The sequence below is a fragment of the Pistacia vera genome, unplaced genomic scaffold (assembly GCF_008641045.1).
Source record: "Pistacia vera cultivar Batoury unplaced genomic scaffold, PisVer_v2 Contig114, whole genome shotgun sequence".
NCBI lineage: Eukaryota > Viridiplantae > Streptophyta > Magnoliopsida > Sapindales > Anacardiaceae > Pistacia > Pistacia vera.
In genome coordinates this window covers 136,825-279,507 of record NW_022195182.1, presented here as the reverse complement: position 1 = coordinate 279,507, position 142,683 = coordinate 136,825, and the positions used below count along the sequence as shown (strand labels likewise).

General features: G+C 37.4%; 11 protein-coding genes and 3 pseudogenes across 13 annotated transcripts; 6 read left to right on the top strand and 8 right to left on the bottom strand.

Moving 5' to 3' along the window:
* Positions 1-19,098: 19,098 nt before the first annotated feature.
* LOC116144478 (F-box/LRR-repeat protein 4-like) lies at positions 19,099-24,894 on the top strand. Its single transcript, XM_031429919.1, has 7 exons — positions 19,099-19,575; positions 20,907-21,313; positions 21,740-21,925; positions 22,735-22,927; positions 23,672-23,748; positions 24,163-24,313; positions 24,407-24,894. Exons 1-7 carry the CDS (start codon positions 19,171-19,173, stop codon positions 24,716-24,718), a joined length of 1,731 nt encoding a protein of 576 aa, XP_031285779.1. The 5' UTR covers positions 19,099-19,170; the 3' UTR covers positions 24,719-24,894.
* Positions 24,895-49,060: 24,166 nt separating this feature from the next.
* Positions 49,061-56,236, top strand: LOC116144370 (F-box/LRR-repeat protein 4-like). The gene is made up of 9 exons (XM_031429820.1): positions 49,061-49,442; positions 49,621-49,866; positions 50,933-51,339; positions 51,672-51,857; positions 52,132-52,324; positions 52,690-52,766; positions 53,114-53,264; positions 53,346-53,706; positions 55,997-56,236. Exons 1-8 carry the CDS (start codon positions 49,176-49,178, stop codon positions 53,640-53,642), a joined length of 1,824 nt encoding a protein of 607 aa, XP_031285680.1. The 5' UTR covers positions 49,061-49,175; the 3' UTR covers positions 53,643-53,706; positions 55,997-56,236.
* LOC116144331 (F-box/LRR-repeat protein 4-like) lies at positions 53,748-56,010 on the top strand. The gene is made up of 7 exons (XM_031429794.1): positions 53,748-53,787; positions 53,834-53,847; positions 53,935-54,140; positions 54,415-54,607; positions 54,973-55,049; positions 55,397-55,547; positions 55,629-56,010. The coding sequence occupies exons 1-7, from the start codon at positions 53,748-53,750 to the stop codon at positions 55,923-55,925; spliced, it is 978 nt and encodes a 325-aa protein (XP_031285654.1). The 3' UTR covers positions 55,926-56,010.
* Positions 56,237-56,811: 575 nt separating the features above from the next.
* Positions 56,812-63,191, top strand: LOC116144429 (AP-5 complex subunit mu). The gene is made up of 8 exons (XM_031429885.1): positions 56,812-57,102; positions 57,487-57,633; positions 57,928-58,239; positions 59,094-59,386; positions 59,497-60,392; positions 61,727-61,783; positions 61,927-61,974; positions 62,612-63,191. Exons 1-8 carry the CDS (start codon positions 57,035-57,037, stop codon positions 62,681-62,683), a joined length of 1,893 nt encoding a protein of 630 aa, XP_031285745.1. The 5' UTR covers positions 56,812-57,034; the 3' UTR covers positions 62,684-63,191.
* Positions 63,192-63,948: 757 nt separating this feature from the next.
* LOC116144456 lies at positions 63,949-78,334 on the bottom strand (annotated as a pseudogene).
* Positions 78,335-79,118: 784 nt separating this feature from the next.
* On the top strand, positions 79,119-79,796 carry LOC116144468. The gene has a single exon (XM_031429909.1). It carries the CDS (start codon positions 79,171-79,173, stop codon positions 79,699-79,701), a length of 531 nt encoding a protein of 176 aa, XP_031285769.1. The 5' UTR covers positions 79,119-79,170; the 3' UTR covers positions 79,702-79,796.
* A 19,368-nt stretch (positions 79,797-99,164) lies between these two features.
* On the bottom strand, positions 99,165-99,815 carry LOC116144487 (oleosin 1-like). The gene has a single exon (XM_031429930.1). It carries the CDS (start codon positions 99,677-99,679, stop codon positions 99,194-99,196), a length of 486 nt encoding a protein of 161 aa, XP_031285790.1. The 5' UTR covers positions 99,680-99,815; the 3' UTR covers positions 99,165-99,193.
* Positions 99,816-102,161: 2,346 nt separating this feature from the next.
* On the top strand, positions 102,162-105,834 carry LOC116144412 (SUN domain-containing protein 3-like). Of its 3 annotated transcripts, XM_031429868.1 has the most exons (6): positions 102,233-102,251; positions 102,333-102,366; positions 102,448-102,577; positions 102,771-104,026; positions 104,116-104,201; positions 105,293-105,834. In XM_031429868.1, the coding sequence occupies exons 3-6, from the start codon at positions 102,457-102,459 to the stop codon at positions 105,519-105,521; spliced, it is 1,692 nt and encodes a 563-aa protein (XP_031285728.1). In that variant the 5' UTR covers positions 102,233-102,251; positions 102,333-102,366; positions 102,448-102,456; the 3' UTR covers positions 105,522-105,834. The 3 variants fall into 3 exon arrangements, with proteins under 3 accessions (XP_031285720.1, XP_031285728.1, XP_031285734.1); XM_031429860.1 differs by having other exon boundaries at positions 102,162-102,366; XM_031429874.1 differs by lacking the exons at positions 102,233-102,251; positions 102,333-102,366 and having other exon boundaries at positions 102,445-102,577; positions 102,775-104,026.
* A 355-nt stretch (positions 105,835-106,189) lies between these two features.
* Positions 106,190-111,005, bottom strand: LOC116144382 (chloride channel protein CLC-c-like). Its single transcript, XM_031429831.1, has 8 exons — positions 110,983-111,005; positions 110,553-110,778; positions 110,274-110,474; positions 109,799-109,976; positions 109,051-109,313; positions 108,497-108,766; positions 107,066-108,194; positions 106,190-106,874 (listed from the first exon to the last, which is right to left on the bottom strand). Exons 2-8 carry the CDS (start codon positions 110,747-110,749, stop codon positions 106,785-106,787), a joined length of 2,328 nt encoding a protein of 775 aa, XP_031285691.1. The 5' UTR covers positions 110,750-110,778; positions 110,983-111,005; the 3' UTR covers positions 106,190-106,784.
* A 3,437-nt stretch (positions 111,006-114,442) lies between these two features.
* Positions 114,443-119,018, bottom strand: LOC116144393 (T-complex protein 1 subunit gamma). The gene is made up of 13 exons (XM_031429839.1): positions 118,971-119,018; positions 118,822-118,883; positions 118,668-118,740; positions 118,480-118,547; positions 118,262-118,331; positions 117,724-117,792; positions 117,546-117,617; positions 117,357-117,430; positions 115,945-116,607; positions 115,727-115,852; positions 115,403-115,507; positions 115,013-115,087; positions 114,443-114,788 (listed from the first exon to the last, which is right to left on the bottom strand). The coding sequence occupies exons 1-13, from the start codon at positions 118,993-118,995 to the stop codon at positions 114,597-114,599; spliced, it is 1,674 nt and encodes a 557-aa protein (XP_031285699.1). The 5' UTR covers positions 118,996-119,018; the 3' UTR covers positions 114,443-114,596.
* Positions 119,019-119,363: 345 nt separating this feature from the next.
* On the bottom strand, positions 119,364-121,404 carry LOC116144320 (annotated as a pseudogene).
* A 749-nt stretch (positions 121,405-122,153) lies between these two features.
* Positions 122,154-124,456, bottom strand: LOC116144308 (rust resistance kinase Lr10-like). The gene is made up of 3 exons (XM_031429777.1): positions 124,164-124,456; positions 123,670-123,995; positions 122,154-123,283 (listed from the first exon to the last, which is right to left on the bottom strand). Exons 1-3 carry the CDS (start codon positions 124,454-124,456, stop codon positions 122,154-122,156), a joined length of 1,749 nt encoding a protein of 582 aa, XP_031285637.1.
* A 3,058-nt stretch (positions 124,457-127,514) lies between these two features.
* On the bottom strand, positions 127,515-129,753 carry LOC116144403 (rust resistance kinase Lr10-like). Its single transcript, XM_031429848.1, has 2 exons — positions 128,916-129,753; positions 127,515-128,742 (listed from the first exon to the last, which is right to left on the bottom strand). The coding sequence occupies exons 1-2, from the start codon at positions 129,652-129,654 to the stop codon at positions 127,637-127,639; spliced, it is 1,845 nt and encodes a 614-aa protein (XP_031285708.1). The 5' UTR covers positions 129,655-129,753; the 3' UTR covers positions 127,515-127,636.
* Positions 129,754-130,070: 317 nt separating this feature from the next.
* Positions 130,071-138,272, bottom strand: LOC116144287 (annotated as a pseudogene).
* Between the last annotated feature and the right edge of the window lie 4,411 nt (positions 138,273-142,683).

Below are 142,683 nucleotides of genomic sequence, written 5' to 3'. Positions count from 1 at the left end.
CTTGGGGATGTGTCCCCCGAGATATCTAAAGAATCCGTCGCTAGACGTTTGAACCCTAACATCGCGGGCTTGTCCGATCATGCTTCGATCCAACTGGCTCATTCCCTACCATCTCCAACCCACAGGCTGCTAAGAGAACCACAATAGTTGATCACCATCGGCAATGTTGAACGCATAAGAGTGGTCTACGAGCCACAACTTAACTTAATGGTTCTCGGGGAATATTCTTAAAAGAACCATCTACCCGGATAGGTAGCAATTTCCAAGACTCTCTTTAGGTATGAGGTATCCATTCCCTTGCACTACTTCATCGATAATGTGTTGAGGTGATTCGACATCGTTCCTCTCCAAGTGACAGCCAACTCTCACGTGATCATCGTCGCGATGTACATCGCGTACATGATCGCTGAATTGGGCGAGCCATCCGTCGAAGAGCTCGTCCACTTGAACAGGCTCAAAAAAGGGTAAGACCGGCCGTACTACCTTTCCAAAGTAAGGAGAGTATGTTTTAACAGGCTGACCGACGTCCCGAAGAAAGTTCCACACTAGGACTCATAGTTCTTCTTCTACGAAGCTCGGGAGACCGTCGTCTTTGCTGCGGAAGAGAGTAAAGCTCAGGCTTCCCATGTACGCACGAGGATTATTCTCGAGCTGTACATTCTAACTAATCATCTTGTTTTGTTTTTGCAGTTAACGTCGAGTAGAATTATCTTCTAGCCGCTAGTTTATAGAGGCTGTAGCATTTTAGCTATCTTTTGGACAATCAGCGCAACGTTAACAAGCTTCTTATGCTTTCTCACCTGAAAGCGTACGGCTTCTGTTAGGACAAGGCCAATTTCTTAGCACTTTAGGAGAAAGGTTAAGTTGTTGCTTGCTTGCACTTACTGTCCAGCGCAAAATAGATTGCTAATTCTCTTGCCTTTTTTCTTGCAGAAATGTGGGCTGAAAAACCGAAAAAGAAAAAAATAGTTGTCTCCATGGCCGCTACGAAGGCTCTGACTGCCTCGGGGATGAAGCAGCCCACGAAAATTATTCGCTTGAAATGTGGTGGTGGCGAGCTTGGGGAAGGCCCAAGTGTGAAAAAGCTCACAACTACTACTAAGGCAGTTGGCGGGAAAAGCATTATGGAGCCCCAAAAGGAGCCAATGAAGAATGCGTCTGAACCAATTGGAGGTTTAGGAAAAAATAAAGCACCTAAGCAGCATATTGGCTCGGGCAAAAAGGTTGCCATGTAAGTCGACGACCTTCGAAAGGAAACAGCCAAAGGCTTAGCCAAAAAGAAATTCATCCCTACTAGTGAGGCGGGTGCTTCTATAGGGAGTAAGCTTGGCTCATCCAAGCCAAAGAACAAGGAAACAAAGGAAGCAGCCCAAGCTGTGGTCGATGGGCTGATCTACCAACTCCCCAACCATATAGGTGTTGGGGCCGTACTGGCCAGGGATTGTGTCGCCTTGCAAACATTCGTGGCCGTCAGGGACTCGTCTCCTTCTTAGATGTTGGCCTTAACCTATAGCTACATAGCAAAGGTATCGGTAGTCCACGCCCTCTTTGCTTTTGCAGGTTTTTCTTGATTCTTGCTGACTCCTCGTCTCCTCTTTTCAGGTTGCCATGGCGATCAGACTTCTATACGATGAATGCAACGACACTTTATAGGCGAACCATCGTAAATGGCAGGCTACAGAGACGGTGAATGAAGACGCTATAGCTTGGGCCAAGCTTGCAGAGAAGGAGAAAGAGGCCAGGCTTTTTGAGCTTCAGTGACTCAAGGGGGAAGTCACGACCTTCCAGGTCAAGGAAAGGGAATTCTTTGACAAGCTTAAAGTGAGCGAGGCTGCTCGGGCCAAAGTGGAGGCTAAAGCAACAAAGATCGTGGAGACTTTGGCGCAGCAGCGGAGTGACAACAACAAACTGAACTTTGAGCTATCCTCGGCTTAGAAAGCTATCGCGAACTAGGAAGCCAAATCTAAATAGTCTTCGCTTGACCTTGGTTAGGAGGTGGCAGGTCACCAGGAGGCCGAAGCTAAGGCTAGATAGCTCAGGCTTCGGATTGATGAGCTGAACAAGGCCATTATTACTCGAGCCTGGGAAACATCCGTTTTCTTTGTCCGAAAATTGTGGGAAGCCTATCCTTCAATCGACTTCTCTTTCCTTCCCTGAGTTTATCAGAAGGAAGTTGAAAGGATGAGGGCCGAAACCCGGGGGGAGACTTATGTTTACTTGGAGGAGTCCAAGGAAGAGGGCGAGGACCAAGGGGAGGTTAAAGGATGAAGCTCCTGCTGCTCTATTAGCTTGAAGAATTCCCTTTTTTTTTTCTTTTTTTTTTTTTGTAATTGACCAGTTGTAATCGAGCCTTAATTAATGAAAGAAATTTTTTCATCATTTCTTTTTCGAGCAATGGCTGTTATATTTCTGCAGAGTCATTTAATTTGTCCTAGTTGGACTTTGAGATCTAAATTTCTCTAAGTCGCGCGTAGCTCGCTTTTTTAAGAGCTTTTCGGATTTTTGTGAGAAAATCTTTATGCAACTTTTAGCATCGATTTAGGATTTTTCGTCCTTTTTAGGCTTTCATCACCGGCTTAGGGCTGATTTTCCCCAACGTGCTTTTTCTTGGATTTTTCCAAGTTTAACTTTGTCGATTTGGGATTATCAATCTCGATTTTTTAGAGGAAATCTAATGCTACGATAAACTTAATTTTAGACTTATTGTCCTTTTAGAGTTCTTTGGTCGCCGGCTTAGGGCCGATTTCCTTCGACGTGTTTTTTCCTTGATTTTAAAGCTCAAGTTTATCTTCGTCGATTTGAGGTTGTTTCGCCCTTAAAGAGTTTGATTTTGGCTTGGCTTGTTCAAGACAAGCTACCTTTCCTGGACCCTTGACTCCAAGTTTTCTTTTTGGAACGTCATCACTTAGGTTACGATTTAGTAAAGCGCTAATGATCTTTAAGATGTTAACAATGAATTACAAAAAATAATGAATAGTACCTCATTTATTAATCAAGTGTTTTGGTCGTGAATGGCCTTACAATGGATTTTGAACATAAGAACAAGTGAAACCCGAGTTGCTTATTGGTAATATCTTCGCAAGTGCTCGATGTTCCAAGCTCGCATTATTGCTTTGCCATTAAGGCATCCCAAGTGAAAAGATCCTGGTGCAAGCTTTTCCGATATCTTGAAGAGACTCTCCTATTAAGGCCCAAATGCCCCTAGGTTTGGGTTTTGAGTACCTTAGACAACTTTTCTGAGGACCAGATCACCCACTTTAAAGTCTTTGTTTTTGAACTTGGTATTGAAGTATCGCTTGGCTCGCTATTGATACGAGGCGAGCCTTAACTGAGATTTGGCCTGATGTTCTTCGATTAGGTCTAGCCTTAGGTGGAGAAGATCTTCATTTGCTTCTTCGTCAGAGATTTCTCTTTGGAACGAACTGATTCCTACTTCAACCAGGATCATTGCCTCACATCCATAAGATAAAGAAAACAAGGTCTCGCCCGTCGAGCTCCTGGCAGTCGTTCTATAAGACCATAAAGCTTCTGGCAGCTCGTCGGCCCACCTCTCTTTAAGGTCATCGAACTTCTTCTTTAGGGTGTGCTTGATTACTTTGTTCACAACCTCTACTTGTCCATTGGCTTGAGGCTGATAGAAGGCTGCGAAACTCTTTTTGATATCGAGCCACTCGTAAAAAGTCTTGAAATCTTCGCTGTCGAATTGCTTCCCATAGTTGGTTATTATTGTATGGGGAATTCCAAACCGACAAATTATTTTCTTATAAACAAAATCTTTCAACTTGCTTCACGTTATCGTCGCCAATGTTTCGACTTTCGTTTACTTGGTGAAGTAATCCACGACAACAACTACGAATTTAACACCCTTATTTCCCGGAGGCAAGGGGCCGAAAAGGTCGATGCCCCAGATTGCGAATGGCCAAGGACTTGTCAGAGCGGTCAATTCTTGCGGAGGAGCTCGCAAAATATCTGTAAATCTCTAGCATCGTCACGTCTGCAAATATAGTCTGCCATATCATCATAAACTGTTGGCTAGTAATATCCCTGGCGAAGCACCTTGTAAGTTAGAGATCTACCCCTTGCGTGGTTTTTACAAATTCCCTCGTGTATCTCTTTTAGGACGTAATTTGCATCTTCGTGGTCAATACATCATAGCAATGGTACATTGAATCCACGCTTGTACAATCTATCGTTGATGAGCGTGTACCAAGCTGCTTTTTTGTGGAGTGCTTTAGCTTTGGTTTTGTCCCCTAGTAATGTGTCGTTCTTCAAGTAGGCAGTGATTGCATCCATCCAGCTATACCTTTGACTTGTGGTTAACACTAGAGCTTATAGAGCGGAGATACTTGGTTTTGCGAGGAATTTAACTGGGATTGAATCGGCCTTTTCAATGTTTATTGTAGAGGCTAAGCGAGCTAGTGCATCTGCCTGCGAGTTTCTCTCCCTTGGGATCTGGTGAATGGAAAAGGATTTAAACTGTCTGAGCTCAGTCTTTACTCGCTGGAGGTAATATGTCATCTTATCTTCTTTTGCCTGGTATTCCCTAGTAACTTGGTGGACCACGAGCTGTGAGTCACTATAGATCTTGATGGACTCTACCCCCATTTCCCTGGCAAGACGGATACCTGCGAACAATGCCTCATACTCAGCTTTGTTATTGAAGGCATTGAACCCGAACCTTACTGCGGCTCTGATTGGGTCTCCTTCTGGACTTTCAAGCAAAAGGCCCGATCTTGCTCCATGTTCATTTGAGGAGCCATCTATGTACAGAGTCTATAGCTATAAGTCGTCACTTTTTGGTTTTTGTTGTTCGACCTCTTTCGAGGTATTTGCCTTTGGCTGGCTTGATTCGGCCTCTGGCTGATAGGACAACTCAGATATAAAATCTGCCACGGCCTGGCCTTTGATCGATGTCCTCAAGATATATTTGATGTTGTGCTGACTCATTTCCATTGTTCACTGGATAGACTATGCCTCAGGCTTCCACATTATCTTCTTGAAGGGAAAATTTGTCAACATATGGATGGAGTGTGCCTGAAAATAGGGTCGTAGCTTTCTAGCAGAAACAACGAGGGCGTAGGCGAGTAGTCTCTCGCTCACATAATACACTGGCCATTGTATTCCTTCCTTTTCACGTACCAACGTTGACAACAGACTTTGATACCGATAAGTACAGTAGTAGCGGTTCGCCCTGGATGGGCTTTGACAATAAGGGAGGTTGTCTGAGGTGTTTCTTCAGCTTCTAGAAGGCTCTTTCACACTCTTTTGTCCACTTGAAACATTTCTTCCCCTTCAAGGTCTCAAAGAATGGTAAACACCTATCTGTGGCTCAGGAAACAAACCTGCTTAGTGCAGCCACATGTCCAGTCAGGCTCTATACCTGTTTTATGCCAGTCGGGCTTTTCATGCCGAGCAGAGCCTGAATCTTCTCCGAGTTAGCTTCTATACCCTGTGGGTTCATGAGGAAGCCTAGGGATTTCCTAGAGCTCACCCCAAAAGCACATTTCAATGGATTGAGCTTCATTTGATACTTTCTAAGGATGTCGAACATTTCCCTTAGGTTCTCAATATGGCTTTCAAAGACCTCTGATTTGACGAGCATGTCGCCGATGTATACTTCTATGGAATAGCTGATTTGGTTAGCAAACATCTTGTTCACCAAGCGCTGATAGGTCGCCCATGCGTTCTTGAGGCCAAACGGGCATTACCTGTAACAATAAATTCCACAGTCAGTAATAAATGAAGTATGCTCTTCATCGGGTTGGTACATTGGGATCTGGCTATATCCCAAGTACATATTCATAAAGCTAAGTAGTGCGTTTCTCGCTGTCACATTTACTAGCTAGTCGATCCGCGGTAGCGAAAAGTTGTCTTTCGAACAGACTTTGTTCAAATCTGTGAAGTCGACATAAGTCCGCCACTTGCTATTCGGCTTCTTGACTAGAACTGGGTTGGCGAGCCAGTCCGTGTACGTGACTTCCCTGATGAAGTTGATTTCCAAGAGTTTGTCAACTTCATCCTTGAGCACTTGAGAGTGCTCTGCATCCATGGCCCTTCTTTTCTGTCTTATGGGCTGAGCTTGTGGGTTGAGGTTCAACCTGTGGCACATCACCTTGGGGCTGATCCCAACCATGTCTGTGTGCACCCATGCAAATACGTTAAGGTTCTTCTTCATGAACCTGACCAGATTATCGGCCATCTCTCTGGTCAAGTTGCTACCGATCTTCAACACGTGAGTTAGATCCCCCTCGTTAACACTTATTTACTGTCGCGGGCTCTTCTTTATGGATGTGAGTATCTATAATGTCCTGCAGCGGTCCAGGGTTCAGCTTGGACTCTGCGATGATCATTGTCTTTCGGTGAGGCCATTTCTGTACTACATTTATAGCCCGATTATAACATTCTCAAGATTCTTTTATGCAGCTCTTAATCGTCGCGACTCCCCTGGAAGTCGAAAATCTCATTGCTTGGTAGCGCACCGATGTGGCCACGCTTAAATCATCTGGGATTGGCCTTCCAAGGATGATGTTATACGTGGTTGGGCTAGGGGTAGGATAAATAATCTGAAAACCAAACCGAAAATTAGGTTTTTTTACAAACCGGTTCGGTTTTTGGTTTGTAGAATTCAAAAAACCGAAAAACCGGTTCGGTGTGAAAATTATTTCAAACTGGTTTTTAAACCAATTTTACTTTTACCCTAACTATAAAAGCAAAAAAAAATTTGGCCCCTCTCTATTTCTCTTCACACACAGTTCAGACTTTTCTCCCTCCACGACTCAGACTCCAAATCTTAGTTAAATCTCCCTATTCCACACCATGAGCTATAGAGCTACTCCATAGTCCATCCACACCGTGACTCCATCCACACCGTGAGCTACTGCTGCTGCATCCACTCTCCAGCGATCTTCACAGTCTAGTCTTCCACACTGTGAGCTACAGAGCTACTCCATCCACACCGTGAGCTACTGCATTCCGTCTCCAGCGATCTTCACAGTCCACCGTGAGCAAACCCACCGTGAGCAGACGCATCGTGAGAAGACTCCACCGTGAGCAGACCCACCCTGAAGAGACTCCACCATGAGCAGACCCACCGTGAGCAGACTCTTGATTTTTATGTATTCTTTGTTTGTTATTTTGTTAATCTTGTTTTGCTTTCTGGGTTTGTTTTAGTGAAGGAAGGTAATGTTGTGGCTGCTGTTTGTGTTGTTTTGGCCTTTGGGATACTTTGCACTTGTTAGAAGGAATTGTGGTGATGGTGGTGTGGCGTGAAGGAAATTGGGCGTTTTTGTTTGTTGATTTTGGGATTTTGTGAGATGGTTTTCTGGAAATTTTGTTGTTAGATTAGGTTTTGGTAAAGTTAACCCTACACTACATTTGAAGAGATCAAGGTTGTTAAATATGGATTAGAGATGTAAAGCTCATAGTTAAGGAGCTTATGTAACAAATATTATTAATAATCCTTTAATTTTACATTTTCGGCGTATTTTCTTACTAATTTTACTTGTTTCTGATTTCTGAAACCGATGGATGGTCCTCACTATGTAGCAATCCAATGGTCTCTAATTTTCACAAGCTTGGTAACATTATGAAGATTGTCTCTACCTTTCTCGACACTTCAAGTCAAAGCCAAGTTTCTCCTTGAGAGAACGTTAATGTTGTCCACCAAATAATCAAATACAAAGCTTTTGTATAATGTTGATTTTATGAAATTATATATAAAATAATAAATATTTGAATTTAGGGACTTAAATGAAAAATTGAAGAATTTTAAGGATTAAAGGATAATTTGAAAACCGGTTGAAATTATATATAAAATAATAAATATTTGAATTTAGGGACTTAAATGAAAAATTGAAGAATTTTAAGGATTAAAGGATAATTTGAAAACCGGTTAACCGGTAACTGAACCGAATTCGGTTCGGTTCGGTTTATATTCGGTTTTTAACCGAAACCGGTCTGGTTTTCGGTTTGGATTTTCTCCAAACCGAAAAATCGATTCGGTTAACCGGTTTTCGGTTTTGATAATCCGGTTCGGTTAACTGGATTATCCCAACCCTAGGTTGGGCGGTCCGCCACCAAGAATTCGGTCATCACAATTCTGACCTTCGGCTCTACACCCAGAGTTACGGGAAGATCGATAGTACCTTTGGGAACCAGGCTGTCCCGGGTGAATCCATAGAGCGGCGAAGGGCACGCTCACAAGTTCCTTTCTATGAATCTCATTCCTCGGAAGGCTCCCAAGAAAATGATGTTTGTCGTGCTCATGTTGTCGACCATAACCCTTAATACCCTTGCATTATCAATCCTGGCCGCGAAAACAATCGCGTCATGATTATGACAAGGGGATGTTTCACACTCATCAACTGTGAACCCCATTACTTTGCTTTCCTGTTTAGGTTGCTTGGGCGGCTTCTATTCGCAACTCATTATTCGGGGAATCGAGTCTGTTTTGGCTTCTCGAGCGTATTGCTCGTGAGCTCATCTCGAGCTTCCCGCTATATCTGGTCCTTCATAGATTATATTCATGAAGACCTCGTTGGGGTTTGTCGGAGCCTCTAGAGTTGGGGGCTGTACCTGACTCGGGACTTAATTACTTTGCTCGCCAGGATTCTTTTGAGCTGGTTCTGCCTTAACAAATTCTTTCAATTGACCTCTTTTTATCAGATCCTCGATGACATCCTTCAGAGATCGGCAGTCATTCGTGTTGTGCCCGACATCCTTGTGATATCGATAATATTTCTACCGATCTCTTCTGTCTAGTGCCCCCTCATCCTTTCTAGAGCGGGCAACCTCTTTGCCTCTTAGGACACTTCATAGATGTGGGCGATGTCTTGAGTGAAGGGAGTGTACTCTGCATACCGCGGGAAAGGCTGCCTGTCTTCGCGGTTATCTAGTCTCTATGTCTTTTGAAATCTGTTGCGATCCCTGTTGTTGGGGTCTTAGCCCCTACACTTATCCTAGGATCGATCTTGTCTTCTGTCTGGGGACCCCCGCGTCGAGCTTCTGGCTAGTGCCGTTAACGAGCTCTCTACTCACTGGTATTTCGCGGCCATCTGGTAGAATTTAGCCAAGCTCACATGATCTTCACTCAGGAGCTCTTTCCACAGCTCCGTGTTAAGTCTGATCCTTGCGATTTGCAGAGTCCTGATGGATTTTTTGGAGCTAATCAGGCTTGTAATAATAAACCTGGCCACCAGGAGGTTGATCAAAGGGCCATGCAGACTCACCCACTAGTTGTTCCACCAGTGACCCAGTAAGGGGCAAGAACGTCCAACCTAAAGACTGCCCAGATGATGGATATGCTGAGGTCACTCACTGGTGCATTCCAAACCTTGTAGCAAGAAGTGGCTGGAATGAAGGAAGTCCAGCAAGGAAACCAGGCTCACGGCCAATAGAACGTCGTCATGAGAACGCAAAGCTGGGAGCTTAGAATTGCTAACGATGGCTCTAGTTCTTCCAATGAGCACCACCATCGAAGGCAAAGAGCTGGTAGAGCGCAAAGGCGCAAGGTTTAGGACCAAAATAACCTAGGCATGCACTTAGGAAAGCAACCAATGGGTGAGAAAAAAGGGCGCTAGGAAGTTGCTTGCTTTAAGCGAGCAAACAATCAAGTCCAGCGTGTTGGTGTGAACCCACACCCAGGGCGTACCTCGCATCAGTTAGACGCCCAAAACCAACGTGCCGGTTTGCACCCACATCGGCAAAACCTCGGATAATATTTTATTATCTGAGCAATTATAGCTCGTCCTCGCATGCCAGCGTGCCTGAGAAAATGGACAAAGAGGACAAGTATCAGATCTCTGCACTTATTTAGATTCGCAAAGGATGACCGACCTTATGACCTATCTTGGTGCACTATAAATGAAATTGTTTTACTAGAAAGTAGTTTAAGATTATTACCTTGTTCTTCTTGCTTCCACCAGTGCAACTCCTAACAATTGAGCATCAAAAACTCCTATAAACTAAAAGATGAGGAGAGTGATCTTCTTTTCCATAACTTGTAGCATCTCAGGATGAAAATGTGCTAGTTCTTTCCTTGTGTTGGTTCATCATTAAACTCTACCCATGGCAAGAGACCCCCCTCCAAGAAAAGGGAAAAAAAATGAAAATGATCAGTTCAATATACAATTTTTATTTCAACAATTATTAGCACACTAAAACACCAACAAGTTTTAATCTAACCATACTGATATTCCACGAATGAAATTGTTTAAGACTCCTACCTTGTTCTTCTTGCGTCCACTTGTGCATTTGCTAATAACTCTAGAATTCTAGTAGTTGGTTAAAAACTCTTCTCTTCCCTGTCTTGTAGGAGCTCAACATGAAACCATTAGATAGATGGATCACTGGATCAAACTAATCAAGAAAGATTACGTAAAATCTCATCGGGAAAAAATTTAAAGAGCCAGATATGCTTATAGGAATATGAAAAAAATAAATAAAAATAATCTGAGAGGATTAAAGAAAATTACAAAAGATGACAATACAAGTGTAACATCTATCAAGATATTACATAGAAAAAGGAGCCACACATTGTTAATCCAAAAGAAAGAAACAAGGTTACATAGCATAGGCCAAAAAAAATATATATATATATATATATGCTCACAAAAGAAAATTGTGAAAGAAAATAGAAGAACACTAGAAACCCAGAAATGTAAATAGAAAGAAAGATTGGAAATATTAAAAAAAAAAAAAACAATTGAAAAAAATTACAGAACCCAAAAAATGCAAATAGAAAGAGAGACTAAAAAATTGTAATAAAAATTTAACTACCATAACTATCAAGATTACAATAACTTTTTTCAGTATGTAAATTAAAAGACAAAAAGAAACAAACAAACAATAACATATCTGAGATTAAAACAAAATTTTCAGTATCAAATGAAAAACAATAAAAAATAGTCTAGATTGGAATCAGAGAAATCAATTACGTACAAAAAATATTGCTTACAGTATGAGACTCCCCAAAGATAATTGAGCAAATCTCCTGGCAATTACCAAGGATAAAAGACTATCAATTGTTTCTCTTCCCTTGAAAATTTGGGATTTGAAAGAGAAAATGGAATCTGCACAGAATGTCTAGGCTCCAAAAATCAAACGAGTTGCGTGGTGTAAAAAAAGGGGAGCATATTGGCCAGAGCGTGATAGATCAGTGTATCCAACAGTCAAGGCATCTTTGAATCTGAAAAAGAGAAGTTTAACAACATGAGGAAGAAGGACAGATCAATTTGAGTTACACCATAAGCACAGGTCAATCTTTAGAGAAAAGAGGGATCAACCTCAAGTAGTAATAGTTCTACAAATGAGAAGGAAAAGGGCCAGATATTCAAACGACAACACATAAACGAACTTCTACAAGCAGGACTAACAATGTTCTTATCTAGAAGCAGAATTATACACTCAGTAGTTATTAATAGCCAGTTGCTCAATAGCCAGCCAGGTACTTCTACAAACAGGATTAACAATGTGCTTAGGCATAATATCTAGAAGCAGAATTATATATCCAAGTAAACAATTCAACTTCAAAAACTTATTGTGAAAAAGGAAAGTAAGAGAGGAAACCAGAAGAGATTATCGATAAAAGAAAAAAAGAAACAAACAATAGTATTACCTGATTACGACAAAATTGCAACTCCCACTAAAACTTCAACATCAAATAATTAAAAAACCACAAAGAATATTATAAAAAGGAAACAGAGAAATTAATAACCTCAAATGTGAGAAGATCAATCATCCCACAAACAAGACAGATAATTCATAACAACAGAATCATGTTTACAGTCGGCAAAATAAGCTACATTTCTGAACCTGCATGACCCAACAAAAAAAAAAAAAATTCCAGTAAGGAGGACTCTACTCAAATGACCAAAAAGATCAAACAAAAGCATATTAGAAAAGTATACAAAGCAAGAAATCGTTACGTAAAATCAACAAAAATAGTCAATACAAAAAAAATTCCGGGGACCCGTCCCGCCCCGCCCCATATGGGGCGGGGAAGGCCCGGTTTTTTTGGGGATAGGGGCGAGGGTGGGAGGTGTTGTAATCCCCGTTCCCGGGGATGGGGCGGGGGTGGGTGATGCCTTTCTCCCGCCCCGCCCCGCCCCGTATACAAAGAAAAGTAAATAAAAACCAGTAAGATAAAAGCTTCAGCATTTGGCAATGGATTTGTGTAATTCGGGGGTGTTAATATAATGGCAATTAGCTGTTAATTATATTAATTAAAAAAAAAAGATGCTCTTAATTTAGCCCCACACTACTTAAACCCTATACATAATATGAAATATGCCTCCTAATATAGGTACCAGCTGTCTATGTGATTGAAGTTTACCTTACATGTGCTCAACCATGAACATCACTACTTGAAATGCCCATTTCAAATAAAATTTTTATTTAAAAAAAAATAAAACAATTTGTGCATAAAATAATACATGGTACCAAATAGGCGTTTGATTAATTGAATTAAACGTTGTTCAAGATCTCAACAACTCAATCATTCTCGTATTAATAAATTTCCAAACCCTAAGAAAGAGTAATATTATATAAATATAAACTAAATTTTTGCCAATGTCGTCAGTGGCCATCCACATTTGTTAATCAGTCGATTGCATCTTGGATGATACAATGGGTTACATGAGAATTAAAATTATGATATATATATATATATATTTATTTATTTATTTACTTTTCACTAATTACTAATACCCCCATATATTTCATCTAATTATACAATTATTCCACCTATATAAACCCAACCTAAACAATTAAACAAGAACAAACCCTAACCCATATTGTCGCCATTGTCGTTCGNGCTAAAAGAAAATAAATTATGAAAGAAATTTGAAAAAAAAAAATGCGCAGAGAAAGACAGAGTCGAAAATTCATAAAAACAAAACCAAATATTAAAGAAAGGCTACATAAATCATGTTAATATGTATAAAAAGCAAGAAATTCTTTTATAAAGACAAATACAAAAACCAAGAAGAAGAAAGAAAATTATAAAACGTAATAGAAATTTCGTATCAATCAAACAGTAGTAAATTATAGAAGAAAGTCAAATACAAAGATGTGAAACCTAGAAAATCATCTACCAAAGTGAAATCCCACAGTAATAAACCAATAAGAGAAACCACAAATTCACTAATTAAGAAGAAATGAGACGAAAATATATAGGAAAATGAACAATCAATCATGATTCATGAATTTCTAATAAACAAATATAAAAAGTACAGAGAGAAGAGAATGAAGAGAAAGGAAACCTTTGTTTGTGCTTTAATACAAAGAGACTTCCACCTTCCCCTTATAACAAATGGCTATTTTAAATACATCACCAAGGATTTTTATAATGACCAAGTTAAACCAAACGGTTATGATTGTTATTCAAATTATCATATACACCTATAACGGTCTAATTATATTTCAAAAATCAGTTTAAAATTTAAATTTTTGAATGGCTTGGATGGTGACTTGATATACTAACGAACAATAGGTTGTATATTTATTTAGAAAATCATGGGGTATTTGGTTATCACAAAAACATTATGGGTGTACTGAATTTTCTCCCTGTTTTTGGTAAACACTTATAGGTCCCTTAATATTTAGAATGATAAAATAACACCCACGTAGGTACAAAAATATCACGGGGTTAAAAAAATATAGGGTACCGTATATCTATAATTATTCTGATATTTTTTAAATTAAGATTTAAGAATGTAAAATTTTAGAGTTTAACAAATAAATAAAGGTTTAGCTATATTATAATGAATTTTAGGGACTAATTTCACCTTTCTTTGTTGAGTGTATATGTAAAATTAACTAATTCCTTTTTTAATAAAATCAAACTTATTGAAATTAGCATTTTCAGGGATTTGTAGAATTTTAAAGATAATATATTGTTGTATTATGGAGTGTACTTAAAATTGCTTAATTGGTGATCATATATAATACCCTTGAATCTTAATGATCATAAATGTATTGTTTCGATTTCAAAAAATCATTTGAAGTCTCTTGCTCATAATTAATTCATTTACATTTGAAGTCTCTTGCTCATAATTAATTCATTTAGGCACGTTTATTTCACTAGATTAGACAATACTATCCAACGGAATGATACTAAGTTTTTAAACGAACCAATATTTGTCAAATATTACAGGTCATAATATGGGATTAGAAGTGCAACGGTCAGGTTTAGCTTCAGCAATATTAATGTTAATATGTGCAGCAAAAGTGATTACAGAAAACCTCCAGGCTCCAAGGCTTTTAGAGTTGCCCTAAGACTGTCTACGAGGCCAATGGCTATAGAGACTCCAGGTACAAAGTTCATAGGATGAGGATGAAAAAGGGTAAAAGGGTCATTTTATATGTTAATAGACTTTTGTTGCTAATTTTTAAAAGAAATTGGGGTATCACTAACATTCTTCAAACTAGCGGGGCTCACAATATTTCTTAAAACATGCCCTAAGTTTACTGTAAAGATAAACTAGAATGCAAAAGGTTTGGAAACGGCAAATAGATATTTTCTGCCATGTGATGTTAGGCTCCGTTTGGTTCACAATTTTGTGTTTTTAGGAAAAGGTTTTTAGAAAAAAGTTAAAAAACAAAGTTGAATTGAGCGGGTATTACGATGTAGGATTTACAAATTAATAAAATATCTCCTATGTTTGTTTATTTATAAAACACCCCCTATAATAAAATATTAAAAGTTAACAAAAACACCCCTAACCCACCCTCAAATACGGACAGCTGACCACCACCACCGGAGGATGGCCGGATTCGCCGTATCGGCTCATGACCGGCTGGATCTTGCCGGCAAAGGCCAGATCTGCGGCTAGATCTAGCCATTGACTATCAGATTTGACCGTATTTTCTCGTCAACGACGGCTACCAAACGGTCGTCGTTGATGGTCAACGACGACCATTTGTTGGCCATCGTTACCGACTGGTTATGGCCAAAGATCTGACCATCAACGGCCAAATCTTTGGCCTTAGATCTGGTCTTTTTCGGTCAAATCCGTTGTGGATTTGGCTGAAAAATGCTAAATCGATGCACTACCAGCCAGATTCAACCGGTAGTTCGCCATCCTACCAGATTCCGGTCATTTTCCGATGGTGGTGGCTGAAATCTAGTAAATATGGATTGTTAGGGTGTTCTTGTAATTTTTAAAAAATTATTTAAGAGTATTTAATTAAATTAATAAATTTAGAGGGTTTAAAAAAATTGAATAATATTGAGAAGTTTTTTGGTATTTTATTGTTTAACTTTTTGGTGGGAGTACTAAAATAGTATTTTGCAACCAAATCCAAGCCTGATTTTCGTCTGATCCAAACTGGGTCAAAAAAACAAAAAAATTAAAAAAACCTAAACCTAATTTTGCATCTTCATTTCACTTCCTCATCTTCGTTCTCGGTCTCTATCGCTCCTCTTTTGCGTTCATCTTCATCAGTTCATCGTTGTTGATTGATTCTTGGTCTCTGTCACGTTCATCTTCATCGTGGTTCCTAGTCTTCGACTCTCTGTTGCCCTTTTGCCTTCATCGTCGATCGACTGAACATAGCTATTGCAGTTTGCTACNTGTATCATGTGGATGAGAATTATTTGTCTTTGGTAATGCTCAAATTTATGTTTATGTAAAATTAACGGGACGGGGACGGGCCTCCAACAGTCCCCATGGGGTGGAGAAGGGGAATTCTTGTCATCCCCGTAATGGGGATGGGGCGGGGGTGGGGAGTGATTTTGAGGGTGGGGATGGGTACGGTGAATGAGATCCCCGTCCCACCCCGCCCCATTGCCATGCCTAAGTATAATGTTTATGTTAATAAACTTTTGTTTCTAATTTCTAAAAGAAATTGGGGTATCACTAACGTTCTTCAAACTAGCGGGGCCTACAGTATTTGTTAAAACATGGACCAACGTAATGATAAATTAATACCCAAAAGGTTTTGAAACGACAAATAAGTATTTTTCGTCATGTGCTGTTAACATAAAGTTTACTGTAATGACAAACTAATACCCAAAAGGTTTTGAAACGACAAATAAGTATTTTCCGTCATGTGTTATTAGTGATTTCCGTTTCTTGTAATTTCATGCCAGCTGGGTCAAAAGACCAAAAATTAAAAGGACCTAAAATAAAACCTAAATCTAATTTTGCATCTTCATTTCACTTTCTCATCTGCGTTCTCGTTCTCTATCGCTCCTCTTTTGCGTTCATCTTCATCAGTTCATCGTCGTTGATTGATTCTTGGTCTCTTTCGTGTTCATCTTCATCGTGGTTCCTGGTCTTCGACTCTCTGTTTCTCTTTTGCCTTCATCGTCGATCGACTGAACATAGCTATTGCAGTTTGCTACCGGTTTGTGTTGAATTCTGTTATTGCTTGTGTTGAATTTGTCTTAATTTAAGGAGTGATTTTATAGTATAATGATTAGTTGAGATAACATAATGGAAATGGGTTTATTTTCAAATATTTGACATCAATTTCTATCTATGCTTCTAAATTCATATGCTCAACCAATTGTGTTGATGTATATATATATCCAGCCAAATGGTGGGGCTGGTTTGCTTGAATTGATTATTGGGAGTGTTTGTGTGAATTTAATGGGAAGATTTATATTGGGTAAGCAAGGAGGAAGTTTAATTGAATTTGTTAAATCGGTGTGATAAATTTTTATTGTGGTTATTATTGGCTAAAGTTGAATTATAATTTGGACTTTCTTGATTATTAAAATTTGGTGTGAGGGTGTGTTTAGGGAATGATGGAAGTGTTTTATAAATCAGGAATTTTGTGTATATATAATTATATTTATATTTTGGGTATTATTGTTTCTATATGCATGTAATAATGTTGAATTATTTTGGTTGCTGGAGTGTCATTAGAAGTTGATAATGGCGCCTCTTCAAAATTCATTTGCTCTCTCTAGACATTGTTTGCTTAGTAGGAATCAATTGTCATCAGCATCATCAATATCTTCATGGGCTCACTTATATGAAGTAAAATACTGCAACTATCAACTCAGGACGATACAGACATTCCCTCCTGTTTGTATGTGCAGGCGTTCCTGCAAAATTGCTGGCCGAAAGGTCTCCCTTTCACTCTACACTCTCTATTTGAGTATTTGTTTTTGTTTATTGACTAGCTTTTATGTTCACTGTTATTCTAAGTTCACTCAAACACCACTTATTTGATAAAATACCTCAGTCAGATTCTTGTGATCAAATTACTCTTGTATGCTAGAGTTTAGAAGTTCGTGTGGTTTATAGCGCCACTAATTGTATATATAATGTAACTTGTTGGATATTGATTATGTTAGATATCATTTAGCAATAGTATAGGGACTCCTCTGCATTTAAGTTGTAATAAGAAAGTGAAAAATTATTTTGGAATGGTTCTGAATTGAATAATAATTTCTTTGACTTTGAAGCGTGCTGAAATATATGCAAGTATATATTGATTATGGTAATTTTAAGATCAATATGATTGCTGGTTTGTGCTTGTGCATATCTAGATTCTTGACTACATTTTTTCTCTGGTCTTCTACATAGTTTTCTGAATATGCCTTTAATGCAGGGGGCTCAAGATGCAAAAAAGGAAAAATTGTACTCAAGGATGGGAAAGGAAGTCATATCTGCATAAGTTAGTTGCTTAGCTGAAAATAAATCTAGAGTATACAACATTGCTCTTATTAGTTTATTGGTGTGAAGCTCTTGCAAAGGGATTATTCTTTTAAATGTTATAGTTTCAAATCAACTCCCTTGTTTTGGGATTTTAACATTGTAAATTTTATAGCTACCTTTTTATTTCCTGTTGGTTTTATGACAACTTGTCTGCTTATAATAACCTTGGAGTTCCAATGATTGAAAGAACTTACTAAATCATTGTCTTTGTATCTGATGATGCAGTCTTAAGAAAGGTGGTCCAAGTCCTATTTCAGATATGGTTCTGGCTGCTGTACTTGAGAAAGCCAAGGAGCTGTACTCTAGATTTATTTTCAGCTTTGAAACATGTAAAAGAATAATCCCTGGTACATACTGATTTATTCATAAATGTTTAAGTAATGCATGGTGTAATTGTTTGATTGTTTGCTTATGTTTTAATTTTGGCATGATTTGGATTAATTTGAGCTACTTGTTTTTTGTGGTTGAATTTTGGCCGTATTTGTTTAGGTAGGCAGCAGTCGTGCATGGTAGATTTGTTTGTGTTTTTATTTATTTTTGTTCTCTATCTTAATTTTTATCCGTTATATTTATATTTCTAATTTCTGATCATCTTTTTGTTTTGTTATTGAAAACCATGATGTATCTCTTTGTCTGTTTACACTTTTCCGGAGATCAGAATGGTGAAGCATGGAAAAAGAAATTGTCAAAGATGTAACTTAATAAATACAATTGAAGATTTACGCAACATTTAGGAGCTGTAATAGAAGCATCTTGGAAATTACTTCTGCTTGTTTTGTATATCTTCCCTGTAAACACATTTCGTCGTACTAAATTCATAGTTTCTGTTTATTTGTAGCTCAAGAAAAATTTCATTACAAATTATGTTCTTTTGTATGAATGATTTCTTTTAAATCACGAAGAATTTCAATTACAAATGATTAATTTTATTCTGCTACTTTCTTTGTATATAATCACTTAAAGATTTGCTACCAAAACAGGGACAAACTAGTCATTTCACTAACCTATAATAACTTGATGGCATAATCGTAATTCATCATAATGATGTGGGTATTTACGTAATTGAATGAGTTGACTAAAATTAATAAAAAACTAAGATATAAACTTCTAAGGGCATTCCTGTCTTTGTTACCATTGTTGTCCTTTAATAAATAGAAATTAGTAACAGCGCATATGATGAAAAGTATATGTTTGTTATTTTCAAATCTTTTGCGTACTAATATGTTCTTACAGCAAACTTTGGGTAGGTGTATGTCGTTCCCTGAAAACATTTGAGGTTTTCTGTCATTATCCCAAAAAGCATACCAAGTTTATTTTGTTGCTAGAAAAAGAAAAACACACGTCAATGTCAAAGTGTTCCATCAAATCAAGATAGTTATGATAGAAACCAAAAGAAAGGGGTATTTCCGGTAAACCAATATCAAGGTTTCGGATAAAATCATAATAAGAACTCAATCACGCGCACACTCACTCACTCTCACACAACAATCTCTTCATCATCATGAACAGGCACGATGTCATCAACACGTGTCTGCCGGACGAGTCAATTATGGAAATCTTCCGGCACCTCGACTCGGAAACGAGCCGCGACGCGTGCTCGCTCGTCTGCAAGCGGTGGCGCGAGCTGGAGCGCCTCAGTCGCACCTTCCTTCACCTCAGCACCCTCGATAGCTCCAACCACTTCTCTGAGCTGGCTCGCTGCTTCGTCAACGTCAAAAGCATTTACATCGACGGGAAACCTTCTAGAAATTCGCCGCGTTCTCTATCGGATGATGTATTGGCTTTGCTTGCCGACAGCTTTTCAAAGCTTGAGAATTTGACCTTAGCTTTTTGCCCCGGTATTGATGATTCGGGTTTGATTTCCGTTGCTCACAAGTGCATGCACTTGAAATCTCTGGTTTTGGAGGTAATTTTTTATTACGGACTTTTCAATTTGTTTGTTATTATACTATTACCGGCTTAACGGATGTTATTGTTTGCTTGGTTGTTGATTGTAGTTATTGTAGTACTGTGTAATTACGTTTGTGTAGTAAATAGGTTATGAAAAGTTTGAGATGATTTTGTGAAATGTGAGGGTTTTTGAACCATATATATGTATTTGTAATTAAAATCAAGGAAAATACTTCAAAATTTGCTAAATTTAAGCCTCTGTTTGGCACAATTTTTTTTTTTCGAGTTCTTCTGAGTATTAACTTGGAGAGGGTTTGTTCTTAGAGAAGTTTTAGGATTAGGCCGCACTGGTGTCTCAAGTGGTAATGAAATGCTCATAAACTGAAATGAAATGGTAATCTGATGAAGGCGGTTGGGAAGCTTGTCAAGATGGTGAGTGCAGGAGGTGAATACTACGCGAAAACCCACAACATATAAAGAGCATGTAGTGCATCAGGAGCCCAATGTACCTTGTTTCCGAACGCTTGCTTCTTGGGTTTTAAGCCCTGTAGGTAGCAAAATACTTTCCATGCATAGAGTTCAATGCTTTTGCCAGCTATTTAGCCCTACCTATTGCTAGAATGAGGTGAACGTTGCTTGATTGTTCAATATGATAGGTCATCAGGAAGATCTGTGAGAAGTTCAGCAAAAAGAATCATGTACATGGATGTGACAAAACTGGCTTTACTGCTGTTGTCATTACCTCACAGGGCCACACATAACTTCAACTCTCTAGAGTTTGAAAATTGGTTCAGTGGATTCGGTTTCTCAATCTGTTAACATGTTGGATGTCATGCATCAGGACTTTTGCCTGGTTTTTTATTCGTTAGAAGGTGTTTGATCCGGAGGAAATAATAACTCATATCATTTAACACAGATGATTTGAAACTGCCCTCAATTAGACTTCACTTCTGAAAAAAAAAAATAATAATAATAAAAAAAATTAAAAAACCTAAACTAAACTAAACTAAACTCTCTCCCTATCTGCATTACACTTTGAATGCTAATACTCTATTGATTAGGTAATATTTTTCAAGAAAACTTTATGGCTAGTAATTCCCCTATAAGTTTTAGTACTGTATAGCTGAAAATAATTCTATTGTTTCCCCTACATCCTAACCCCCTTACCCTTATGTGTGTTTGTTGTTTTTATTGACACATAAATTGCATTTAGTTTCTTTTAAAAAGGAAGAGTTACAAATATTTCATTGTTACCACCCGCCTCCCCCAATCTTTTTTCTTCTCAGTATTACTTTCCATTCTAAACTCTTTTTTTTTTTTGTTGTTGTTGTCGTTGTTTTCTTCTAGGGTTGCAGTGTTGGAGATTATGCTGTAGCTGCTGTAGGAAAGTGTTGTAAGCAACTTGAAGATCTGACTTTGCGTTCCTGTAAAGAGTTGACTGATGTGGGTCTAGCTGATTTGACTCTTGGTTGCGGGAAATCTCTAAAATCTCTTAGTGTTGCCCTTTGTGTGAAGATAACTGATTTATCATTAGAAGCTGTGGGGTCTCATTGTAAATCTCTTGAAACCCTGTCATTGGATTCTGATTCTATCCACGATAAAGGAGTGCTTGCTGTGGCCCGAGGCTGTCCTCTTTTGAAAGTTCTGAAGCTACAATGTGTTAATGTTACAGATGAGGCTTTGATAGCTGTGGGAACTCATTGTTTGTCTCTGGAGTTGCTGGAATTAAACACTTTCCGAAGATTTACTGACAAGTCAGTTACTCTTCTTGGAGATCTTACGCTATATTACAATATTGTCTCTCCACAATTGAACTTAACCAGTAAAAGTTTCTGAATGACAGTCATTGTTTTCTAGTTGTTTTCTTATTGAATGGAACATTGGCACTTACTGCCATGTTGAACTGCACTACTAACTACTAAAAATCTCAACATTATCAATCATTATTTCTTGTAGATTCTTTATTATGTTGAAAATTGGATCTTTGCTTCCATTCTTTTACTTCAGTTATTCACATATGGCCCATATGGAGGCAGAATAAGCTTGGGAAAAGACCATGCAATTTTAGCAGTTGATTTTCATATGAGATTCAATGGGATACTCCTGGTTTTGCTTTTAGACATTAGCTTTCTCCATTGGGTCAAAAGATGAAGTTTGAGCTGATCTATCTTACATTACAGGAGTTTGTGTGCTATTGGGAATGGGTGTAAGAGGTTAAAAAATCTCAGTCTAAGTGATTGCCCTTTCTTGACTGACTTGGGTTTGGAAGCGATTGCCGCAGGTTGCAAAGAACTCACAAATCTTGAAATTTACTGTTGCCAAGATATTGGAACTGTAGGACTAGAGTCAATTGGACAATCATGTCGGTATGTTCCCTTCTCTCTCCTTTAATTTAATTAGGCATGAATGTGGTAATGATGTTGCCTGGAGCAGTTGTTTTGGGTGCAGAAGCTTGTTCATTCCCTTGTGTTGCAGCTCTTCTGGAATTCTTTTCCGCATGCTTAAACTGCTGTTCTGCTACTATTACATATCAATCCAATTTTTTATGGGCACCAAACTGTACAAATTCATAAACTTGCAGATATTACATTCTCCTTTTTTCTAGAAGAGTCTTCTATATCTCAGAGTTTTTAATTTTTTTATTAGATGGATCACTAAAATATGTGTTTGAGCTTTTCAGTAACTACTATATGTAAAAGCTGTTTTGATTTTTGAATCGTACTTTACTTGGTTTTGTTCCGGACAAAATGTGTTGTCCCTTTGGGTGAAATATTTCATATTGTTACATTAGGAGTCTGATTATTGTCTAAATGTCCGCTATGAGGTAAAGATTGTATCCATCATCTATTTTCTCTGGCTGTAGACTTGATGAAGTGTTTTAATTTACTTTTATGCTAATTGATGAGTGATACATCTGTAGAATGGTGCAATATAGCTACCATTAGTTCTCTTTTGTTGATGTCTCTTGTATTGCATTGTTTCAGAGGTCCGTGTTCTTCTACTTGTTTCACACTGTGAATGGAGGGTGTTGCTTGCATTCTGCTTGAATTGTAATTCATTTTGCATTGAACTGATTTCATAACTCACCTTCTCATTTGTTTTTGTCTACAAATAGTTGACTTTCTCTTTTAGTACTTCTGCTATGATGTCAATTCCAAATTCTTACTATCTGCAGGTGCCTCACAAACTTAGCTGTGTTTCAATGCCCTCTAATTGGTAATCGTGCTTTTCTTGAAGTTGGAAGGGGTTGTGAGTTCTTGCAAGCTCTTCTCTTAGTAGAATGTTCTGTTATCAATGATGATGCCATCTGTGGCATAGCTAGAGGCTGTCAGAATTTGAAGAAACTTCAGATTTGTCGATGCGATGAGGTTCTCTTCCTCTCTCTCATGCTCTTTCTCTTCAGTCTCTTTACACTTTCATGTTTGCCTACAGTGCTCAATTCAAGCATATCAGGTCTTTTGACTATTGTGATATTTTTCTCAAAATTTCAATGTTATTAGAATGATCCCTTGTATTAATATTACAGTTAAAAGGTTATTCTTGGAAGTTGCTACTATTTCACAATTTGACTGATTATATTTTTTTTCTGTGATTCTATTTTGTACCATGCAACTATAATTCTGTACAAAATGGTGCACTGCCCCTTGTGACACTAAAATCAGCTTGATGACCTTGAACCTCCTTCTGAAGATAATTTTTTTGGTTTGGAACATTAAATGTCTTGGGTTATCGTTATTCAGAAACGACCAAAAGGATTTGGGGAAATCAAAGAAACAAATTTTAATAATATAATGGTTGTTCTTCTTTATCTTGGAGTCTCCTATGGTTAAATAGGAGGTCTCGAGATTGAACATCATTGACACTAGTGTTGAGGGGATATATGTTGGGGTTTAGGGATGCTTGGGAAGGGGTAATTAAGAAAATGTGTCCCATGGTTATTATTAGTTATCCATCTCTAATTTATTCATTTTTATTAGTTATCCATCTGTATCTTACTCATTTTACTGAAAACTAATACATTCTCAAGTTTTTTGTCTACCGATATTCTTAAGTTGTTTGCTTAGAGGATGATTTGCTGGGAAGATTCATTTTCTTTTTTGGTTTGTTGATAGATTGGTAACAAAGGACTTACAGCAGTTGGTGAGTACTGCAAATCTCTGACTGACCTTAGAGTTGAACTTTGTGATAGGTAAAGTCTTATTCTCTGATTTATAACTGTCGTCATTTGTCCCAAGAATATGATTATTTTTTACGAGAGAGATTAAATTGGGAAATACTTTTTATTGGTTTAGATTTGAGTTTCATTTGGATTTACTCTTAGCTTTCTTCCTTGTATGCAATAGTTAAAAGATATGGCACATTTTTTCATGTAATATGGACAAAATAATCCATGGTTGCTAGTATTCTTTATTTTTAATTAGCTCCTTCACCATTCAGGGAAATGCAGTGAACTGCTAATGTTGGCTTGCGTAATAGTAATTATGTGTTTTCTCAGAAGTGTGGATTAAATTATAGATCATAGATGATAGTTTATTTCCTGATGCCTCCACTATATATACTGTCCGGTTGTCCATCTTATATTGTTTATTCTTTAATTTACTAGAGTGGGGGATGAGGGCTTGATTGCTGTTGGTGAGGGTTGCTCCTTAAGATTTCTCAGTGTCAGTGGCTGCCATGAAGTTGGTGATGCCGGAATAATAGCCATTGCAAGGGGATCATCTCAACTCCAACAGCTCAGCATAACTGGACTCGCGGCAAGTTCACTCTATATTTTGTCCCCTTGTACCATTTTTCTTGAATTTATTTTTTACTGGGCATTTTCTAACTGTACTGCTCTCAATTGACAGAATATGGGAGATGTGTCAATGGCTGAGATTGGGGAAGGTTGCCCATTACTCAAGAATTTAGTTCTGAGGCGGTGCGCACAAATAACAGATGCTGGTTTAGGCCAACTTGTTAGGAATTGCACAGGGCTGGAGTCATGTTACCTGGTTCGATGCCCTCGCATTACTGCAGTTGGAGTTGCCTCTGTCGTCACCTGTTGTGCTAACATAAGAAAGATCATGGTTGAGAGTGGTAAGGTAAGCGAGAGGACCAAACGCCGGGCAGCTTCTAGCAACAGTTCAAGGAAGATTGAATGGATATACTGCCCTTACTAGCTGCAGAAGTGTTTAGTCGAAGTTTGTGTAATGTACCCTTAATTGAGTTTAGAACTTTGAGATGAAAGAGGATTTTTCTATGTGACATGTACTGATGTAAACATCTAATAAAAGTGGACCTCAAATAGCAAAGACCAAATAAAACACAAGTTCTAAACCCAATAGAGTAGAAATCTTACTAGCCATATCATCCGCATAAATGTTCATTTCCTACGTTTATGCTAGTAGAGTTTAGAGTTCGTTTGGTACAATTTGAAAAAAAAAGTTGTTAGTTATTTGATTAAAAACATTAAAAAAAAAGTTCGTAGTCATATATTACTAATTTTTTTAATATATATAATAAATAAATAATAATAATTAAGGGTATTTTGATATTTTAATACTTTAAAATAAAAGAGATAAAAAATGTTTATAGAAATGTGAAATAATTTATTTAAGATTTTATGGGCATTTTTCTTAGATAACTAACAACTATAAAAAATTCAAAAATGTTTATAGTTTTAAAGGAATGGGGATAAATCAAATTAAACAGTCTTATAAGTTTTTGTAGCCGCCAACTCCACGGGACATTTTATTAAAAGACCAAATGAAGTTCAAATTTAATTAAAAGGTTATATAGTTTTAAAGTGTTAAGTAAATAGTCTTATTATTGATTAAGGTTAATTAAACATGATTAGTGGTTAATTAGGATTAATGAAGTACTATGTAATCTTTTAAAAATTATAATATGTCGCCCAAAAGTTGAAATTCTTGCAAACAAACCCAAACACCTTCTTCTTCTTCCTCCCGCCACATTAACGCACCTCCCATGGTTGTTGTTTCTTCTAAGCTTCATCTACATCTTCTCCTTCCTCTCCATCTTCTTCTTCCTCCGCCATTAAGACTTTCTTCTTCCTCTGCCATTAATATTTTCTCCGTCAAAGATCCATCTCCTCCTGACATTTCGTGCAGGTATGTGTATCTCCTTTTTGCATTTTAAATTTCAATTTACAAAGATTTAATGATGGATTGGGTTTGAGTTATCATTTTAATTTAGTTGTTTAGGTTGTTGGGTTGTGTTTGATGTAATGCAAGTTAAATGGAGTGAAATTTGTTGAATATTTTCTTGCATTGAGGGTATCTGGAGGTGGTAGCACCGATTGTTGGAGATGACTGCAAATGTATTATGGATCTGATGGATCACTTAAGCGATCTGGTATGTCTGGTATAATGCAGCAGATGACAGATCGCTTAAGCGAGTAGGTATATGGCAGTAGATCGTTTAAGCTATTAGCTATAAGTCTAGTATATGGTAGCAGATTACTTAAGTGATCATGTATTGGTAGAAGATCGCTTAAGCGATAAACCACATCACTTAAGCGACTCTGCAGATGCTTTTTAAAATCTATCAACCCTTAATATATTGGTTAATAATTTTTGTTTTCTTGCATTATAGGTACTTGGTTATTATTAGACATGGGACAAGTGGTTTTGGGTGTTGAATATTTTGGTGAGAGTGTGAAGGAAAAAAAGTTGCTAGAAGTGGATTGGGAAGAGCAAACAAGTTAAAACAATTGCTTTGAGTACATAAGTTAGTTTTGATGAGTTGATTGATGAAATCATTAAAAGAGATGGGTTGAGTTGCTCACATAGTGATATAGTTATGAAGTATGTTTTAAGCAGAGCTCTTGCAAATTTTAAGGTACCCCTGTTGTATTAATGTCTGATGAAGATATGAAGTTATTTATGCTTGATGTGGGCGATAATGGTTCGAGGTCGATTTTAACGGTTTCGGTTGTGGATAAAGCATTGGAAGTTGGTTCAATAGTAAGCGGTGATTTGGGTAGGGAGAATGCTAGTTTTAATTTTAACTACGAGGGCATTGATTTTTTTGTTGAAAAATCAAGAGTAGGCGGTGATTTGGGTGGTGAGAAGGACACTATAGAAGAGGTTGGTCATGTGGGGCAGAATGAAAATGTGGACGAGTAGGACCCCGTATATGTTTCTGCAGATGTAAAGATTCCTATAAATACAGATTATGCAGAAGGTGTAGTTTATGAGGAAGAAAACACTATGGTCGTTTATGCAGGCTCAAAGGCGGCAATTGCGAGTACTAATGAATCATCTCAGATTATTACTGATGGATTGGACTTGCACGTAGGTTATTTATTTGAAAGAAAGGAGGAAGTGCTGAGGAAGCTAAAATTTGTTATCGTGAGAGGTAATTTTGAGTTCATAACCAAAAATTCTAATTCATCAGTAGTGACGATTGCATGTCGTGACCGAAAATGCAAGTGGCAGGTTTATTGTAGAAGGTTGGCGGAGTTCAAAAAATTTATTGTTAGCACATATAACTGAGCACACATGTGGGTTGGGACATATTTCAGGCGAGCATCGACAAGCCTCTGCTGATGTTATTGGACAATTTGTCAAAAGTTAGTTTGTTGAAAGGAAAAGTCCATCTCTTAAGGACATTCAGAGACTTGTTCGCACAGAGTTGGGGTGCGATGTTAGTTATTGGAAATGTTGAAAAGGGAGACAACATGCATAAGATTTTGTGAGGGGCACGCTAGAGCATGGATACGCAGTATTAGAAGAGTACCGTTATATGCTTGAGTTGACAAACCAAGGTAGCAAGATGGCTTTGAAGTGGGACAAGAATATGAGGTTTAAATATTTTTTTGTTGCTTATGGTTTTGTTATAAGGGGTTTTGTAAACATGAGAAAGGTGTTGGTTGTTGATGGTTGCTTTTTAACGGGAAAGTATGGAGGTACATTGTTGGTGGCCATTGCACAGGACATCGAGAATCACACATATCCCATTGCACGGTGTGTGGTTGACTCTAAGAACGACAAGTCGTGGACTTGATTTTTTTAGCAATTACTTACGATAGTGCATGACAGTGACGAGTTGTGCATAATATCTGATAGGCACATCACAGATTATGTATGAGACACCTTGGCGAGAACATAAAACAAAATTTTAAGTGTGATGGCCTCCTTCAAACATACTACATGGCAACAAAAGATTATCAAGATGATGAGTTCGAGGAGCACTTCTGCAAATGCGGATCAAGGATGATAGAATTGCTAAGTATCTTGAGCATGATGTTGGCTTCAACAGATGGAGTACAACTTACTTTCCTGGAAGAAGGTTCAATGTCATGATCACAAACATAGTCGAGTCCATAAATTAGAAGTTGTTAATAGAAAAAGAATTTCCAATTGTTGCCCTTTTTTATGCAATCCAGAGGACATTGTCACAATGGTTCCATGAGCGTCGTACGGAGTCAGATAATTTTACCACAACCCTTATTCCCTCAGCTAAAAAAATTATTGCGAGAACGTATGGAACTGTCAAATGCACTGTTTGCCTATCCTCTCAATGCTCAAGAGTTCACTGTGCGCGGCTATGGTCCAGATGCCCTAGTTAACCTTCTTAGTAAAACTTGCAGCTATAAAGTGATTGACATTCAACGTTTACCTTGTCCTCATGCACTAGCAACACTGAAATACCAACGAAAGCCGGATTTTAGTTCAAGAATTTACATGAAACTTTGCTCCCCTCTCTATATGGCAAACCACTACATGTTGGCTTATGTAGAAATAATATATCAAGTTCCTCCAGAAGAGCGGTGGGTGGTGCTGCCAGAGTTGGTTGACATTATCATCCATCCACCATTCAAGAAGACAAAAAGGGAGAAAAAGAGTTAAGTGTATTCCATCAGCCTATGAGGTTCCCCGGAGGATGAATAAGTGCTCAATTTGCAAGCAACCTAGCCATAAGAGAAGCAGTTGCCAGAATCGTTCACATGCAAATACATAAAATTAGGTTTGAATGGATCAGAAGCAAGAAAGCAAGCAACCTGCCGTAAGATCTGTAGATAAGAGCAGATCGCTTAAGTGACAGAATATCGCTTAAGCGATCGGCTGTTATTTGCAAATTTGAACAACAGATCGTTTAAGCGATCTTAGGTCGCTAACGTAATCAGCTACTCGTCAGATCTGGTTAACACCAGCTTGCTTAAGCGATTTGCTCTTATCTGCAGATCTGACAAGCAAATCGCTTAAGCGACCAAAGATCGCTTAAGCGATTTGATAAAGTTATTATGTTTCTCTTTTATGGTGCATTAAATTGATTTTATGTCCTTGTATTTCCAGCTATGTCATCAAGAAGAAGGATGAAATCGAGAGAGTTGCCAAGGCCAACAGTTGAAGACTTGTTCTTTTCTATTTTTTATGTTTTCAATTTAATTGTTACCTTGAATAAATCATCATTTATATCATATTAAATAAAATTAATTATTTTTCATTTTCATCCATTTTAAAAAGGGTTTAAGCAAGTAAAATTTCTCATATTACCTCTGTAAGGCACTAACTACTGCCCAAAGAAGAAAGACAGGCAAAATAAATATTATCAACATAATTGTTGTGTCAAGTCAATCAATCAATCAATTTATTGAATTAGTCACGTGTGACACATTAGTAGAAACATACTTCATTTCACAAATATGGATGGTTATGATTGAATATAGAGCTGACCCACAATACAGAATATAATTTCTCACTCAAACGTGCACAATATCAAAAGATTGAGGAGATAAGAAGCAAAATGGCCTTGGTTGCTTATGTGATCATGCATCGCTTAAGCAACCAAGGTTAAAAGTGAAGAATCGCTTAAGTGATCTTGATTCTACCTTATACTTGATCGCTTAAGCGACTAAGGGTAAAAGTAAAGAATCGCTTTAGCGAGACTTAAAATCGCTTAAACGATCGTGCGCTTGGGGTGATCTTGATTCTGCCTTGGACTTGATCACTTAAGCGATCCTACATCGCTTAAGCGACCGAGGCTAAAAGTGAAGAATCGCTTAAGTATCTTGATTCTGCCTTGTACGTGATCGCTTAAGTGACTGTCCATTGCTTAAGCGACTAAGGCTAAATATACTGGATCGTGTAAGTGAGACCTGAAATCGCTTAAACGATCCAATATATTTGGATGATCTTTATTCTACCTTTGACAAGATAGCTTAAGCGATAACATACATCGTTTAAGCGACCAAGGCTAAATATACAGGATCGCTTAAGCGAGATCTTACATCGCTTAAGCGATCAAGGCTAATTTACTTTAGTACTTTAAAAATATTAAAATTTGTATTATATAGATTTATTTCATACTTTAATATTTCTTTTCCATGTTTATCAACACACGTAAAAAAATTAGTTTAATTAAAATATAATTATAAAAAAAATCGATTAAGTGATATAAATAGTCAAATCAATTGACACAAGACACATGTACAATAGTATATAAATTGGTTTTTTTTACACGTTTCAAAAAATGAAAAAAAAGAAGAAGTGTGGTTATCAAGTTTGGGGTCGGTGACAAATCATGGTCCACTGAACTAATCGTGCAGTCAAAATTTAAGCTTATTTCAATCTAGTCCCCCCACCTCGTACAAGATTTGACTGCATTTTGATCAGTAACAAGAGCACAATTATCATTCTCAAATACGCCATCCATATTTGTGAAATGAGGTACGTTTTTACTAACGTGTCGCACTAGTGTGCTATGACATTCATCCATATATCATTCGGTTGTATGCCACATATCTAGTTGTTATATTTTGATGTTGTGAATGCTCGAGGTGTAATTTAACATTAATAATCTTCTTACATGGCCTTAATATGTCTTGATGGAATTAGGTTGCAAATAATCCTTCTTAATTGGCCTTAATATGTGTTAATAACCGATGTTGCTTAACATTAACGTTAATAATCTTATGATGTTGTGAACGTCCAAAGTTCACATTAACGTCACTTAGTATGGGGTTGACAACCTATTCCAAAAAAAAAAAAAAGGGATCGCGTAAGTGACTGAGTTATCGCTTAAGCGATCCAGTGTTTATAAGCCTTCGTTGCTTAAGCGATAAAATAAATCGCTTAAGCGACCAAGGCCAATTATTGTTAAAAACATCCTTAGTGCACGATCGCTTAGAGATTCCACATATCGCTTAAGCGATCTTGTATATTTAGCCGTGGTCGCTTAAGCGATGTATATTATTGCTTAAGCGATCTTGTCAAAGGCAGAATAAAGATCATCTGAATATACTGAATCACTTAAGCGATCCTGTATATTTAGCCTTAGTTACTTAAACGATGTACGATCACTTAAGCGATCACGTACAAGGCATAATCAAGATCACTTAAGCAATTATTCACTTATAGCCTTGGTCTCTTAAGCGATCACGTACAAGGCAGAATCAAATCACTTAAGGGGCGTTTGGTTCAGGAATGTTAGATTACTGGGAATATTGAATTACTGGAAAGATAGATTACCTTGAAAGATTACTGGGAATCTTTAAAAAAATATGTTTGGTTAGTTGGTGGGTATGTTATATTAATATGTTTGGTTATGGGGAATAAATTGGTGGGTATGCTATTTAAATTACTAAATTGTCCCCCTTTTAAATATTAATATAAAATTATTTTTATTATTAATTTTTGAATAATTCTTTTAACCCCCAATATTTCAGATTTAGCTAAAACACCCCCGCTTATATAAAACTTTAATTTATGACGAAATCACCCCCACCTCCAGCTGCCACCGCGAACCACCGCCGGATGTGCCCGTGAGTACGTCACCGTGACCAAGAGGCTCCGCTATGGCCAGATCTGGCTGGCCATTATCGGCTAGGTCTGGACCAGACCTGGCCGATAACGGCCAGGGGTCTGGCCAAAAATGGCCAGATCTATTCTGGCCATTTCCGGCCAGATCTGGCCCGATATGGCCGTTAACGGCCAGATCCCTGGCCGTTATCTGCCAGGTCTGGTCCGATATGGCCGTTTTCGGCCATCAATATGGCCAAAAACGGCCATAGCGAAGCCTCCCGGAGCCTCCCACAGAATTTCCAGTGTTTTTAGGGACTACGGCAATTTTCCGGCGGTGGTCCGTGGTGGTTGACCCGCTGTCGACGGTGGGGCTGGGTGGCTGTGTTGGTGGCTGCTTGGTGGCAGTGGTGGTCTGTAAATTATTTTAAATATAAGGGCATTATTGTCCAAAATTTTAATTAAACAAGGGTAAAATTGAAATAGGATATTAATGTAAATTTGTTTTAAAATAGGGGTATTATTGTCCAAAATTTTTATTAATAAGGGATAAAATTGTAACAAAAAAAGATAATCCTGGTAATCTCAGAAAACCTAAGAAAATGGAGGTAATCAGATTACCTCTTATATTACCAATAGTAACCACTATTGGTATTTGAAGATTACTGGTATCTTATATTACTTGACAACCAAACGTGGTAATCAAGTAATATAAGATGACATTACCCCAGTAATGCTACTTAACCCCGAACCAAACTGACCCTTAAGTGATTCTTTACTTTTAGCCTTGGTCGTTTAAGCGATGCATGATCTTTTAAGCAATCACGTACAAGATAGAATCAAGATCACTTAAGCGATTCTTCACTTTTTAGCCTTGGTCGCCTAAGCGATGTAGGATTGCTTAAGCGATCAAGTCTAAGGCAGAATTAAGATCATCCCAAGTGCAAGATCGCTTAAACGATAAAGGTGTCACTTAAGTGATTCTTCACTTTTAGCCTTGATCGCTTAAGCGATGTGGAATCGCTTAAGCGATCAAGTCCAAGGCAGAATTAAGATCATCCCAGATGCACGATCGATTAGGCGATTTAAGGTCTCGCTTAAGCAATTTTGGCCTTTTAGCCTTGGTCGCTTAAGCGATATAGGATCACTTAAGCGATCAAGTCCAAGGCAGAATCAAGATCATCCTAAGTGCATGATCACTTAAACGATGAAGGTGTCGCTTAAGCGATTCTTCACTTTTAGCCTTGATCGCTTAAGTGATGTTGGATCGCTTAAGTGATCAAGTCTAAGGTAGAATCAAGATCATCCTAAGTGCACGATCGCTTAAGCGATTTTGGCCTTTTAGCCTTGGTCGCTTAAGCAATCCAACATCGCTTAAGCGATCAAGTTCAAAGCAAAATCAAGATCATCACAGGTGCATGATCGCTTAAGCAATTTAAGGACTCGCTTAAGCGATTTTGGCCTTTTAACCTTGGTCGCTTAAGTGATGTTGGATCGCTTAACCAATCAAGTCCAAGGCAGAACCAAGATCACCCCAAGTGCATGATTACTTAAGCGATTTAAGGTTTCGCTTAAGCAATTCTTCATTTTTAGCCGTGGCCACTTAAGCAATGTCAGATTACTTAAACGATCAAGTCCAAGACAGAATCAAGATCATTCCAAGTGCACGATCGCTTAAGTGATTTCAAGTGTCGTTTAAGCGATTCTGGCCTTTTAGCCTTGGTCGCTTAAGCGATCAAGTCCAAGGTAGAATCAAGATCACCCCAAGTGCATGATTGCTTAAGCGATTTAAGGTCTTGCTTAAGCAATCCTATATAGGAAACCTTGGATCGCTTAAGCGATATATGTAATCGTTTAAGCAATCGTGGGCAACACATATTATTTCTAGCTTTTCTCCTCAATTTGACAACCTAAAATCACCAACACATATTAATTCCATCTTTTCTCTTGCATTTGAGAACCTAATTGCATCAACACATTAATTCCATATTTTCTCCTCAATTTGACAACCTATTTGCATCAACACATACAAATTCCATTTAACAAGAATACTAAATAAACTCATAGTCAAAACAGGGAAAGAAATATTGAATTGCTTTTGTACAAATCTGAAATGTGTCAATTACATTAAATTACAACATTATAGACAACAAATAAATTTCCTATATACATCCAAAATAAAAGCAACGTCGGCAGCCTCCATCCCCCCTTTTCATCATTGTCTTCAGCCACTTCCCCATCCTCCAAAATTATCTAGCACACCTTCAACATCAGCAGTAGCCTCTTCGTCTTCTTCTACAGCACCCCTTCCAACATTATCTAGCCTTGGCCTTGGTCACCAAGCATACATAACACCTATCGAAAGCTTGAGCCCTAACAACACCAGCTAATCCAATTCAAGACAATTCAATTATTCAAGACAACCCAATAAGAAATGCATTTCACATAAACTACAAAATTCTAAATCCAACGTCCATACCTTTTGATGACAGCATCAACAATGACTTGGATTAGGTTCTGGTAAGTGAAAAGGGATCCATATGCCCATGAAAGCACTCAACAACCAAGCGCTCCCGAAAGCTACTCATTTTATCGTCATTCAACCTGTCCATTGGGGTGTTGGTCATGTCGAACTCAATAAATTTTAGTACATATACCCCACAATCAGCATTACAATAGGAGGAAGACATTAGCATTAAAATCGGCTTATAGAACAATTGTATTATATAAGTTTTATACAAAATTTACCTCGAGTCATTTATCAGGACAAGAAGGCACTTGAAGGGCCACTTTCTCATCAGTAATTCATCACCCAAGTGCTGAAACATCCCGCTATTGCGCAATAACCACAGGAACAATGTACACAACGGCTGCAACTCCGTCTCCAACTGCCTCTCTTTAAAAATACTTGAGTTGCAATCAAGGATTTGCAGCAAGCCCTCCTCCAGTAGCCAAACGACGGTTATCCAATGCATATCCTTGATGTTCATGATGTTAGAGTTGGTGCCTTAGAGCCAATCAATTATTGTAAAATTGAATCTGTAATAAATGTTTATTTATCAATAAAAGGCATATTCTTCTATATCGTGTATGTAATTATATATGTACTTAGGATGGTAGAACCGTGACGAGGGTATCAAGTGTTTCAAATCTTGATAGTGAGAACCCTATGATCACATATGGTGGCCATTCTAGAAACATCTGTAGCCCAAGTATTATTCTGACCAAGGACACAGATAATACGGTAAGGCTATCATAGTGTTGAACGACTCTGTCAAAAGGCAGTGACTAATCTCACTTGTCAAGGTTGTTTGCCGACAACCTGGTGTAACGCATGGGTGCTTGCTAGAGGCAAGTTCACTGGACAGACCCACTAGAGGATTCCATATGGATGGTAACCCAGTATCTATGGAATAAATCCTCTAACAGATGGTAGTGCATGTGATCCTTAGACTTGCGATCATCGGAGCGCCTTGTACACCAATTGTTGTAGTTTGATACTAGCCCAACATAGTTCTATTCAGAGCTTTCAATACGGTAGTGATTGGCTACATTGAGAAGTATATTGAGACTATGGTGGATTGACAAAGGATTCATCACTCTTGGGTACGAGAGAAGTTATCTCACTGGGTAATACAGTAAATGGCAATGACACTAAATCTATGGCCACAGTGGGATTGAGTTGTTGCTCAATTCAATTTATTATTCTGGTCATTGGTCCAGTAATTGAATACAAAGATATCGAGGAAAACTGAGGTTGACACTATTTGTGTACCTCAGTCTCGATGAGATAACTGATGATGAAAGGATTGGATTGCACAGTAACCTTACCATTGACAGGCTGCGATTTCGCTAAATCCGAATCTATCGAGTGGCCATGATGCCTTGCTATGGGCTAATCTTGGTCTGTGTATAGTGAGACGATTAATTGGTATTAATCGCAATCCTACACACTGCCAATATGATGAGAAGCTTACGGGTCACACACTTAGAAGATAATTTAAGAATCAATTTGTGAAAAAGATATTTTCGTCTTTAAGGATGAAAGGGTATTTTGGTAATCTCACAGTACAATTAAATTTGCTGAGGTTATTGCCTATATTTAATTTTAATATTAAAATTAAATTAATGAGATTATATTTAAATATATCTATGTATATATATATTTAAATGAATTATTATTATTAATTAAATGTTAATATATTATTATTATATATATTAATTGATTTTAATTATAATAATTAATTAATTAATTAAAATACCATAAAGGGTGTGTTCGGTTGCAAGGGTGAACTAGGGTTGGAGCCCATGACTATTTCTAAGTGGAATAGGGTTTTAATTGTTGCACTATATAAGTGCAACTTAAAATTAAAACAAATAGAATTATTCATTCAATTAAAACCCTAGCCACCCAAAAGGTTCTCTTTCTCTCACGTTTTCTTCTTCAAGTGAAGAAGAAAATTTTTCAATTTTGATTGTTCCTGATTCTTGATGCCAGCAATTGTTCTAGCAAAACAATTGTCGGTTCTTCGAATTATCTTTGTGTGGACTTCCATGAGTGCGATCCTACATTGTATCGATTAGTGAAGAATCATGTGAACAGTAGACAGTGAACAGTAGGTGGTGAACAGTAATTGATGAATAGTAATCGGTGTACAATGCTTATACATTTGATTCGATTTGGATCCATATCATTATGTGAAGAATTGCAAAAAGGGTTACTGTGCGATTCACTATTTCGAGGGGTTAGCTGCAGCGAAATAACACTTCGCCGCAGCAAAATGCAAAAAGTGAATCTGGCCGCTGCGGCGAAATAAACCTTCTCTGCGGTGACCTACCGGAAAAGTAGATTTGGCCGTGAAAAAATAAAACTTCGCCATTCTCTGGAACGTTTTGTGTTTTCTGAAAGTTTATGGTGTTTGCCGCGACGAAATAAAACTTCGCCGCAGCAACCATGTGTGTATGAACTTTGCCGCGACGAATAAATTTCTTTGCCTCGGCAAGAAAGCTATTGTTCTGTTTTGCTTTTCTGTCTTTCGCACAAGGGCCAAATTACAGTTTTTGAACCTATAAAGCCAATAATAATTCTGCACATGTAAAAAGGGTAATTTAATAATTCCACCCACCCAAATTCAAAATGTTAATTTTGGATGTATGCAATGTTTTTGTTTTAAATTGCATGGTGCCTGGTACATGAGCCTTAGACCTTTGGTATGTTTTTGTAATTTTGAGCTTGCTTGTAATTTTATAAAGAAATAGGACCTGTGTGTCCTGCCTCTCTCTCTTATATCTCCATGTATTTCTTCTTCTCATCTTACTCCCCTTGTATGTAACGTGAGGTTTCTATTTTATCGATGTAAATTAGAATAGGGTTTTTATTATAAAATACTTTGTAATGATCATGAAGAAGAAACGAATAAGTTATGAAGAGGAATAGCTTGAAGACCCAAGATTTACTTTTAAACCCCTAGGTTGACCCATTGATTCCTTTAGGCTCGAGGAAATTGGTTTTAGTGGGCCATGTACCAGCACATTTTATTTTGTTTAGAATGCATGCTAAGGTTGAATGTTCAATAACATGCCAAACAATGACATTCTAACAAAGATAATAATCTGGTGAAACATTAAATAAAACCCTCAACTTAAGTATATTAAGTCACGTATGTCTTCCATCACCATAGTTTTAATCAAACCACTATTTGTTGGAACCTTGTTCGCCAAAGCGAAAGGTACACTTCAACCAGTGGGAGGTTAAAATTCATTGAAGTTTTCCTTAATGGTGATGGGTCGACTTAAAATGATAGTTTTTCTTGTTCGCCAAAGCGAAGGTTAATAAACAAGTCATAGGCATAGTAGAGAAGTACACTCGTTATGTGTACATGGCGACATGTAGTGTCCACTCTACTGATACTGAGAATCACACTTGAGGACAATGGTTTCGGTCATCGTATTGTGTGATTGGCTTATTAGCTTGCTTCACATTTGAGGTTGGTAGCGGGAGCTATCAACTAGTGTGGATTAAGTTTGTTAGCCTACCTAACCAACCCATTTTGGCTTGTTCGCCAAAGCGAAGGTTTGAAATGGGCTAGATGGGATCTCAGTCCACTGGGAAAGCCAACGGGCTCTCCCAAGTTAATAGTGAGGGCTATTGGCTTAAGGAAAATAGTGGGAGCGATTATTTAATAAAAGGCCTCATTAAATAAAAATAAACATGATAATAATTTTGCTTTATTATGCACTTATAGTTTCACTTAATTGAGCAAAATGATCCCAACATCACTACGACAAATCATTGAACTGGGAGAGAAATGGAATGGTGAGAATTTCATTGACTGGTATAGAAGTATAAATGATATACTCCAATCAAGCGATAGATTATACACCATTGAGCAGGCTTTGTTACCAGAGCCTGCTGATAGTTCTATCCATGAGACTGGGTATGTATATGTGAAGCATACACATGATGCGAAAGCAGAAATGGCTAGATACATTGTGCTTGCATCAATGACACCATTACTGCGACAATTGTGCCAAAAAATGGACTTGGCTTCTATTCTTCATTTTCTTCAAAGAAATGAGAAACATATGGTGTCTCAGTAATTATTCAGATGTAGGATGGAAGAGGGTACCAAATTTTGGGATGCAGACTTAATGAAGGTTTAGCAATAGACCTAATATTACAGTCTTTGTCAGATTCTTACTCTCAATTTGTCTATGACTTCATTGAGGATGATAAGAAGAATACCCTTTCTGAGCTTTTGGATATGTTGAATGCTACTGAGTCAGGCATGAGAATGTAAAAAACATTGACGTTGTTGAAGCCAACTCAAGTGAGAAGGTAAGGGCTCAGAAGTTGTTGGAAGGAACTGCTATAGATAGAAAAGGCATTTGTCCTCACTGTGGGAATCCCAACCACTAGAGGAAACATTGCAAGGCCTTTCTAGCAAAAAGGAAGAAGAATGTTACTTCTTCGTCAGGTATGTTCTTGATTGAGATTAACTTTTCCTGTCAACATCTTGGGTCATTGACACAGGATGTGGTACTCATATTTGTTCTAATATGCACGGATTACAACAGAGTAGATTGCTAACCGAGGGAAAGGTGGACCTATCAGTTGAAGATGGAGCACATGATGCTGCATTAGCTGTAGGATCTTATTGTCTGATTTTGTCTATGTGCTTGTTACTTGAAACTTGTGGATTGTATGATATTCATTCAGTTTCTAAAAATAATTTTTCTGTGTCTACTTTGGACAAGTAAGAATATTGCTTTACTAATGGATTGTTGTCTTTTAGTATAAATAATATTCTATGGAACTATTTCATAATAATATGTTTTCAAAATAGACAATAAGAATATTCTCAAAGTCACAACTATGCCGAATGTGGCAAGTTGAGTTAAACATACCTGAAGGAATGTGGGAGTTAGGTCCATGATGAGGTTTTTGTGATCTAGCCACATAATTCTGGGGTTATGCCCTAGAGACTACAACTCATGCACTAGACCGTGTACCGCCAAGGTCTGTAGATAAGACTCCATATGAATAATGACGTGGGGGAAAGCCTAACTTGTCTTATCTACGGATTTGGGGTTGCGAAGCTTATGTTAAGAAATTGACTTCGAACAAGCTAGGCTCGAAATCTTGCGAAAGTGTATTTGTGGGGTACCCTGAGGAGACCAAATGATCTTATTTCTACCATCCAGAAGAGCACACAACCTTTTTTTGCTCATATTGGTGTCTTCCTAGAAAATGAATTTTTTTCCTAAAAAGTACTAGTGGGAGAAAAAGTAGAACTCGATGAAGTTCTAGCACCACAAAATATATTAGATGAAGGACGGGATGATGTGCCATAGGAAATGGTTGAACATCAGGAGGAGGTTACTCCATAACTTGTGGATCAAAGTGAACCACCTCAGGTAGCACAGCTGCTACGTAGATCTGGGAGAGTACATCATGAGCCCGAGAGATATGGTTTTCTCATGACTCAACATGGTGACGTCTAGTCTGCCAAGATAATGAACCCAGAACCTATGAAGATGCTATATCGAATCCAGATTCCGTTAAATGACTTGAAGCCATGAAATCTAAGATGGACTCCATGTACCAGAACCAAGTATGGTCTCTGGTGGAACCACCTGAAGGGTTAAAACCCATAGGGTGCAAATAGGTCTTCAAGAAGAAGACTGACATGGATGGCAAGGTGCATACTTATAAGGTACAACTGGTTGCCAAAGGTTTTAAACAAATTCATGGTATTGACTATGAAGAAACCTTTTCGCCGGTTGCCATGATTAAATCCATCCGCATTATGCTTGCGATTGTAGCACATCATGATTATGAGATTTGGCAAATGAATGTCAAAACGGCTTTCCTGAACTGAAACCTTGAACAGGATGTGTATATGACACAACTCAATGCTTTTGTTCTTGATGGTCAAGCTAATAAGGTATGCAAGTTGCAAAGATCAATTTATGGACTCAAGCAAGCTTCAAGGAGTTGGAACATTTGTTTCAATGAAGCTGTAAAAGAATTCGGTTTTATCAAGAACGAAGATGAGCCATGTGTTTACAAGAAAGTGAGTGGGAGCATAGTGGCATTCCTAGTGTTGTATGTCGATGCCATACTTTTGATCAGGAATGATATACCGAACTTGCAGTCGGTAAAGATTTGGTTATCCAAGTGCTTCTCCATGAAAGACTTAGGAGAAACAGCCTATATCCTCGAAATAAAGATCTACCGAGATAGATCACATAGGTTGCTTGGCCTAAGTTAGAGTACATACATTAACAAGGTACTGAAGAGATTCAGTATGGAAGAATCCAAGAAGGGATTTCTTCCGATGTCACATGGAGTCTATCTCTCTAAGGATATGTGTCCTGAAACACACGATGAGAGAGATAGAATGAAGAGGATCCCATATGCGTCAGCAATTGGATCCATCATGTATGTCATGTTATGTACTCGAATTGATGTTTTATGTGCGTTAAGCACTTGTAGTAGATATCAATCGTATCCAGGTGAGCGTCACTAGATAGCTGTTAAGAACATCTTCAAGCACCTGAAGAGGACTAAGGACATGTTCTTGGTTTATGGAGGGGAAGATGAGCTCACTGTAAGAGGATACAGTGATGCTAGTCTCCAAACGGATAAAGATGATTATCAATCGCAATCAAGGTTTGTATTTTGTCTCAATGGGGGTACAGTGAGCTGGAAGAGCTCCAAGCAAAGCATTGTAGTGGACTCTACAATGAAGGCTGAGTATATTGCATTATCCGATGCGGCCAAGGAGGTAGTCTGGATTAAGAAGTCTGTCACCGAACTTGGTGTGGTTTCCACGATTGTTGATCCAATATATGTCTATTGTGACAACAATGGAGCAATAGCTCAAGCAAAGGAATCACGGTCCCACCAGAAGTCTAGACACATACTCAGACATTTTCATCTCATTAGAGAAATGGTTGAGAGGAAAGATATACAGATCAATAAAGTGCATACTGATGACAATCTCGCCGATCCACTGATGAAGCCTTTGTCGCAGCAGAAGCATGAAAAACACTTAGGGGGTGTTTGGATTAATGAGAATGTTGGATTACTGGAATCTTATATTACCACTAAGATTACTGAGAATCTTTAGAAAAATGTGTTTGGTTAGTTGGTAGGTATGTTATATTAATATGTTTGGTTAGGGGGAATAAATTGGTGGGTATGTTATTTAAATTACTAAATTGCCCTTTTTTAAATATTAATATAATATTTTTTTTATTATTAATTTTTGAGTAATTTATTTAACCCCAATATTTTAGATTTAGCTAAAACACCCCCGCTTATATAAAACTTTAATTTATTCAAAATCACCCCACCCCCTGCCGCCACCACAAACCACCTTCGAAAGTCTCTGAAAGTCGTCGTGAGTAGCTCACCATGACAACGAGGCTCCGATACGGCCGTTTCTGGCCATATTGATGGTCGAAAAAGGCCATATCAAGCCAAATCTAGCCGGAATTGGCTAGATCTATTCTGGCCATTATCAACCAGATCTGGCCGAGATCTGGCCATTAACGGCTAGACCCATCAATCTGGCCGAAAATATTTCTGGCCAAACCTGGCCTGATATGGTCATTTTCAACCATATTGGGGCCTCCTAGTCACGGTGAGCTGCTCACGACGACTCTAGTAACTTTCAACGACTTCCCACAGTGGCTGACGGTGGTTTAGCTGGCGACAGAAGGTGGGTGAGGGTCGTGGTTTGGGTAAGCTAAAATTTTTCAGGGGTAATTTTGTCAAAAAAAAAAATTAATTAAATGGGGTGAAATGGTAAAAACAAGATTTATGTAAATAAATTTAAAAATAAGGGCATTATTTTCCTAAAAATTTATTAATAAGGGATAAAATTGTAAAAAAAAAAAAAGATTACACAAGTAATCTTATAATACCTAAGAAAATAGAGGTAATCAGATTACCTCCAATATTACCAACAGTAGCCATTATTGGTATTTGAAGATTACCAGAATCTTATATTACTTGACAAACCAAACATGGTAATCAAATAATATAAGATGACTTAACCCCAATAATCTCATATAATCCCTAACCAAACGCCCCCTTAAGGTCATTTGGTATTAAATACATGAATGATTGACTATAGTGCAAGTGGGAGATTGTTAGAGTAGGTGTCTTAGAGCCAATCAATTATTGTAAAATTGACTCTATAATAAATGTTTATTTATCAATAAAAGGCATATTCTTCTATATCGTGTATGTAATGATATATGTCATTAGGATGGTAGAATCGTGACGAGGGTATCAAGTGTTTCAAATCTTGATAGTGAGAACCCTATGATCACATATGGTGGTCATTCTAGAAACGTTCGTAGCCCCAGTATTATTCTGACCAAGGACACAGATAATACGGTAAGGCTATCATAGTGTTGAACGACCCTGTCAAAAGGCACTGACTAATCTCACTTGTCAAGGTTGTTTGCTGACAACCTGGCACAATGCATAGGTGCTTGCTAGAGGCGAGTTCATTGGACAGACCCACTAGAGGATTCCATATGGGTGGTAACCCCAGTGTCTATAGAATAAATCCTCTAATGGATGGTGGTGCATGTGATCCTTAGACTTGAGATTACCGGAGCGCCTTGTGCACCAATTGGTGTAGTTTGACACTAGCTCAACATAATTATATTCAGAGCTATCAATACAGTAGTGATTGGCTACATTGAGAAGTGTATAGAGACTATGATGGATCGGCAAAGGATTCATCACTCTTAGGTAATTCAGTAAATGGCAATGACACTAAATATGTGGCCACAGTGGGGTTGAGTTGTTGCTTAATCTAATTTATTATTCTAGTTATCGGTCCAGTAATTGAATACAAAGATATCGAGGATAACTGAGGTTGACACTATTTTTGTACTTCAGTCTCGATGAGATAACTGATGATGAAATGATTGGATTGCACGGTAACCTTACCGTTGACAGGCTGCGATTTCACTGAATCCGAATCTATCGAAGGGCCATGATGCCTTGCTAGGGGTCAATCTTAGTCTGTGTGTAGTGAGACGATTAATTGGTGTTAATCACAATACTATACACTGTTGATATGATGAGGAGCCTACGGATCACACACTTAGAAGATAATTTAAGAATCAATTTGTGAGAAGGGTATTTTCATCTTTAAAGATGAAAGGGTATTTTAGTAATCTCACAGTACAATTAAATTTGCTAAGACTGTTGCATGTATTTAATTTTAATATTAAAATTAAATTAGTAAGATTATATTTAAATATATCTATGTATATATATATTATTATTATTATTATTAATTGAATGTTAATATATTATTATATATTAACTGATGATTTTAATTATAATAATTAATTAATTAAAATACCATAAATGGTGTGTTTGGTTGCAAGGGTGAACTAGGGTTGAAGCCCATGGCTATTCCTAAGTGGAATAAGGTTTTAAATGTTGCATTATATAAGTGCAACTTAAAATTAAAGCAAATAGAATTATTCATTTAATTAAAACCCTAGCCACCCAAAAGGTTCTCTCTCTCTCACGTTTTCTTCTTTAAGTGAAGAAGAAAATTTTTCAATTTTGATTGTTCTTGATTCTTGATACTGGCAATTGTTCTAGCAAAACAATTGTCGGTTCTTTGGATTATCTTCATGTGGACTTTCGTGAGTGCGATCCTATATTGGATCGATTAGCAAAGAATCACGTGAACAGTAGGCAGTGAACAATAGACAGTGAACAGTAACCAGTGAACAGTGTTCGTGTCCGAAATCAAAAATATTCGGAGGAGCCTCCAAACATCGGTATGAACTAAATCAGTTTTATTTACGTTTTAGTTTATGCATGAAAACGTTATAATTTGTACTCGGATCTTAGTTTGTGTAATTGATCGATTCGTTTTAAATATTACGTTTTTCTGCTACGCGAATCCGGTCAATTACTAACACACGATGCAGTATACTCTTTTAACATTTGCCCAACTATTGCCATATTTGGGCATTTCCCCCCGTACATACTGCATTATCCTCTCATTAAACCAAAAATCATCAAAGACACCATCGAAGTCCTTTGTGGCCATTCTTTTCTGCTTGCCTCCCCTTGTTGCACCTCTACCATTGGCCTTTTTCATTAACGTGTCATATGTAGTTACTAGGTTTTGGCCAAAGGGCACATCAGTGATGGCACAATGTGGATACAAAATATCACCATTACTGCTTTGTCGCAATCTCATAAATGCCAATACCTCATTAATGTGCTGCATCAAATAAAAACAATATGATAAGTGTCTATTTAAATACCTCATCAACGGTTTTTCCTTAAGTGATCTCTTAAAACAAAACAGATTGCTTAAGTGACCTCCTCAAAAAAAAAAAAAAAAAAGATAAAATAAATAAATAAACAAATTGCTTAAGCGATTATACAATACCTCATGGAAAACATAAACAAAAATAAGGAAAAGTACGGAAAAAAAACTCATCGAGTTGTCAAGCCATTTGCCCATTGTCAACATCTTTTCAAACCACTCCTGGGGATAATTCTCAGTCTTGCACTTCACACGCCTATCACTTCCAGAATCATTGTAATAGGCATAGAATATTTTTTTTCTTTTCCTCATCTATTAGCCTATGCAAATTGACCTTTAACTCCTCTGTTTTTATTTGCCCACTTCCTCTGCCTTCTTCCACACCCTCCTCCATTTTCACTTCCCCACTTCCGCTGCATCCCTCCTCACCCTCCATTTTCACTTCCCCACTTCCTTCGCCTTCCTCCTTACCCTCCTTCGTTTTTGCTTCTCCACTTTCATGGACTTCCTCATTTTTTTTTTCGTTTTCCTCTTTTTTCCATACGTTACTGCCATGTAAGGAGATTTTACGTGCTTACTCTTTCGGTTCTTTCTTTTATGCTCATGTTGCACTTTAACCACTTTCAATACCCCCACCAACTTCCTCCTCCACCCTACCAACTTTCTCCGCCACCCTATCAACTTTCTCCTCCACCATTTTCATCCACTCTTCCATCTTCTCAAACCTCTCATAAAATACTGTTGTAAAACTTTCAAAGAGACCATTTATGAGGTCAACTACCTTATTCTCTCGACCCCGATGCCTCGGCAAATAAGTACTTGTTGTCCCCGTTTGCCAATTGGGTGGAGGCATACGAACCTCTTCATCCTCCTCTTCCCTCTCGCCGACTGGAGCTTCATCCTCCTCAGCCTCAAACACATTCCCAAGCAGTGGCCTTGTAGCTGCACTCACATGCGTGACCCGTTCTAGGTCTTGCATTAGGCGGTCTATCCCCTCACCTGCTACATCGTCTGGTGCTATGAACGATGTAACATACTCCTCTCCCACTTCACCCATAGTTGGGGTAAGGAAGGGACGGACGACTCCTTACAATAAGATAAAAAATCAATCAAATTTAAGCCACATTTAAAAGCAAGTGCATATTCAAAAGATTAATCCTTTAATCTTACTTGAGTCGCTTGAATTTCCATTTCTATTTTGTCATAGTCCCATTAGGAAATTGTGATTGCTCATCCGAAGTCTTCTTCCGCCCCCCGCCTTAGCCAAGACAGGGACGGCCTCATACATCCAAGCCTACATTGTAAAAAAACAGTCTATATCATAATTAAAACACATATAATACAAAAAATATAACAAAAAACTATTAATATCTACCTGCATTGCCCATGGGAAGCCAAACAAATTGTACATGCTCGGTCTATCCTTCTTGACAGCTTGGTGTTGCTTTATCGCCGTTTCTTTTCCGCGCAAGGACTCAATGGTTAGCTGAAATGAAAACCGTCCCCATGAATAAGCATTAAAGAACTCCATGTTGCTTCCAAACTTCACCAAATCCATATTAATGGCTTTTGTTGAGAAGTCATTAGGATCGAATGCACGAACCATACTAGGCACATCATGAACTTCTCTGAAGAGGTATACCCATCTTCTCCTAAACTCTCCTCTAAATCACGTCCCATAATAGACGCCTTCCCACCCAAAACCTTTTTAGCCAAGTTATCGGTTGCCCTACTCTTCGTTATTCTCTCTTACTCTTCCGCATCTGGAAATGCCCCACATCTTAAGTCTGTCATCAGGGCAAATTCCATCATCCCAAAATGTAGTGGCTTTCCATCCACCGTGAACCACATTTCATTTTTTTTGTCTTGGCTTTTAACTGAGTGTAGCAACATATAGTGCACTTCTTGCCCCTAGAACGCTTTCTTCCAATTTTCTCCTATGTCCGCAAAATGACCAAAACAACTATCTTTGAATCGGTCTATACCCTTCCTTTGTTCCTCTAAAATATCCTTTATTCTCTTCAAAAAATTTTGACTCGACCTAACTATCACCCTTACGGGGAAGTACGGTATCTTATCGGTTACAACCTCCAACCCATAGTCTTTATAATTTACGCTTCGGAAAATTTGCACAGTTGATATAAACTAAATATTAGCAAAAAAAAGAAACCAAAACAGCCAATAGGCTGCCAATTTGGGGGATATGGGCTTCAAGGGCATCGATGAGTGGGTGTTTTTGGCTTCTAGAGGACCGGGGAAGCCAATGTAGGCCCTATGGAGGCTATTGTGGTAGGTTCCATGACTGGAGATGGCTAAGGATGGTAGGAGGGGGTGGAATAGGGGGCTGCGGGCTGCCCTACATATTGCAGGGCTAGCCACATGCAGCATGCGAACGCAGTTGTGCGTGTGTAGCTACACGCACGTAGCTATGCGTGGCCAGTGATGCGTGCAAATGTAACACCTAATTTTACCTCACTAACTTCTAATGCAAAGTCATGTAGTAACAAAGAGTGGTCTTTCCCGCAGAGGATTTATAAACTTAATTAATTATCTACTTCTAATGAAGTTTGTCACGAATTATAAAAACTCAACAAAAACTAGCAAACTAAAATTAAACAAAGTAAAACACAAACAATCATGAAAGAGATGAATAAGAGAGAAGCGAGATTGAAGGTTTATTCGCCACCACTAGATACGAATTACATATAATAAAAGCACTCTTTAACTTTCTACCATCTTGATCACATCAGCTCAGAAAATACCAAACGTTGGTAAGTTCCATCTCTCCTTACTGAGTCGTTGGACTAGACACGGTCATAACTCAATTCCCTATTTATTAGATAACCTATGATACGATCTCTAGATTCAAAGTAATAAAAGCATTAAGTTGCGAGAGACCTACTGAATCAAGGCTAAACTCATATGATCGGTTTAGTTATCTTGAGTGATTACCCCCAATGCATGCAAGCATACACTTTACCGATGGTTATTTAGGTTAATAAAGTGATTCCGTACTAAACAACCTAAATTGGCATTAACAGATTAATCCTAACAATTTAATTGGGCACTTAAACAATTAAGACAATCTATCTAAACCCTATTCACAGAGAAATAATCACATAACCAAGAGGGATCAAAAGATAAATAGATGTAGATTTTATTAATTTCAAGAGATGTTTAGGGCTTTGAAATCACCCTCAATCACAAAAGAATTAGTTACCCATGAATAAAAATAAAAACATCATTGTATTCATGATAACAAATAATACAAAGGAAAAATAAAAACTTAGGAAAGCTTGAGTAGATTATGGAGTTGATGATGATCTTCTTCAATTCTTCTCTCTAAGCCTCTTTTAATCTCTCTTAATCTCTACATTATTGAGTATTTTTTTGTTCTCTATCCTCTCTTCTCTCCCTTCTAAAAAATACCTAAAGACATCCTTTTATAGTGCTAAGGTTGTGGGAAAAATAATGGGAAAGTCCTTAAAATATAGGAGAACAAAATTCGGATTAAGTTTTAAAAGACTCCTTATTTTTCTAAAATTCCCGTTCTATGCCGCGGCACCAATTTTTTATGCCTCGACGCCAAACTCGTTCATCATGCCTGCCTCGACATGAAATTTTCATGCCTCGGCACACTTCTTCTAGAAATCCTCCCTTCAAACCTGAGAGCAGATGCCGCGGCACTATAAATTTTATGTCGTGGCATCGAAAGATCTTCATCTCTACTCAAAACTGGAGCATTTTCCAAATTTTGCATATGACGGTAAATCCACCATAACTTCCTCGTCTCAAGTCTGATTTTCGAATTGTTTGTTTTCTGTCATAAAAAATTCTCTTGCCAACATCATCTCCCATCCAAATATTATTTTTAAACAATTATTTCCTGCAAACACTACAAAAGCACCCATGATCCCAAAAAGTGTATTTATGAAACAATTAAGTTAATGTATGCAAATTAACCCTACTTTCCCACAAACAATACCTATAAAACACTAAGTATAAGTGCATTTTCAAGCACTTATTAGCCAGCCCTGCAATATGCAGGGTAGCCCTCCAACCCCCCTATTCCGCCCCCTCCTACCATCCCTAGCCCTTCAACTTCCCACAAACAACCTCCCTACGACCTCCCTTACCTTCCTTCATCCTTTGAAACCCAAACAAAACGACTCCCCCGATGCCCGCCAACTGTTCGACAAAACGCCACAACCACCGTAATAATCAAAACCAACTATATATCCCCCAAATTCGCACAAACCAATCAATTTTTTCATCAAATTCAAAACCACCAGTAAAAAACGTACCTTTTCTTCACCGGTGTCCTCTTTCTTGCTTGAATTCTCGCTGGTGTCCTCCTATTTAGAACCATTTTCTGATTTTCCTCTCTGTTCTTGTGCCGTCGTTGTCTCCTCTACCGTTGGACCACCTTCACTCATCAGATGATCCATCGGAGCGTCTTCTTCGACAACCTTTAAACAGTCGCTATTGTCGGACTTTAGGATTTGGAGTGGGGTTGGGTTTTCCTCCTCTTTGTAAATACCAGCATTGATTTTTGTGTAACAAAGCTTTAGGATCGAATATTGGCCAGAAATATGGAACTTTTATCACTGAAAATCGTGGAGAAATGGAAGGCGTTTCATTGGTTATTTTTTGGGTATACTGCTTGATTAAGCGATTTTGAAGGGAGGGCGTCGTTTTTTAATTTTCAAAATTTAAACAAATTTTTATTAATTAGACTATTACCTATATACATTTTAATCTTTTCACTCTAGCCTTTTTTTTTTTTTTTCTTTGCATGTTTAGGTACAATTAAGTGTGCCACGTCAGATTTTTAAATTTTAAAAATTTTCAGGTTATTTTTTAAAATCCAAACTTAGGATGTTCGGGCAGTTAAATTTCCTCCCGACTCCACCGATTGCTAGTCCCAAGAGAAAAAAAAACATAATAAGAAGACAGACGCGCGCAAGCAAAGCACAAAATAAAACAATCTCTTAGATTCAACACATCATCATCATCATCGTTATCATTATCATTGGATTCGTGATATGCGAGGGCATGATCGGATCAACGCCTGTCTGCCGGATGAGGTGATTCTCGAGATCTTCCGGCACTTCGACTCCAAGGTTAGCCGAGACGCCTGCTCCCTCGTCTGCAAGCGTTGGCTCACTCTCGAGCGCCTCAGCCGCACCACTCTCCGCATCGGCGCCTCCGGTAGCCCCGACCTCTTCGTCAAGTTGCTTGCGCGCCGCTTCGTCAACGTTAAGAACATTCACATCGATGAACGCCTTTCCATTTCTCTTCCTGTGCAACTCGTAAGAAGCCTCTGATGATTTTATATATCCTTTCTTATTTTATTTTCTTTTTCTATTTTTTTTTAATTTCGGTAATGACTTTAAAATTATCTGGTTTTAATCGTTAATTATTCATAATATGATAGGATTTTGTTTTATTTTGTTTAAGGTTGATGTAAAGATGAAATTTCTTCTGCAGGGAAAAAGACGTGGCAGTGATCAGTTGGCTCTTTCATCGCCTAAGCTGCAATATGTTAGTGAAATAAGTGGATCCGAGGAAGGTCAAGTTGAATCATATTGTTTATCAGATGCTGGGTTGACCGCACTTGCTGAAGGTTTTTCGAAGCTTGAAAAATTGAGCTTAATCTGGTGCTCTAACATATCCAGCGTGGGTTTAATGTCCCTTGCTTACAAGTGTATATACTTGAAATCTTTGGATTTACAGGTATTTGTTAAACTTTTATCTTAATATTTATTACTGTTTTAGGTATCAATTCTTGGATATTGTTTTATATATTATCTTTTCCGACCATATGAGGAAGTGAGTTTATTGTAGCCAGCATAATCTTTGTGAAATCTAGTTCCAGTGTTGGTGTCATTCAAGCCTGTACATAGTTCACAGAGGCCTCCATATTAAGAACTAAGTTTTTATATATTTAGGAGGAAATTTTGGGACTAAACCTGCATACATGTATCCTATTTGAGATTTTTAAAAATGTTGTTGTTGTAAAAGGAATGGCTTAGCCTATGGAGGCTGTTAGAAAGCTTATGAAGCCTAGTCTTTGTAAGACTTGTGAAATTTTCAAAAACATATAATACAGAGAGCATATAGTATGCCAAGAACCCAATCCATCTAGTTCAAGGCCCTTTCTTCGTGTGTATTGACCCTTGTATGTGGTGTGTTCATATACAACTATCAATTATTTTGCCTGACCTATTTCGGGACAAGGTTAGAGTTCCTTGATTGCTCAATGTGATCCACTGTGAAGAGCTGTCAGGAATCCCTGCTAACAGACATATGTATGTATATGTTCCAATAACAGGGCTTGTAGGTTAGATTTCTTAATCTGCTGAGTTAGCCTGTAAGCTGTCCACATCAGAGCTTTTTCCTGCGTGTTTAATGGGTTAGCTTGATGGTTGATCAGATGGAAACAGTAGCCCTTTTCATGCAGACAAAACATTTTGATGCTGGTTTCTACTAAGCTTTATTCGGAAAGTAAAAAGAGAGAAATAGAACATGGAAAATGAAAAACTCTCTCTCCCGAGTTTCTAATCTCTATTAATTAGTTAAATTATTGAGAATACTATATGAGGTATGCTTCATTGATTTAAGTTCGGAGCCTGTGAGAACTCCAAGCAATGTTATTACTTCCTTACATCGTTAATTCTTCTGTTCGTTCTGAGTGTTGGTTATGCTTTTTATTGCATAAGTTGCTTTGCCTATTTTCCCTAAATTTCACTTGCCATTTGAGTACTTAATGTACTATCATTGCTTATGTTGTTTTATCAAGGGTTGTTACGTTGGAGATCAAGGGCTATCTGCTGTCGGGAAATGTTGCAAGCAACTTGAAGATCTGAATTTGCGTTTTTGTGAAGGTTTGACTGATACGGGTCTAGTTGACTTGGCTCTCGGCTGTGGGAAATCTTTAAAATCTATTGGTGTTGCGGCTTGTGTAAAAATTACTGATGTATCATTAGAAGCTGTGGGTTCTCACTGTAAATCTCTTGAAACATTGTCATTGGATTCAGAATTCATCCACAACAAAGGGGTGCTTGCTGTGGCCCAAGGATGTCCTCATCTAAAAGTTTTGAAGCTTCAATGTGTTAACGTTACAGATGAGGCTTTGATAGCTGTGGGAACTCGTTGTTTGTCTTTGGAGTTATTGGCTCTAAACAGTTTCCAGCAATTTACGGACATGTTAGTTAATCTTCGTGGATATTTAATGCAACATCATGATGTTGTTTTTTACTCAGTTGAACTTATCTACTTAAAACTTCTGCATGATAAGTCATTATTTTTTCTTATATTAGTTCCTTTATTGAATGCAAAATCTGGAGATATTGCTTCAATGTCTTTACCTGAGTATTTTTCATGCTATGGATAAGATGGGGCTGAATTAGAATTAGAGGTGACAAAATTCTGGCAATTATAATTTTTATAAGGTTCCTTGAATATCTGAATTTCTCCTTGTGCGTCATCATTCTATTGGGATGATGCGCAAATTTTGAGATGGTTATCTTACGTTTCAGGGGTTTGAGTGCTATAGGAAATGGGTGTAAGAAGTTAAAAAATCTCACTCTAAGTGATTGCTATTTCCTGAGTGACAAGGGTTTGGAAGCAATAGCTGCAGGCTGCAAAGAACTTGCACATCTTGAAGTCAATGGCTGCCACAATATTGGGACTCTGGGACTGGAGTCCATTGGACAATCTTGCCAGTATGCTTCTCTCTTATTAGCCTAATTTAATTTGTTGTATATATGTGGTAATCAGGGAACTCTTGTTTTGGTCACAAAAGCGTTTTTGCTATATTTCATTGCAACTCTATCAGAAGTCACTTCTACATGTCCTCAACATAGTTTCAGCTAGTATTGCATATCTGTCCCACTTTTTTAGTGCATCAAATTGCAAAATTTCTTTGACTTGATGTTATTTACCATCTTTAAGTACCTTTCTGATGATTTCAATTTGAAACTTTCTGATGACTTGCAGGAGCCTCACTGAGTTAGCTTTATTATACTGCCAAAGAATTGGTAATTCGGCTCTTCTTTTAGTTGGAAGGGGCTGTAAGTTCTTGCAAGCTCTTCACTTGGTAGATTGCTCTAATATTGGAGATGAGGGCATTGGCAGTATAGCTAGAGGCTGCCAGAATTTAAAGAAACTTCACATTCGTCGATGCTATAAGGTTCTCTCTTGCTTAAAGAGGTTTTGTTATTATTATTTCTTATTTTTGTTAAATTTTTGGAGATTGTTGTCACTAGAATTATTGATGGCATAAATATGACAGTTAAAAAGATTATGTTTGGAAGTTGCTAACGTTAACAATCTTTGAGTTTGAGTTTGGAACCTTTTAGAAATGAGAATGGGGATCTTTGGAAATGTTATAAATGATGGAATTTTAGATAACCAATGTTTCTTTTTTCTTGTGTCTTATAGTTTTTGTTTAGCTGTTCATCTGTAATATAATAATTTCACTAAAACTTTATGATGTTTAAATGATGTAATAGATATATCTGCTGTAAGAAATTTATATATTATGGTTGTTAATAGATTGGGAACAAGGGAATCGTAGCTGTTGGTGAGAATTGCAAGTCTCTGACTGAGCTCAGCCTTCGATTTTGTGACAGGTGAAATCTTCTTCTAGCTTTATGTTGGTTCAATTTCCATGTAGACTTACCTTGGTTGTTCTTGTATGTAATATCTATGTTTTTTTTGTTAAAATAAATTAATAATCAACAGGCTGCTGTCACTCCGTTCTTTGTTTATTTGCTTGTTCATCATTTGGGGAAATGCTGTAAACTGTTTGTGTTGGCTTGTCTGATTTTTCATAGAATTTTAGACATTAGATAGTCTTTATATATATAGGTAAGTTTTGTGAACTAAATTGTATAACATTAAACAATAAATCATTTCTTACATCTCTAAATATTTTTACCTTTCTGATTCTCCATCTTATCTTATCTGCTATAATTAGAGTGGGGGATGAAGCTCTCATTGCCATAGGTCAGGGCTGCTCCTTGAAACATCTAAATGTCAGTGGTTGCCACCAAATTGGTGATGCCGGAATTATAGCCATTGCAAGAGGGTGCCCTCAACTCAATTACCTAGATGTAAGCGTTCTCCAGGTAAGTCCTCTCTCCCCGCCCCTCATTACATGTTCTTATTTATTTACGCAGTATTTACCAAATTTGGTTCATGATTGACAGAATTTGGGAGATATGGCAATGGCAGAGTTAGGAGAAGGTTGTCCATTACTCAAGGACATAGTGTTATCCCACTGCCGTCAAATCACAGACATTGGTTTAGCCCATCTTGTTAAAAACTGCACAATGCTTGAGTCATGTCACATGGTGTATTGCCCGGGGATTACTGCAGTTGGAGTTGCCACTGTGGTTTCCAGTTGCATCAATATAAAAAAGGTGATGGTTGAGAAGTGGAAGGTGAGTCAGAGGACCCGAAGGAGGGCCGGTTCTGTTATCTCATACCTCTGTATAGACCTTTAGATCAAACAACCTAGTTATTTATATGCAGAGCTTGTTAATACCCAAAAAGAAAAAAAANTCTGCATGATAAGTCATTATTTTTTCTTATATTAGTTCCTTTATTGAATGCAAAATCTGGAGATATTGCTTCAATGTCTTTACCTGAGTATTTTTCATGCTATGGATAAGATGAGGCTGAATTAGAATTATAGGTGACAAAATTCTGGCAATTATAATTTTTATAAGGTTCCTTGAATATCTGAATTTCTCCTTGTGCGTCATCATTAAATTGGGATGATGCGCAAATTTTGAGACGGTTATCTTACGTTTCAGGGGTTTGAGTGCTATAGGAAATGGGTGTAAGAAGTTAAAAAATCTCACTCTAAGTGATTGCTATTTCCTGAGTGACAAGGGTTTGGAAGCAATAGCTGCAGGCTGCAAAGAACTTGCACATCTTGAAGTCAATGGCTGCCACAATATTGGGACTCTGGGACTGGAGTCCATTGGACAATCTTGCCAGTATGCTTCTCTCTTATTAGCCTAATTTAATTTGTTGTATATATGTGGTAATCAGGGAACTCTTGTTTTGGTCACAAAAGCGTTTTTGCTATATTTCATTGCAACTCTATCAGAAGTCACTTCTACATGTCCTCAACATAGTTTCAGCTAGTATTGCATATCTGTCCCACTTTTTTAGTGCATCAAATTGCAAAATTTCTTTGACTTGATGTTATTTACCATCTTTAAGTACCTTTCTGATGATTTCAATTTGAAACTTTCTGATGACTTGCAGGAGCCTCACTGAGTTAGCTTTATTATACTGCCAAAGAATTGGTAATTCGGCTCTTCTTTTAGTTGGAAGGGGCTGTAAGTTCTTGCAAGCTCTTCACTTGGTAGATTGCTCTAATATTGGAGATGAGGGCATTGGCAGTATAGCTAGAGGCTGCCAGAATTTAAAGAAACTTCACATTCGTCGATGCTATAAGGTTCTCTCTTGCTTAAAGAGGTTTTGTTATTATTATTTCTTATTTTTGTTAAATTTTTGGAGATTGTTGTCACTAGAATTATTGATGGCATAAATATGACAGTTAAAAAGATTATGTTTGGAAGTTGCTAACGTTAACAATCTTTGAGTTTGAGTTTGGAACCTTTTAGAAATGAGAATGGGGATCTTTGGAAATGTTATAAATGATGGAATTTTAGATAACCAATGTTTCTTTTTTCTTGTGTCTTATAGTTTTTGTTTAGCTGTTCATCTGTAATATAATAATTTCACTAAAACTTTATGATGTTTAAATGATGTAATAGATATATCTGCTGTAAGAAATTTATATATTATGGTTGTTAATAGATTGGGAACAAGGGAATCGTAGCTGTTGGTGAGAATTGCAAGTCTCTGACTGAGCTCAGCCTTCGATTTTGTGACAGGTGAAATCTTCTTCTAGCTTTATGTTGGTTCAATTTCCATGTAGACTTACCTTGGTTGTTCTTGTATGTAATATCTATGTTTTTTTTGTTAAAATAAATTAATAATCAACAGGCTGCTGTCACTCCGTTCTTTGTTTATTTGCTTGTTCATCATTTGGGGAAATGCTGTAAACTGTTTGTGTTGGCTTGTCTGATTTTTCATAGAATTTTAGACATTAGATAGTCTTTATATATATAGGTAAGTTTTGTGAACTAAATTGTATAACATTAAACAATAAATCATTTCTTACATCTCTAAATATTTTTACCTTTCTGATTCTCCATCTTATCTTATCTGCTATAATTAGAGTGGGGGATGAAGCTCTCATTGCCATAGGTCAGGGCTGCTCCTTGAAACATCTAAATGTCAGTGGTTGCCACCAAATTGGTGATGCCGGAATTATAGCCATTGCAAGAGGGTGCCCTCAACTCAATTACCTAGATGTAAGCGTTCTCCAGGTAAGTCCTCTCTCCCCGCCCCTCATTACATGTTCTTATTTATTTACGCAGTATTTACCAAATTTGGTTCATGATTGACAGAATTTGGGAGATATGGCAATGGCAGAGTTAGGAGAAGGTTGTCCATTACTCAAGGACATAGTGTTATCCCACTGCCGTCAAATCACAGACATTGGTTTAGCCCATCTTGTTAAAAACTGCACAATGCTTGAGTCATGTCACATGGTGTATTGCCCGGGGATTACTGCAGTTGGAGTTGCCACTGTGGTTTCCAGTTGCATCAATATAAAAAAGGTGATGGTTGAGAAGTGGAAGGTGAGTCAGAGGACCCGAAGGAGGGCCGGTTCTGTTATCTCATACCTCTGTATAGACCTTTAGATCAAACAACCTAGTTATTTATATGCAGAGCTTGTTAATACCCAAAAAGAAAAAAAAGAAAAAAAATTGCAGAAGAGGATGAAGATGTGCTTTTGTATATCCCTGTTTACTTTGTTTTTTGAAAAAAAAAAAAAAAAAAAATCCCGCTTCTCTTCTTTAGCCCTTTTGATTGCTCAGTTCAGCTTAAATACATTTCAATTTTTTGTATAATTGGTTTGTAATAAACTTAAGAGTGAAAGTTTGTAAGTACCATGTGTAAGAAAGTTTTGGCAGTTTACATGAATAAATTAGAGTCTCTGATGTATGATAATCCTTTTTAAGAAAAATAAAAGTTTGTGAAACATTATACTTGGAAATTGTCTTCTCATCAGTACTTTGACTCTCACTTTAATGTGTTAGCATGTCACCATTTTTCTGTGAGACGAAGCATTCTTAATCTTTGAATAAAGTGACAGCTAAGTAGCTAACCGCTAATGGCCGTTACCAAATCTGTTAATTGGCCCAGTAAACCTAGTCAAATACTAAAGCCCCTTAATTACAAAATCTCTATTTACCTTCCCTACCAAAGTGCCTCCTCTTTAGTCTCTTTCATAAATATCATATAGAACATAAAAGAATCAAACACACATCAGTCTTGTGATAGAAAAAGAAGTGACATTAATGGAGAATTAAAAGAATAATAATAGAAAAAAACAGGTTTAGTTTAATTGTTTTAAACTTAACTTTTTATTATTTTACATAATTAGTGAGATTAAAAGTCAACTTTGCCCTTGTTCGGTTAGATTTGGAGTAACAGATATCGACAGCACGGGTATAATTACATTTGCTCAAATGTTACGGTGTGAAATGTTACCTTTTAGAACCTATGGGTTCCTTTTTATTCACTAAAACCTGAAGGGTGAAAATGATCTAAGCCTGTGAGATAATTAATGGGGAAATGGTGGTTGACGTCATGACGTGTGTAAAATTTAAAGGCGGTGTCGTCTCAAGGGTTCTTCTGTAGTATTAGAAAATCAATCACGGGCACGGCATCTCCGTGTCCGACTAACCGGAGGCGTATCCATTCATTGATTTAGCGTCACTGAAAAACAAAGAAGTCACCCCAAGCCATGCCCGTTGGTTGCTGCATCAGAGCTCTCTGGGTCGTCAACAACCTCGACGCCGTCGTTTTCTCCAGGTTTTTTTTTACATTACCAAATTTACTTTGTTCTGATTTCGATCTTCTACATATATGTTCATCAAATATAGTATCTGCAGTTATCTTTCGTTGAATCATAAGTGGTAAATCATTAGGAATTTGGATATCAGAAATAATTCTCTAATCCATTAGTGTAAATTCATTCTTATTTTTAAGGAAAATGATAGAGTTACCGAAAAGTGTATACCGAAATTGTGCACGACGTGGCAAAATCTTGACTGTTGATTAATATTAACTTTTAATGAATCAACGGTCAGGATTTTGCCACGTCATTCGGTACACAAATTCGGTGCACACCTGTCGGTAACTGTAGCACTACTCTATTTTTAATATTAATTTTGTTTCTCCCATTTTGAAAATCAGGAGGTTTCCGGTGGTGGAGAGGCGTTGGCAGGCAGCTTGCAAGACTGAAAATGAAAGCTGCAGCGAGGATCCTGTTAAGTACACTGTTTTACCTTTACTACCTACTGATTCCGAGTTTGCTGCTGCTTTTGCTGAGAGAAAAAGAAGGTATGCTTTTACTTCAGATTATAATTATGTACTTTATAATTTGTTAATTATAAAAAATCTACTAATTTTCTTCCTCGTTAGGGAATATCATTCTTAATGTCGGTAACCCCTCTTGGGATCCTGTATTAGGTTGACTTAATTGTGTTTGATGATCAAATAAATAATGTTGGCTTTTTGTTGCTTTTTTACACATATATAATAGAAATGGATTGATTGATAGTCTTACTTGCATTAATAATCTTTCCCTTGCTATTTTACTGGTCGAAATTAATTAGTTTAGCTGTGTTTATGTAGGGAGGGATCTGTGCGTGGTTTTGGCATACGGGTAATTCAGTCAACTGAAGGGTCAGATTCATGGGTTGATGACCCAATTACACGACATGTTATAAGCCTCAACATTGATGTAGAGGAGGGAGGAGAGAATCATCTGCTGTGGCCATTAGTCTTGCACATAAAAGGCCCTTATTCTATCCTTGTACTGCCTCTAGTTGAGCCAAGACACCTCAAAGCATACACGAGACTATGTAAACGATCTGATTGTGGAAATGCTGTTGGAGTTGATGATAGTTTGTCTTCCCTCCTGCTTGATCTTCCGTCCATCACAGGGTATGGTAAGTTGTTTGCTTTATTTTTTTTAAGGACAGATTATGCAATCAAGGTTGTTGCTAGTTGTCTTCAACTTTGAACTGATAAAATTGTTCCTCTTGATACTCTACTAGTTTTTGGTGGAGCAGCATTGAATTGAATTTGAAATCAATACATTCCTAATGTTGTTAGCTTCTAAGTTTGTAAAATAACCAAAAATCTTGCATGATATTCACCTAGGCTCCATTGGAATTAGACCCTCAGACACTTGAAAAGAACATGATTTAGCTAACTCTTTCCGTTTTTTTTTTTTTTTTTTTGTGAACAAACTTTTCATATCTTCAACCAATTCAACTCCTATGAATGTTTTTGAGAAATTAAGTGATGTTATTTTTGTGCCCTTACTTAAATCTGCAAGTACATCGGAGCACATGAATTCCCAGTGGAACTTTGATCTATCAAGCTTGTTGAATGTTCAAATATTAAGGGATTTTTTTTTTTTTTTTTGTTTTTTTTTTTTTGGGTTTCGTGCCATTTAATTTTGAAAGGAAATGGTGAGGTCAAGTCTGTTGGGAGTTTGATTTTGGAAGGTCTTGATAACATTGTTTTGATTAAAGGATGAGTAGGCCCTGTTGCTCTTTCCTTATATAAAAGTTCTTATATATAAGGAGCACTAATTGTGCTTTAGTTTGCTTGTATAACTTGTACTCTTCATCAAAAAGAAAATCTTTACAATGGAATAATTTGGTGCTAACATGCTTAAACTAGGGCGAGTAGAGTTGGCTGTACAAGGCGAGAGAACTTGGATTTTACTTTCTTAAGTGAGTAATTGGGTGTTTATAATTGGTGAACAGCTTTGTTGGTTTCTGTTACAGGGCATTCATGGTGGCACATGCAATTGGTGATGTAATTACTGGTGATGTGTTAGAACCTGAAGTTGTAGTAAATGCATCACCATCAGTTGGAGGCTTGTTGGATTCACTGACAGGCAGTATTGGAATATCAGGCATCTCCTCTAGAGCAAAACCTGTTGCAGCACCAGTTGCTTCTTCTGCACCTTCTGGCACTGCTGTGGTAGGAACTGTTACATCAGATGCACCAAAACTTGGTTCAAGGGCTTTGGATAAGGATGCACTTCGAAGTTTTATAAGCAGCGCAATGCCCTTTGGTTAGTACTCTTTATTATGGTAGTTCTCATCTCATATTTCTCTAAACTGTATGCTTATTGATCAGTATGCATTTTACCTAATGTGCATGATTGATTACCTTTTTCTTTAGGTACACCTGTGGACCTGAACTACTCTAATATTTTTGCAATCAAGGTTAATGGCTTTTCTTCATCAGATCTGCCTCCTCAAGACCTCAAGCAACCACTATGGAAACCATATTTGTACAAAGGAAAACAGAGATTGTTATTCACAATTCATGAAACAATTCATGCTGCAATGTATGATAGAGACGAGATTCCTGATAGTTTATCTGTCTCAGGTCAAATAAACTGTCGAGCAGAATTAGAGGGGTTACCCGATGTGTCATTCCCATTTACAGGGTTGAACACTGCTCACATTGAAGTTTTATCTTTTCATCCTTGTGCCCAGGTTCCAGAGCAAGGTGTTGATAAGCAGGCTGTGATGTTTCAACCGCCACTGGGTAATTTTGTTTTAATGCGTTATCAGGCAATGTGTGGCCTTGGACCTCCTGTCAAGGGGTTTTACCAATTGTCAATGGTCTCTGAAGATGAAGGTGCATTTTTGTTCAAGTTGCATCTAATGGAAGGCTATAAGGCTCCTCTGACAATGGAGTTTTGTAATGTCACCATGCCCTTTCCTAGGAGAAGAGTTGTGTCTTTTGATGGGACTCCATCAATTGGAACAGTTTCAACCACTGAGCACTCTGTTGAATGGAAAATTGTCACAAGTGGACGGGGCTTTACTGGGAAAAGTGTTGAGGCAACTTTCCCTGGAACAGTTAAATTTGCATCATGGCAAATCCAAAGGCTACCTTCGTCTAGGTCATTGATTGGGAGCACAGTAGATGAAGATAGTGATGCTGAGACAGAGAATGCAAACAATATGGTTAACATAGAGGAGTATTTAATGGAGAAAATGAACAAGGATCTTCCTTCAGTTGATCTAGAGGAGCCATTTTGCTGGCATGCATACAATTATGCTAAAGTATGTGCCATGCCTTTTAATTCTTTATTTGTTCTTGGTTTCATGACTTCTGGAAATAATATGAAAGCTGTGTGTTCTAACATAACAAATTATTGCATATCTGAAATAACTAAGTTAGCTATGAATTTTTTTATGCAAAGTTAAATATTGTTCACGAACTGTTGCATTTATTGTTGTTCAATGCATTGAGCTACTTTGCTTGCTTGTTACTTTATAATTTGTAACATTTAGTTCTATAAGGAAGATATTTTTATTAAGTTCTCACGCTGAGCAGTTTAATGTGGTTCAGTATAACATTTTTTTGGGCCTAATAAATAGAATAAGAAGGTGCTTCAGAGGAATTATGCTAAGAATTTGAAATTTGGTTTCACTATCTGCTTAGGTTACCACCAATGCCAAATGCATCAGTTGAGGTTTTTATCAATATTTGAAGTAATTAGATTTTAGATTTCATTATAAATTGTCTGAAGCTAGGATTTGTGGATTTTTTTCTTTTAAAATATAACATTTGGTGTCATTGCCATCTTTCTCTCTGATAATTCTATATGTAATACTGTCATATCAATGCATTTATGAACTGTTGCATTTTTTGTTCTTCATGCATTGAGCGATTCTATGCTTGCTTGTTACATTATATTATGTAAGCTGTACATCCGCACGGAAGATTTTTTTTATTTACTTTTCTCTGTGGGCAGTTTCATGTGGTTCAAAATTACATTTTTGTGCTTAATAAATAAAGAAAGGTGCTTTAGAAGTCTTTTGGTGGGAATTTGATATTTTGTTTCACCATCTACTTTGGTTACCACTAACTCCAAATGCATCAGTTGAGGCTTCTATCAATACTTAAAGTAATTGGGATTTTAGGTTTCACTCTAAATTGTCTGAATTTAAAAATATGAAATTTGCTTTTACTACCATTCCTCTCTCTGATATTTTTATGCTTAATACTGTCCTCTTAGTAAATTATGATTAAACTGTTTAAAATTGTCAGCTGGAGAATATGACATCTCTATTCGATCACATTTGCTTTTATATTTTATGTGACCATTACGTGCATTTGATTATGACAGTCATCATTAAAGATGGTTCTATTTAAGAACTGCTTTATTGGGTATAAATCACAAATAGGATTGTCAGATATCTTACTAGAGTATATTTGCTTTTCTCTGTGTCTTTTAGTTGAGTAAAAATAAACTGTGAACCACCTAATTGGTGAAGAATGTTATCACTTGGGTTCTATTTTATCTACATTTGAAGATTAGTATAATACATATTTTAATATGCTAAAATACTGAAATTTTCAGAAACAGCCATTTTCTGACTCATGATTACAGGTTTCTTTCAAGATTGTTGGGGCTTCAATATCTGGAATGTCAATTGATACTAAATCTGTAAGTCTTTGTCTTGTATGTGAGTCGTTCCCTCATTGAACTGTCACTGATGTAGTCCATGTGTGTTGCTCGAGCTAAAAAATATACCATTGAACTGTTGTATTTATACTGCTTAACATATATTTGTTTTTTCCTGTAAACAGGTAAGCATTTATCCAACTGTAAAAGCACCTGTAGAGTTCTCAACTCAGGTAGGATTGCCAAGTGACTCGGGATATTTCTGATCATTATTAATTATTAATAACATGTCATTATATCCTTCCATTATTAATGTGGTCATTATATTGGTTGTTACTAAAAAGTTAGTCTTATGAACAACATGTTTATTTTTAATAACATGATCATTTATTATATGGCCTTCTTATGACATGTCATAATTGATAATATGGTCTTTGTTTGGATTCCATCTACATGGGATAATATGGTCACTATTACGGTATATGATTGAGAGAATATGTGCACCAATAATAATAGTTCTCTACTTTTAATTGTGTATTTTGCTACTTCCTTTTTATTTGTCATGAACTTGTAAGTACATGTCTGGTCTGTTAATATTTTGATATTTCTAATGAATGCTAAGCATGTTGTGAGATTTTGATTTTTGGATGAAAACAGAATTCAACATATTTATATATGGCACCTTTCCCCTTGATTTAGTTTTTAAGTAGGAAGTAATTATACACCAATCATGTGAGGCTCACAGCTGGGTGAAGTCCCCTAATAAAAATCTTTATGAAGCCTGCAATTGGACAGTACTTCATTTAGTTTCTAGTTGCTTCTGTCAAATTTGCAATGACGGTGATTAGTATTACAATTTGGTTGTGACAGGTTACTTCTGGGGATTATATTTTGTGGAATACACTAGGAAAGTGCCCTTCTGTTGCTACAACACAAGTGTAGGGGGCTGGATGGCAACTAAGGAGCATTTGTGATGAGAAGGATGCTTCTGTTGGCCAACTACTCCCTGATTGTATGTATGCTAGACTGGTGACTACCTTTCCTTGGTTGTCTGTTGAGTTTGGCTATATACCAATCAATCTTTGCTGCTGCAGATCAAATTGAAAGTCAGGAACACTGAGTAGTTTATTTGGGTTTTTTTTTTTTCAGTTTTGTTGTGAATGGAAACATTAGCTAGGACAATATAAGGCAATCGAATCTAGATCACGAGACAATGGTTGCTTACATTTTCGGCGTGCCCCATTAATTGATTTTTTTCAACTATTGCTAAGACAGTTGTCTTGCCCCCTTTTAGACAGAAATTTTGTTCATGTAAAGAGTATATTTTATTTGGTTGATGCCATGGCTTGGACTGAAAACTATATTGTTAGAATTTCTACTATGTCAATGCCTTGGAGTGAAAACTGTGTTGTTAGGATTTCTATGATGTCAATGCCTTGAAGTGAAATCTCTATTGTTAAAATTTCTGCCTTTGGCTTGACACAATTCAGGGTTAGTGGTGACTTGAAATGCCGTGCTAAAGATGGAAGTATTGTCCAGTGTATCGTCGTGGAATACACTATTCATGCTTATGTCTAGATGTCAAACTTATTGGATTGATCACATACACTATGATTTAGATTAGATCTTGTTTATCTGTTGACCCAAATTTCATTATAAAGAAAAAAGGAACAAGTTGAAGGAGAGAGACAGACAGAAACAGAAACACAGATTTAAAAGGGATGTTTGCAAATCAACACGACAGAGACTTAATGCTGACAAGTAGAGCAAATCATTTTGAGTTTTTTCTAAAGGAAAATAATATATTCACAAACTTCTTCTCACAATCTTGATGTGATACTTTATAATTGACTAAGCTCGTAATGGGTTTTACCTGGGTCTCCTTACTCTTATTTAGATGCTCTACCCTTCGGTACCTATGGCTCTAATTGTGTTTTTACAGTTTTGAATTTCACTTATAAACATGTGGAAACAATTAAAGAACTGGAAAGAAAAAAGGAAAAAGAAATATTAAAACTGCCCCTGTTCTTCCCCTATGCCATTGGCGAACCTTGGAAGATTTCATGCTCATGATGCCGATTGCCGTAGGGAGGACAGCAATGGCAGAACCAAAGACTTTGGTCAATCAAGTTTTACTTCAGAATCTAAAAGTTTTAACCTTTTATAGACTTCTCTCAGTATTTCTGTCTTGTCATTGCCTCTAAATTTTACTCTTCTACGGATCTTCTTGATGTACGGTCAAGATCGTAAGGTGCCCATAGATGATCAATAGCACATGGCTTTCTAGCTTCTGATCTGAGCCAAGGTTTACCCTTACCAGTCCAATGGAGAAGGCTAATAGGACCAGGGTGCAGGCTCCTGCATTTGCCATCGACATTGCCACCGCCTAAACCGTGCTGGTTCCATCTATGATCAACTGCCTTGATGTTCCCAGCCAAAACAAGCAAAAATGGTGGTAATGACCCTAATTGGTATATCCTGTTTTGCTTCTGCACAGTCATCCAGTCTTCAACTTTCTGTGTATATCCTCCTTTTTTCCTTTTATCAGCATCCGTTACCAATTTACCATGACTCCTGTGTTAAAGTAACAAGGGTTCCTTCCTTCAAACACTTCAGCCAATTCAGGGTCTGTCCAAAATGCATTGGTGAAATATTTAGTAAAATTTGCATGACAATATTCAGGTGCAGCCAACACTTCATCCTGCATATCAACTTCCCATCGTTTTGCAATATCATCCACCACAACTAGGTCTGAATTCGTTATGCCTAAAAGGTCAGGGCTAACGTAAGATTACATCAGTAAGCACCAATCAGAGTTCAGGAAGGTTTTGCGCCGTCTAGAAGTTGCCACGTCGCCCTAAGACAGAAAGAATATGATTGTCACCAACTTGACAGATTCAGGTTTTGTCTATAAGTGAATGAGAGCCACACACATGTCCAAGCCCCAGGTAATTTGAGGATATTTCTTAAGTTATCAGCCAATGGGATGGAAGGAAGGACTTGCACGACACCTATCCACTTGCAGATTTTTAATCATTACTTTGAATTCCTCTACTATAAATAGAGGACTCTCCCTCTCATTTTCGGGATTCTGATACTGAACCCACATTTTAATTGTAATCTTTAACTTTCAGAGCAAAGATAACCTGCGAGAAAGAGACTAACTTGATATTTGTCTGAATACTCAATTATTGTACCTCTGCTCGTTGTTCGCTATATGCGACCTCTTGTAATCTCTCATATATAAAAGAACAGTGGACGTAGGATTCGCTTTAAGCATCCGAACCACTTTAAAAACCATCTCTCATTTATTATTTAGTCTTTGTATCTGATTATCACAATCATTCACGTGTAATTTCTAAGAGCAGCTTAACATTTTGCACGTGCGAGTCATTGATGTCAAAATCAAGCATTAACAGTTTGGTGTTAGAAGGGCCTGATTTAGTGTCCGCTCTTCATCAGGAATCTCTGATCAATCAGTTTTACTCGTGAACAAATGGCTTGTGGTCTTGAAACCGAGCGAGTTAGCACCAGCAACAAGGAGATCCCCTGGGTATAGGATGATACTTCCCTTGGAGTACCTCTAATTCCGTAGGGTACCGTGGCGGATATTCTCTCAAGCTCACAACTCAACCTAGCTATGATGAATTACCTGGAGAGGTTCAATAATATTCTCTAAACGGTCAACCAAAGGCTAGATCGTTTGAATCAGGTCGTACCGCCCAATTTCGACAAAGCGGTGCCGCCATCGAAGACGTTTGTAGATCGCACTAAAGTGCGAAAACGAGCGAAAGCCCATGCTGCGCGCACTACAGCACATAAGGATAAGGGAAAGCAGGTGGCAGATAATAGGTCAAAGGACTCTAAGGGACCAGCGAATACCGATCGTGAAGCAGGTAGAATACCTGTGGCTTTGCGACTTGGCGGTATGTCGCATCATGAACCATCCCACGCCACATCGCATGGGCACCCTCACAAGAGTGCAAGGCAAGGATATTCCTATTATCGTCGGCGTGATGGTTCCGACCATTACTACAAAGGAAATGCCCACCATTCGTGGGTCGGTTTTGACCACCGTATAGGTTGGGATAACTCCCCTAGCCATTCAGTGCCTTCACATGGCTCTAGCTAGCGTGTATCAAGGTATGCTGGAGGCTCTGGCCTAGGTGAGGAAGAGTCCAACCTGTGGTCTTTCCTCAACCGCAATCGTGAGGGGCGAACCCGCGTTGCGGAAAATGATCCCCAAATAGCTCCGCTTCCTTAGATTGAGGAGTTATAGCGAGCTTTAAATCATATTAGAGCTCAGCAAAATAAGCGAGGGCAGATCGCTGAGACATCTCTTTTCTCTCCAGTAGTGTTGACTGCTCCTCTCCCCTCAAGATTTATAATGCCTGACATGCGAGCATTCGATAGGAATTCTGATCTGCATGATCATCTCTATGAGTTTCACAACCTCATGGAGCTTCACCAAGTTTCTAACTTGGCAAAATGTCGCTGCTTAGCAGCAACTCTGATTGCCCACGCCAAGCGCTGGTTTAGATGGCTTTCGCCTCTAACTTGGCAAAATGTCGCTGCTTAGCAGTAACTCTGATTGCCCACGCCAAGCGCTGGTTTAGATGGCTTTCGCCAGGATCTATTAATTCATGGTAGCAGATGAGTTTGTTATTTCTAAGACACTTCCAAGCTAATAGAACGTTCTCAATATCATTGAGCTATTTGAGTAACATACGACAGGTGAGGAATGAGTCCCTCCAATCCTATATTTATAGGTTCCACAAGAAGTTGAATGAGGTGGCTAATACACCTGAGGATTCAGTTTGGACTCTTATTATTGCGGGAGTTCGTCGATAAACCGACCTGTGGAAGAACCTGCAGTCTGAGGATGATATTTCCCTCACCCGCTTTTATAACCTCACTAAGAAGTATCTGAGAATTGAAAATCCAGTGGCTGCCTTGAATCGCCACAACCCCAGTCCTTCGACTAGCGCTCCCAATCAAAGGGAGGAAAACCAGGGGAGGTTAGTAGAAAGTCTGATCGCAAATGGGCTAATGACAATCAAAGAAAGGGCAAAAAGCTGCGATTTGAGCCCAAGAAGTCTTATGCCCAGGTCCCTTGTCGCGATCGCGACGAGAATCTATATACCCCGCTGAATACGTCGGTATCAGTTATTCTAGATAAATCAGAAGAAGCTAATTTGCTCGGAGAGCCAGTGCCCATGAATAATCCCCCTTCAGCAAAAAATAGTACCCTTATCATCGGGATAATAGGCACCATACCGATGAATGTCGAGCTCTTAAATAGGCGATTGAAGACCTCATTAAAAAGGGGTACTTCAAAGAGTATGTTGATGGTCCAATTCCCACTTGGGAGAAGGATCAAGGGGACCGGGAGAAAAAGCGCTATGGTCGCAAGGGCCTCTATCTTTTTAGAACTATATTTGGAGAACCACACCTTGCAGGAAATTGTTGAAGTTGTAAATCCCGCGTCATTATTCTGTTGCCCTAAGGTATGAAATTCTACCCTTACAGATAATTTTCTTTTTTGAATGGAAGGGTAAAATGGTCATTTTGCATGTATTTCGAGATGTGGCCTTTATAAAGTGTAAGAGGTGATGTCATTGAAGAGAAATAAGGGTAGAATGGCCATAAAGTAGATTGATAGGGTTAAATGGCTTAAACGGTAACCAAGGGCATAATGGTATTTTCACACAAATCCATATGAGTTAAGTATCCATAAAAATGCACTAAGGGTAAATTAGTCATTTATCTAATGGGATTGCTTAATCACCAAGTGTTTAAAAGAAGTCAAATGACATTAAATAAGTGCTAATCATCATGTTATGGTAGAACTGACCAAAAAGCCCTTATACGACAAATTTATGCCAAATGACCCTTATATCTAACTTTTAATGACCAATCACAATAGAGTATTAATAAAATAAAGTATCTATAAGGTTTTAAGAGAGAGGAGTCGGCCTTGTACACCCCAAATGCATTATCTTCTTCTTCCTCACTCAAATCCACCATTAAAGCCACTAATCCAAGCATTTTCTTCTCAAATTTTCTTAGGGTTTCAAGCAATTTCTTGAAGGAGATCAAGATACACCTTAAGGAGATTCAATTTGAAGGGTTAAGGTAATCCCTAAAACCCTATCTTGATGAGTTTGAATGTGTTAAAGCAATTTCATGAGTGTTAATGTTTGTTATAGGTGAAGGTTTATTTGGAGCCAAGGAGGAGTGCTTTTTTTTTTTTTTTTTTTTTTTTGTTTTGGGTGTGTTGTGGTGTGTTTGATTGCCAAGGTAAGGGGAAAACCTCCCTTTAAACTACGTTATCAACACTAGGGTTAGTAAACCTTAATTTTTGTTATGTAATTTGATTGATAAAGTTATGGTTTGTTTATGTATTGTTTGAATTGGTGTTGGTTGAGGCTTGTGTTGGAAAAGGAGGAGGATATTGCCACTTAAGAGATTTGTAGTTGGACGATGGTTGGCACTTGTTTGAATGTGAAAGGGAGGGTTTTATGTGACTTTTATGACTTGGTTTGTGTTTGGGAAATGCTTGAATGATAATTGAATAATGGGCATGCAAAAGAATACGGCATCCACCTTCCAAATAAAAAATTTCCGAATTTCTTTGGAAATTCGGTTAAGGCACTAAATAAATCATATGGCCTAACATGAACAAGAATGGTAAAAGATACGAGTGAAATTCCTTATACATCATGAAATTTTGAGCGAATTAAGAAAATGAGAAATATTAAGAAAATATTCATGACAAGGAATTTCGCTCAATTGACTAAAGATTTATGAAAGTGGTCATGGGTATATGCTAGATGAATGAACTTTATGAATGAGCTTTTTCATAAGTTAGCTATAAATGACATGTATGATGAATGCATATGTAATGTTTATGTATGTTAAAGGGAAATGTTATCCCTTATGAAGGCATTCTAAATGATAACGTATATAGCTAGTTTAGTTGACTTATGGAGGATTTACGAAATGTTAAGGAAAGGTTTCCATGAGTCTCTTGAGGCACAAGGCCAAGATCAGAGTAATGGTATATGAGTTCCGCAAGTCTCTTGAGGCGTAAGGTCAAGACTAGAGTAATGGTATATGAATTCCATGAGTCTTCTAAGGTGTGAAACCAAGATTAGAGTAATGGGCAAACCATGAGTCCTTTGAGGTGGTAATCAAGAACAAAGTAATGGTTCAAATGAATACGATCGGTTCGTAAAGATAAATGAAATGTCAAATACCTAGATAAAAGAAATAGGCATGTCATGTTTGTGAATGTTGCATGAGTCATATATGTTTAGTGTTTTAGGATGTTTTAAATATACTATGACTTATGTGTATAAGAAATTCAATGTGAATAGCATGACTATGATTTATGACATTGACAATGAATAATATGTTGTGAATTTATGAACGTTTTGTATGTGTAAGAAATCCATGAAAGTTAGAATAGTCATATCCCCTTACTGAGCAATTAACGCTCACCCCGTGAGGTTTATATGTTTGGTAGGTAAGGATTAAGGCATGAAGCTGGGAGAGGATTCCAAGGGACTCTACGAGCATGAAGGGATGTTGTTATGGGATTTTGAGAACTTGGTTTTAATGATGACTATTGAATGGTTTTGCTAGTAATTAGTGAAGTAATTATGTTCATATTTCATAATGTAGTAAATATGTTCATGTTCTATAATGGAGTAAATATGTTTGTGTTAATAAAAGAAATCAAATTGCTAGTAAAGTTTGTAAAAGTGTGTATGTTCTAGGAATTATTACTATGCATTTCATGATTTACTCCAAGAAAGGAAACTATATTATTTTACTTGTACAATGAATTTATTATAGTTTAGAAATTAAAAAAAAAAAAATTACAGGTTTATTCTTTAAATAGGGTTTTAAAACTAACTTCTTTCCTAGGCGTGCATTTTCTAGGTTCTCAATGGCCAAGGGATACTTAGAAAATACCCGACTAGGGAAGGGTTTTACAGAAGTATGCTCGAGAAGCTCGCCATGACCTGTTTGTCGCTTTCAATGGCATATTGGAACGACCTCTACTTCGGATCTTCAAAGTTGTCACATTCATTTATCATCTGAAGATGAAATTTTCCACTCTGACAGGGTGTGGGGAAGTCAAGAGGTCTTAGCATGAATCTCGTGACTGCTATGTAAGAGCAATGCAGATGACATGCAAAGGGAAAAGGAAGCCAGTAGGAGTTCCCGAGCAGGCTATTGTGATCAACAGGATTAAACCACAGCCAGGTCTAATGGAAGACAACATAGATCCTCAAGTTCAGAGGAGTATTCCCAAAGTGGGTATGTTGAGACTCTATCTGAGGTATCAGTCGACTAGAGCGAGTCGACCCGTGTATTGAGAATCGAAAGTAATCTCAACCCTCAGTTCGTTGCAGATCTAACGAGCTTCCTCAGACAAAATATTGATGTTTTTGCATGGACTCATGCTGACATGGTCGAGATTAGTCCGAATGTAATATGTCATGCGCTCAACATTGACAGTGAGATCAAGCCAATTCACCAGAAAAGAAGAACCATGGACCCAGACCGTTATGTTGCTCTTAAGGTTGAGGTGGATAAGCTTATCTCAATCGGGTTCATTCAAGAGACTTATTACTCGAGTTAGGTCGCCAATCCTATTTTGGTGAGGAAACCCAACAACAAATGGTGAACTTGCGTTGATTTCATTGATCTCAACAAAGCTTGTCTGAAGGACAGTTTCCCTTTGCCCAGAATCGATCAACTCGTTGATGCCACTTCCGAGTACAAGCTGTTAAGCTTTATGGATGCCTACTTGGGGTATAATCAGATCCCTATGTATGCACCTGATGAGGAGCATACCTCGTTTGTTACAGATCAAGGATTGTACTATTATAAAGTCATGCCCTTCGAGTTGAAAAACGTTGGGGCAACCTATTTGCGTTTGGTTAACCGTATGTTTTCCGAACAGATCGGGAAATCAATGGAAGTTTATGTCGATAACATGCTGATCAAGTCTCATGTCACTTCAGATCACATAGTCAATCTCGCAGAGATTTTGGCATACTCTAGAGATATAGAATGAAATTTAATCCTCTTAAGTGTTCATTCGGAGTATCTTCAGGGAAATTCTTGGGGTATATGGTTAACCATTGGGGAATTGAAGTCAACCCCGAAAAGATCTAAGCTCTCTTAGATATGAAGAGTCCCGCTAATCTAAAGCAAGTTCAGAGCTTGAATGGGAGGATAGCGGCTCTCAGTCGCTTCATATCAAAAGCAACAGATCGTTGTTTGTCGTTCTTTAATATACTTAGGCTAACAAAAGATTTGAATGGACTTCAGAATGTGGGCGAGCCTTCCAGAGTTTAAAAGAACATCTCGGAAAGCTACCTCTCCTGTCCAAGCCATTTCCCAAAGAAATTTTATTTATCTACTTGTCCATCTCTCAGTATGCGGTCAGCATAGCTCTCATTCTGAAAAAAGACAGAATTCAGTGGCCAATATATTATACAAGCAAGCGACTAATAGATGCCGAGACACAATATCCAAAGATGGAACGATTAGCTTATGCTCTACTGATCACTTCCAGGAAACTGCGATGTATTAACCAACTACTCACTCAAACAAGTTCTTTAGAAGTCGGAGGCTTTGGGTAAGTTGCTTAAGTGGGTTATGGAACTAAGTCAATTCGATCTACATTACAAACCAAAAACAGCAATCAAATGGCGAGTTGTTGCTGATTTTATTTCAGAGTTCTCTCATCAGGCAGATCGAGAATCCGAACAGCCAGCCAGCAAAGTTGTCTAAGAAACTATTCGGAACTTGTCAACCTGGAGCCTCTATGTTGATGGGTCTTCAAATAGGAGAAGAGTCGGAGCTGGCCTTCTACTCATCAGTCCCGAAGGGACTTGCATTTATGGAAACCTTAGGTTTAGGTTCAAAGCTACAAATAATGAGGCTGAATATGAGGCGCTATTTGCTAGTCTGCGATTGGCAAGAGAAATAGGGTCAGATATGATCGACATTAATAGTGACTCCTAACTAGTTTTCAATCAGATTTTGGGAGAGTATCAAGCCAAAGAAGAGAATATGATTAGTTATTTGAAGAAAGCGAAGGTCGCACTCGAGCCCTTCAAACATTATACGATCAAGCAAATCCCGAAAGACAATAACTATATCGTGGATGTTTTGGCAAAGATAGTCTCATTGTTGGATTTTGATACTCCGAACAGTATTCCGGTTTGATACATTGAGGTTCCTGATATCAACTCTCCTGAGTAGGTTGTAGCTACAACCGAATCTATTTTCTGGATGACTCCAATTATTCAGTATCTCCGAGATGAGATTTTTCCCAACAGCAAGACTGAGGCAAGACTCCTGTGAACTCGAGCTAATCGTTACACTCTTATAGGAGATCAGTTGTATAAGCGAGGGTTTAGCACTCCCCTCCACCTATGTGTGACGGATGATGAAACAGACTACATCATGAGAGAGATACATGAAAGGATTTGTGGTAATCACACTGCTGCACAATCTCTCGCCAATAAAATTATCCGTCAGGGATATTATTGGCCGTTACTTCATGAAAATATCTTCAACTTTGTGAAGAAATGTGATAAGTGCCAAAGATTCGTGAACAGCTCGCAAGCTCCTTCCTACTAGTTAACGACGATAACCAGTCCTTGATCATTCTCTATGTGGGGAATTGATCTCATTGGACTTGTGCCAGCTAGTAAAGGGGGCGTCAAGTATGCAGTGGTCATAGTGGATTATTTCACTAAGTGGGTTGAGGCAGAGCCTTTAGCTACGATCACTATAAAGAAGCTCAAAGACTTTGTCTTCAAGAATATAATGTGTTGCTATGGGATTCCTCATACAGTCATCTCTAATAATGAGAAGCAGTTCAACAATGAAAATTTCAAACAGTTTTGCAAAGTGCTAGGGATTCATAAGAAATTTGCCTCAATAGCAAGACCGTAGACTAATGGTCAGGTTGAAGCTATCAATAAGACTATTAAGCACACATTGAAGGCCAAGCTTGGTGCAACCAAGGGCAATTGGGTCAATGATCTTCCAGAAGTTCTATAGGCATATAGAACAATTCCGAGAACCTCTACTTTAGAAACATCATTCTCGCTAGCATACGGCTGCAAGGCAATGGTTCCAGTGGAAGTAGGAGTTGGTTCACTTTGGAGAGCATTCTACAATAAAACAGACAATAAAACACTCTTACGTGCAAGTCTAGACTTAATCAAGGAACGCCGCGACAAAGCTCGGTTAAGGATAGCTTCCCACCAGCAGCACGCAAAAAGATTTTTTTGACTCTAAAGTCAGGAGAATGGACTTCCAGGTTGGCGACCTGGTTTTGAAAGAAGTCTTTATCGGCACAAGAGAGCCAAGTACGGGGGTATTGGGACCTAACTAGGAAGGTCCATATCATGTCGCTAAGGTAATACGACCTGGAGCGTATCACCTTAAGAGACTTAATGGTTATAAAGTGCTGCGAGCTTGGAATGCTGAGCATCTTCGCCCTTATTATCAGTAATTCCGAACTCGCTTATAGCTTGATCAATTTTTTTTTTTTTACTTGTAAAGTTCTCATTATTGTAAATATCATGAATAAGATTGTTCTAATTCTCCTCAAAGAAATACTTGTATCGTAATCTGAAGTTTTTAACAATCTTGTTATTTATAACATTTTACAAGTTTAATGATCAGATATGTTATATTTGTTTTGTGAAGTGTTTAAGTTATAAAAGTGTTATCACCACTGGCCAAAAATTATTTTTTATATATTCCATAAATATGTACAAGAGACGACCAAGAGCCTCATCAAAAAAGGATAAGCAAAAAAAGACTTTATTCAAGCAAAGAAGAGAACGATCACTGGTCTTCATTTTTGGGATCCTTGGTTATGACCTCTTGGTCGTCTGGCTGATTGTCGACCTCTAGGCCAATTGCTCAACCTTCAGGAATGTCTGTTTCCTGTTGATCGTCCTCTAGGGCAGGCTCTTGTTCTTCTTGTTCTTCTTGTTCTTTGGCCTCAACCATTGAAACAAGAACGGCTTCGTAGTCGTTGGGGAGGTCAGAGATATCCATGTCTAGATTTCTCGGCTGTAAGTTATAAATAGCTTTTAGTGCCCAGTGAGTAGCCTTGCTCTCCAACTCAAGATTTTGTCACTTCATCTGCTCAATCAGCAAAGTGACTTACCCTTGAACCATCTCAAGATCTGCTCGTAGCGCCATTTTCTCTCTCTTTGAGTTTTCCCATAACTCAGCTTGAGCCTTTTCTGTTACTTTTTCACGCTCCGAGCTCGCTTGCAGCTCTTTTTCTCTCTGGCCCAACTTTTAGTGAGCCTCGCCACTGTCCATTAAAGCTCCTTGTTATCGTCATCTTTCTTCTCAGCTCGGTCTTCTGAAAGTCAGTTGCTCGCAAAGCAAAATTCCTTTTTGTCAGGTACACGTTCGCCTGAATGTGGGAAGTTTTTGCCTATGCATCTGAAGTCGCGAGATCTTGCTTCAGTTTTGCAATTTCTTCCATTAATTTGTGGAGTTTTCCAGCAGAATTGATCTTCATCTTCTGTTAGGCCACATTCAGGGCGAGCAAAGACTACATGGAAAAGGAATAAAAAGTTAGTTTTTTTTTAGATCCTAAAAAATTAAGAGGTCGACTTGTATGGAAGAGTTCTCAAATAGAGCAAGTCATTTTACCCGACTTTACATTTTAAGGATAATGGTTACCAAGTAGGTGGGTCGAGAAGCCACGAACCTGTCAAAGGTTGTGGCAAGTTGACATTCTAAGAGGGTGTAAACCACCGGTCGTAAATGGTCTAGTAGTTGCCCTAGTAGATCCAACACAGACGGGTCTAGCCTAGTGGGAGCAGGAGGCCCTTCGACCCGTTGCTCGTCTGCTTCCCCTTGAGTAGTCATGGTCGATCCTTCTTCCCTTTGCGAACTCCTGGGAGTAGCCAAAGTCCTGGGAGCATCCCTTGAAGGCGTCCCCGCTGAGAAGACTTAATAAGGCTGAAGCCTGTCTTGCAATACCCCAAAGCTTTCTGGTTCAGGCTTAGTTTCTTCTTTGGTGAGTATTTTCTTTCTTTTCTTAGTCTTCTGGCCCATGGTCTTCTTCTTCAAAATGTCAACAGCCGCAGGCTGGGGAGCTTCCTCGTGTCACTTAGAGGGTTGTTGCCTTTCAGCATTAAATCGTATCCCCCTCACTGGGATATCGCTAGAGGTCGCTCCAACTGGTTTAGTCGGGTTAATCCTAGGGAATGTAAACCCCCTAGGTTTCTTCAATGTCTTCGGGACCTTTGGTGGCATAGTTGCTACATGGCATGAAAAGGCATCAATAAAGAAAGTCTTCTTTTGTTAACAAGGACTTAAGGTTTTTCTGCATGAGAAATACTTACGAGCTGAAGCTTCCAAAGACGCCTCAGGACTAAAAAACCCGGACTTTCAAAGATTGGTGGTAGTCACGAGCAGCTTCGTGTTGCGACTCTAGTCAGGCAATCGACCAAAGGTCTCGATGCAGCTGAAGTCTATTAGCACCGACAATTTGGTCGTTTTGTTTTCTGCAAGTAAGCAAAAAATTAATTAGCCTTATTTATTAAGGAAGAGTTAAAGATAAAGGATAAGCAGTCTTAAAATTAAAAGGAAAGCCTACTCGACTCCTTAAATTTACAAACTCCATCATATTCGAAGAAGAAACACTTGGTTTCATAAGCCCCGACGTTGCTGGGGTAACCAAATATCCCTCCTTTAATCATTAATCACTTGGAGAGGTAATATGAATCTTTGTCTTTAATCTTCTTTAGGTGATAGGCACAGCCGAGTTCCATTGTTGTTGGCTTCGCCGAGGTTGTGTTCGCCAAATGCGATATACATAGTGACCACTATCATATACGCATTTGGTGTCAGTTGGAATGGTGGGACCTGAAAGTGATCGAGGATTGGCCTGATGTAGGGGTGGAGGGGTATCCTCACTCTACATTTGAAGATCGCTTTCGAGATTTGCAGCCATTCCCTTGGGAGGATCTTGAGCAGTGTGTGACATGTGTTGGAAGATGTTTACACAGATTGCGTATTGGTCTATCGCTTTTTGTATCTCATCCTTCGTAACTATTGTTCGTCCCACTTGCTCGGAACCTACTAAGGTGCTCGATGGTTGCGAGCTTCCCTCTCCAGTTGTCATCGCCTTAGGGATGTCTATCGCTCTTAGAGTCTGAAAATGTGCGACATATAGAGGTGACTTAGTCTCCATTTACATTACCCCGTATGACGACTCAGAAGAGTAAAAGAAACCTTGGTTTCTCTTCTATAACTGCCAAAACCCTAAAAAATCTTAAGGGTGATATTCTAAAGATCTACGCCCTAGGTTTCAACTCTTAAGAGTGTTCCTTTTTAAACACTACCCGAGGATGTTCACTGTCTAAATCTACCAGACATTTACACTCACCATTACTGTAAAAACTAAGTTTTTTAACAGGAATGATAAGAGCAAAAGAGAAGAATTTTTTTACCTCTTGATTGCTGGGAATGGATGTTCTATCGTAGCGACGAGTGCACATCAACCGAGAAGAGGATGAACTAATCTCTTGAGTGTAAAAACATTGTTTTTCTCTCTAAAAGTTTAAGTTTTGTGAAAAACTTGAAATGGGCTTAGGGTTTTATAGGAGACGACGCTTGGTTTCTTTCATAAGCAGCATTTGGGCGGGACGCGTTAACAACTGTTAATCGTGATCACGTGTCATCAATCTACGTGAAAAGTAACCGTCACAATTCGTGGAGATCAACCGGCATTTCCCCTCATTGAAATCGCCAAACGTCGGCGTGATTATCTCCTCCACATTAAATGCGCCCTCATCCGCATTTAATGCTTCAAAAGAGAATGTCGTTTCAACATGGCTTGCATTTAATGCTCATGGCTGACATTTATTACCCAGAGACAAGTTTGTCAGATAAAGCTTATTTTATTGACCTAAACAACTATCAAGCACAACAGATAACATCTGAAAAGGTCGTTCGAATAAAATACTATTCTCCTCGTGTCAAACTCGAAGCGAAATGGTTCTCAACTTGTGACAACAAAATGTCTTAAGTGTTTTCAGATCACGAAAGTCAGATAGAGTTCAAAACACATCCTTATAGCACTGAGCAATATCTGCCATGGGTTGTTGAACCTTTCAGAGCAATCACCTCAGGTCGTTTGTGTAACTCTCGAGGATCCATGTCACGACCTTTATTCAGTTCGCTAGTCGAGTTAAGCCATCAGCCTCACGTCGTTTGTAACAGTATGGCTATCCTCAACTGATAGTTCAGGCAAATACTCCTCGTAACAAGTTAGGTTGCGACATAATCATTAAGTTCTCAAGATTCAATTCTTGAACCTTAAAAACTAGGGAGCTTCTGTTATGCCTAAAAAGCCAGGGCTGACGTAAGCTTACATCAGTAAGCACCGATTAGAGTTCAAGAAGACTTTGCATCGTCCAAGAGTTGCCATATTGCCCCAAGACAGGAAGAATATAGTTGTCACCAACTTGACAGATTCAGGTTTTGTCTAGGAGTGAATGAGGGCCGCACACCTGTCCAAGCCCTAAGTAATTTGAGAATATTTCCTAAGTTATCAGCCAAAGGGACGCAAAGAAAGACTTGCACAGCACCTATCCACTTACAGATTTGTAATCATTACTTTGAATTCCTCTACTATAAATAGATGACTCCCCCTCACATTTTTGGGATTCTGATACTGGACCCACATTCTAATTATAATCTTTAACTTTCAAAGCAAAGATAACCTGTGAGAAAGAGACTAACTTGATATTTTGTTTAAATACTCAGTTATTGTATCTTTGCTCACTGTCCGCTATATGCGACCTCTTGTAATCTCTCATATATAAAAGAACAGTGGACGTATGATTTGTTTTAAGCATCCAAACCACTTCAAAAATCATCTCTCATTTATTATTTAGTCTTTGCAATCGATTATTACAATTATTCACGTATAATTTCTAAGAGTAGTTTAACACTTTGTACGTTCGAGTCGTTGGTGTCAAAATCAAGCATCAATAGAATCCAAATAAATAACCCATTTCACATTTTTTACATAATATCAGCCAGATAGATTCTTGCATAGTTTAGAGGCTGATCCAAAGCCTGTCTAATAGACTTCGATATCTTCCCGCGAACCCTGTTGGAGTCGAAACGATTAATCTTGAAATTCAAGTAAGGGAAGGTTGATTTGACGCTGAAAACTAGTTGGGGTTCGAAATGAGCCAAATGGAAATGAAATGATAAGTTTTCAGGGCAGATTGAGTGCTGCAGCATTGAGAATACAGCTGCCATTGTACCACGAAGATAATTGACATCAAGGGTCATGGCAATGTGAATACGATGAGCATCCTGTGAACCACATTCATCACCATTGCGAAAGGCGGGAGCTTCGCGAAATTCAGGCATGTAAGAGATGCGCGAAGGTCGATGAATAACAGCTGTGTTGACACGAATACCTGTTGTGGTGGTTATGGGGTGGAGGAGGAGGAACAGGAGGCCTAGCATCAGCTGAAGGGGAGTGCTGCTCCATAAGGCCATCCTGTCCTTACTATGGGCCCAAGAGAAGTACAAGACACACAAATTTCAAGTTGCAAAGTGAGTCATCATGGGGGCCACGCGCACTTTCCTTGCCACGCCCCACTACTTAGCAAAATGAATAAAATCTAAGAGTTTGGCCAAGTCTACGTAGACCTCATAACTTACCGCCATCTGCCGCTGACTCTACCGCATGCCCCTCACTGCACGACACGTGGAAAATTTCGTGATCCCGTGCTTCTCACGCGTGTAGACTTTATCTGCAACTAGCTATCAGATGAGCTTCCATTAAAATCTTTTAATTAAAAAATATTATTTTTTATTAATTAGGATTAAGAAGGTGTTAATCTTTAATTAGTGGTTATTAATTAATTAATATAATCAAATTCGTTTATAGATGTGTCGATATTTGAAAACTTAGATGGTTAGACCCTTCATAAAATCTCTACCTTTAATTGTGCAATCAATCAACTAAATTATTTTATTAAATTTAAATTCATAGCCGTCAAAAATTTTCAGATTTTAATTAACCGAAAAAAAAATATTTAAAACCTAAATATATTATTAGAAATTATTTATTATTTTTTAAGAGGTTACATAATTAATTATAAATTATCATTTTCAAATATTCAATTATTAAATTCATATTCTAAAGAATCTAAAATCTAAACAAGTAAGTCAACTGTCAAATTAATTGTCACCAGTTATTACCCGTCACCTAAACCCATTAGTCACCTATAAATACAATTAACCACCATACCAACACAACCTTACCTGCCATTTTTTTTGGGTTTCAGTTGTTAATAAAAAAAAAAAACCACCAAGCTGAAAAATTCAAGATGGTCCCAGCTTCCTCCGAACACGGCGCCGGCTCCGCCTCACCGAAGCGGCACTCCGCCACCTTCCTCATAACCATCTCCTCCCTCATGGCTCTGTGTGCCAAGCACGCCAGTCGCGTCTCGAGTAAGCTCAAAGCGAAGCCGGTTAGCAAAAAATTTTACAAAGAGAGAAGTTACAATACTTCTTTATCGGTTCCTCCGAGTCCTGCTCCTAGTTCGAAATCCCCGTTAAGGGCCCGGCCAAAGCAGCTCATGACGACGATAAGCAACAAGGCTATCAATTTCATGCACAAGAAAAAGGTCGACGAGGAGAAGGACGATGAGATGAATTTCCGCGTGTCCCGGGAGGAGGAGTTCGGGGATGGTGGGGTCTGGCAACGAGCGATTTTGATGGGGGATAAATGTCAGCCGTTGGATTTCTCGGGTGTAATTTATTATGACAACAGGGGGAAGCAGCTGAGCGAGGTGCCTTTGAGGTCGCCACGTGCGAGTCCGTTGCCGGGATATCTTGCTCGAAGACAAGAGGCGTGACTTTGATATATTGTCACAAGCGGGTGAGGAGTGGAGTTGAGTTAGGTCACGGCTAAACGGTCTTGGTCAACGAGTACGGAAACATGTGTTGTGTGGTGGTGGACTGGTGGTGGTGTTAGTGGGTGGGCACAAAGTAAGTTTCAGGGTGTCATGGTGAGGGGATGACCAAGTCTTTTACTGTAGCAAATTAGTAAAAGTGGTGTCGTTTTACATGTGTATGTACAAACATTTTAGATAGCATAATATATTGGAGAATTTTGATTATATTTTAAATTAGCTCTTAATTTAGTATGAAGACAAGATCTAATTAGTTAAAGATAAATTTCACGCTAAATAAATTCTTTATATTTTCGTCATCATCTTTGGCCCTTGATTGAGACAATAGCTGAGGACGAACGGCGTTGGTATAGTAATACTTTGAACATACTTGTATATATCATATAGAACAGATGTGAGGGCGAAAATCAGCCATATCGTTTAAATTTTTGACCTGTTATTATTGTATAATAATTATAATAATATATGGGATAACTTATCTTAAATGATTATGACATTCAATACAAAGGGATAATTGCTCTTTCTTTCGTTTTTTCTTTTCTTACAAGTTATTGATTTATCAATTGTTGGGTTAATGTATATAAACGATATTGTGTTTTAATTTCAATAATTTAGATGATTTAGGCTCCGTCTGGTTAGTTATTTAGAATAGCATTCTATGCTATTTAGCAATTTTGGAAAATTGGATAGGATTCAGAAGTTTTTTTGTATATTTCTGAATAGCATTTTCTGAAAATATTTATATTATTTTTAACCCCCTGGGTTTGTTAATTTAACTAAACATCTCTAACAATAAAAGTTTATAAATTAACAAAACATCTCAAACCACCCACATATTGCCCGCAGCCAGCCACCACCGCTAAAAGATGGCCGAAATCTGTCGAAATGGCGCATGACCGGTTGGATTTGGCTGGTAGTGCACCGATCTAGCCTTTTCTGGCTAGATTCATTGTGGATCTGGCCAGAAAATGTCATATATTGGTCGTCGTTGACGGCCGAATCTTTGGTCGTCATTGATGGCCAAAATATGACCGTCGTCAACAACTAGATCTTTGGTCGTAAATTTGGCCTTTTCCAATCATATTCATAGTAGATTTGGCCAAAAGGGCCAAATTGGTGCACGACCGTCTAGATTCAGTTGGTCGTGCACCATTCTAGCCACCTTCGGCGGTAGTGGCCGACTGTCGGTAATATGTGGATGGGTGGGAGTGTTTTTGTCAATTTATAAATTTTTATTATTGGGGGTGTTTAGTTAAACTAACAAACCTAGGGGGGTTAAAAATAATCTAAATATTTTGAGTTAAATAGAATATGATTGAATTTTAAGAATATTAAAACAAATGCATTTTTGGGTTTTTAGGATAAGATAGAGGGAAAGTAGTGTGCCAAATGGACCCTTAGGGTCTGCTTGTGAGTTTTTTTTCACTGGTTTTGGGGGGTTTTTAATTAGACTGGTTTTGAGGTGTTTAAAAATCATTACTTGTCAGATTTTTTATGGACTGGTTTTTACTGGTTTAAAAACCCCTCAAAACCAGTGTAGTGTATTTTTGAGAGGTTTATAAAACACCCCAAATCGAGGTGTTTTGGTTGGTTTAAAAATTTTATCCCAAAAAAACCCCTTTCCACTATTATTTATATACAATAATTCCTTTGCTGGTTTAATAATTTCTTCAAACCCCATTCAATCTTCAACTTTTAGATGACTGTTACAATACTTTTGAATCTTTTATCTTAGGCTTTCTAATCCTTCATTAGAGATATGAAGGTTTTTCTTTCTTTCTTCTTCATTTTCCCCTTCAACTTTTTGTTCTTTTAATCTGGTAAACTGCTCTGCAGGCTGTATGCAATTTAATTGCATTTCTTTACCAGTTGTTTTACAAAATTAGGTTGTTTTTCCTCTATTTGATTCTTTTTATTTGCGTTTAGGTGATTGATTGAATCCTTGTCAGTTTGTTAAATAAATATTGTTTTTTATGGCTTTCCTTCACTGATTGAAGAAAAGAATGAAAAACTATTTTTTAGAAATGCTGTTGCGGCTGTTATATTGATAATTTGCGAAGTCCAACATTGTGGCAGCATATTTATTCTCTTAAAATGACAGATTTTGAATGATTGTGTGATGAATTAAATAATATACAATGAAAGAACTTACAAATAAATTAAACTTGGAAGGAACTTTGATACTAAGTATTGGTAATTGAAAAAAAAAACTCCCAAATACTGGTTAAAGTTCGGGTATTTTTATGGGCATATATGTAAATTTATCATTTTAAAAAACTGTCAGAACCATTGGAAAATAAACTCTCAAGCATAGGTTGAGTGTTTTAAAAACCGCTACTAAAAACTCCTCAAAACCGCTACGGTGGTTTACCTTCAAAACCGCTACCATAAAACTCCCAAGCAGACCCTTAGGTTTCAATCATGATGTACAAAATTTCAATTTCCAAGCTATTCATAGAATAAAGCCTTCAACTTCAAACTTCAATGGCTAGATATAACGGGCGTCACCATCTGATTGTGACTTCTATATTGACTGTCATACGCATATATATATATATATATATATATAATATATATAATATATATATATTATATATATATATAATTCCGTCAAGATCTCTTCGTTAGTTGGGGGAAGAATCCGCACAAGTCGGATTTTGAGGAACATATGAGAGAGAGAGAGAGAGAGAGAGAGTTGGATTTGGTTAGATATATATACAGTAAATAATACGTATCATATGATGTAATAACATTGACTAAATCAACATTAATATAACATGACATTTCAATGAGATTAACTTGATGTAAAATTTGTTGGGATTTTTAATCCATACGAGTTGCAACGGAACAAAAAAAACTTTGATTTGATACTGTTATGCCTAAAATCAGAGCTAACATCAGCAGGCACCAATCAGAGTCAGGAAGGCTTTACGTCGTCCAGGAGTTGCAAGTCGCTCATAACAGGAAGAATATGGTTGTCATCAACTTGGCATATCCGGTTTGTCTATGAGTGAATGAGAGTCACACCTTGTCCAAGCTCCAAGTAATTTAAGAATATCTCCTAAGTTACCAGCAATGAGAGGCAAGGAAGAACTTGTACGACACCTACCCACATGAGATTTGTAATCATTATCTTGATTCCTTTACTATAAATAGAGGACTCCCCCTCTCTCGAGATTCAATATTGAACCCACAGTCTGATTTTAATCTTTAACTTTCAAAGCAAAGATAACCTACGAGAAAGAGACGACTTGATATTCTATTTAATACTCAGTATGTACCTCTGCTTGCGTTGCTATATGAGACCTTTGATCTCTCCTATCTAAAAGAACAGTGGACGTAGGATCGCTTTCAGCATGAACCACTTTAAAAACCATCTCTCATTTATTGTTTAGTCTTTGCATTGATTATCCCAATCTCATGTGCAATTTCTAAGAACAGCTTAGCATCTTGCCTGTGCGAGTCGGTGGGGTCAAAATCAAGCATCAACAGTTTGATGCTAGTATGAGGGTGATTTAGTATCCGCTCTTTATCAGGAATCTCTGATCAATCAGTTTTACTCGCGAACAAATGGCTCGTGGTCTTGAAACCGAGCAAGCTAGCACCAGCAATAAGGAGATCCCTCGGGTACAGGATGATACTTCTCTCGAAGTACCTCCAATTCTGTAGGGTACCGCGAGAATATTCCCTCGAGCTCATAGCTCGACCCAGCTGTGATGAATTACCTGGAGAGGTTCAACAATACTTTTCAAACAGTCAGTGAAAGCTAGATTGTGGATCAGGTCGTACCGCCCAATTCTGACAAGCGGTACTGCCACCGAAGTCGCTGTAGGTCGCGCTAAAGCACGAAACGGGCGAAAGGCCTATGTCACGTGCACTACAGTGCATAAAGATAAGGGAAAGTAAGTGGCAAAAAATGGGCCAAAGGGCTCTAAGAGACTAGCGAATACTGGTCGAAGCAGGTAAAATACCTATGGCTTTGCGACTTGGCAGTATGTCGCATCATGAACCATCCCACGCCACATCGCATGGGCACCCCCACAAGAGTGCAAGGTAGGGAGATTCCATTATCGCCAACATAAGGTACAACCATACCGCGAGGGAAATGCCCACCATCCGCAGGTTGGTTCTGACCACCGTGGAGGTCAGGGTAACTCCCTTAGCCATTCAATGCCTTCACAAGGCTCCAGCCGAGTGTGTGCAATGTACGCAGGAGGCTCCGGCCTAGGTGAGGAAGAGTTTGACCTGCAGTATTTTCTCAATTGCAATCGTGAGGGGCGAACCACGTTACAGAAAGTGATCCCCAAGTAACTCTGATTCCTCAGATTGAGGAGTTACAACGAGCTTTGGATCAAATTAGAGCTCAGCAAAATGAGCGAGGGAAAGTACTAAGGCGTCTACTTTTTCTCCAACGTGTTGACTGCTCCTCTCCGTCAAGGGAGAAGCCCGATATGCGAGCATTCGATGGGAATTCTGATCCCCAAGATCATCTCTATGAGTTTACCGACCTCATGGAGCTTCACACAATTTTCTAACTTGGCAAAATGTCACTGCTTAGCAATGACTCTAATTGCCCACGCCAAGCGTGGTTTAGATCGCTTCTGTTGGATCTATTAAATCATGACAGCAGATGAGTTGTGTATTTCTGAGACACTTCCAAGCTAATAAGAAGTTCTCAAGTGGTGGAGCTATTAAGCAATATACAGCAGGAGAGGAATGAGTCCTTCCAAGCGCTATATTGACAAGTTTCATAGGAAGCTGAATGAGGTGGCTATAACACCCAAAGAGTCAGTTCGAACCCTATTATTACAAGGAGTTCGCCTGCAAACCGACCTGTAGAAGAAACTACAATCTAAGGATGATATTTCCCTCACTCGCTTCTACAACCTCATTGAGAAATATCTCAGAATTGAAAATCAATGGTTGCCTTGAATCACCACGACCCGGTCCTTCAACTAGCTCCCAGTGGGAGGAAAGAAAACTGGGGAGAGAGTAGTAAAAGCCTAATCACAGATGGGCTAACGACGATCAGAGAAATGGAAAGAAGCATCGATTTGAGCCCAGAAAGTCTATGCCCAGGTCCCTCGTACGATGTGACAAAGATCAGATATTACTGAATGCATCGGTATCAGCTATTCTGAATAAATCAGAAGAAGCTAATTGCTCGGAGAGCTAGTGCCTATGAAAAATCCTCTTCAGCAAGAAAACAACAAAAATATTATCGTTATCATCGAGATAATGGGCACATACTGATGAATACGGAGCTCTTAAGCAGGCGATTGATGCCTCATTAAAAAGGGGCACTTCAGGAATATGTTGATGGTCCAACTCCCACTCGGGAGAAGGATAAAGGGACCAAGGGAAGAAGATTCATGGTTGCAAGGGCCTCCTCTTGTCAGAACCATATTTGGAGGACCGCACCTTGCAGGGAATTCTCGAAGTGCTTAGGAGTAGTATGTTAGAAAAGCTCGTCATGACCCTGTAAGTGTAATGAGCACGACATCGCGGCCTACTAAGGTATGCAGAAAGGAGGAGATTATCTTCTTAGAGAAAAACGCGGTACGATTACATCACCTCATGAGGATGAACTTGTCATCGCAGCGAAATAGGTCAGTGCAAAGCACAGGATGTGGTGGATAATGGGAGCTCGTAAACATCCTATTTCAACGAGCATTCGAGGAAATGCAATTGGACGAGGCAGATCTGAAGCTTGCTATCCCCCTCTATGGTTTTCATAAGGGATCATCTGATTCCCAAGGGAACAATTACACTTCCTGTCACTTTGGGTGAGACTCACGAAGTGACTAAGATAACAAAGTTTTCGTAGTAGACTGTCTGTCCGCCTTCAATGGCATATTGGGAAGACCACTACTTCGGAACTTCAAAGCTGTCACCTCCATCTATCATCTAAAAATGAAATTTTTCACTCTGATAGGGTGTAGGGAAGTTAAGAGGTCTTAGCGTGAATCTCGTGACTGCTATGTAAGAGCAGTACAGATGGCATGCAAAGGAAAAGGGAAGCCAGTGGGCGTTCCCAATCAAGCTATGGCTATCAGCAAGATCGAACCCCAACTAGGTCCAATGGAAGACAACATATATCCTCGAGTTCAAGAGAAATATTCCCACAGTGGGCCAGTTGAGACTATTTGAGGTACTAGTCGACCAGAGCGAGCTGACCCGTGTATTGTCAATCGAAAGTAATCTCAACCCTCAACTCGCTATAGATCTAACGAGCTTCCTCAGACAGAATATTGATGTTTTTGCATAGACTCATGCTGACATGGTCAAGATCAGCCTTAATATAATATGTCATGCACTCAACATCGACAGTGAGATTAGACCAGTTCGTCAGAAAAGAAGAACCATGGACCCAGAGCGTTATGCTACTTTTAAGGTTACGGTGGATAAGCTCCTCTCGATCGGGTTCATTCAGGAGGCTCATTACCCGAGTTGGATCGCCAATCCTGTTTTGGTGAGGAAACCTAATGGCAAATGACGAACTTGCGTTGATTTCACTGATCTCAACAAAGTCTGTCCAAAGGACAGTTTCCCTTTGCCTAGAATCAATCAGCTCGTTGATGCCATTTTCGGGCACGAGTTATTAAGGTTTATGGATGCCTACTTGAGGTATAATCAGATTCTGATGTACACGTCTAACGAGGATCATATCTCGTTCATTACAGATCGATGACTGTACTGTTATAAAGTCATGTCCTTCGGTCTGAAAAATGTTGGGACAACCTATTAGCGTTTGGTTAACCGTATGTTTTCTAAGCAGATCGAAAAATCAATGGAAGTCTATATCGATGACATGCTGGTCAAGTCACATGTTGCTTCAAATCACATAGTCAATCTCGTAGAGATGTTTGAGAGACTCTGAAGATATAAAAGGAAGTTTAATCCTCTTAAATGTTCATTTGGAGTATCCTCAGGGAAATTCTTGGGGTATATGGTTAACCATCGGGGAATCGAGGTCAACCCCGAAAAGATCTAAGCTCTCTTAGATATGAAAAGTCTTGCCAATCGAAAGCAAGTGCAGAGCTTATATAGGAGAATAGCGACTCTCATTCGTTTCATATCAAAAGCAATAGATCGTTGTTTGCCGTTCTTTAATATACTTAGGGCCAACAAGAGATTTGAGTGGACTTTAGAATGTGAACGAGCCTTCCAGAGTATCAAAGAGCATCTTAGAAAGCCACTTCTCCTATCCAAGCCACTTTCCAAGGAAATCTTATTTCTCTACCTATCCGTCTCTCAATATACGGTCAACGCAGCTCTCATCCGAGAAGAAGACAAAATTCAATGGCTAGTATATTATATCAGCAAGTGACTATTGGACGTCGAAACACGGTATCCAGAGATGGAACGATTAGCTTATTCCCTACTAATCGCTTCCAAGAAACTGCGACCTTATTTTCATGTACACACCATCCATGGATTAACCAACTTCAAAAGTCGGAGGCTTTGGGTAAGCTGCTTAAGTGGGCTATGGAACTAAGTCAATTTGATCTGCATTACAAACCGAAAACAACAATCAAAGGGCAGGTTGTTACTGATTTTATTTCTGAGTTCTCTCATTAGCCAGATCGGGAATCCGAACAACCAGCGAAATTGTCTAGGAAACTGTTTAGAATTTTTCAATCTGAAGCCTCTATGTTGATGGGTCTTCGAACAGGAGAAGAGCCTGAGTTGGTCTTCTACTTATTAGTCTCGAAGGGACTCGCATTTATGAAGCCTTTAGATTTGGGTTCAAAGCTACAAATAATGAGGTTGAATATAAGGCGCTATTTGCTAGTTTGCGACTAGCAAGTGGAATGGGGTCAAACATGATCGACATTAATAGCGACTCCCAACTAGTTGTCAATCAGATTTTGGGAGAGTATCAAACCAAAAAAGAGAATATGATCAGTTATTTGAAGAAAGCCAAGGTCGTACTCCAGCCCTTCAAGCATTATACAATCAAGTAAATCTCGAGAGACAGTAACTCTATCATAAACACTTTGGCAAAAATTGCCTCATCGCTATATTTCGATGCTTTGGATAGTATTTCAGTTTGATACATCGAGGTTCCTAGCATTAGCTCGCTTGAGTAAGCCGTAGCTACAACTGAATCTATCTCCTAGATGACTCCGATTATTCAGCATCTCTGAGATGGGATTTTGCCCGACATCAAGACTGAGGTAAGACTCCTACGAAGTCGAGTTGCTCGTTATACTCTCATCGGAGATCAGTTGTATAAGCGAGGGTCTAGCACTCTCCTCCTTCGATGTGTAACGGATGATGAAGCAAACTATATCATGCGAGCGATACATGAAGGGATCTGTGGTAATCACTCTGTTGTATGATCTATCACCAATAAAATTATTCGTCAAGGATATTATTGGCCCCTACTTCACGAAGATGCCTTCAACTTTGTGAAGAAATATGATAGGTGCTAAAGATTCGCAAACATCCCATGAGCACCTTCCCACCAGTTAACGACAATGACCAGTCCTTGGTCATTCTCTGTGTAGAAATTTGATCTCATCAAACTCATGCCAACTGGTAAAGGAGGCGTCAAGTATGCAGTAGTCGCAGTGGATTATTTCACCAAGTGGGTCGAAGCAGAGCCTTTGGTCACGACCACTACAAAGAAACATAAAAACTTCGTCTTCAAGAATATAGTGTGTCGATATGGGATTCCTCATACACTCATATCTAATAATGGGAAACAGTTCGACATGAGGAATTCAAATAGTTTTGCGAAGAGTTGGGGATTCATAAGAAATTTGCCTCAGTAGCAAGACTGCATGCTAATGGTCAGGTTGAAGCTGTCAACAAGACTATTAAACATACATTGAAAGCCAAGCTTGGCGCAGCTACGGGCAACTGGGCGATGATCTTCCAGAAGTTCTATGGCCATATAGAACAACTCCAAGAACTTCTACTTCAAATACACCATTCTCACTAGTATATGCCTGCGAGGCAATGGTTCCAATGGAAGTATGAGCTGGATCACTTTGGAGAGAATTCTACAATAAAACAGACAATGAAGCACTCTTACGTACAAGTTTGGAGTTAATCAAGGAACACTGTGACAAAGCTCGGTTAAGGATAGCTTCCTACCAGTAGCGGGCAAAAAGATTCTTCGACTCTAAAGTTAGAAAGAGAGACTTCCAGGTTGGCGACCTAATTTTGAAAGAAGTCCTTCTCGGCACTAGAGAACTAAGTGTAGGGGTATTGGGACCTAACTGAGAAGGTCAATTTCACGTTCGCCTGAATGTGGGAAGCCTTTGCCTCTGCATCTGAGCTGCGAGATCTTGCTTCAGTTTGGCAATTTCTTCCTTCAATTAGTGGAGTTTGCTGGTAGAATCGATCTTCATCTTCTGTTAGGCCACATTCAAGGCAAGCAAAGACTGCATGAAAAATGAATAAAAAGTTAGTTTTTTAAGATCTTGTTAAAAAACTAAGAGGTCAACTTGTATGGAAAAGTTCTCAAAGAGAATAAGTTATCTTACCTAACTTTGCATTTGAAGTGCAGTGGTCACCAAGTTGGTGGGTCGAGAGGCCATAAACTTGTCAACGGTTGTTGCAAGTTGGCATTCTAAGAGGGTGTAAACCACCGACCATAAATGGTTCGGTAATTGCCCTAGTAGATCTAACACGGACAGGTCTAGCCTCGTGGGGGCAGGAACCCCTTCAACCAGTTGCTTGTTTGTTTCCCCTTGAGCAGTCATGGTGGTTCCCTCTTCCCTTTGCAAACTCCCAGGAATGGTTGAAGTCCCGGGAGCATCCCTTGAGGACGTCCTCACAGAGAAGACTTGATAAGGCTGAAGCCTGTCTAGCAATACCCCGAAGCCTTCTGATTCAGACTCGTTTCTTCTTTGGTGGGTATTTGTTTTCTTTTCTTGGTCTTCTGTCCCATGGTCTTCTTCTTTGAAGCACGAGCAACCGCGGGCCAAGAGGCTTCCTCGCGTCGCTCAAGGGGTTGTTGCCTTTCGGCATCAATTTGTATCCCCCTCACTAGGATATTGTTGGAGGTCGTTCCAACTGGTTCGATCGGGTTAATCTCAAGGAATGTGAACCCCCTAGGTTTCTTCGATGTCTTCAGGACCTTTGGTGGCATAATTGCTGCATGGCATGAAAAGGCATCAGCAAAGAAAGTCTTCTTTTGTTAATAAAGACTTAAGGTTTTTCTGCATGAGAAATACTTACGAGTTGGAGCTTCCAAAGACGCCTCGGGGCTGAAAAACCTATACTTTTGAAGATTAGCAGTAGTCACGAGCAACTTTGCGTCGCGACTCTAGTCAGGCAATCAACCAAATGCCTCTATGCTACTGAAATCAGTTAGCGCCAACAATATGGTCATTTTGTTTTCTGCAAGAAAGCAAAAAATTCATTAGCCTTATTTATTAAGGAAGAGTCAAAGATAAAGGATAAGCAGTCTGGATATTAAAAGGAAAATCTACTTGGCTCCATAAATTTACAGACTCCATCATACTCGAAGAAGAAATATTTGGTTTCATAAGCCCTAACATTGCTGGGGTAACCAAATGTCCCTCCTTCGATCGTTGATCATTTGGAGAGGTAGTATGAATCATTGTCTTTACTCTTCTTTAAGTAATAGGCATAGCTGAGTTCCACTGTTGTTGGCTCGTCAAGGTTGTGTTCGCCAAACACGATATACATAGCGACCGCTATCATATATGCATTTGGTGTCAATTGGAATGGCGCGACCTGAAAGTGATCGAGTATCGACCTGATGTAGGGGTGAAGGGGTATCCTCACTCCACATTTGAAGATCACTTTCGAGATTGCAACCATTCTCTCAGGGGGATCCTGAGCAGCGTGTGACCTATGTTAAAAGACGTTTATGCTAATTGTGTATTGGTCTATCATTTTTTGTATCTCATCCTTCATAACTATTGTTCGTACACCTGCCAGGACTTGCTGAGGTGCTCGATGGTTGTGAGCTTCCATCTCCGATTGTTCTCGCCTCATGGATGTCCATTGCTCTTAGAGTCTGAAAATATGCGACATGTAAAGGTGACTCAGTCTCCATTTACATTACCTCGTACAACGATTCAAAAAAGTAAAAGAAACCCTGGTTTCTCTTCCATAGCCACCAAAACCCTAAAAACCCTAAAAATTCTTAAGGGTGATTTTCTAAAGATTTATGCCCTAGGTTTCAACTCTTAAGAGTGTTTATTTTTAAACACTATCCGAGAATGTTCACTGTTTGAACCTACCAGACGTTTACACCCACCATTATTGTAAAAACAAAGTTTTTTAACCGGAATGAAAAGAGAAAAAGAGAAGAATTTTCTTTACCTCTTGATTGCTGGGAATGGATGTTCTATCATAGTGACGAGTGCACATTAACCGGGAAGAGGATGAACTAATCTCCTGAGTGTAAAAACGTTGTTTTTCTCTCTGAAAGTTTAAGTTCTGTGAAAAACTTGAAATGGGCTTAGGGTTTTATAGGGAGAAAGGTGACGCTTGGTTTCTTTTATAAGCGACATTTGGACGAGATGCGTTTACAGCCATTGATCGTGATCACGTGTCATCAATCTGCGCTAAGAGTAACCTTCACGCTTCGTGGAGATCAACCGGCGTTTCCCTTCATTGAAATTGTCAAACGTCGACGTGATTATCTCCTCCACATTAAATGAGCCCTCATTCCCATTTACTGCTTCAAAAGAGAATGTCATTTCAACATGGCTTGCATTTAATGCTCATGGCTGACACTTATTGTGCAGAGACATGTTTGTCAGATAAAGCTTATTTTATTGACCAAAACAGCTATCAAGCGCAATGGATAACATCTAAAAAGGTTGATTGAATAAAACACTATTCTCCTCATGTCAAACTCAAAGCGAAGTGATTCAGACTTTCGACAGCAAAATGTTCTAAGTATTTTCAGGTCGCGAAAGATAGATAGAGTTCAAAACACATCGTTATAACACTGCACAAGATCCAACATGGGTCACTGAACCTTTCATAACAATCATCTCAGGTCGCTTATGTAATTCTCGAAGATTTATGTCACGACCTTTACTCGGTTCGCTGGTTAAGTTAAGTCATCAGCCTCATGTCGTTTGTAACAATATGGTTGTCCTCAACTGTTAGTTCAGGGAAATACTCCTTGTGACAAGTCAGGTTGTGGCATAATCATGAAGTTCTCAAGATTCAATTCTTGAACCTTAAGAACTAAGGAGCTTCTGTTATGCCTAAAAAATCAGGGTTGATGCCAGCCCACATCAGTAGGCACCAATCAAAGTTCAAGAAGGCTTTGCGCCGTCCAGGAGCTGCCACATCGCTCCATAATAGGAAGAATATGATTGTCATCAACTTGGCAGATCCAGGTTTTGTCTATGAGTGAATAAGAGCAGCACACTTGTCCAAGCCCCAAGTAATTTGAGGATATCTCCTAAGTTATTAGCCAATAGGAGGCAAGGAATGACTTGCACGGCACCTACCTACTTGCAGATTTGTAATCATTACCTTGAATTCCTCTACTATAAATAAAGGACTCTCCCTCTCATTTTCGGGATTCTGTTACTAAACCCACATTTTGATTGTAATTTTAACTTTTAGAGCAAAGATAACCTGCGAGAAAGAGACTAACTTGATATTCTATCTAAATACTCAGTTATTGTACCTTTGCTCGTTGTTCGTTATATGCGACCTCTTGTAATCTCTCACATATAAAAGAACAATGGACATAGGATTCGCATTAAGCATCTGAACCACTTTAAAAACCATCTCTCATTTATTATTTAGTCTTTACATTCGATTATCTCAATCATTCACGTGTAATTTCTAAGAACAGCTTGGCACTTTGCACGTACGAGTCGTTGGTGTGAAAATCAAGCATCAACAAATACCTTTGAAGCTTTCTCAACGCTTTAGTATCCCAAGGCATTGACTTCTTTATACTCACGAACTAATATCATATATTGCATTTTGAGCAATGTTATGCTTACAACTGAGTCATACAACCAAACAAAAAACAAAAGACAGAGTAGTCATTTTATATAAATTTCATGCAATTTTTGTCTAATTGTATGACTCAATTGTAAGTAAAACATTGTTTTTGTATTGTTAGAAACAATAAAGATAGCCAAACAAACCTTTCTCACTAAATTTCTCTCAGAAACGCAATGTGACAGCTCACAATTGGTTAGACGGGATCCATTATTGAGCAGGCGAGACCCATTGCGAGCTGACGAATTGCAAGTTGCCACATCGCGTTTGTGAAAGAAAGTTAATGAGAAGGGTTTGTCAGGCAGTATTACCCTGTTAGGATATTATTCTATTTGAAACCAGAGTTAAGTACACTTATATAGGTACTCAACCTTATAAGAGTAGGAAACCCTTTTAGTAATTAATTAGGATTATGAATCCTATAATAATTATATTAAACCATTTCCATTATGGATTAAAATCCATGACTTGATGGTAAACTGGAGCCTTACTAGAGCTTAGAGCTTATGATGTTGGCTTTAAAACATTATAACTATAACTATATTTTATTTTGTTTTTGTTCAAAATATAAAATAAAATTCTTCAGAAATAAATTTAAGGGTGCGTTTGGTTCAAGTAATGTTATATTAATGGAAAGAGAGATTACCTTGATGATTACTGAGAATGTTTAGAGAAATTTGTTTGGTTGTTTGAAATAAATTGGTGGATATATTATATTTAAGAGTCAAGTAAGGATCAATGTGAAAATATTTAATTAAAAATTTAATGAATGAGTTCGTTAACTATTTAACTCTTAAATACAATGGGTCTTAATCCATTAATTTCGGACTATTCCACTAAAAGCCCAAAATTGAACTATTTAATTAAATACTCAATTAAGAAAACTTTAATAAATTAATCCAATTAATATAAAAGTCAATCTCCATATAGCAATTAATAAATTGCATGTGTATCCTCATAGAATATCAATAATTGGAGCTAGAAAAAGATTACCATTTTACCCCTTTAATTACATTTTAATCCGTTGAGACCATTTTTCATCTAATAGATAATTAAGGTTGTCACAATGGATACAAATATAAACATAGTTTAAGTTTGATGAATCTCATCATCAAATATTTGGCCAAGTTTATTATCCAAGTCCTTGAAAAATCTTTAAGTTGATATTCTTATCTAATTCAGGAGTTATGAATTCTATATTGATTGATCAAAGTTCTCAATGCTTATAAATACATTCTCCCAACTAGCAAGAGTGTTGACCATATACGTGATCCAAAACCAACATGAAAACTCAAAGAAACATCACAACATCATATACATAGAATCGGCCAAGCTAGACTCTTCACAGCCTTCATTCACGTTTCAACTATCTAGAGTATTTTAACTCCAAAATCACGCAAACACAACACAAAACACATACAACCAAATTTTAATAACACTAACTACCATTAGAAATTCGGCCAAGGTAAGATGAAACACAAGAACACTTACTTAAATAAAAAAGGGATAGAGACAAGAAGAAATCTTCAAGCATAAAGGATTTCTCCACCAACTTGAAGTTGAATCACCACCAAATCTTTCGTCAAGACTTGAATAAAGATTTCAAGACAAAAAGAAAGTCATTCCTCTCAAATTTTTAATTTTCAATATCATTGTTCAACCTTACAAAATGAGAGAGCGTTTACTTTTATAGTAGCATTACAAGGGTAATTAACTACTTAAGTAAAATAAATATGCCACCTAGGATAATTAACTGAACATAACAATGCTTACCTAGGATAATTAACTAAACATAACAATGCTTAATTAAACCCTACTAATAAAAGTACATGAGTTTGGGCCTTGGAATTCATTGAAGGGGCCCCAAAATGAAATAGCATGGGAATGCTCTTTGGGCTTGGATAATTGGCTGTTTTGGACATCTTGAATGCTTAGGCCTTTTCTTTGTTGAACTTGGACTTCACTTGAAGAATTTGTGCTTGAATGGCTTGGGCTGAAATGTCTCCTTTATGCACATGGGTTGAGTTGTTTCCTTGCATAATTTTGGCTAATTCTTCTCCTTGAGCTTGGGCCGAATTTGACTTGCCTTCTTGGACAACTTGGGCTAGCTTCCTTCCTTGGGCTTGAGCTAAATTATAATTCTTGTGATCTACATACCATGTACCAAGTGCTTTAGGACTTTGATTGGCTTTTTTTTATTCAACCGAATTTGCCAATGTGTTATGAATTGCAATTCCATTTCCACTCAAGTTTACAAGCGTCTTAGGACTTGTAAACGGATCAATACCTGTGGTTTCACCTTTTATTCTAGTGAAAGAAAACATACTATAAACAAGAGTCAATCTATCCACTCATGATTTAGATAAACATGCCTTAAATTGTCAAGAGTGTAAATATTATGTTTAATAAAATCCACATGGTCCATTCAATGCATTCTAAATACACGTGTCTTTGTCGAAAAGTCTCCACTTTAATAACTTTGAGACTTGACAATGGCGGATCTAAGATTTTTGTCGAGGGGGGGCCTCCGTGGCTCCGTCATTGTTTGCTAAACAACTAATAAAAACTTTAAAAAATCATGAAACCTTAAGCAAATAAAATAATACAATATTAAGAACCTGAGAAAAAAAAATGCAATAACTTAATACTTTTCTATTTGAATAAATTCATAAGAAGCAAAATTTTAAGTAAATGTGTTAAATAAACCTTGAGCAAGACCTTCTTTTAATTTTATTTTATTTTATTATTATTATTATTTTTTTTTTGGCTTCTAAAAATTATAATATAAATTTTCATGACTTTAACCAGACCTAACATAAGTTAAAGTCAACCAAAACTTATATCAAGTCAATATTGCGTTGACTTTATATATGAATTAATTCAAAAAAAAAAAAAAGAATTTTCTTGATATAAATATAGATAGTAACTCAAATTTCTTTATTTATTTTGAGTAGCAGAACGGTGACGTTTAAAATATAGGAAAGCAGTAGGTGAAGGGTGAAGAATAACGTATTTTAAAATATAGTTAAAGTTTTAATTTGGGAAAACAAGTTCATTCTTAGACACAAAATAAACTCACAAGATCCATGTCTTTTCCCCTCAAATTAGAATAAAAAACCTCCAAAAAAAAAAAAAGTATGATTCAACCTTAAAATAAACTAAATTGAAATGAGCAATATATATACCTAAAACTGATAAAACAGAAAACATAACTAATTGTGACATCTTGAGTAGTGAAATCTTCAACAATTTCAGTCTTATAAGTTTTAAGATTGAATAGCATAAGGAAGAGAATGAGAGAATGAGAAAGTAAAGAATTTTGGGGATAAAATCATAAAAAATAGATGGAGCCGGAAGAAGAGTGGAGAGAGTTTTAAACTCTTAATATGATGTGGATTTGGAATATATATATTAATAATAAGTTCTTTGTGGACCTAGATATATGTATAATAATTTTTATTTTTTTAAAATCTGAGGATGAGCCTAAATATATGTATAACAATTCTCATTTTTTAAAAATCTGAGGATGGGCCTGAGTATATATATGTTAATAGCAATTTTTGTGAGTCTATATATTAATAATTTTTTTTTTTAAATCTGCCCCTAAGACTCATCATTCCTCATTGAGGCAAACAACACAATCTTAACTAAAGAACTATGTCTCCTATATATAACCCCTCTTATAAATAATTATTCACATTGATCCAAGTTCAGGAGACTTAGATATTGTACTGATTAAGTTATCAAGTTTATCATAATAAAACTGTTTTATCTAGTATTGAAATGTTTATCATCGAAAAACATCTTGCATCTAGGCCATATTCCTAACAAAATTTATAGCAATTTCAATAACATACAATAAAATTCAAAAATCCATTGACATCTTAACTAGTATTAAATATATTTGAATGCTGATATATACTAATTTATATTTTATTTTATTTAATATCCATAGGCTTTTTTGCTCCGTATTATATGCCATATGTGGTGATTATTAAAACTATAAAATTAATAAATAAACACCCACAATTATTCTCTTTTCAATATTATACATAATCTATAAAACCACCGCGTATTATATGTAATTAATGTTAGAGTGATGTTATTAGTCCCTAATTTTCTCTGTTAAGACTACTTGCTTTTGGAATCCCACATTTATCCTTGAATTAATTATCTCTATTATATATAATAAAGGCTCTTGTAAATTGAAAAAACATAGGTGAAGTCATGAGAGCCAGTAAGGGGCAATTGCCCCTCCTACAATGTGAAAATTTGTCAATGTGTAATATATGTTTAGAAAAGTTGAAAAAGTTAATAAAATACATAATTCACCATGTACACAATAGTACTTGCATTGTCGTTTTTGATGATATGGATTAAAGTGTGGAATACTCGTGCTGTGCATTTGGCGGACACTTAAGTAATCAATTCCGTCCTACCATCCCACACCCATTTGTCCACCATATTAGTGATGACAATGAGTCTGATATTTTTCCAGTACCTAACCCATCTTGTTTCAAAAAAGTCAGGTTTTATCGAATATTTATGAGTTTGGGTTTGGATTTAGGCCTGATTTTAAGGTTTGACCTCGGATACAGGCTAGATTTAGGTATATCTTTAGGCCCAGCTCGATCCGACCTGATAATTTTAGTATTAATTATACTAAATTATCCCTATATTATATATTTAATTACAAGATTATCCTACATATATATACTCATTTTTCTCAAACCTTACATGGATGGATGGATGCACTTTGTGGAAAGTTATTTATATATTTGGTGAGTATTCAAAAATAAATTAATATTTAAAAATTAGTTATAAAATTAAAAATATAAAAAAAATTAAAATTTATTAATATTTAAAAATTCACATTATAAAAATAGGGGGCTTGGGCCAGGCTCAAGGTTACAAAAAACCCGTCAGGTCAGGCTTAGGCTTTACATGTCATACCCGTGATGGGCTTGAGACTTTGTCATGAGGTCGGGTTTGGGCTTAGGCCAAGGGGTATCCGGTCTCGACCCGATCCATTGCCATCACTACACCATGCCTTACTCCAAAGCTACACATTATATATATATATATATATATTTTGATTATATATTCGGGTCAGTTTGTGTGCACTTCACGAAGCCTAAAGTTAACTATCAATTAAATTCTCGTAGTAACTATTCTTATTAACAATATAAGTGGATCAAACTCAGGAGTCTTAAATAATACATCTAAGAGATCTAAGAGTTTTAGTTGACTATCTAGTTAATAAATTCACGTATAAAACATGAATTATATGTTCAGCCGTATAATTTACATATTATATGTGAATTATCATATTTTATCAATGTAACCAAATAATATGCGAATTTTATATCATAACCGTATAATTCGCAATCAATTCGTGTATAATTCGTATAATTCGGCCGAATTTTTTAAAACAAAAAAGCATTATTTACGAAGAGACAAAGATGTTTTTTTTTTAGATCCCCATTAATTAGTCAACAAATTTGATGGCTGGAGTAGACAAACTCTGACATAGGGCCGCACAATTGCAAAGAGTCAACAAATTTACTCATTATTGGATAGCCCAAAAAATTTATGAGTATTGAAAGTGGTCTGGGGGTGGCAACTTTCGATATAAGGGAATATGGATTTGGTTAATATTCACAATCGTATTTAAAGTGGTAGAAAATACATTATTTAATGAGTTAAAATTTAGGTTCGTTGGCTCCTAATCACCCTTGTAAAACTTCAACCTGACCATTAATGAGTTAAAATTTAGTTGGGTTGGCTCCTAATAACCCTTGTAAAACTTCAACCTGACCAAATTTATAGCCCAATAGGAGAGGAGATTGAGAAATCACATTGCATAGATACAATTATATATTGTGTATTTATATTATCTTATTAGGTCTAATGATTATTAGTTAATTGAATATTTTATATTTGAAATGTTATATTATTTTTGATAAGATAATCACAAAAAGTGTTAAAATCAAAATTAATATTACTATATTTTTTAAAACGTATTTGATAATATATCATATTAAATATCGTATTTTTTCTATATCCAAATTTTATAATCGAATTTTTACAAACATATTTTTTATCATTTATCATATCATACCGTAAAATTTTCATAATATTTTTACTAACTAGGGTTGACTGGGCCACCAGTGGTGGTTAAACTACACATTATCACCATTACATATATCAAATTTATCATTATTTTTTAAATTACGAAATTAGTAAGGAAATTAATCAATAAAATTCCTTTTTCTTTCTTGTTATCTCTTGTTTCCACTTTCAACCAAAGAACACCAACTTTCACGCAAAATCGAGAGGTCTATTTTTTCATTAAACCCAAAACCAAAAACACAAGAAAACAAAAACAAAAATACCCTTAATAATAATTAATATCACCAAAATAACAAACAAAACCCGGTTCAACACAGGTGAGCCCGCCGATCTACCCTCAAGCGCCAGGAGCAGCGTCCTTCACTTTACTTTGCAAATACCCACCATACTCTCTGGCGTAATCCTTCACGTGACTCGCAGTGTCATAAATCCGGCTCCTCGCGTAGTCGAACCTGTCCGAACCGGGAGGATGGAGCCCCCGGAAGTACCTGTACATCCACGACAGCCCGGCCACGACGGCCACTCCGAACCCGCAAACCGACAAGAACCCGGCAACGGTGAGGAACAAAATGGTGCCTATGGGGACCCAAATAGGGCTGGAAATGATGAGCAAAGGCGCGAAGAAGATGAGTCCGAGAATGGTGGCAGTGACAGTTAAGCCAATGAGGAGGAGGAGAATGGAACCGGAAATGAAAAGGGCTAGAAAGCCGATGAGTTGGGTGGAGTTGGGCGCGTGGGCTTGGAGTTTACGGAGGAAGGAGTTGCCGTTGAGGGGCGGGTTGAGTCGGGAAGGCCGCTGGTGGGTGGCGTGTCGTTCGGCCATTGAATTTTGAGATGAAGAGAGAGTGATGAAGAAGAAGAAAGGGGTTTGTGGGGAGTGTTGAAGAGAGGTGAGGTGAAGAAGAAGAAGAAGAAGAAGGAAGAGTTGCGGTTAGGGGGGACAGGTGGGTTTGTTTGAGACATGCAGGGGGACGCGTGGAGAGAAATGAGAGAGTTTGGGAATCCTAGAAGTGGGTTTGTTTTNAAGCCCAATACAGCTACTTTAGTATCTGTAGTTTCAGCTTGTTCTCAGCTTGCATCCCTTGAGAAAGGTCAAAGGATTCACTGGTACATCAAGGAAGCAGGATTTGAGCCCAATCTATCTCTATACACTGCATTGGTTGACATGTATGCAAAATGTGGGCAACTTGAGACATCAAGAGAATTGTTCAACTCAATGAAGGAAAGGGATGTCATTTCTTGGAACGTTATGACCTCAGGTTATGGGACACATGGAGATGCAAAATCAGCGATAGAGATTTTCCAACAAATGGAAAAATCAAATGTTAAACCAGATACGCTTACATTTCTTGGTCTTCTTTTAGCCTGTACTCATGCAGGGCTTGTCGAAGAAGGGAAATATCTGTTTGATAGAATGCGGCACTATTGTGTGGCACCGAATTTGAAGCACTATGCTTGTATGGTGGACCTTTTGGGCAGGTCAGGTAATTTGCAGGAAGCCGAAGCATTGGTTATGTCGATGCCTATCCCTCCTGATGGTGTTGTGTGGGGAGCTATGTTAAGTGCCTGTAAACTTCATAATGAAATAGAGATGGGAGTAAGGATGGCAAACCTTGCGATTGAATCTGAGCCTGAAAATGATGGGTACTACATAATGATATGCAACATGTATAGTTCTGTAGGAAAGTGGGTTGAGGCAGAAAGGGTAAGGAAAATGATGAAGGAAAGGGGAGTGGGGAAGAGAGCTGGTTGGAGTGCATTGTAACATGATGAATCAGGAACGCTATGTTTACTCCTTTAGTCATAAAGGCATAGTGTCACTCTAATGAGTTGCACTGGTTGAGAAATGAGGAACGCTTGATTACTTCTTTTTCACCATCTTTCAGGTAAATCATCTTCAATTATCTGTGATCAATTTAATCCTCATCTATGTAATGTATTATATGTGATTTTCCTAGTTATAAATCATAAATTTTATTTTGAGGGATTTGGTGTTTACGGTGATGAGGAATGCAGGGATCACATAAAGCTTTTCTTGCCAGAAAAAGAAAAGCTTTGGATTCTAGTTGCCCTTCCCTTTTCTTTATTGCTCATCCTCATACTCATGCCCACAAAATTGTGCTTTTAGATTCAAGTTTTCTATCTTGTGCTCTGGTTTGCTACAGTTGATTTGTGGTATGGGTTTTATTTTTTTGCCTTCCGGTGGGGTTTAATTTGTTAATTTTTGTGTAACAGATAACTGACTAGCTGTAAGTATCTTTGTTTTTTTTCTCATAATATCAAACTAAATTTTTTTTATCTTTTTGGTTATTGAGTGGTTAGTCTATAAACATGTTATCTTTCATTAGACTCATGCATGATGACAATCTGTATCCTTGTCTTCTCTTTTCCTTGAATTATGAAATTTTCTATGTTTCCTTAATTGAGCTTGTGTTGTCTTTCTTTTTGCTGGATGTCAATTGAGAGATTGCAGTGTGAGAAGAGCTGTGGATCAACAGGTCCAGGAAGACTGAACGAAAATGTGAAATGTCCTCATGGGCAAAATAGCTGGAGTTTCATCTGGAAAACAGAGGAATGTTTCTTAATAGTTTTGTGCCGGACGTTGATTCTTGATGGAATGCAACATGATGACGTGAAACCGAATTTGAAGAACTCTGCAATTGTATGGTGGATCTTTTGGAAGCTGAAGCACTAATTATTTCAATGCAATGCCACCTGATGAGAGTGTGTGGGGAGCTTTATTAATTGCTTGCAAAACTGATAATGAAATAGAGATAGAAGGATGGCAAAGCTTGCTTATGAATGTAAACCCTCAAAATGATGGCTTGTACATGTAGCTGTTGGAAAGTGGGTTGACGCGTAAAGGGATGAGAGTTTGTTGGATTGGATTGGAATATGAAGAACAGTAGTATTACACTCATAAACCCTTCTCACTTTCTTTCACAAACACGGCGTAATTGGTCAGTTGGTAATAGATTTTGCTTATCCAACAATGGATCATGTCTGCCCAACAATAAGTCCCGATTAAATGATAATGTGATAATAACTAGTGAATATATTTATGATAATGTGTTTATAGCGAACTTTATGTTTACTTATTTTTTTTTTATCGGAAACATGGTATCAATCTAAAAAGTGACGGGGGTCAACTGATGGCATTGTGATTCTAAAGTTTACCCAAAAGTTACGTTATATTTTGGTATTTCAAATTGTATGACATTCGCATATTCTAGGAACCTTTTAAAATATCAGATTATAATAAGTCTCTTTGGTTGATTGAAATATTTACCGAATGAAAGCCAGCTAACATTAACAATAATTTAGTTAAGAGTTGGTTTTTTAATAGAACAAGCATCTTCATGCACGGAACCGACGCAACTACGCTTCCTTTTTTGGTACAGAAGAAGGGTATTTTTGTAAGTGAAAATCAATTAAGTACTTGTGCTGTTGATCAAACTTTCTGTGTGTTTTCTTAGGGAATCACACTTAAGATTCGTCGGCGTCTTTCAGGTAATTAATTTGAATTATTATTATTATTATTATTATTATTTTCTGGTTAGTGTCGAATTAATCGGAATTTGGGAATCGCAGTAATGAAAAATGCAGAGATCACGTAACGCTTTTCTTATTCTCGCCAGAAAACGAAAAGCTTTTTATTACAACTTGTTCATTCGTTGTTGCCTTTCTCTGTTCTTCATTTCTCGTGCTCTTTCCCACAAAGGTATGCTTTCTTTTTCAACTTTTTTCTGAAAGTTGAAACTTCTGTTTCATTTACTTACGTTTTTGAAGTCGTGTGATCAGTATTTGATTTCGAATATTTATTGCTATGATGTCGGATTGGCTCTTTATTGCTTTTTTTCAAATGGGTAGTCATCCGGTTCACTAGTTATTGTTTTTTTGTTGCGTGGTTATAGACAGACCAGAGATTTTGGATAAAAAATTATGTCTGCCAGATGCCCGGGTGGGATTCATGAAAGTGTTTCTTCCTGGAGCTGAGTGTCGGACTGTGGATATGTGTTGTTACTCTGCTGATGGGAATGACACGACGGTCTCCGGCAATCAAAAGAGATGTGAAGGAGAAGATGTTACATTAGTCAAAGAGCAAGCCGAGGCTGACAATCTTAGTCTGAGTGAAACTATATTGGTAAAGGATACACCAAAGAGTGATCGGTTGGTTCGTGATGTGCCACTAGGTTTTGATGAGTTTAAAAATAAAGCGATTAATCCTAGGGGAAAGCCTGCCCTGCACCAAGCTGGAAGCATTAAGTACAGAGTAGAGCCTGGTGGGGAGGAGTATAATTTTGCATCTGCCTCTAAGGGAGCTAAGCTCGTTGCTGCCAACAAGGAGGCAAAGGGGGCACCTAACATCTTGGGCAAAGACATGGACAAATACCTTCGCAATCCCTGCTCAGCTGAAGAGAAATTCGTGGTCATAGAACTTTCTGAAGAAACTTTAGTAGATACCATTGAAATAGCAAATTTTGAGCACCACTCCTCCAACTTGAAGGGATTTGAGCTACTTGGTAGTTTGGTTTATCCAACTGACTCATGGATGTTGCTTGGGAATTTTACAGCTAAAAATATAAAACAGTCTCAGAGATTCACTCTTAAAGAGCATAAGTGGGTGCGATATCTGAAATTAAATTTCCTTAGCCACTATGGCTCAGAGTTCTATTGCACACTGAATACTGTGCAAGTATATGGAGTTGATGCTGTTGAGCACATGCTAAAGGATTTGATCTCTGCTCAAGACAATTTCCTTTCATCTGAGGAATCAGCTGATGAGCCAAAAGCAATTCCTCCACAGGTATCACCCTCTCAAATTGATGGTCAGTATGAAAATCTCGTTAAGGAAGGTGACACAATACCTGGTCCTGATGATGCCGCACCAAAACTTGATGCTTCTGTCAATGATGTGGGTGATCAAGTTGGAGACTTGCGGCAGCATCCTGTGGGAAGATTGCCCGGGGATTCTGTTATTAAAATATTGATGCAAAAGGTGCGAGCATTGGACTTGAATTTGTCTGTCCTGGAGCGGTACCTGGAAGAATTGAACTCAAGGTATCGGAACATTTTCACAGATTTTGAGAAAGAAATTGCGGCAAAGGATGAGCTACTAAGAAAGATGAACACAGATTTGATGAATCTTGGTGATAGGAACAATGCCATTGTATGTGAAGTATCAATGTCATGATTTTACTTATATTATTTTGATTAGCATTGTTTCCTTATAATTTTTACTCAATGTTGTCATTGCAGGAGAAGCAAGTTCAAGATATAATGTCCTGGAAACCGATCGTCTCCTTGCAAGTAGATATTTTAAACAGAGAAAATGCATTTTTGAGGTAGAACCAATTTCTAACATTATTATACATTGTTTTCATCATTTTTAGCTCTTGTTAACAAGTTAACTCTGGGCTAAGGATTGGATTGAGTGATTAAAAGACCCTCTGTTCTAACCAAGTGGTTAGGAGATCAAACCCCTTGCACCTATCTACTTAGTAAATAATATGAGTATGGAAGTAAGTCTCTACTTTAGATCTTGGTGAACAAGAAAAGGGTAAAGGAAGTCGTAGGTATCAGCTGAAAAAAAAATAGTTGGATACCATTTGTTAATGGCCACTAAATTGAGATGCTTTGCTTGTTGAATGTTTTTCTGGCAAAGCTTTGGCATGGAAGAGGACAATTTCTAGAACAGTTTCCTTTGTTGAAGTTTCTATTTTTTGGGTCTTCAGACCAAAAATCCAGGCATTTGTATGGCTTTAAGGTGGAGAAAATTATAGGTGGTTGTATTGCTTCGAATTCTGAATTAAGATTTGTTATATGGTTACTAATGAGTTAGGATTCTCATTTGGCCTTTCTTTGGAGATTTACTTTGTATTGCTAATACTTGTGACAATACCTAGTTTTGGAACTCTAAATTTGCAAAATATGGTTTATTTGATATCTGTCGCATTGCATCATATTGAAATACAGATAACTATCTTCATTAATATGTGCAACATGGTATACCAGATCATGGGATTTGTGCGTGAGTTGGATCATGTTTGTCAAAGCACATCCTTGGTCCAAGATATAACATGTCAGGCAGAGCTCAGCTGAATAGCAGCCAAAACATAAATTTCCTTGATAAATCCAGCAAGAGGCTTTATTTGTAGGATTCCTCACCAATCCTACATTAGAATTGACCGTACACTTGAGGCCTGGCCTCAGTCAGTGCAAAATATATATTTGCCAAAATCGCCCATTTGTATGTTGGCGCTCATGCATCAGACATCATTGTTTCTTGTGTTCAGCGGTTGTGGAGTTTGTTCCTGCACATCATTTTTGTTGCTCTCTGCACGATTTTCCTCTTTTAGTTTCTTTTGTAATCTACCACTTGTAAGCTTGGGGCTGTAAACATGTGTTTTTCTAACAAAATGCTTCCCGTATGCAGGTTGAAGGTGGAAAGAATCTTGGAAAATCAGGAACACGTGGAAAATAAGGAGATCATTGTGCTTCTTATAAGCTTGGTTTGTAGTATCTTCGCAACTTTTAAACTATTTGCAGATATGACAAGTGTATGTAGAAGAAAACAAGACTTGGGGATATTTTGTCGTGCTAATATTTCCTGGATTTTCGCACTGTTATGTTTTAGCAGTATAGGAATTATTCTTTCCTTGTAAAATCAGAAGTTATACCAAGTAATTTGAGTTTCTCTTTATAGATGTGAGATAGAGATCTGATCACCCAAACACTACTACTATCCATTATGTCGAAATTGCATCATGTCCATATATAAATTTGATTTTGGTGTTTTTTTTATTTTCATATGCAAATTTTCAAGAATGAGCATCGTCTGGTGTTGGTCGCTTCTACAGAGAAGGGGTGATTTATTTTCCATCCTAAACTTCATATATTTCCTTGAGGATATTATATCATGCACCAAGAGAGACATTCCTCTTGGCTTGTGCCTATATGATTATGTTTGTCTGATCTGAAGCAAATAATATGTATCATATTCCGCATTCATAGTCCACTTCTTTTATGTGATTAATTTTCAGAGTAACATTTAAACATTTCAAGTCATTCTCAAATTTTCCATTTGAATTGGTTTGTCTTCCTGCATGATTTCAGTTGCTTTATTATCATTTACATCAATGTCACATAAGAAGACATTAATTAGGACGAGAAATTTGAGATAAATACATGAACCGAGACTGAGGGGCATATATAAATAAGTGCAGCATGAAGTCAATAAGGGATTCTAGCAAAGAGTTTCTTCTAGTTGCTAGATTGTGTGCTAATATTAATCTCCCGACACCGAAAATATGGCCTTTTCTTCATAATCATTCTCTGCGTCAGTGCTTTGTTTAATACTCAAGTTTAACATAAATGTAAATCAATGATAATGAAGAATTCTCAATAATCCATATACTTGACATAGTTCGCCCTCATTCTATACAGAGAAAGATTATAATATCCCTAAGTTCATTGCATACGAAGGAACAAACTTATAAATATATGCCAATTTTATTCAACTATTACAAGAATATACTGTAGCAAAAATCCTCCACAAACTATTACATGAGGCACGCCCAAAAGAACTAACTTGAGATCGTATGAATGTTGCATGAAAATTAATCATTTGATTGCATTCAAAAGGGAACTTTGAAGCGCCTGCCCTTCTTCCCCTACGGTGCTTCAAATCTATCCAACAGTAAGAGCAAGATGTCTCAAGAATGACAAAACAACACTCTCATTGCAGAAAAGGGCTTCGATGTCTTCTCCTACAACTCATTAAATACTGATCCGTGGAGAACTTTGCCTCCAAACAATATTTAAACAACGATCTCATTTTGATGAAGACTAGACACGACGGTAACCATATACAACCAATAAAATGAATATTTAAACATATAGCAGACAACCAAAATTCATTCAGATATTTACTTGTGTGGCTTGATATGAGGGTACAGTCCCAATACGTGCTCCGGCATGAAGTCATGTCGCGTCAGAATTCCAACAATTGGAGGCCTCTGCAATGAGCAGACATAGTAACATTCTAGTAATTAGACTTTGGGGAATATTTGAGGCCATTAAGGGGTTAACATTAGTTTCCTATTGGAAAAATAATAAAAATACGCATTAAAAGAAATTAAGAAGAAAAAGGCTTATAGGAAAACGAAGAGCTGTAGAATACCATCTACATATGAGAGAGAGATCTTACCCCTTGACTCTTTGGAACAACACACATGTGCCTAAGACCAAGTTGCCGGAAAAGAATAGCAGCTTTGGCAAGTGACATTGTCTCAACCACTGTGTATGGGGATGTATTGGTAATCGGATGGAGATCAATGTACAAATCCATCTCTTCCTCTTCAATATCTAGATCATCTACTTTGATTCCCTTCCCTGAGCCAGCCTTGGCAAAATCAAATGCTGCAAATCTTTGCAATATCTCTTCTCCACCAAGTATTTTATCCTTGGAAAAAAATTTTCCCTTGAGCAAAACAAGCAAATGAGACCTCAAGACAACCCCACATAATTCTGGCGCATCTGAGAAAGGTGGATTATCAATCACGGGGAACCCGTTATGCCCTGTTGTTCTCAAAGCATGTAATATAGTCTCTACCTTTTCAACACCAGAAAAGGTTATCAATGGACCAGAAACAACATCAAGAGCAACCAACTGCCGCATGTAAGGTTCTGCATGGGCTTCCATATAAGGAAATCCCTTTAATTTCATTATTTGGTCATAGACACCTTTGTTAAAATTATCAGCCACGGACTTTGAAATAAGGAGAACCAACATAACAAGGGGTAGAAGCAACAAATCATTAGTAAGCTCAAGCAGTATAACACAAAGGGAAACTGTCATTCTCATGGTGCCACCAAGGAAGGACGCAGCTCCAAGGAGGGCAAAGAGACCAGTATCAAGTTTGGAAATGGATTCAAATAGTCTTCCTACTAAACGACCATAGCCAGCACCGGCTAGTATGACAGGGATGAAGAGCCCAGAGGGGATAGCAATCCCATAAGTTATAATTCCAAGGCAGAAAACAGCAGTAAAGAAGATGAACAGAGTAGAAATATGAAATTCTTTTGATGTGCTGGTGCTCATTAAATTTCGGATAGCATCGTCATTAGTGTTCAAAAAGAGGGAGGCAAGGTCATTGTAGTAGCCTGACGGGCACTGGAAGCTTTTATAGTTGCCAGATACATCAGTATTGGGGCAGCTAACAGATGAATCAGCAGGGCAGGGGATGCACTGTGCAAACCATGGCAGGCCATAAGAACAACAGGACGTTAGGAGGGCAATAGTGACAACAAGTAAGATTTTAAAGGCAGCACCTCTCCTGTAGCAGCAGAAATAGTAAACAGTTGGGTTTGGTATCAGAACAAAATATAAATTATGAATAAATAAAGCCAAGGATTATCATCATCACAGATATTCAGTGTATAATTTAAATAAAAATTAGTATACAATTCATCAAGAAGCTCAATAGCGAGGGAGGGGGTATTTTTTTCTTAAAACAAAGTGATAAGCAGAGTCTGCACAGATGATTGCAATGCTGTTGTGCTACTACAAATATTTGTGATGACCTATCTCTTGTACCATGTGAAAATGTAATAGCTGTGATCAAATAGGAAAACATACTCATTTATGATGCTATAAACACGAAGAACCTTGTCCACCAGATAATTATAAAAGCTTCCAAAAATGCCTCCAATGATTCCTAAAAGTAGGACAGCTAATATATCTGAACTGCTGTATGTAACTGTTGCAGCACTGACATCATACATTATCAGACCACCTTCACCAAACAATCCACAGCTTCCAGAAGAGCAAAGTTGCATAAAAGCTCTCAAGACTATAGCAACCACTGCTGTTGTGAAAAATGTTCTCCAAAGAAGAGCACTCCGCCACCTGAAGGGTGTCCAAACGAATGACATGTCATTGATCCTGAAAACAACCCCTAAACCTGACTTTGAAATACACCTGAAAATTAATTACTATGTATGCTTCTTATATTCTATTTAACAAAAATATTCCTCAGTTTGAGTTTCCCAAGCAGTTGCCTAATCTAATTAAAGCTAAAATGTATTCGAAGCAAAAGCATATTCTGATGGAGCCAATAGCTTCTACCCTATTGCCAAATTCAATGTGTGGCCATGCAGCAAAATCAACAAATATACAAGAGATTGAGGTACCAAGAAGCTGCCTCTTCAAGGGCAAAGAGGACACCACCAACTGGAGCACGAAAGGCAGCAGCCACACCAGCTGCAGCTCCACAAGTGATCAAGTCTCTTCTATCCCGATCATTTTTAAAATATCTCAGCCATCTCCATGTCAAATGGTATTTGCGAGAACCCCCTTGCCCGAGCAAAGAGGCTATGCAAGCACCAGTGTGAACCATTGGCCCTTCTTTACCCACAACAAATCCAGCAGAAACACCAAGCACAGAACCGAAAATCTGCCATATATGAAGTAATATCATATAAAATCCACAACTACCCGAAAAAAAAGAGAAAAAAAAAAAAAAAAAAGAATGAGAACATATTAATGTTCCATGCAAGTATCGATAGAGTAGATGTTCTATCGTTGGACAATAATTGTTTTTACATAAAAGAGGAAAAGAAGACTAAGAAAAGATAATGTACTGAATTTCACAATTTAAATAGAAAAAATCAGCATAAAAGCACACATCAACAGGAAAAGGGGGAAGCAGAAATTTTGGCATAAAATTACATGATACACATATAAATATACATCTATTGGACTATTAGTGATTATGAACCACAATTGGTTTCTTCCACATTCCAGAAGATCAGTATATTTTAATATGTTCTTCAATCCACCCACTCAAACACATGTACAGAGAGACAATGTGCACACACATAATGAGATGTCTAGAGTCACAAAGTGCACACACATAAATAGGTGTCAAATTTTACTCACCTTTACGAAAAGAGTACCTGGAGCTAGTATTGAATAAGCATCCACACCATTGAGATAGGCTTTCACCTCAGGGATACCAGACCCTGCTGCTGCCGGAGCAATATAAGCACACAGAGCTCCAGCTGCAGCAGCCAAACCTACATTACATCCCGCATAAACAGCAAATGCCTTAAAATACCTGCACCAGAATTGTTATCATATAACAGTTATACAACCAATTGAATATAAAACTCGCAGACAGAATTAGATTAAAGAGAGCAGGTTATGATATATTCGTTCTACTTTCTTATGGCTGAACTAGTGAGCAACCAGGTTGAATTAAACTACAATTATTGAGAAACATGTCTAATGAATGGGGTCAAAAAGCCATGTTTATGTAAATTGTTTCCTAGTAACAATTCTAATATGGTAAAATAAAAAACAAAAGTAATTGATAAATGGAAGTCTAGCTACATATAATAGAAAGAAAGCTCACTTTTTGTCGGTCATGAGATCAGTAGTGACAAGTAGCTTAAAACCAGATATGTTCTCCACCGCAATATTGTTGAAGATGCCAACAAGTCCAGTGAATAGCCCTATACAAAGAGCAAACGCCCACTTGAGTATTACATACTGGAATATCTGAACCTTCTTCCTTGATCTCCAGTCTTGCTTAAATAACTCATTTTCCACAATCCTGTAAAATTAAGTAGCGAAATTTAAGAAAAAAGAAGAGCAAGCGTTGGGTAAAATAAAGGGAAATAGAAGTAGTTACTCGTAGTCAAGGCTTTCAATGGGGCAAACATTGGCGCCAACAATGGCAATCTGGGAAGTGGTGTTGACCCTTTTCGACAAAAGTGGTTGAGTGTAAGACTCAGCGGTCCAAGTCTCCTTGCAATCCATGAGTTGATCATTTTCAATGTCCCGCCCATCCATATCAGGCTCATGATTCACGCTATTCTCTGTATCCATGTTATGATTCTTTCACCTCTCGCTGCAACCTGCTAAATCTTAAAATTAAATAGGAAAAAGCACAACAGGGTTGAGATCATATGATTATATATTTCTAGAGATTGATGCTCCCAAGGAGATAAGGAAGACAAGAAAACATAGGAACTGATAAATGGTTTTTCTATAGAGCAAGACAGAAACAGAAGTAAAAAGATAAACACAGAGAGAAACGAAGTATTTCCATTTGTACTTACCGTGCCTTTGCTTCCAACTCTTGATCTTTAAGAGATCAAGATGATGATGATGATCCAAAAGAAAATTAAGGAAAAAAAAAAAAAAAGTGAACGATCCAATTGTACAAGAACGTATGGGGAATGTTTAATGTTAGACCAGAAAATAAATAACTGAAATTAAAATTTCTTGGATGGCTGTGATTCGGGGAAAGTGGACCAAAATAAATAGTTTCTTCGTCATAGTTTTATTGATTGATTAAATGACAAATTTTCCTACGTTATTAACGTGACTTCTTTGCGGAGTACACGTGATACTATCTTTACATTTAATATATATTTTAATTTTTATATTATAAATTCAGTATCTAAGGTACTTCGGTGGTTGGGTATGACACACATAAACATTTTTAGTCCCAATTTGAAATAAAAATAAACTCTACATTATAATAAGTTATAATTTTTTTTAATTCATATTTTTAAAAAAAATTATCTCTACATAGTAATAATTATCTGTATATTATAAATAAATATATATTATGTTACATTAAAGGTTTGAGATGAAATAAAATATTTATCTAAAATTGTTTGAGATAATGAATTGTGCTTTAAAGTTGTTACTATATCTTTTATTTTACGAGTACGTAGTACCTCGTTAAATTATACATCTTCTTGTTGAAGCAAAAATATTTTTAGTTTTTCAAGAATGTTTAGAGCTTATACCAAGAAACTTTTTATATTTTCGTCCTATCATCCTTGTGATTATTTCATTTCTCTTCTTGTCTAATTGTAGTAATAATTTTTTCTTTAATTAAAGTATATACGATTCGTTGTTCATTTAGATGATCGAGAAAAACATTAATATCTATTTGATTAATATAGTTAAGATATCGAATCTGATCTCTCAACTCTGCAATGACTCTTTTATTCTCCTCATCCACTTGATTTGTAATTTACAATTCATCGATACTAGGGGTTCTAATTTTGTAGTGCTTAAAGTCATTGGTAATTATCTGTGGCTTCACATTAATTGACCATGCATTAACTGTCTTTACAATTCCAAGTTATTGATAATTGTCTGTTGTTTCACATCAATTGACCATGCATTAACTGTCTTTACAATTCTATCAATGACACTTATTTTTACTGATTCTAAGACACGATATTCTATCTGAATTGAAATCTTAATACTACTAAAATATCAATTCAATTAATAATAATAATAATGTCTCTCTTGAATGCTTGTTGCTTACGTAGGTTAGGTAGTGTTTATCTTCCTTATCTGTTCAACTGTAAATTTTATTAAAGCTCATACCATTCCTTTTGAAAGACTATAGTTGGTGCAATCCAAATTCTTTTTTTTTTTTTTTTTTTTTATATGAATTATTTCGAGTATTCCTGAAATTTATCCTTTTGGATATTATTGTTACCTTTATTTGGTAATAAAAAGAGGAGAAAAGGGAGGGAATGAACAACAATCAAATTTGACGATAGATTGGAAACAGAAGATGACAAACATTGGCTTAGAGAAGATAAAGCCTGCCCCAGTTCCCACAGTTCTGATTTATAAATCAAACATGTGGAGGAGATTCCGTGAGATGGCACATAACAATAAATGGATGGACTGTTACTTGTAAATTTATTTGTTTTATATTCTTAGGTCAAATCATAATCAGATGCAAATTTTATTTAAAGAAAAAATCTCACTTCACCTGGTGGCTTTTTGCTTCTATAAATTTGTACTTTTGAGGAGGGGAATAGTCATCTTGTGAATAAGGGCTGGCCATTTCGCTAGTCTCCAATTTTGCATGACGGTATCTCATGCTACTCAACGTCAATAAAATAGTAGGGAGGATGTTGTTGATAGGTCAGAAAAGAACAACAATCATTAACACAAAGTATGTGGAATACATGCATTTAGTGGTGGGTCTCTTTTTTCGGTTGATTCTACATCTGACAACCCGGAGACGTTTGGTTGAGGGTTAAATAGAATTATTGAGATAATGTCATCTTATATTACTTGATTATCATGTTTGATTGTCAAGTAATATCAGATATCGATAATCTTTAAATACCAATAATGATTACTATTGGTAATATCAGAGGTAATCTGATTACCTCCATTTTCTTAAGTATTCTGAGATTACCAGGATTATCTTTTTTTGTTATAATTTTATCCCTTATTAATAAAAATTTTAAACAATAATACCCCTACTTTAAAACAAATTTACATTAATATCTTATTTCAATTTTATCCTTGTTTAATTAAAATTTTGGACAATAATACCCTTATATTTAAAATTATTTACGAACCATCACTGCCACCCAGCTACCACCACCACTACCACCCAGCTACCACCGCTGACAGCAGGTCAACCACCACAGACCACCGTCGGAAAATCATCGGAGTCCCTAATGAAGAAGAAAATTCCGTGGGAGGCTCCGGGGAGCTTCGTTATGGCCGTTAACAACCAGATCTATTCTGGTCGAAATAGATCTGGCCTTAACAGCCAGATCCGTGGCCGTTAACGGCCAAATCTAGTCCAGACCTGGCCGATAATGGCCAGGGATCTGGCCGTTTTCGACCATCAATATGGCCGGAAACGGCCATAACGAAGCCTTCCGGAGCCTCCCACAGAATTTTCTTCTTTTTTAGGGGCTCCGACGATTTTCCGACGGTGGTTCGCGATGGCGGCAAGCGGCGGCAGGAGGTAGGAGTGATTTCGTCATAAATTAAAGTTTTTTATAAGCAGGGGTGTTTTAGCTAAACCTGAAATATTGGGGGTTAAAAATTATTCAAAAATTAATAATAAAAATAATATTATATTAATATTTAAAAAAGGATCAATTTAGTAATTTAAATAACATACCCACCAATTTATTTCCATAACCAAACATATTAATATAACATACCCACCAACTAACCAAACATATTTTCTTAAAGTTTTCCAGAAATCTTCCAAGGTAATCTATCTTTCTAGTAATCCAACATTCCTAGTAATCTAACATTCTTGAACCAAACACCCCCTACAAGTTATCTTATAATACAATTGGGATTGGCCCTTCTCCCTTGGGTTGGATCCCATCTATTTTTTATTTCAAAATGGGCAAAAAGTTTGTTGCAATAGAGCACATAACACAACTTCTTTGGGCCCTTCTGAAAATCTTGGGACTGTTTTGACTATCAGTTATAATAACATTACCACATTTGATCATCCAATAACATAATTCTCCCAGTATGAATATAAGAAATGCAACGATATGGTCTCCCCGAACCCATTTGAAAGAGTAATTTCTGTCACTATTAGTCATCTTTTGTAATCTACAAGAACTTGTAAATATAAAAAGAAGCACAAACTGGGAAGTGCCTACACAACACGTTAGATGGCACTTGATAAAAACTTGTCCTAAAAAGTTCACATAAAAAGATAAAATATCACAGCTTTTCTCTAGGTGTTTGAACACTTGGAACTAATAACAGTTACAATCACTAAAACAACAGCAATCACAGCCAAGGCCTCAAAATTTTGGAAAAGAAAAACAATGTAATCAACCAAACCTTGGACAGCCGACAAAACAACAAACCAGCATTTTGTCAAATACTTTAACCACCAAGTCAGCCAAACTGTTCAACAGCTTTAGTCAGGAAGTATTTGCTCACCGTCTGCATCTGCTTCTGTCTCAATTTTGGGTTTTGATGGTGCTTGGCCTGTGCCAGGGGCCTGCTTCTTCTTAATCCCACTTACAATGTCATCAATCCTCAAAAGCATGCAGGCAGCTTCAATTGCTGTTTTAAAGGTTTGTGCTTTCACATTGTATGCATCCCAGATCTGATCACAAAGAAACAAGCATATAGTTAAGTATCCATCATCAAATTCCTAGTTACAAACATCAGATTCCGTGGTTTTGGTGCCAAACAAGGTGTATAAGTAACAAATTGGACAAAATTTATGGAAGAACAAGTTCAAGAGAGAAACAAAAATATTACCAAGAATTTTCACAACAAAATTCTACCATAAACAAGAGAAATAATAAGATAACAATATGATCAAACCTTTTGCTCTTTCATGTCAGTAATTGCACCGGTGTTTCCATCTATGCCAACCCAGGCGTTTTCACCATTTGCATGCTACAGTAATAGTTTGAGAACAATAGAAAGAAGATAAATCAGCATAAGTGGTTATATTCAATAATAAATTCATTAAGCAAATTCCAAAGGGGACAACCCTAGCAGACAAGACATTTACAAGGGATCATCAGACAAGACAAATTCCAAAATTTAAAACATCAATAAATTGCAAAACAGATCCAGACAAATCAGCTTTACTGGAAACAGGAACCATAAATGAGGTTTCTGAAAATGTCAGTTTAGAACAGTTAGTATACGTATGAAATGAATAAAGTTAATCAACAATATACAACCACACTCCAGAAGAATTCATACCTTTCCTTGCAAGGCAGTCATGGTCCGAATCACATTAACCCCACAATTCTGTGCCAATGTCCGTGGTATAGCCTCAAAGGCAATCGCAGCAGCTTCGTAAGGCCACTGTTTTACAATTGAGCATTAACAAAAGAACAATACAAAACATAACAATAATAATAATAATTATAATTATTAAAAGAAAAAAAACGAAACACAGAAGTCAAGTTCACTTCCTTTTTTCACCTATTATATTACAGGTGATGTAAAGAAACATTCAAAACTCCAAATCATTTGGAAAATTCACTGATGAATGATCAAAATGATTCAACTTAAAATATTCACCTTTTCAATTCCTTCAATTGATGAACTCTTTTGCTTCAAAGTGGCTGATACTGTTAACTCTGTAGCCCCACCACCAGGAACAAGTTTTGGATTCTTGATTATATTTCTTGCCACAGACATAGCATCCTGTAATAGAACCAAGATTCACAACCCCCCACAAAATAAAAAGCTATAATTTTCCAGAAAGAATAATTTGAACATCAGTTAGACTCAAATACCTGCAGATTTCTTTCCACTTCGTTCAGGAGATCCTTACTGGCACCCCTTAAAAGAACAGTACAAGCCTTTGGATCTTTGCAATTTACAATGAACGCAAAGAATTCATCTCCAATTTTCTTAACCTCAAATAAGCCGGCCCCAGTACCAACATCAGACTCCTGCAATTCATCTGGTCTGTTCACAATAACAGCACCACAAGCTTTGGCAATTCGGTTATTGTCTGTCTTCCTTAACCTCCTGATTGCACTAACACCAGCCTTGCTCAGATAATGGCATGCCAGATCACTTAGCCCCTTTTCTGTAATTACCAAGTCTGGTTTGAACTTCAGTATCTGCATGCAGAGGTTTTCAATATATTCCTCTTCTATTTTCAAGAGGACTGCCCAATCTTCTTCCTTAACCAACTCAGCATTTGTTTGGTTTTCCCCTTTCTTGTATTCGAGGGGAGAATCAAGAAGTATAATACGAGGGTTGACAATCTTTCTTCTCATTTTGCCCGGGGCAACAACATCTTTATTAAACATAACTCCTTTAAGAACCCTAGAATCTTCCAACTGACCACCAGGGACCTTCTCAACTTTAATGTACTTCTTAATATCCACATCCCTCAACCCTTGGCCAAGATCAACACCAACTGTTGTGGTGGCATCGATAGCTAAATCCTTTTAGTTAAACAAAGATACAAAAACAAGTCAGATTATCTACCTACAATACATTTTACAGGTTGTTCAGAACATAGTGTGTAACATTCCTTGCTCTACCTTAGGTTATTTAAAATTTTACAAAAAGTACAAAACAGACATTATAGCTCATAACTGCATGCATGCATACACGCATGTGGGACTAACTTACAACCAAAGAAATACATGCAACCATAAAGTGAATATATATATATGAGAAGGAACAACTAGCAAACGTCATAGTTTTTCTATTCAAGCATAGGGAATCTAAAATTTCATACAGAATTAACTTCAAGCTAGCTAAGGTCTCTTCAGCTTTACTAGGAAGTAGGACCAGGCAATTAAAAGTAATAGCAGCATCCAAGATACGAAATTTTCTTAAAATAATATAGAATTCTGTTAGCTGAATAAATTAAAATAAAAAGGAAAAAATTTAATTTCTATAGAAGTATGGGAATGGAATGCAACCAGAAGAGGAGGCAGGGGAGGCGGGGACCATGGACCCTGAAAAACTCCCTTCAACCTTCTTTTTAACACAACTTTAAGTGATGAAATCTCAGGTTAGGATAGATTCTACAGTCTGGGATCAAATTAAGATTTTTCTATAACTACCCTCTTTATGTTGTAAGATTTACATTCCTCCCCTCTCTTTTAAGGCAAAATGGGTCAAAGGAAAAGGAAAAAGGTGTAACATCAATGACATAACCTTTACCATAAAAGTAGATGCTTACTGCAATTAAATCACCAAATTGACTGGTGAACTTTGTGCCTATGCAACTCTTAACCAGTCCTAACATTGTCGCACCTGCCATAAAAATGATTCATTACTCTCACATCAAAAACTATAAGAACATTTCAAAACACATTCATAAGATGCCAAGAACTCAAAGTGAAGAAAATCAAGCGTTCAAGAAACTTACGATCCTTAGCATCAATGGGCATTGCAATTTTATCAAGCACAGCAACAGCATCTTCCAAAGCTTTGTTGTAAGCTGCAAACCAAAATAAAAAATATTAATACTAGTCGTAATTAATTTATAGGCTTGAAAGTCATCAAAAGCAAAGATATGAACTACCTAAAGGCACTAGCAACATTACCTCGGCAGATAACTGTAGGATGATAATTCTTGTCAATGAAATCTTCGGCAACATGAAGCATTTCACCAGCTACATGTTTGTTCAAAAAGCAAAGAAAGGAACCATATCAGGATATGCTATTTAGCCACACAGATAACAAGGTCTACACTCTAACAAGCATTCAGTCAATTTTTTTTGCTCTTTTAAACAAAAAGATTTTTCTATCACATATAAGCATGAAAATGCAGCAAGTGGACCAGATTTCTACTACTAAGAGAGCATCTCCCTGAAAAGGGTACAAAGAAGCTGCAGAAAGAACTCAAATGTAAGTATAATCTGCACAAACAAAAACACGGACACTGTGATACTCCTACTACTCAGACTCAGCCAAATTAAGGCAATCTCATATCCAGCATACATGTTAAATATATATCGTCAGCTGAAACAATCACTTATCTTACATCAATCTTACTTTCCTGGACTAAAATACAAAATATAATAATCTATCCAGAGCAGAACAGATGTAAAGATCATGCATGAGTATTCACAAGAATCTTACCAAGGACAATGACAGAAGTTGTTCCATCTCCTACTTCTTCATCCTGTGTGCGGCTTAACTCAATCATCGACTGCCACCCATCCACAAACAAACATTTCAGAAGAAAAACCAAAGTGGCAATAAAAATCAAATTCCGAAGCAAAATCGGAAAATTAGCAAAATGCAATAATATATGGTAACAAAATCCATGAGACAAGAACAAGAGAGTTAAACAAAACCTTAGCTGCTGGATGGGCAATATCAAGCTCACGGAGAATTGCATTTCCATCATTAGTAACTACAATTCCTGTAAAACAGAGTTCAAACAACCTCAGTAAACTTACCTAGCATATGAAAAACACACTTAACACCTCTCAAATCTAAACAATCTTTCAATACAAGTTATTAAGAAGAAAACGAAAATCACCTCCACTAGCATCAAGAAGCATCTTTAACATGGATCGGGGACCCAAGGTTGTACGAATGATGTCAGCAACAGCCTGTAAAATTGTGGAAACAAGTATTTAGGGTTAAAATATTAATAAAATAAAGATTTACGGTCTTAAGAAAGTTACATTTACCTTAGAAGCCTGAATGTTGGCATGATGAACCTTAGTTCCAGACTCGCGCTTCAACGAATCCTCTGTTCATTTCAAAAAATAAATCAAAAGATAGATTTCGAAAGATCAATACATAGTGAAGGCTCGAAAATTGGAAGAAATAAACTTACTGAGAACGAGTACTGGAGCGTGCATGATTTCTAGTAGAAGATTAACACACAGNAAGTTATGGCCGCCACCTGCTCGATAAAAGGATCAAGTCAGTTTTTCATATTCCCACCCTTTGTTGAACAGTCACAGACGGTGTTTAATTAAGGGAGGAAATCTGGAATAAATGAAACAAGGGGGTGAGAACTTGCCAATTGGCTAAAAATCGTCTACCCTTTACCACCCTTTACCAAAAGATGTCTCATATTTATAGATATTAACCCAAAACTGGCCATAAAGAGGCCCTTAGTTTAGTTTAAGTCCAGCATAAACTTATATAGACGTTAACCCAAAGAGTTAAAACTAGTATATAAAAGAGCAGAATTGGTTCTTTATAAGCATAATCAAATATCTCAAACTTATTACATTTGGTTTCAAATGTCATTACAATTGTGTCTTTAATATAGAAATTTTAATCCCTTTCATCGTCTGAAGAAACAAAGGCTTTGGAGGTATCCCCAAGCTTTGTGAATCACCTTCAAGCATTTGTATTACCATTGGCATTGAAGGTCGTTCTGCCGGATTCCATTGTATGCACCAAAGTGCAACAATTGCAAGCTTCTTGTCAATTTCCTCATCTCCATCTACCTCAATCTCCAAATGGAGCTCTTTTTCTAGATTCATTTTGTTGTATATCCACTCAGGAAAGTAAATTTGGCTTTGATTTTCAATTGTCGAATCCATATTCTTTCGGCATCCAACCATCTCTAACAACATCATACCATAACTAAACACATCAGACTTGTAAGAAATATCTCCAAAGTTCCTAGAGAAGAGCTCGGGGGCAATGTATCCAGTAGTTCCTCGAGCAACTGTCAATGAAACAATACTTTGTTCCTTTTAGCATAGCTTGGCAAGCCCAAAATCCGAAATTTTTGGTTGATAATTATGGTCTAGTAGTATATTATGTGTCTTGATATCAAAATGAAGGATCCTTTGGTTGCATCCTTGATGCAAGTATTCTATTCCACGTGCAACACCAATTGCAATGCTTTGCAATTTCTCCTAACTCAATGGGCGATGATTGGAGTTGCTAATCTTTGAGAAAATGAGTTTCTCTAGAGATCCATAGGGCATGAACTCGTATATAAGAGCACGTCATGTTCCTTTCGAGTAAAATCCCAAAAGGTGGACAATGTTAAAATAGTGAATTCTACCAATAGTAGATTCTTCATTGATGAACTATTCACCATCTCCCTCTGAATGTTCCAACATCTTAACAGCAACTGGAACTCCATTAGAGATCTTCCCTCTAAAGACACTTCCGAAACCTCCTTGGCCAAGTCTATGTTTAAATTACCGGTTATTTTCTTAAGTTCACGGTAAGCATATCTGGTTGGACTGACTGTCTTGTAGTCTTCAAGGAACTTCTCCACCTTTAGTTGAGTCTTCTTTTCATTTTCGGATTTCCTGCATTCGTGAACGAGAAGTATCACCAATGCAAAGAACGCAATGGCTCCAATAACTGTGAACACCGAAATTAAAAGTATACAACCCAGCTGCGAATCTGTATATTGAAAGAAAAAACAGTTAGTGTCTGCTCCCCTTCTTTTGTTTCCTATACTCTGTTTTGCCGGCATAAAAGTAATTTGAGAAAGCAGATGCCATCATTCAACTTCAAAAATAGAAAATTTTAAATAGAACTCTGAGAAAGAAGAGGGAAATTTTAAGGATCTTACAGTTGTGTCTGATACAAATTGTTGAATTGCTTGTAGTGTTGAATCCACAGTATTTCCCTGATTTTTCACAGCCATAGCATCCATCAATAGCATTCCATTCAATGTCGATGCTTCGTGTTGTAAAGGCCCTCACAATAGCGTCCTCATAAAAATAAGTGTCAACCACATGCAGAATACTAAATGTTCCATATACGCTGCAAAATGAAGGCAGAGAGCTGCTGAACTCATGTTCATCCATTGCGTAAAAAAGATTTGTTTCATCACTAAGACAAATGGGTCCCACTGCAGCAATAAAATCTGGAAAAATCCTCTCAGTACAGTTCACTACAGTGTAATTGTTCTGTTGCATGCGGGTAATGAATCTGGACTCTGAGAAGTTAGGAGAGTGAAGACTTTGCAGTGAGCATGGTGTCTCATTCACATCCATGATGGTTACAGTGTTTCGAAGATAGTCAACTTTTTGCACATAGTAATCGCCGGAGAAAGGAAGATGCAACAGAGTTTTGTTCCCAGAGCATGACAGTTCAAACCCTTCAAGTCCACAAAAATTTGATTGATTTATGAGTCTAAAGGGAAAACGGATTCGGGGGCCTTTTGGGCTGCAAGATGTGGGTTTACAGAATTCATAAGCATTCTGGTCGTTGTTTCCAGAAGTGTTATTTCTGGCTTCTGAGTAAGGTAAGACAAGAAAGAAGATTATACTTAGCAGAAGGGTCATGGAGACAGACGAACAGAGAGAAAAGTAGAGCTTGAGAGAGGAAGAGGGATAGAGGAATTGTCTAAACTCTAAAGTTTGGCCTTTATGTGGCAAATGGCAAATTTCCGAGAAGGAACAGACAAGCAAGAGTTAGAAGTTTTCCAACATTAAATCTTCCATCGCGAGTCTTCTTGGAAACAAGTGGAAATGAATAAATATTAGCAGGCTTAATTGACCAGACTTCTCACTGTTGTTCATTTTTGTTTTCTTCCCGTATCAATTATCAAGTCCAAAATAAAATATTATTAGTGGTAACAGGGGCGGAACCAAAAATTAATTTTCAGGAAGACCAACAATTTTGAGCATACATTAAATATAAAAAAAAAATATATATATATATATATGTTGTTGTTGTTGTGAGGAAATTGCATTGATAAGAATGTCATAGTTAGTATAAGTTTTAGAATACTTTTCTGAATTCGTTCTAATCAGTCTTCTAGTTCAGTTCGATCTAGGTTTGCTTCAATATTGTTTCAGGTTTTCCATTATCACCATCAGAGTGTGGTTTTTTTACCAGTCAAATGTGAAAAAGCATCATAAGGTTCACTATTAACCTTTTATTTAACAGTCAAATAATCATTTTTCATTAACAATAGAGATTTTTACTTCTTTTAGAAAACAAAGGGGGTGATTTCATTACAAGATAACTTCAAATCGTTTAAAGCAATTAGCCCTAAAATAGAAACAGTACAATACACTATAAAAAGCCCTTATTCTACAAGAATTGATTCTTCTATTGATTCAGATAATTGCCACTCAGTTGAAGAATAGGATTCAGTCCCTCTGATGGAGGTATGTTGAGTAGAAGAAAAGAAAGGCTTAGGAGGCATCTGCAATTCATCAATGCTTCCTTCTAATATTTCCATAACTTTGGTCATTGAAGGACGATCTACTGGCTTCACTTGAATGCACCATAACCCAATTATACAAAGTTTTTTCGCTATGACAACTTCAATTTCGAAAACATTTGGGAGCTCTAAATCTTCTCCTAAATTTATTCTGTCATATACCCACGACGGGAAGTATGCTCTGCTCGAACGAGTTGTCCTCATATCAGAATTCCTTCTTCCTCCGACCATTTCCAGCAATAGCATCCCAAAACTATAAACATCGGACTTGCATGAGATGGGTCCAAAATTCCTTGAAACTAACTCAGGAGCTATGTACCCTATAGTTCCTCTTGTAGCACTAACGGACACAAAATCATTTTCCTTTGGATAAAATTTTGCAAGTCCGAAATCCGAGACTTTTGGGTGAAAATTGTGGTCTAATAAGATATTATGAGGCTTGATGTCAAAATGAAGAATGCACACATCACAGCCCACATGAAGATACTCAATCCCACGAGCTGTTGCTAAACCAATCTCATGAAGTTTCGCCCAACTGAATGATGTCGTACCTCTATCTACTTTTGAGAAGATATGTCTATCAAGAGATCCATTAGGCATATACTCATATACAAGGGCACGTTTAGATCCCTCTGCACAAAAACCGACCAATTGCACCACATTAACATGATGAATTCTACCTATCGTAGACACCTCATTGATGAATTCTTCAGCACTGAACTTGGAGTTTTCTAGCACTTTAACAGCAATTAAGCAGCCCCTGCGAAGTTGACCTTTATAGACAGATCCAAAGCCACCCTTGCCTAAATGGACTTCGAAGTGGTTTGTCATTGCCATTATCTCAGCGTACGAGTACCTTTTAGGCATCCAGGATTGCTGATTGTGCAAAAATTTCTCAACATTATCAGTTCTATTATACTTTTTTCTATATTTGTGGAGAATATACAGCAACAGAATGGTGGGAGCCAGGATAAATCTTGAAAAAAGAGCCACTGCAATAAGGAAAAAAGAAAATCATTAAATCCATGGTACTTAGTCGTAGAAATCGAAATAAATACTGGAATTCTAGCCAGGAAACCATTCCAAAACAAAGGAACAGAAAGATTGTTTGGGAAGTGCTATTCAGAGAGTAATCTAGATATTCGGAAAAACTATCTGCGGAAGCACACAAAAAATTAAGAGAAGTTAAGCGTTATGTTCAGGCAAAGAAATCAGGAAATCTTCACAGGAAATTATACCTGGGTGAAAGGGTCTGAGTGCTAGACTAATGTGTTCCCATAGGGGTAATATATACTTAACAAATCCTGGAAAGTAAAATATTAAATCAATTAACAAACTGATCACACCATCAACAGATTTGCAGAAAAGAAAATCTTACCTTCATTTTTATTATTGCAAATAAAAGTTCGGGGTAAACGTGATATCAGAGTAAGTTCACATTCACCAGAATCTTTGACACCCTCAACTGACCATGTGAGATTGTAACCCATCTGCAGAATCTCGCGGAAGGTTTCATAAGAAGGAATCTCATTATTCCTAAATGTAGATGTAAAATTAATTTTTGATGGAACCACTGAAATGACCGAGCAAGAAACTGGAATACTAGAAACAACGTCAGCTGAATATGTAATATAAATATATGAGTTATTGCCACTCCAACAAGGAACTCTTCTACAGGCTGGATCACTGATATTCCTGTAACACCTTAAAAATGAGACAGAGGAATAACTATCAGGTATCCAGTAGTTAAATTGTGGCGCATTATCTTCTGGCACCGGAGATTTGTATGGAAGGCTTCAGCTCCCATTGGCTAAGTTAATATTAACAACGTTGGTTTTATTTTCTCTATGAAAAAACTCCTTAACATAGTACTTTTCTGAATCGAATTCAAGGATGGTTTTGTTGCTCTCGCATGAAAGTTCAAAGTCAGAATTACCACAATTTGCTGGATCTCCCTCTAGGCGAAAAGGGTATTCTATATTGATTTCTCCACAGGATGAAGAACATTGTTGAAGTTTTCTTGCTTGTATTTCACTGATGAAGAGGAACATCAACAGAGACATTAAGAAACTCAAAAAACTTAACGATTCTTCCCTCATGGTTCCTGCTCTCCAGGGATACTCTGAATTTGGAAAAACAATATGATGAATGCTGAAAAGATACATTTATGTATAAATATTAATGAAAGATGGCTTCATTTGCGTATTTCAGGACCACAATTTTTAAAATATCGGGTAGACGACAAACTTGAATGAGACTTGTACTCGGAAATTATTTCTGCTCTTTCGTGCTATTTGGCTTGAAACTTCTTATCACTGTAAGTATTAAGACCAGAGAATATGTATTTGTTATCTGAAATTTAAAAAGCAGGCCACAAAGTCCACATCTCTCATTGATTTTCTCCCCGGAGAAAACAAATTTTTTTTACATATTTAACAATGGCGGGTCGTGGTTTTTGGCTTAAAACAAAAAGTAGTGGGTTAACTAGACACCTCCAGGTCGTTCCTTCCAGGACATGGACTTGATTTTGGCAGGATTTGGAGAAACACTTTCCACAGATAATATGATTAGTTAATGGACCCTGTGGCTCCACTTGGGCTAAATAATTGAACAGAATAATTAAAGTTTCTTGTCATATTGTTGGATTTGCAGAGAGTGTAAAAACGCGGCTGGAACTACTTGCTAATAAACAAACAAATTGGAAACCATATTAGAGAGTAGAATGTTAAATGTTTCGGGCTTAGAAGCTTCCATTTACAGGTTCAGGATTTTAAGCCTGAATAGAAGCTCCGATACATGAATGCAGGGTCCAAAGTTTTTACACAATAACAAAGTTTTCTATTATGGGTTAGGATGAAATGGCCCTTTAGTTTTTGGGGAAAAGTCTTCTGACTGATATCAAGCCGTGACATATGAATAATTAATGTGTACATATATATTCGGTTTAACATCATCAATGGAATTAACTATTGAGCTAAATGAAAGAAAAGAATATTATACATTTAGAAATTCTATTATACCAAAAAAATATGCATGTATATATATATATATATATATATATATATAGATTTGCATGGGACATGTAATACTTGGCCCCAAAAAAGGCCTTATAACAGATAACCATAAAGGGAAAACCAAGAAGGGAAGGCACACTAGCCCCGTGAATAAAAATTAAAGGTTTAGGGTTTAGGGTTTGTTCATCAACCGATAATGACATTAACTTGATCGTTGGAGTCTACGCCAATAAAATCCCAATTGACTTCCTTCTGATTATTCCTCTATTTTATAGGTATTGTAGTGTAAACAAATACATTGCCTCATCTCATATTTGAATATCATCATAAACTTTCTCCAAAACATTCCTCAAAAGTCAAAACCAACTTTTATATTCAATATATGAAAGAAACTTGAGCCAAATCTTAAAATGAAGTTGAATGAAACTTATCCAATGAAAGAAAAAAAAAAAAAATTGTCCACATTTATGTTATGTGTACATTGTGCCATTATTAACTAATAAATATTATATTAATACAGAATTATGATATGAACAGATGATTAATATTTAAATTGGCTAAAGGGGGCTTGATGTTATGATTTTGCTGACAGAAGATAGAGAGCACATAGATAAAATGCGATGAAGCAATATTGCATTTTAAGCCTTTGTGCTCTCTATGTTCTGTCAACATAATTAGCCTCTCAAAAATCCTGGTACTATTTCTATGACTCATTTCATTTCAACTTTAAATTTTTTCATGTAAATCATTCTCTGCATATTTTATCATTTCATTTCACAAAGCAACCCTTATGGCTTGAGAGAAGCACTTATAGTTTCCAACTCAAGGGATTTGAGAAAAATGTTGGGCCTGATGTTGATGACTGACCAAAAGTCGTTGGTTTTGGGCTGTGAGCCCATTTTTTTTAATAGAGCTCATCCTGAATCCCGAAAGAAAAATAGTGGATCAAACTTGCTTCCATAATGTAACACAAATATTACCCTTCACAAGTAGAATCTCTAAAATTCTCATTTCTGGTCATATGTTTTACATGTAAATGATATACTGATACGATGAGTGACATGGTGATTATTTAAAAAAAAAAAAAAAAAAAAATTCACGTTAGGTTCAAGTCATTGCAATGATTAATAATTTTTCATCCCCAAGACCATCAAGAATTTTGTCTGTGAGGTCATCATCATCCATTGGTGCCCCAAGAATAGCAAGTTCATCAGCCCGACACTTCACCAATTGAAGAAACTCTGTAACAGTTTGAGACCCCTTGGTTAGATTTTTAATTTGATTCTTTACGTACTTGATGCGCCCTCGAGATGGCTTGGCATATGTGTTTGCCAGGATCAACCAAGCTTCTTCTGATGTTTTGGCTCTAGCAATGAACGGGATAATTGTGGGAGAAAGAGATCCAACTAAAGCATTAAGGATTAGTTGGTCTTGTCTAATCCAGGTATTGTGAGCAGGATTTGGTACAGTGGTGTTGTTTTGAGTAATAGTGGAGGGTGGACAAGGTTTGGATCCATCTATATATCTTAAGAGGTCATAGCCGACAAAGAGAGTGTGGAATTGAAGTTTCCAGGAGATGTAATTGGTTGTGGTGAGTTTGAGTGGGGCTTGGGCAGAGATATTGATGGAGATGAGAGATGTGTTTGGTTCATTTGTGTTTTGAATAATAGGTGGAGAGTTGGAATTATTGGTTGTTGTCATGGTACTGGTGGCTGGAGAAGAGAGCAGCAGCAATTAAATGCTCTGATACCATATAATTAATGAGAGAAACGGAGGAACAGAGGAGAGGAAATATGCCACACGGCTTCTCATTAAAGTATATAAATACAAAAGATTGTAACAGATTGGAACCGTATCCCTAAAGATAAGTTTACAGCTGTAACTTAAAATACAAATTCAAAAATTAAACAAACAGAAGCAGTTACAACAATTTATGAGAAGGAATCGGAAGACTCTAATAACTAAAAGTCTATAAAGATGGCCATTGTAGTCATGAAACTAGATACAAAGAATATAACACGTCAGGCCTTATTAAACTTCCTCTCAGCACACCAGATTGGAACGTTACATAACATTCAATCCTGAAATTTCTAGACTGAACACAACAACACATATATTGTATCAAAATATATGAGAGATTATCACCAAAAATGAAAAGAAAAAGAATATTAAAACTGCAATAAATTATAAAAAGACCGGAAAAAAATTAAATGTAATTCGTTAATCAATCTGAATTTGGTTACACTTGCCATTACAAGGAGAAGAATGAATGAACTTTTATACATAGACGTATTTCAAAGACACATATCCTTTTAAATATTCACTAGTATATCAAATTGTATCCATTTCAGCATCGGAAGAAACGAAGGGCTTTGGAGGCATTTCTAAGCTTTGTATATCACCTTCAAGCATTTGTATTACTATTGGCATTGAAGGCCTTTCTTTTGGATTCCATTGAATGCACCAAAGTGCCACAATTGAAAGCTTCTTGGCAATTTCTTCATCTCCATCTGCCTCAATTTCTAAAGCAAATTCTTTACCTTGACTCACTTTGTTATATATCCACTCCGGAAAATAAATTTGGCTTTGATTCTCAATTGAAAGATCAATATTTTTCCGACATCCAACCATCTCTAACAACATCATTCCGTAGCTAAATACATCTGACTTGTAAGAAACTTCTCCAAAGTTCCTGGAGAACAGCTCGGGTGCTGTATATCCTGGAGTTCCTCTAGCCGCGGTCATGGATATGATACTTTGATCCTTAGAGCAGAGTTTGGCAAGCCCAAAATCTGAAATTTTCGGGCGAAGATTATGGTCTAGTAAAATATTGTGAGGCTTAATGTCAAAGTGAAGGATCCTCTGGTTGCATCCTTGGTGAAGGTACTCTATTCCACGTGCAACACCTATTGCAATCGTTTGTAGTTTCTCCCAACTCAATAGACGATGAGTTGATTCATTAATCTTTGAGAAGATGAACTTCTCAAGAGATCCATTTGGCATGAACTCATAAAGAAGCGCGCAACGTGTCCCTTCTGAGCAAAATCCTAAAAGACGAACAATGTTAAAATGGTGTATCCTACCGATGGTAGCCACTTCATTGATAAATTCTTCACCATTTCCTTTTGTATTTTCTAACATCTTAACTGCAACCGGAATTCCATTAGAAAGTTTTCCTTTGAAGACACTTCCATAACCACCTTGGCCGAGTCTGTGCTTAAATTTGCTGGTTATTTTCTTAAGCTCACTGTAAGTATATCTAGTTGGATTGAGGGTCCTGTAGTCTTCCAGGAACTTCTCTACCTTTACCTGAATTTCCTTTTCCTGTTCAGATTTCCGACATCTATAAACAAGAAATATCACCAATGCTAAAACAACAAGGCCTCCAATACATGTGGATGTAGATACTGCAATTTTAAATCCAGGACCCCGAGGATCTGCATTTCAAAAGAAAAAAAAAATTAGCTCAGATTACAAATGATTTGAAGTTTGCTTGATGCACAGAGTATAACAAAGAAATGAATTCAGATTTAGATGGAAAAAAGAGGAGCAGAGGCTGAAATAAATTAAAGATACAGAGAATGTCAGAAAACAGAGAGCTTTGTCTCACGTGGTTGTTTCAAACAGATTGTTGAATTGCTTGTAATGTTGAAACGACAAAAATCCCCTGATTTCTCGCAGTCTTCGCATCCATATTCAGAGTCTTTCCATCCTAAGACGACTCTTGGTGTGCTCGAATCCCTCATTATAGCTTTAAGCAGATCAAATTCACTCGAAACATCAAATGATTTGTATGCTCTGCAAGCGGAACGAAGAACATCCATATCTGTACGAGAATCTATTACATAAACAAAATTTTTATCACCACTTACACACTCAACCGGTCCAATAGCCCCAGATAAATCAACCGTCTCAGTGCAGTTCACTAAAGTCATCCCCAACCAAGAAGGGAAGAAAATAAATTTGGAGTTTGTGATATTGAAAGGGAGAAGACTTTGTATTGGGCATGTGGTCTCTTGAACATCTCTAATGGTGATAATGCTGTCATGATAAGAAATTTCTTGGACATAGTAATCACTGGAAGATGAAGGAAGATGCAAGATAGTGCTGTTATTTGAGCAAGATAATTCAAACCCTTCATGGCCACAAAAATTTGGCTGAGTATTGAGTCTAAAGGGAAATCTGATGGTTGGACCCTCTTCGCTGCAATTTGTAATTGGACAAAATTCAGATGTAATGTTTCCACTTGAAGTTTTGGACTCTGTGCAAGGTAAGAGAAGGGAGAGGATTATACTCGGCAAAAGGGAAATGAAGAGAGAAAAGGAGAGAGAGATTGAGATTTTCTGCATTGCTGAAAAACTGCAATGCAATAATTTTCCTTCAGCTCCATTAAAAGAACAATTTTCTTGAGTCAACTAATCAGAACCCCACAAGATAGAATGATTAATATCTTTTGACTATTCCACGCGAATAGTTGGACTCTAAATTATGAATGGGTTCTAAAATATGAATGCGTTAGGGAGGACTAGTCCACGCGGATGATTGGACTGTAAAATATGAATGCAGAGCCAATAAGTCACCGCAAAGAAATATGAACTGGTGGGGCAGGAGTTCTGAATATGTTATTGGATGAGGCCTGAGGGCATAATATTTGCTTTCTGTGAGCGATAATGTTTCATAGAATTTCAATATCTCAAAAGATTGACATGCAAATAAAGGTAAGAAAATAGATGAAGATTTTGTTTTATTATGACACAATTCAATGACAAAGCTATACATCAGTATCATTACACGAGTTTTCCTCCACTATTGAATCGGATTCTAGCAACTCCGTTGAAGAATGATCAGATTGAACCTCTCTCATAGAGTTATGTTGAGAAGAAGAAAAGAAAGGCTTAGGTGGCATCTGCAAGTCGTCAATGCTTCCTTCTAACATTTCCATAACTTTGATCATTGAAGGACGATCCGCCGGCGTCACTTGAATGCACCATAACCCAATTATACAGAGTTTTTTGGCTATGACATCTTCAGTTTCAGAAACATTTGGGAGCTCTAAATCTTCTCCTTCAATTATTCGGTCATATACCCATGACGGAAAGTATGCTCTACTTGAATGAGTTGCCTTCATGACAGAATTCCTTCTTCCTCCAACCATTTCCAACAACAACATCCCAAAGCTATAAACATCTGACTTGCAAGAGACAGCTCCAAAATTCCTTGAAATTAACTCAGGGGCTATGTAACCTATCCTATTGTTCCTCTTGCAGTGCTTATGGACACAAAATCATTCTCTTTCAGATAAAATTTTGCAAGGCCGAAATCTGCGACTTTTGGGATGAAATGATCGTCTAACAGGATATTATGAGGCTTAATGCGGAAATGAAGAATGCAGACATCACAACCTCCATGTAGATACTCAATTCCACGAGCTGTTCCTAAAGCAATCTCATAGAGTTTCTCCTAGCTAAATGATAGCCTTTTGCTTTCTTTTGAAAAGATAATACTTATCAAGAGATCCATTAGGCATAAACTCGTATACAAGTGCACTGTTAGATCCCTCTGAACAGAATCCTACCAACTTTGCAACATTAACATGGTGAATTCTACTGATTGTAGAGACTTCATTTATGAATTCCTCACCATTGAACTTAGAGTTTCCCAGCAACTTAACAGCAATCAAGGAACCTGTATGAAGGTGTCCTTTATAAACTGATCCAAAGCCCTCGTGGCCTAATTTGTCTCCTAAGTTGTTTGTCACTGCCATTAGCTCGGAATAAGAGAACCTTTTAGGCATCCAGGATTGCTGTTTGTGTAGAAATTTCTCCACATTATCAACTGTCTTCCGTGTTGCTCTACATTTGTGGATCAGGAACGCGAATAAAACTAACGGAGCAATGATAAATCTAGCAATAAGATGTAGTACCACTGCAAGCTCTGCAGGTAAAGAGAAAGCTATTAATTGAAGGTTTTAGTAGTATGCAACACAATATAAAAGGACAAAATAATTCCAATGAGGAAATTATACCCAAGAGATACTGTACTGAAATGAAATAAACATTCTGCGATAGATAAAAATCTGCACAAGTACAGTAGAAACAAAATTAAAAGTAGTGCTGTTTCTATACAGGATTGGACAACACAAATAAATCAAAGAAGTCACTGCTTATGGAGGAAGAGAAGCTTACAAGTGTTTTCTGGGCAAGTTATAGTGTCCACATTCAAAAAGCAAAAGCTACCAGCATCAACACAATTCTTGCACTCAACTGACTAGTGAAGTTCAAAGCCTGCTTCAAGCAACTTCCTGATGGTTTCGTAAGAAGAAAACTGTGCATCTGTACGAAGGATAGAAATCACTGTAATGAAATAGCATAAGTCTGGCAGTTCAGATAAACTTCTACCCCCATAATTGACATAAATTTGAGATTGATTTGTACTTTAACAAGGAACTCTTTTATAATTCAAATCGCTGATATTGCCAGAGCAGTTCATATAATTGGCATAGGTGTATCGACCAGCTACTTGGAATCTATGAAAGCCATTATCATAGTTGAATATGCTTCTGAAAATTTCTTGTCGCAGAAATTTATTTGGAAGGCTGCAGCTTCCATTGGCTAAGTTAACATCAACAACACTGATAACTTGATCATTGTAGGAAATTCTCTTCACATAATACTGCCCCGAATAGAGTTGTAGGATGGTTTTGTTGTTCTGACAGGAAAGCTCATAGTCTGGATTGCCACAACCGACTGGATTGTTGGAGATCTCATATCGACTAGGCACGATCAAGCCAATAGGTTTATAAGAGTGGGTAATCCTCCTACTCAATCAGGCCTTTTAGGTGAGGAGTTAGGCCCAACTCCATCAAGTGGTATCAGAGCCAACCCCATTTGAGCTGGGTGATTGACAAACGGTGGGTTGCCAAACTACCTCCATTCATAGGCAAGTGGACCATATGGGCTTGACCGTGAGGGGGAGTGTTGGAGATCCCATATCGACTAGGGATGCTCAAGCCAATGGGTTTATAAGAGTAGGCAATCCTCCCACTCAATAAAGCCTTTTGGGTGAGAAGTTAGACCCAACTCCATCATGGATCGCCCTTAAGGCGAAAAGGCTAGCTTATGTTTTCCATGTCTCCACATGAAGAAGAACACACTTGTACAAGTTTTCTCGCTTGTATTTCAGTAATGAACAGATAGATCAACAAAGAAAACAGAATAGTTGAGAAAGTTGATGATTCTTCCCTTTCCATGATTCCTCCTAATACTTTTAATTTCAATAAATTGGAGAAATGCAATATGCTTGTGCGATAGTGTACCGCACCGCCATGTTTGAATAGATAATGGAAGACACAGAGTAGGTAGAAAACTTTGACTTTTGAGGTTGCAGAAAAAACAAGTAACACTAAAATAAATGAAAAGGTTATCTATAAATGAGACTACAATTATTGAGGGACCCTTAGTCCTGGAAATTAGAATTCCTAACTGTTATGCCTGAAAAAGTAGGGCTAACGCAGAGCCTTATCAGCATTGGCGGTCAGAGCTTAGATAGGTTCTGCAACCATTCAGATGCAACCACGTCTCATGCTGGCATAAGCGACATGACTCTTGCCAATGCAGTGGGTATGCGCCCAATTGACGAAAGGCTAGAAACAACCCACGTGTCCAATCCCTGCACAAGTCGAGGAAATCACTCGAGCAGGTGAGCAACGGGATGCAAAGAAGGATTTGCACGGCAACCTGACCCACTCACAGATTTAGTAACCATTACCTCAATTCATCCCACTATAAATAGAGGGATCCTTTCCCGTTTGTGGGATTAACTAATTTCACTCTGTAAAATCTCTCTCTCTCTCTCTCTCTCTCTCTCTCTCTTGTATTCACTTGTATTCTCCAAGCTATAAATCAACTCGTTGAATGCAACCTGGTCTCATATATTAATACAATATCAGTGAACGTAGGATTTGCTTGTTTAAGCATCCGAACCACTTTAAACACTATTCTTCATCCTTTATTCAATCCAATACCCCTATATTCACATGTGATCTTAGAGTCAACTCAGCACTTCCCACGTGCGATGAGTTGGTGTCAAAATCAAGCATGAACAGTTTGGCACTAGAAGGAGGGCCTGATTTAGTACCTGTTCTTCAGCAGGAGAATCTCTGACTAATCGGTCCCACTACAGCAAATGGCTCACCGATTTGAACTTCATGTGTCTGACTTTTTTGTAATGAGCGTTTTCTAGTTTCGGAATAATTAAATAAAGAAATGCTTAATATTTTATTAGTATTATTCATATTGTTTACTTTATAAACCACAACCCAATTTGTTTTCTTGTTTGTCAAAGAGCTTAGAATTTTAAATGCTACATGTTGTGTATATTACGAATTAGTTGAGTCCATAGTCCACACGCACGGGCGTAGCTAGAATTTATAGTCAATGGTGCCAAAAGATCTAAGTTAATAAATTTACAATAAAATACATACTAAAGTAATAAGCATAAAAAAATGTAATCTAAAAAATTAATTTTAAAAGTTATACATACCAAATTATACTTTGGGTACACCATAATTGAATTATGTCAATTACTTACATAAAATGATAAAAACAACCTAGGGCAACATAGCTCATGATATTTCATCAATTAAGAAGGATAAAAGAAAAGATTTTTAAGCAAAATAACCAAAAATGAGCATCATCTTACCTTGTGACCTCTAAAGAAGCAGTCCTCTTTTATTAATCTGACCAAAAGAAGAAAAAAGTATGAGAGAAGAGGAAAGGAACTGAGAAAGACAGAAAACATGAAAAATATGGGCATTTTCAATCTCGGGATCAATAAAATATAAAAATAACTTAGTGGGGTCAATAAAAATAGGTAATTTTAGTGGGGCCAATATAAAATTTAGTAGGGTCAAAATTGTTAATTACTATAAAATATATACCTATTTTTTAATAATTTCATAATTTTAATGGGGTCAAATAGGGGTTAAAAAAAATACTAATATATACAATTTTAGATTTTGGTCCACCCTAACAGAAATTTCTAGATCTTCTACTAAGGTTAAGTGACCTTAGTGAATATACTTTGGCTATGCCCTGTCCATACGGCTCTCTTAGTGAAACACAGGTCAAAACTTACTTTTCCATTATTGCAAGTATTGGGAGTGGAAAGTAGGGAATAGAAGGATTGTTATTGTTATAATTTCTCTTTTTTATTAATTTTAGATTTGATAATTAATTGTTTAAGAAAAGTTTAATTCGCTGACTATAGTAGCAATCAATCTTCATATTATATTATTTTTATTAATGAATATTAAAGTTCTACCTTATTAATAATTTGAGTTATTTAACTATGTGCATTATTATTAAGGCAACTAAACTAATATCTTTCTAAGAAATTTCTTTGTTCTTTATTAATAATTTAGGCAACATTTGTTCTCCCCTGAGTAATTAATGAGTCGATTTTAGTCATTTATATGGTGGTATGATTTCCTATGAAATTTCTCTACCACTCATCATTCATGAATCATGTGTTCTGACAAACAATAATACTTATTGGATAAATACACCCATGATGAAGGGGCGTGAGAAGTGAAAACTGTCAAAGACAGTTTCTCACGAACCGCTCCCATATAAAAGGAAAGCTTTTTCTTTTAGTAAGGGTTACTCACCAGTACGCAAATAAAAAAAAAGGAACACGCTCTCTCTCTCTAAAATTGAAAAGAATATACTCTATGCAGATTATTCTTCCAGGTTCAATTTTTGCTTCAGAGATAAGGAGAAGAGGTATTTATGCTCTGTAAATTCATTGTAGTTCATTTATATGAAAAATGTGATTACAATGGGTGACTATGATCCTAGGATGAAAATAGAATATATGTTATTCTGTGTTATTTCCAACATTGGTATCAGAGCATTTGGTTTATATATTGTTTTAAATTTGTACTGTTATGTTCAAGCATGTTGATGGTTGATTAATGCAGTTCTGAATTTCGAATTTTTTTATACGTAAAAAGTTGTCTTTTTGGTAATGATAATTACACTATTAGATTCCTTATGAAATTATGAAGAAAATGGTTTTTGAATCATAAAAAATGGAGTTAAAATGACTTACATATGCCTCTTTAAAGTTTTGGGTTTCTGTACGGGTTAATTTCCGGGTCGGGTACCAAGTTGTAGACCCAAATGGAGATTGAAGATGACTAACAACCGACATGTCGTTTTAACTCCAGATTAATATATGACATGTCGTTTTTCTGTTTTACTTCTTTTAAAAATAAAATGAAAAGAAGTGTGGTTGGTGAGACTTGAATCCAAGTCTCCAAGGTTAGAGCCCAACACTCTAACCACTGGGCTACATGTTTGATTTGTGTTAGCCATATTTTCAAACTATATATATTCAACTCTAACCCAACCAAATAAAAATGGGTCAAGTTGACCAGCGGTCTGACCCAGTACAACAAACGGGTTAGTTAAACCCAACCTATAAGGTCAAACGGGTCAGTCAAACCCAGTCAATGCCTGACCCGTAAGACCAAACGGGTCAGTCAAACCCAGTCAACACCTGACCTATAAGGTCAAACAGGTCAACGGGTCAAACTCGGGTTAAAATTGACCCGATTAAATATGAAATGGGTCAACCCGACCCAAATCTGTGTGAGGCGCGTGGCCACGCATAGAGTGCCTTGCCAGTGTGTGGGGGTGCGTGGAATCTCCTGCCGGCGCATGAGGGCGTGTAGCTTCTCTAGGCGGACCGTGATCGCTTCTGGGCGGCGCATGGAGGCGCGTGAAGTATTTTAATTTTTTTTTTTTGCTGTAAAGAATAAAATGCATACTTCGTATGTTGTTATGAGTCTAATTTTTGTTATTAAGCCATAAACACGTATATATATTATTTATCAAATATAGTTAACCTTTATTTGATAAATAAATATTTTTTTTTGTATTTGTTACAGAAAAATGTTACGTTATAGACGTACAATGGTTGCTAAAACACCCGCTCAAAAGGAAAGGGTTATGAACATGATTAGAACTCTACAAACTCACACATTGATATTAAAAGAGACGAAGGATGAGTTGGTGCAACTCGTAAATCATTTCATTCATGTGAATGAAAAGATTCAGGAAATTGTCTGGATAGGGGGATTAAAGGAAGATGAGTCGAAATACAAAGTCCTAAGAGAGACTTTTGGTTACCCTAGTCTCTTTGGTCTTCTTGATATGGTTTGGAACAAGCTGAAAGTTCAAAACCTTAAAGATGATAATAAAAATTATAGACGTTTAGTCAACAACTACATCAAGGAGTATATAGATTGGTGTGCCAAAAAGACAGCTGGTNACTAGTTTTCAACTAAAATTTTCCAGTCTCTAAACTTTGCAAAAGCTTGATCTTTTGACCTAAGTAAGAATACCCAGACCTTTCTACTATAGTCATCTATGATTGAGAGAAAATAACTGTTTCCACCGTGAGATTTAACCTTTTCTGGCCCCCATAAATCAGAATGTAAGTAATCCAGATAGTTGTTTGCTAGAGGAACTCCCTTAGGAAAACTATTCCTATGCTGTTTACCAAGTACACAATTTTCACAGAAGTCTAAGCTAGTGACAGTGTCTTTCCCAAACTGTCCTTGCCTTTTTAGGACATCCATTCCCTTCTGACTCATATGACCTACCTTAAGTGCCGTTTTTTAGTTACAGACAAGTTTTGAGAGCCAAGAGTTGTACTGTTACAATCAGAGTAGAAACTACTACACAGTATATAGAGACCATTTTTCTTTTCTCCTGTCAAGATAAGTTGTTCATTTTTATAGACATTTAACCAGCCACTATTAGCCTTATAGCAGTAGCCTGCTTCATCCAAGGTGCCTAGGGAGATGAGGTTTCTTTTTAAGTCAGGGATATACCTCACTTTGGTTAACCTGATCAGTTTTCCCCCACTTAATCTAAGGGTTATACAACCTATTCCCTTAACCCTACATGCTTGGTTGTTCCCTATGTACACAGTCTCATGTTCAAAATTCTCAAAGTCTTGGAACCAACTCCTATTAGGGCTCATATGAAAGGCACAGCCTGAATCTAAAACCCATTTCTTTGTAGTGTCAGCTATTGACACTGTTAGGACTTCTGGTTCATTTGTTTGGTTACTAGTAGTGGCCAGGTTGTTCTCTGTATTTCCTAGTTTTTGTTTCTTTTTCTAGTCAAAGCACTTTTTCTTTAGATGGCCTGTTTTGTTACAGTAGTAACACTTCCTAGTTTCCGTTTTGGCTTTGTTGTTTCCTTTCCATTTCTTCTTATTCTTACCCCCATGACTAGGCTAGAATCCATTACTAGATTGACTAGACTGACCAGGTTCTAATCTACCCTTCATAAACAGAGTGTTGTTGTTCCTATTAAGGGTTTTAAGCTCTAATTCCCTAGCCTTAAGCCTAGCAACTATCAAATCAACACTAGGTACAGTACCAGAGTACTGAAGGGCATTCTTGACTACTCGGTACGTAGTCATCAGTTAAAGAGTTTAGTAGTATCATGGCAAGACTTGTCTCTCCTAATTCTTGGTCTGTTCCTTTCAAAGTTAGATTCATCTTAAGAAATTCATCTAAATTTTCCTCAATAGACTTTGAATTATCCATTTTATAAGGGAGTAAGGCTCCCTTTAAGAAAGCCAGATTCGGTGCAAACTGTAAGGCATATAAAGATTCTAATTTAGCCCATAAGCTAAGTGGAGTTTCGAATCCATCTACCTTCCAAAGTACACTGTCTGAGAGATTCATCACGATCAAGTTGTATGCTTTTTCGTTAATCTCTTCCTTATTCTTCAGTCTCTCCTCTGACCATTTCTTGGGATCCTTTTCCAGTGCGATATCAACCTTGTTGTGTGAGAGAAAAGCTTTCATCTTCTTCTTCCAGCTTCTGAAATTGATCTTCCCATCGTATTGGTTTATTTCTAGTCGAGTGATGGTGTTTGCAGTCATTTTGATTTGTTTTGTAAAAGCCCCAAACTATAAACCTTAGTTCCTCTTGCTCTGACCTTTTATGCGATTTCTGTGATCCTATTCTTTTCCTAAGAATCGTCAAGATTTGACTCCTTAGATCTATTCTGAGACTCAAGGGAATCAATGATTCGAAAAACCCCAAATTTCCCGAAACCCTAATCTCCCAAAACCCTAATTTCGCAAAAGCCCCAATTTCGCAAAACCCTAATTTCACAAAACCCTAATTCACAAAATCTCTTCTATTAGGACAACAACTCGATAATCACAAGATCTAGACTCCAAGAAATGGCTCTGATACCACTGTTACGCAATCAAACACAAACACAAACACAGATTGAACACACAAACATTCAAACAAGAATCCAAGACAACACAAGGATTACTGTGGTTCACTTATCCTTTTATGGATAAGCTACATCCACGTTGAGCTCAGGAAAGGTATGAGCTCACTGCACTTACTATATATTACCACAAAGAATCAAGATTACAACACTTCCTATAATCTCCCAAAACCAGTACAATGTAAACTGCAATCAGCCTAATGAGATACCCAATGAGAATCCCTTACCCGAGAGAACAACACTCTCACCCGAATGATTAAGATCCCTAACCACTCAAACCTGATTACACACACAATAACAAGAAGCTCACAACCCTAACTCAGAAATCGCATGAAAGGAAAAAACCCAAAACAATGTTCTACTCGTTTCTGCAAAAAAGTGAGTTTATATATGGTTGACTAAGTGACTGATTCTGGCCATCAGATCTGGAGTGTATCCTGTGGTCTGGATTCATTTGGTTGCTTGCCTAAAACGACGTCGTACTCCTTTACCCAAAACGACACTATTTCAGGCTTCCATTTTAACATGTTTGTTTCAAACAGATTGTTGAATTGCTTCTAATGTTGAAACAACAAAAATCCCCCTATTTCTCGCAGCCTTGGCATCCATATTCAAAATCATTCAATCCTAGGATGACTCTTGGTGTGCTCGAATCCCTCATGGTAGCATTCAGCAGATCAAATCCAGTCCAAATATTAAATGATTTGTATGTTCTGCAAGCTGAAGGAAGCACATCGATTGGTTCGTAAGAATTTGGCATGAACTTGTAAAGAAGCACGTGACATGCCCCTTCTAAGCAAAATCCCAAAAGATGAACAATGTTTAAATGGTGTATCCCACCAATGGTAGCCACTTCATTGATAAATTTCTCTATTTCCTTTTGAATTTTCTAACATCTTAACCGCAACCAGAATTCCGTTAGAAAGTTTTCCTATGAAGACACTTCCATAACCACCTTGACCGAGTATGTGCTTAAATTTACTAGTTATTTTCTTACGCTCACTGTAACCCTGTAAGTATATGTAGTTGGATTGAGGGTCCTGTAGTCTTTCCGGAACGTCTCTACCTTTACTTGAATATCCTTTTCCTTTTCAGATTTCCCAGATCTATAACCAAGAACTATCACCAATGCAAAAACAAGAAGGCCTCCAATAAATGTAGATGTGGATACATAAATTTTAGCTCAAGGACCCCGAGGATCTGCATTTCAAAAGAAAAAAAAAATAACTCAGATTACAAATTATATGAATGTTGCTCCACGCACAAAGTATAACAAAGAAATGAATTCCGATTTTAAATGACAAAAAAAGGAGCAGAGGCTGAAATAAATTAAAGATACAGAGTATATCAAAAAACAGAGAGCCCTGTCTCACGTGGTTGTTTCAAAACAGATTTTTGAATTGCTTGTAATTTTCAAATGACTGAAATCCCTTGATTTCTTGCAGCCTTCGCATCCATATTCAAAATCATTCCATCATAGCATGATAGCTTTCTGCAGATCAAATTCAGTCAAAACACCAAATAATTTGTATGTTCTGCAACTGAAGGAAGCGCATCCATTGATGTATCATAATCTATTACATAAAGAAAAAATTTATCACAACTTACACACTCAACTGATCTAGTAGCCCAAGATAAATAGATCATCTCAGTGCAGTTCACTAAAGTTTTCCCCAACCAAAAAGGGAAGCAGATACAAGATGGTTAAAATGTTGCAATAAAATATATAGCATGACATAAAAAGATATATCTGTTTCTTTAGATTCAATTCCTTGTTTACATAAAAAGCTCAACAAGCCCAGTTTTCCATTTAGAATTTGCTAGACTATAAATTAGTAGACAGAGATTAAATATTGAACTATTTTTTCATCAAAAGGAAGTAAGGAATTCACAAAATTCTACCAATTCCACAAAGCTATTCCTAAAGAAATTTCATGGATCCTTTCACCTGGCTAAATTCTTCGACTTTACTTTCTTTCAAAATGGGATACTATCAAGAGAACCATTAAATATATACTCATATACAAGTGTAAGTGCATGTTTATATCACTTACCACAAAATTATCAAATCCCATATCATTAGTGAATGAATCTAGAATTTAGTTAATAAGGCTTGAGTCCTCTTTAACATAATGGAAACATGTAAATAATTTCAGTCTTCTCTTAGCCGTTCGACTTTGGATGGTGAATCATTACTTTAAAGATACATAAATCAGCTATCAATAGCAATTAAAGATGAACTTCAAATGGTGAATCATTACTCTCCTTGCACATTAGTAATCAAATTTTCACTAGAGTATTACACAAAGACAGCCATAGTGTACAGAACAAAACAAAAGTATCTTTTATTTTACTTACATATTCCATTGGAAAAATTAAATTACTTACACATTCCATTGGAAAAATTAAACACTATCATTATATGAGCATTCTGTTGAAACGTGATATCATGCTGGAAATGAAGAAAGGTGGCAGAATGTTGAACTGCAGTGTACCGCTGGTTGATCTCCCGCAATTCATACAGAAGCAGTTTTTTTGGTCACTGTGTTGGTTTGATTTAGTGACATGTTTAGGTGTACTAGGTTTGGTTAAGTGTAGTTTCTCTCATGCTTATACGTGTTTTAGTAGGTATAGTAAGTTTAAATTTGAATTTTGAAATGTTATTAGTTGAAACAGTAATGTATGCTTTGTATATTTTTACCTCTGCTTTTTGAATCAAAAACACAGCATTATTGCAGTCTCTTGTTTATCTTTAGTTCATCTATTTTTCTCTTTCGTTTCTATGCAAAACTAACAAATGGTATCAGAGCTTTAATTGATCTTAGACAGCCTAATAATTTAATCTTCTTTCTTCTCACTTTCAACCCCGGTTTTCGTCACTCTCTTTGTCAAAACTCAAAACATTCAATTTCGATGGCACAACCTCCAGTCTTTAATGGCGAGCAATACCACATGTGGGCAGTCAAGATTAAAGCATTCCTTCGTGGACAGGGTCTGTGGCAGTACGTGGAGGAGAATCATCAACTGCCTCACTTGGGACCGAATCTTACCCTGAATCAGATCAAGATGCATGAAGAAGAGGCTGCCAAGGCACCGAGAGCTCTCTCTCACATTCATGCAGCAGTGGCTGACCTTGTATTCACAAGGAACATGGCGTATGAAACACCAAAGGAAGCATGGGATAAGTTGAGAGAAGAGTATACGGGTAGTGATACAATAAGAGGCATGTAGGTGTTAAACCTGAGAAGAGAATTTAAGGTGCTAAAAATGCAAGAAACTGAGAAGGTAAGGTTGATAGATTAATGAATGTGGTTAATAAGATTAGATTGCTTGGGGTGGAGTTGACGGATAGAAGAATTATGAAGAAAGTGTTAGTAAGCCTACCTGAAAGGTTTGAAGCTAAAATCTCCTCTCTTGAGGATTCTAAAGACCAGACTCAAATAACACTTACTGAGCTGGTCCATTCTTTACAAGCTCGAGAACAAATGAGGCTTTAAGGCTGGAAGACGCGGGTGAAGGTGCTATCATTGCAACACATACAGGGAAGTTTGTGCAGGCTGGAAATAAGAGAAATGCAGGAGATAAGAAAGGGAAAGAGAAAGCTAACTGTTAGTGGAGCAAACATGGTGGGATAAAAGAGTATCCACCGTGTTCCCACTACAAGAAGAAGGGACACTCGAAAAAACCGTATTGGTTCAGACTAGGAATTCAGTGTAGAGCCTGCAAACAATTCGGCCATATAGAGAGAGTTAGCAGCAAGCTCAGATGGTTGAAGATCTGCAGCAAGGGCAGGAAGCTGAGCAGTTATTTGTGGCATCCTGCGGGTCTGCTTCATCATACAATGAAACCTGGTTGATTAACAATGGATGCACAAGTCATATGACTCCAAATTTGCAAAGCTTCATCAGCTTGGACATGGTGTTTCAATCCAAAGTCAAGATAGGGAATGGAAAATTTGTGGATGTTAAAGGGAGAGGTGATGTGGCTGTGCAAACTCAATCAGGTACTAAGCTGGTTTCTGATGTGCTTTATGTTCCTGAATAAAATCA

What these genes read in the sequence shown, in the direction of transcription:
- LOC116144478 (XM_031429919.1), top strand. Translation starts at nt 19,171, where the DNA reads ATGAACAGGCACGATGTCATCAACACGTGTCTGCCGGACGAGTCAATT. An exon ending in TTCCGAAGATTTACTGACAA is followed by an intron (nt 21,314 to 21,739) that starts GTCAGTTACTCT and finishes CTTACATTACAG; the next exon opens with GAGTTTGTGTGCTATTGGGA. An exon ending in AGATTTGTCGATGCGATGAG is followed by an intron (nt 22,928 to 23,671) that starts GTTCTCTTCCTC and finishes GTTTGTTGATAG; the next exon opens with ATTGGTAACAAAGGACTTAC.
- LOC116144370 (XM_031429820.1), top strand. Translation starts at nt 49,176, where the DNA reads ATGCGAGGGCATGATCGGATCAACGCCTGTCTGCCGGATGAGGTGATT. An exon ending in TTTCTCTTCCTGTGCAACTC is followed by an intron (nt 49,443 to 49,620) that starts GTAAGAAGCCTC and finishes TTTCTTCTGCAG; the next exon opens with GGAAAAAGACGTGGCAGTGA. An exon ending in TCCATTGGACAATCTTGCCA is followed by an intron (nt 51,858 to 52,131) that starts GTATGCTTCTCT and finishes GATGACTTGCAG; the next exon opens with GAGCCTCACTGAGTTAGCTT.
- LOC116144331 (XM_031429794.1), top strand. Translation starts at nt 53,748, where the DNA reads ATGCAAAATCTGGAGATATTGCTTCAATGTCTTTACCTGA. An exon ending in TCCATTGGACAATCTTGCCA is followed by an intron (nt 54,141 to 54,414) that starts GTATGCTTCTCT and finishes GATGACTTGCAG; the next exon opens with GAGCCTCACTGAGTTAGCTT. An exon ending in ACATTCGTCGATGCTATAAG is followed by an intron (nt 54,608 to 54,972) that starts GTTCTCTCTTGC and finishes GGTTGTTAATAG; the next exon opens with ATTGGGAACAAGGGAATCGT.
- LOC116144429 (XM_031429885.1), top strand. Translation starts at nt 57,035, where the DNA reads ATGCCCGTTGGTTGCTGCATCAGAGCTCTCTGGGTCGTCAACAACCTC. An exon ending in GACGCCGTCGTTTTCTCCAG is followed by an intron (nt 57,103 to 57,486) that starts GTTTTTTTTTAC and finishes TTTGAAAATCAG; the next exon opens with GAGGTTTCCGGTGGTGGAGA. An exon ending in AAGCAGCGCAATGCCCTTTG is followed by an intron (nt 59,387 to 59,496) that starts GTTAGTACTCTT and finishes CTTTTTCTTTAG; the next exon opens with GTACACCTGTGGACCTGAAC.
- LOC116144468 (XM_031429909.1), top strand. Translation starts at nt 79,171, where the DNA reads ATGGTCCCAGCTTCCTCCGAACACGGCGCCGGCTCCGCCTCACCGAAG.
- LOC116144487 (XM_031429930.1), bottom strand. Translation starts at nt 99,679, where the DNA reads ATGGCCGAACGACACGCCACCCACCAGCGGCCTTCCCGACTCAACCCG.
- LOC116144412 (XM_031429860.1), top strand. Translation starts at nt 102,457, where the DNA reads ATGCAGAGATCACGTAACGCTTTTCTTATTCTCGCCAGAAAACGAAAA. An exon ending in TCGTGCTCTTTCCCACAAAG is followed by an intron (nt 102,578 to 102,770) that starts GTATGCTTTCTT and finishes GCGTGGTTATAG; the next exon opens with ACAGACCAGAGATTTTGGAT. An exon ending in AGAGAAAATGCATTTTTGAG is followed by an intron (nt 104,202 to 105,292) that starts GTAGAACCAATT and finishes TCCCGTATGCAG; the next exon opens with GTTGAAGGTGGAAAGAATCT.
- LOC116144382 (XM_031429831.1), bottom strand. Translation starts at nt 110,749, where the DNA reads ATGGATACAGAGAATAGCGTGAATCATGAGCCTGATATGGATGGGCGG. An exon ending in GTTTATAGCATCATAAATGA is followed by an intron (nt 108,195 to 108,496) that starts GTATGTTTTCCT and finishes CTGCTGCTACAG; the next exon opens with GAGAGGTGCTGCCTTTAAAA. An exon ending in TTGTTCCAAAGAGTCAAGGG is followed by an intron (nt 106,875 to 107,065) that starts GTAAGATCTCTC and finishes TGCTCATTGCAG; the next exon opens with AGGCCTCCAATTGTTGGAAT.
- LOC116144393 (XM_031429839.1), bottom strand. Translation starts at nt 118,995, where the DNA reads ATGCACGCTCCAGTACTCGTTCTCA. An exon ending in CAATTGAAGGAATTGAAAAG is followed by an intron (nt 115,508 to 115,726) that starts GTGAATATTTTA and finishes ATTGTAAAACAG; the next exon opens with TGGCCTTACGAAGCTGCTGC. An exon ending in CTGACATGAAAGAGCAAAAG is followed by an intron (nt 114,789 to 115,012) that starts GTTTGATCATAT and finishes CTTTGTGATCAG; the next exon opens with ATCTGGGATGCATACAATGT.
- LOC116144308 (XM_031429777.1), bottom strand. Translation starts at nt 124,456, where the DNA reads ATGTATCTTTTCAGCATTCATCATATTGTTTTTCCAAATTCAGAGTAT. An exon ending in CTTGAATTCGATTCAGAAAA is followed by an intron (nt 123,996 to 124,163) that starts GTACTATGTTAA and finishes CTCATTTTTAAG; the next exon opens with GTGTTACAGGAATATCAGTG. An exon ending in TTGCAATAATAAAAATGAAG is followed by an intron (nt 123,284 to 123,669) that starts GTAAGATTTTCT and finishes TCCTTATTGCAG; the next exon opens with TGGCTCTTTTTTCAAGATTT.
- LOC116144403 (XM_031429848.1), bottom strand. Translation starts at nt 129,654, where the DNA reads ATGCAGAAAATCTCAATCTCTCTCTCCTTTTCTCTCTTCATTTCCCTT. An exon ending in AATCTGTTTGAAACAACCAC is followed by an intron (nt 128,743 to 128,915) that starts GTGAGACAAAGC and finishes TTTGAAATGCAG; the next exon opens with ATCCTCGGGGTCCTGGATTT.